The 144,179-nt window shown below is 34.9% G+C and overlaps 2 protein-coding genes across 2 annotated transcripts; one reads left to right on the forward strand and one right to left on the reverse strand.

Annotated features, from left to right (window-relative positions):
* The first annotated feature begins 20,466 nt into the window (after positions 1 to 20,466).
* Positions 20,467 to 108,977, forward strand: LOC136034318 (uncharacterized). Its single transcript, XM_065715453.1, has 8 exons — positions 20,467 to 20,529; positions 36,683 to 36,757; positions 52,926 to 53,065; positions 74,696 to 74,812; positions 78,992 to 79,129; positions 86,928 to 87,038; positions 102,016 to 102,129; positions 108,855 to 108,977. Exons 1-8 carry the CDS (start codon positions 20,520 to 20,522, stop codon positions 108,975 to 108,977), a joined length of 828 nt encoding a protein of 275 aa, XP_065571525.1. The 5' UTR covers positions 20,467 to 20,519.
* Positions 108,978 to 121,716: 12,739 nt separating this feature from the next.
* Positions 121,717 to 122,283, reverse strand: LOC136034319 (craniofacial development protein 2-like). Its single transcript, XM_065715454.1, has one exon. It carries the CDS (start codon positions 122,281 to 122,283, stop codon positions 121,717 to 121,719), a length of 567 nt encoding a protein of 188 aa, XP_065571526.1.
* Between the last annotated feature and the right edge of the window lie 21,896 nt (positions 122,284 to 144,179).

The following is a 144,179-nucleotide window of genomic DNA, read 5'->3' on the forward strand; positions in this document are numbered from 1 at the left end:
GTAGATAGTTATAGAGCCAAGATAGTCATATAACCTATAGTTTTCCAAGTGTTTGGTTAAATGGCACGTGCAAACGGTGGGAGTGATCTTAAACTCTGCCGTTTTATATAAGCCTTTAAGCGTAGCGTTAGAACAAGTGCGACGGAACGACAAACGATGGAATGGGCGCTGCTAGCTATATTGGCGCCATAGGAGCTGTTAGTTGTTCAAAGGTAGCAGTGGCGTCAATTGGAAGGGTCAGAAGGGGATTCACCCCCAATGATTTTGTTCTCCCTTAGATTTTGAACATATTTTGTTTGGTAATTCTGGTGAAATATAGCTTCATGTGTTTTCATTGAAAAAAATAAATAAAAAAAGCAACAAATTCCGTCCCCCTTAAATGAAGAATAAATATTTTTTGCCCCCTACATTGACATAAACTGACACCACTGCTAGGAAGGAGACTTATTATATTAAGCATTTTTCTAGTTTATTTTGTTTCTCTCTGCCCATTGCTCATTTGAAAGTGTTCAGTATTATTATTTTCATATATTTTGATATAGTTATTCTAGATTTTTAAAGGGAATGAATAACTCAGTAAACTATTAAGGCCCAAGAGACGATATTAAAGCAATTTTAATCAGAGGAGTCTCATATGGCTTAAAATTTTTATAATGTCTTATTACCTTGCAATAGGTTAAAAAAAACTACTCTCTTCATATGTTTTTAATCAAAACAACTTCACCTAATTAAAGATTCTAATGTAATGTAACAACTAATGTAAACAACTTCACCTAATTAAAGATTCTAATGTCATTATCTTTTGTCAGTGAATATTACGTTTTAGTAACTTGAGCAAAAGCCCCCTGGGGGCCCTTTGTGCAGGAGTTAACGCAACGTTTTATGGAGCCGTGACTATTAAACTTTTCCTCTTAGATAAGAGCATGGATATCTTTCTTCTCTCTCTATAGAACAGAAGAAAGTTGTGTGCGAGTCTCTAAGGTGCTGTTCTCAAATATTTATGACCGCCATTTGTAGCTCTTTTTTTAGAACTTTGGTTAGCTCGGTTGCCCGGGAATAAATTGATTTGAGTGGAAAATAGGGTCAATGGATGCCATTGTTTTAAGTTTGCTTTTAATATATTGTAAAATATATTTTGTCTCATACTAGCAACGTTATATAGAGTTTTAATACAAGAAGAAAAGATGAATTCTTTAAGACTGAATTTTTGCGAAAGTAGAATCAGCTCCTTTGTTGAGAAGTTCAATTCAAAAGAGAATTTCAATGTTCAGTTCTCAACCACACCTTGGATTCAAATACAACTTAGAAACCATTTAGTGCAAAAAGTCCCGATGAGTGGGGTAAGTATTCCTCAAAGATGTTCTCGTTAGAGCAACGACAAATGCTTTGAAGCAGATCTAGTGTCTTCCTCATATGGCTTCACATTTCTGGCTTTTGGAGGAGGGCGATGAAGCTATTATGAAAACGAATATTAGCTCAATGTTTTCCTTGATCCGTATTTTTGATTAATGTTTTCCTAGCAAAACAGTTACAGTAAGCAGTGAGCCCATCAGTAATAACGAGCATGCTACACTGTTGCCTATACAACTTTATATATTTTCTAGAGAACCAAAATTAATAATCAGTATGTCCGATTTAGCTTATATGAGCCAATTTCCGATATATATATATATATATATATATATATATATATATATATATATATATATATATATATATATATATATATATATATATATATATATATCGGTTAATGTTTAAAATTCTTGAATACCGAAATTAACGAGTTCCTGAGCTGACTTTTAATTCATAGAGTGTACCACAGAGCCACAAAAAAAAAATCCAATACAATTCAAAAGAATCACTTTTTTTTAGTTACGATCAAAGTAATTACAGATAATTAATTACGATTTCTTTGTTTATTACTAAGCTATTGTTATTAGAAATTAATATTAATTATAGTCATGAAAAAATCACCATTCAATAGCTGTTATAACAGCTATAAACAGACCTGCATAGCAATCAATAGAAAATAAACTATTTCTGCACGGCAAAAATGTGATTGAAAAAGGTTTCAAGAAAAACGTTTTGAGTATATATTGAAGCCAAAATGCTCCCAGTTTTTTGCCTCTCTGAAAATAGTGACAGCATGGTTACTTTCACAACATCCCTTCAAATCCCAATCACGACACTTTTTGTATGCTTCTTCAGGATGCACGTGTTAATTACGTAAAAGGAATGTTTTCTAAGAGAGCGCAGGTGTCAGTTACGCCAGAGGAAATGTTTTCTAAGAGATGCATGTGTTAGTTCTTTAAAAAAAACTTCAGGGCCCCCTCAAGTAAAAGCATGGTCCTTACATCCCACAATTTTATTTATACATCAAAAACCATTTCGTGTCAGCAAACAACGAAATCCTCCGCTATTTTCTATGACTAGAACTTTTATAGGATCTATTTATTTTCCCGGGAACAAAGGCTTGTTGGTACCCACTACTTCCAGGAAAACATAAACGTCACATAATCTACTATTCATCTAACCGAAACCGAGTAATTCCATTGGTCCCTGGGGGGAATAAAACGGGTATTGAACAAACTTTCCTATTATTCTTGCATAAAATTTTGAAAGTGACATATCAAGATTTTCTAAAACAGATTTTCTCAAATATACCAACAGGTAAACCTCTCTATCTAACTTCCCCCTCCCCCACTAGAAAAAGGAGCGTATACCCAAGATTGAGCTGATATAGCTCCTTTTATTAGGTAAAGAAGTAAAACCCTAAAAAAAATTAAACTGCTTTCAAGTGTATTCTAGCAGGTTGGTAATAAAACATAAATAAACCATGTAAAGTTTATTTTCTACCGAATAGCTGCTATTGCAAAAAATACAAAGGGGAGAGCATCCGGTTGACTGCTAAATTAAACTCTAAATTAATACATAACCCGATCGGGCACATAACAAATAACTACCGTAAGACATTTATCATACATAGATACCGCATAATAATCGGAAGAAAAGACTCAATCTTATACCAGCTACTCTCGACTGGAAATTATCCACCTAAATAAATTGAATTCTAGCATGAGATGGTTAAATAAATACATTTTATTTAGGCATTAATTGAGGGTGCGGATAATTTTATATCCTTATAGTAATTAAAAATGGAAAAAAGTGTCATTTTCACAATAATATTGAAGTATTTGGGAGAGAAGCTCCCCCCTTAATTAGGTCAGATCTAACTCTAGGATAAAGACTAATAGTTTAGCTATTCTCTGTATTTTCTCCTCTAGCGTATTCTATTATACATATTCCTCATGAACAAAGTACCATAAATTCTGCTGTAGTTGCTTTTTACTATCTTGAAAAAGGGGATTAGGTTGGGGAAATGAGACTTTTAGGAGTGAGTTTTCACGCTAAAGTATGTCTTGGGAAGGTGTTTTGAGGCATTTACCAGGCTAAATTTATTTCTATTTAAGGAAATAACTGTAAATCGATGTAGGCTATTGGGATTCAAACGAAACCATGTATTTTCAATTGACTGCTACATTGTGATCCGGAGTTTAAATTCTTGACGTGAAATTGAAGCATCAAATTCTCAGGCAGCAGATTAACGCCAAATGTTTTAAAGCTTTTTCTTTTCTTTGAAACAGTTTCTGTTTTACTCGTGAAAACTACTTCTAAGCTTAAATACTTGCGCATAAAGTGGAAAATTTAAGCTGGAGAGCAGTTTAATGATAGGTTTGCAGACAATGATAAAGACGGTGGGAAGTAAGCAGACATCGAGGCCAAGGGGATGATTAATTAAACTTGAATTTAGTCTTCTTTTTTTGTATTAAATTTAAAAAGACTTGTATAAAACATTTGTAGCTGAAATGTGAATATTTTTTCTTTTTTACTATAATGTAGAACAAAGTAAAAATCTCAGAAATTTGATTGCGGTCCGTGATATTCACAAATTCAAAGTTTTCTGTAAAATACCCTGTTTTCGGCTCAGCCCCTTAGCAATGGGGCTGTTTCTGAAGGATAAGATTTATTTTAGCCATTTAAGTCCTTCTTCTGAAATCTAATTTTCGTAAGATGTATTTTTCAAAATCATGAAATACTAAGATTTTGTTTCTTTTTAAGGGAAATTCGGACCATTGCCCTTCTCTTGCAAAAACGCTGACCATCATACAAATCGGAGAGAATGCTGCCCCCGCAAGACCTTTTGTCATCGTATATGGCAGGAATGGCAGCCCTTTCACACCCCACCCCGGAAAAGCAGGTTGAAATTGACCACCTTTACCCTATAATGCAAGATGCGGGCCCATCAAGACCTTCCACCATCGTGTATGCTGAAAATGCCGGCAAAATGAGACCAACAAGGCCAAAACAAGACCGTGATGTTGCCCCTTAGGCTCCCAAGCCCCAAGCCAGTAAGGCTGCCAGACCTTTTACGCTCCCCATGCAAGGCGGGAACGCGCCCACTTTGGCCCTCCAAATGCAAGCCGTCGTTCTTAATTGATATTTAATTGGTAAAATTGATATTCTTTCGTAAAGCTTATTTACAAGCATTACTAGCTAATGTATATTCCTTTTAGTTTACTATAGGGACCCTCTTGATAGCTTTGAAGACCCCCTCGAATATAAAATTGACCTTAAAATCATAAATGCTTTAAGGGAATGCAAATTTTTATTCTTTTTTAGGCTGCACCAAAAATACCAGCATGGATCAAGGATCTGCTGGCGGATCCCTTTTGTGAGGATGCACCACCAATGGATGTTAATTTCTTCCCCGTAAGTTTTAAGACTCTTTAGAACATTATAATAGCTTAAACGTAAAGAGGGGGTCAATTAGCTCAAAGGTATATGGTAGTTTCTGGTCTTAAATTTATAGATTGTAGTGTGGAGCCCATGGACCCGAGAAGTCACTTTGGAGGTCCATGCTTGGTCATTAGGCCTTTAGTTGGTGGTGTGGTCACAATACATGTGAAAGGCCAGTTTGGGGATGGGATGTATGGAGTAATTTCTGGTGATTAAGCATTTCAGTGGTAGCGTGGTCTCTGTAAATTCGAAAGGTAACATTACCCATTCAAGAAATCTTCAGAATAATATTCTATTCTCTTTCAGTCTAACATAAACTATTTCACAGGCTGAAATCAAGAGTTATTCAATGAGCAAATAAGCTTTAATTTTTTTAGGTTACCATACCAACATCTCAAGGGGTCTACAACCTTAATGATGATATGCTGAGTTTTGAGACCCTTTCAACAATGTTACAAGTGGCAGTATCCATACAGATTGAGTAGACCTGGCACACTCCTATATCAGCAAGATTGGGCCAATTCTTGAAAAAATAACTTGGGAGGTGGGAGACAGGGAGAGTGTGAAAGCATCTACCACACAAAAAATTTTTTTTAATGAAAAGTTAGGTCACGTCTGCTTATATTATCTACAAACAGAGATGGAAATGCCTCACCAGGAATTGCATAATTTTTAAGGCGTTTTCAGATTGAGGGGAAGTATTTTTAATAGATTGGTAAAACACAAACAAAATGGGAGTGGGTCAGAGGTTTCATTTATTGAAAGTTTCAATTTAAATGTAACAAAATCCAAATGGGAATTTGTTTTAAGAGGTGGCACAGGGAAGGGTAATTTTAGAAAATGTAATGCAAACTTAGAGGTTTGTGAAGGTATACAACACTTTCATTTCGGTACGGGCTTAGAGCGCTTCAAGTATTCAGTTCTTTTCACAGGACATGAACCTAGTACCAATAATGCTAGTAAGACACATATAAAAAATTTGGCATTTAATAGGGGTGGGAAGGGGTCAAAGTTTCCTAAAGTTGATTTTAACTGTCTAAAATGGCAGTATCCTGTAAAGCTTAAGGGGATAGATATAGTTGAGATAACAATGAGCGTTTAAAGATTTGGTTTAAGCGTTTGAGTACGAAACAGAATATGAAGAGGGAGGCCTTAAAGATAAAAAAAAGGTAAAGGATACGGCATTAGACTTTACAGTTCTTACCGTCGGTGCTGATCTCCGCCGATAAAAGATAAAAGGGGGTTATATATTCAGTAAGGGCTCTTTCCATTGAATATTTTAAACCCTGGGTATGGCTTCTCTACAAGCCCGCCAAAAACTCTGATTCAATTGGAAATTTCTTTTTAATTCCTCACATTATTTGGGTTTGATTTGAGGGTGAAAAGGAGCGTGTGGGTGACTAATATTATTGTTCAATGTGTTTTTCAAGATATTGAACCGAATTAAAACTAAAACACCACTTGAGGTACAGTTAGCGTCATGGACCCTAATTTGTGAAGACAGTTTCGGGTGACAATACTTTCTTGTGGTTCAAGAATTTCCAAAATTTGCTCTTGCTAAGTGAAAAGGTGGCATTAAATATCGAGGTTAAACCAATGGATGTGTGTGATCTATCAAACCTAAGTCGTTTTAAAGAACATGAAGCCATTGCTGTTTTTATGCCCACGCGCAAAAGGACTCGAGTAATACCATCAATTGGTAGAGGTATTTGAGACATTGGGTGGAGAAGATTGTGTCGGTGCAGATATAGCTGCACTTACCGAAGAAGAAAATAAGTAAATTTCACGGCTGCGCAACGTAAACTATCTAATGATTCTTTCACCGAAGATTAAGTTGACAATTAAAAATAAAGATAGGTGTTGTGTCTATAAGAAGAAGTTCATTGAGGGTAGTGGGGATATGTCAGTCCACAACCATGACACTTTAAGTAATCCTAGTTTCTCGGGGGTCGAGGGGAGTAACTTTTGGGGGATGACAAATAAATCATGGACAGTAAATATTAGACAGGAATACTTTCTACCAGTTTACATGGACAAATCCAACTATGATTTGAAATTCTTATTACCAGTGTTGGTGGGTTTTCAGAAAGTGGAGGTTGTATATGGCGCATGGGTAGAAGGTTTTTATTCACATAACATCGTACCAAAGTATCTGAAAAGTTGCCACTGTTAGAATTCAAATAGAAAACTAATGAAAACAATAATACCTACTTGGATGAAATCCATTTTTACGGTGTCTTTGTTTTTTTTTCGAACACCAAGAAATTTAACTCATTATTGTCATGACAACGGAAGCATACACTTCCAATAAGATCGCCATTAACGCATATTTCATAATTCCAATATTTTTCTTTGTCAGCATTCAATGCTACTACAGCGCTATCATTGACGCATCTCTTCTTGGAATACTTCCTCAATGAAAAAATAAGATGTAGATGTTTATCGTTCCGATGCAAAAATAATACTGAAGCAAATCGTAAGTTCCAACAAATCACGCAAGATTACATCACTCTCAATTCCAATTGTGTAGCAGACAGCTGAGTCTCATAGAAAACATTCCCTGTGATATAATTAACGTCTGCGTCTTGAAAAAGTCTCAAAAAATGTTTGGGACTGGATTTTGAAGGGATAGGGATGTTGTCGGAGTATTTATGCTGTCGCTACTTTTGAACCAAACTAAATCTTTTTAGTTTCTTTTTGTGCAAGGAATCTCCTATGAGTAACTAACTTCGACTAAAATGACAACACCAATAAACATAGTGACATTCCCTGGCCTTTTTTTCTTATCTCTGGCCTTTTTTTTCCAGGCCAGTTTTTCTTATCTCGAAAGCTGTATCTATGCAGCTCACCCAGGACATTAAAAGAATTGAAATACACACTCTAGATAAAGTGCGTTTTATATCAGCTGATGTTTTTGCAGCGGTTAATGTGGAACCTCGACAGCAGATTAAACAAATGCATACGTCTTGAAGAATGGTATCTACATAAATCATTTTTTCAGAAATTTGGATCACTATCTATTAATCAGAAAGTTGTATTAGTTTGATTGCTGAACAAAATTTATTGCTGGGCAGATTTCATTTTATTTTATTTTATATTTTTTTTATTATTATTTTTATTTCAATTGTTCTGAGCCCCCCCCCCCCCCCACTATTTGGAAATTTAAGAGCTTCCGATATTGAATTATTAAAACGGATATTTCAAATGTATATTGATAAAACCAGTTGTTAATTTATTACAACGTTAATTATGGTCTCTATAAACTAGGTAGCGATTGCTTTTTAGCTAGGAATACTTTTGATCTTAGCTTAAAAAGAAAAGAAGAAAGATTTCCCGCATATTGAAGATTACACTTCCTATAAAGCTATTAATACCAAAAGAAGTAGTAAAGCTTAGAAGTAACACGTGGATGATTTTAGGATGGGCAAATAATTCTCTCCAAACCTTTTCTTTCGCTTACAATAAAACAGGATGAACAGGATTTAAATTTCTAAGAAAATCAGAAAAAGAGGTTCAACAAACAGAGTTTAATTGTAAATGAAGCCAAGATATGACTGAGTAATTTTTTTTTGTTTATTGCTTTAGATTTTGAGTAAAATCTTGCTTTATTTTTTTTTTAGATATTCTACTTAGTTAGAGACTATATTTTTGAGCTTGCATTGATGGTTAACAAACACTTTAAATGTTTTGGTTTAAATCTTTATTTCAATTTCATTAAATTTTCTTAAATTGTTTGTTTTTATTAAAAATATAAATATTTTATTTGGACCTAAAATCTATTTCTAAAGCTTTTATTTCAAATATTCAGCATTTTTGTTTAAGTTTTGACGAGCCTATCGGACGTATCTGGCATTTCCTTACTTCTGATATTTCCACAAATAATTTTTTAAATACTTCTCTTAAGGGGGGAGGGTCATCATGAAAATGTATGTTGTGTTGAACTTTGATCCTACTGTTTCAAACTGTCCTGCCTATTTTTCCTTTAACGATGCATAGCAAGTGCTTTTTCGCAACTATGTCAAAAGTTTTTATGGCATACTTTTTTTTGGCATATTTTTTTATGGCATTTAAACTGTTTTTTTATATTTTGTATTTTTTATATGCACTGATTAAAGCAAAACCTCTTATTGCTACAAAAAAATGAAATAGAGGGTTATCAAACAGTTGGTGGTAACGAACTGTAGTAAGGCGCTACCCGGCTCAATAGTAACCGAAACTATAAAAAACGGAATTTTGATATAAATAGTTACATCAAAAGAATCACATTTTAATGCTGATTTTAAATATATAACAGCAGTTGCAGTAGCAGTAGTGGAAGCAGTATTAGCGGTGGTAGTTGTAGTTGTAGTAGTAGTAGCATACAAATATTACCTTTTTGGTTAATGGATCATCTCCCTTATCATTTCCAGAAAGTTCCAAAATAAAATACTCATTCGTAATCCAGTTACGCTCTTTTGACAGGCCGTATACAAAAAGCACGTTTTGATTTCGTTCAACAATCCCCTTGACCGTCTCTGAGAGGCTCACCTGAATACCCCTTGTCTTTTGGAAAGTAAACGTCAAACATACACAGCTTTCTCGGTAACATGTACTACATGTAAACTGCAAATGAATTGCATTTCCAAAAGGTAATTACAAGATCTTTCAGCAATTCTGAATAAACGTCTCAAAATTTTGATTGAATATTAGTTTTCGAAAATGAAGGTCTTAGGAGGGGGAGGGGGCTGGTTGCCCTCAATTCACTTTTGACTCTTAAAATTAGTGCTTGAGAGTGCGTTTTAATCAAGCGAGCCCTATCCAAAGTGTATATGACTACCTCTCCATAAGAACCTTATATGCAACCAGGGCATAGCTTACACCCCCTGCCCTGAAGGCTGTCGGGGGTTGTCATCTTCAAAGACGTAATTACTGGACCTTTCCACTACGCTTTACAATATGGCTATCTCAAATTTTTCATTGGGTGTATTAGGGGAAAAGATTGGCGTTGGAGGGGAGGGCTAGTTGCCCTCCAATTACTTTTGACTATTAAAAAGGGCACTATGACTTATAATATCCGATAAATTGAGCCCCTCTCGAAGTTTCTAAGACAAATTCTTCTATAGGAAAAGCCCTGGTCTTAATAATGATAATAGTAATAATAATAATGATAATAATAATAATAATAATATTATTAATAATAATAATAATAATAATAATAATAATAATAATAATAATAATAATAATAATAATAATAATAATAATAATAATAATAATAATAATAATAATAATAATAATAATAATAATAATAATAATAATAATAATAATAATAATAATAATAATAATAATAATAATAATAATAATAATAATAATAATAATAATAATAATAATAATAATAATAATAATAATAATAATAATAATAATAATAATAATAATAATAATAATAATAATAATAATAATAATAATAATAATAATAATAATAATAATAATAATAATAATAATAATAATAATAATAATAATAATAATGATAATAATAATACATAATAATCTTATCGCTCTATACTTAGACAGCGTTATTGTGCCGCATATGATCTTTGAACTATTTTTTGAACAAATGGCTAGGCCATATGTTCCATCCGATACATTTCGGGAAAATACGATGTGTGGGAGGGAGTATCCGCCCAACAACCCCTTTGAATCTTAAAAAGGGCACTAGAACCTCTGATTTCCAATCCAAGGATCCCCTTCCCGAAGTTTATACGACCACCCTGTCTTCAAAAACCTTATATGTTCCCAGAGTATACTTGCCCTGAGGACTGTGGGGAAGCTGTCATCCTCAAAGACATAATATCCAGACCTTTCAGCTACGCAGAACGAAATGGCTGTCTAAAACAATTGATTGGATATGTTTTAGGAAACGGTGGGCATGGAGGGGCTGGTTGCCCTCCATCTACTTTTGATTATTAGAAAGGTCTAAAACAAAAACAACAAACAAATACATAAATAATACGTTGTGCCCACATCGCTCTTTACTTAGGCAGCGCTACTGCGCTGCCTATGACATACATAAATTATGACAATTAAAACCACCATAGATTTAACCACGGGGTTCATTCATTAAAAGTAAACAGCAAGCTTTAGTTTAAAATCGGTCTAAATAAACTTACACACAAATTTTAAAACCTTAAAAAAGCAACAATTATTATGAACAAAAAATAAATGAAACCGTAAAACATGCATAAATTAGAATGAACAATGAAGCCATACTTAAAGCAAACAAAAATTACAAATATCAAGCGTTGGACTTTCACCTGTCTAATCCCCAATAGCAAGGGTGTCATTTTCACTTTACAGATAACCAAACATATTTTAGACAGTTTTCTTATTTTCATTATAACACTTTACTAATTAAACTGATGGAAGCTAAAACTTCAGTGAACTTCTGGTTGCCTCAAAACCAACCTGTTTTGCTTTAAAATACAAAGTTTGCAATAATAATTTATTTCTATTAAATACATTCCTATCACTTTCTTAGAAAATCTATTTGTCGAAGGAATACGTTCCAATTAAATGTTCCATTGTCAACGTTTTCAATGAAGCTCGTATAGTGTTTTAGCCTATCGTGGTATTTTAGGGGTGGCAAGACTACGTTTATTGTCTATACTTTTTTTCTTTTAATTTACAACAATTAATATTTCTTTGCTACTGAAGAAAGAATAATTTTCATTTTTTTTTCTTTCTTCCACTTATTCTATTCCTCTAAATATATTTAAGATTGACATAGCATTGCATTCAATCTAGGCAATCTAAATTATTTACTTGTAAGGTATTAATTTGCTTAGAATAGTCGAAAGGTCTCAAAAATATGCCTTGGGGATAAAATGATCCTCAAAGCCCCTGTGCAAGGGCCGTGAATCATGTGAATTGCCAACCATTGAAATGTAGGTTCTATAATTGATCAAGAGGCTGTCTGTTGTCGGGTTTGTGATTGCCTCGTAATTTTTGGATAGCAATTTCTGGGTCAAAAAGATAAAACATTTTGTAGTGAGGGTGGTGGCATACGGGGGTTCAGAAATGGCTAGATAAATGTCGCTGATAAATTTGAAATGTCAAGACATTTCAAATTACAGTCGTAATGTCAAGAGGAGTCTAATGTACAAAAACGGTTCCCGAGACACAGCCTTCCCCCTCTCCCCCAAAAAACAACGACAACAATAGTTGAAGACGATAAATGCCAGCATACTTTGCTCTCCTAATAGGCTCCACACTTAAACTATTTAAACCCTTAAGTCCTTGTTACAATTGGGCCCTACTCCTAAAGGGAAAAAATTTGAGACGGGGCTAATGTGACAGGATCTTAAATCTTCTAATGCCCTTTTAAGAATAGACACTGATTTGAAGACAACTAGCTCTCCTTCCGTGCCCTTTTTTTGCTACCAGTCTTCTTATAAGTCTAAGAATATTAAACCCTAAATTTTAAACGTTTAATTTTATCACCTCCATTTATCCATTCATTCACCTGAAACATTCATTTTTCTCTCTCATTTTTCTCTCCCTCAGGAGTCAACATACACGAGCCCAAAGGGAAATGGCCATAAATCATGTAAATTATTCACTGTTTACAGATACGTTTAGCAGGGTATATCCTAACGATCGATGGCAAATTTCCAAGGGTTTCGAAAGGGTATAACCTGGAGGCGACAGGGGTTTCCAAGAAAATCAAACGATGGTGTGTTCATCCAAGATTCAAACTATCTAAAATGTCTCGGAAGGGGACCCAGTTAAAATTTTATAGTACTGTTGGGGGCGGGAGAGAGCCAAGATTTCGCTTGGGAAGGGGAAAGGCTTGAATCTAAAGACCCTATGTGCATCTAAATCATCAAAATAGTATATTTGTCATATCTCGGGAAATATAAAGGTGATATTTCACAATTCTGTCAAGGAAAGGATGCGAAAAAGAAATTCCAGATTTTACAGGGTGACTCAAAAAGACTCGTACCCCTGAAAATTTCAATTATGGTTTTGATCAAAAAGATTTGATTAAAAAGCCATAAATTGACTAAAAATTGATAGAAATAGCTGAAACTCTGGTAAATGGTCTTCCATAAACTGAATAATGTGTGGTCGTAGTTTGAAATAAATAGCTTTTTAATAAAAATCATAATCGAAATTTTCATGGGTACAAATCTTTTTGGGTCACCGTGTATTTTTTGGGAAGGGAAGAAGTTAAACAATTTTTGCCTCTAATCCCCAAAACTTTTTGTAATGTAAGCTCTTACGGGATTTATGTTCTACGCACAGTTAGTTAGCAAGGTAAATAAAAAAAACACTTGGTTTTGCCGTCCATTCAGATCAAATACTACATCCATACAGATTATCAAAAATAGAATATCTGCAATATCTTATAAATGACTTTTTTCAGAGGGGGGAGCAGAGAAGACCTGAGCATATTTTGCCTCAAATCAGCTTCAGATCAAATCACCGTGGTACCTTAACGTCAAACAGCCTACTACGTCCGTTCAGATTATCAAAAATAGAATATCTACGATATCTCATAAACGAACATTTTTTTTTTTGGGGGGGGGGGGGAACATCAAATAGAGGAAGCAGAGAAGACCTGAGTTGCCTTAAATCAGCTTCAGGATCAAATCACCGTCCATCCAGATCAAATAGCCTACTACGTCCATTCAGATTATCAAAAATGAAATTTGTGTAATATCTCATAAATGACATATGTTATGATTTTATTTTGGAGAGAGGGGAGGGGTAAAAACTTTAAGTAGAGGGAACAGAGAATACATGATAGTATTTTGCCTCAAGTCAGCTTAAAATTATAGGCACTTTAAGTCCATGTTGGATTAGGATCTATTCAAGGTGAGTCAGTAATGAAAATCGAAAGACGCTATAGTTACTTGGGTTGACAGTATAGGGTATATGCAACATCTTACAAATAGCATAGAAGATCAAGCTGAAACTTTTAAGGGTTGCTGGGTGAAATAGACTTAAAATTTTGACTTGGGAGAGGTGAAGAGACAAATCTAAAAACGTTACACGTATCCATGCTATTAAAATAGCCTAACTGCAATACCTCGGAACGCTTTTGAGGACACAGTTCGCAGTTTCAGATAGTGACGGGTGTGGGAGGGGGTTAACGAGAGCTTCAAATTTTGCGTTAGGGGAGTAGTGACTAAAACTTTTGTCTTCAAGCCATAAAAAAAAAAAAGTTCTATAGGAATTGTAATTTTTCACGTCGAAGCAGCTCAAAGAAACAATGCAGTTGGAGGTTGTCAAAATAAATGTTTAGTGTCATTAGACTGGACAAAGGGCACCATCATAGAAAAAAATATTTGAAAGAAAATTTTGGTATATCCCGTTTTAGCATGAATTTTAACTTATTTTTTTTTATTTTTATTTTTTTTTTTTACTCTGATCTGCCTGAGAGTTTCAGGCTATGTTAACACCTCAAATAGAGTTTCAGGACCAAATAATCCTAAATTAAGGCAAAAATTAAGAAATCGAAATATCTTTTTTTTTCAATTATGTTAAAGATTTTAAAATTGGTGACATTTCCAAGAATTGATACGACTATATGTTCAAAAATTTATTTGTTTTCATTAATTCTTTCAAGTTGTGTTAATTATGGTGATTAGTTTCTTGTTGATGTTATGGCGTAAAAACTACACTGTTCAAAGTAAACATCCTTTTCCAATTATAAAACTAAGAAAAATATATCCAAAAAGTAAGTTTTTCAAATAAAATTAAAGAGTTACATTCAAAGAAGAGCAGACATCAAAAATTCAAAATATGAAAGAAGATCACAATAAATGAATAAATGAGACCAAAACCGAAAAGAAATTACCACTGATAATTAAGTCCAACTTAAAACGAATACAAATTACCTTAGGCAAAAGCCGGACCAATGCCCTCATAATAATTTGTTTCCCCAAACGCATCCAATAAAAATTTTGAGATAGCCATTTTTTCAGGGTAGTTGAAAGGTCTAGAAATCGTGTCTTTGAAAATGACATTTCACCTCTGAAGCCCTCAGGTCAAGGGTCGTTAGCAATATCCCTAGGGCATATAAAGTTGTTTATGGGAGGAGTGGTCGCGTGAACTTTAGAGGAGGTTCAATTGATAGTAAATATATAATTATAGGTCTCTTTTAAGACTCGTAAGTAGGGGAAGGCAGCAAGCCTCCCTCCCTGAAATTCTCTTTTCTCCAAACGCACTTGATCGAAATTACGAGATTGCCATATTGTTCATAATAGTCCAACGAGTATATAAAAATATGTCCGGAGAGGACACAACAACCCAGAGCCCAGGGGCAAGGGTTGTAAGTTATACCCCGGACATATAAGGTTCTTATGGAAATGGTTTCCGTATAAACATTGGATCTGATGGGGCTTATTTTATTGGAAATCGTAAGTTCTAGTGTCCTTTCTAAGAGTCAATGGTGAATGGAGGGAGACCCCCCCCCCCCCTTCTCAAAGCCTACCATTCCCCAAAACACATCCGATCAAATTTTTAAGAGATTTATTTAGTTTAACATCGTTGAAAGATCTCGTAATTATGTCTTTGGGATTGTCAACCTCTCCACAGTCGTCTGGGAAATTCGTTCATTGTTTACATATAATGTATGTTATTGAGAACTTTTCAAAAAGAAGAAGGGCATTCAGATGATCCTTGCAGAGATTGATTTAATGTTCTAGCAAGAATATGTAATGTGAGGCAAAATCGTACTTCATCCAAAATCCTTAGTTGATGTAAAATTTGGGAATAGTCACGTATGAGACATTCAATTCATACATTATTCAGTGATAAACAAGGTAACAGCTTAATTGACTGCTGCTACTTTCCTAAGTGGTGCATGTTCCATTCTCCTAAGTGGTGCATGTTGTGGCAAGAACATGCTACAACAAGGTAGCAGCTTAATTGACTGCTGCTACTTTCTTAAGTGGTGCATGGTGTCGCAAGAACGTAATAAATCAGTTCTAATATGACTTAAGGTAGCAGACTTAAGGTATCACTTAAGGTAGCAGCTTAATTGACTGCTGCTACTTTCTTAAGTGGTGCATGATGTGGCAAGAACGTAATAAATCAGTTCTAATATGACTTCCGATTTCTCTCAGATACAAATGGTGTATCACAAGTACAAAATAAAAGGTGTAACCCGTAGGGTGTCTGAAATGCTTCTATTACATGGATCTTTACCAGGGGGAAAAATTCGACTACACGGATCTTTACTGAATTCGGTTTTTCTTTAAATAGGTAGTGAATATTAAATATTTACTCATTTCACTTTTGTAACTGTGCTTTTGTTATCAGTTAGTATTTCTGGAAGAATTTCCTCCTGTTCATTTCCACGTATGCGTGTACGATGAAAAGCGTGCCATGAATGTCTGCAATTATTACAAAACCTCTAATAATCGTTTCTTTTTTCGCCACATGGTTATTTGTTTTACTGGGATCTGCCATACCCCCCCCCCCCCGAGAAATTCATCCCCAAAGAAAGATAACCCCACGGAAAATTCTCTTATAGAAAATTCATCCATCTCCTGTGAAATTTCCTATTGGGAAATCCCCCTAAAAAAGTACCCCGAAGGAAAATTTTCCCTACAATTCTTTTCTGTCAAATTCTCCCAAAATTTAAAAATGAGCAGACAAAGGGTAATTTAAGACAAATAAAAAGAACGAAGAAACGCATGTGATTATGCACAGGCCATTATGAAGGAGTGGCTGAGAGTCAATGTGTAGGCAGAGGGGGTACCAGACGCTTGAAAGAACCAGTTTCATTGAAATATTATCGATTCTAAATTGAAAGGGAAGATTGGCCAGTCACCGAAGAGGGGTTTTACTCAAGATTCCTTGGACGCCTCATTGGCCCTAGTATTTGCCATCTAATTATGTCTAGTTACCTTATGACTAGTTATATAAAGAATTTAATAGTATAAAACATTACATGGTAACGAACTGTAAGCAAGGAGTGTCGCGGCTGAATAGTAACCAAAAGTCTCAAAAACCGAGATTTGATAACAATAGATACATCAAAGGAATTAAACTCCTTATGCTGATATTTCAAATTGATTAAGTCCAATTTTACCCTTCAAAATTTACGAGCCTGAGAAAATTTCATCAATTTTCGGAAAAGGAGGGGGAACCAAAAAAAGTCAATCGATCTTAAGGAAAATGACATCAGTAGATTCAACTTATCAAAGAGCTCTACTGTAGAGGTCCCAAGCTCCTTTATATTAGGAAATGTGAAATTTTACATTTTTGCTAGAAGAAAGATGAAGAATGCGTGTTTATACATTTTTTGTAGGGTTTTTTCCTAGCGGTGTTCTTACCAAACCAGTGACCGTAGAATAATCAAGAGATGACTCATTTGAATGAAAATCCAAAGTTCTAGTGCTCTTCGGAAGCGACTTTCCCCAAAGTCGTGCGATCAAAATTTTGAGGTAGCCATTATGTTCAGCATAGTTGAAAGATCCAACAACTATGCTTTTTGGGACAAAATGACCACCAAGAGTCCCTGAAAAACGGCTGCAAGATGCGAAATTTGATTATTATTCGCTTATTGTTTGCTATTGGTAGGTGTACACATTTTTGGGGGGTTTTCTGCTGGAAGTGGTGAACTATCCAGGGGAAATTTTAGCCTGGGGGAATTTGAAAGAATTACCTTACAAATTTATTTATATTTGTCTTAATCTTTCTTTGCTAACAAGGTTTTACAAGTAGCTGTGTTCCGGGGAAATTTTCAGCGGGGTTTAGAATTGTCTTGAGAATTTTTCGATGGAAGAGGAAATATTCAGCAGGAAAGATCCTCCATGGGAGAAATCCTCCATGGGAGAATTCTGCAGGAGTAATTCTCCATTAGGGATTTTTCTGTGAAAGCAACTTTCCACTGAGGATAGGGGGTTTTCCAGAAAAATTCTTCGCTGAGGGGAGATTTTCGGCTTGATTTGAAAATAATCGGATATTCAAGTCTTTTTCCAATGAATAAAGGCTGGGAGGGATTTTTCAGGTGGAATAGCCAGCGTGAAATTTTCTGGGGAATTTTCAGCGAGAATAGCATTATCTGTAAAGGAAAGCTTTTCTGTAAAGGAAAGAAATTTTCCATGGAGGGAAATGGATTTTCCATTATTATTTGAAAAATAAAAAAAGTGATTTTCTTCAACTTTAAGTAAGGAGCATCATTAAAACTTCTAAAAGAAGAAATTATTCAATATATGAAGGGGGGTCACTATTTCAATACCTCCCTCTTTTCGCTTAAGTAGGAATTTTTGTCCCAATTCTTTGAGAACGACTCACAAGGGCCGTTAAGAATAAAACGTATTTTCTTAATCTCGAAAAAACTTTAGCACGAAGAGCAAGGCATTGAGGAGGGGCAACCACCCTCATATACGGCATTATTTATGTTAGTTTTAATGTTTCTCCTTGTTTTCAGTTGAAACTTAGGTTTTCTTATTTAATTCCTAACCAATTAAAAGCTCTTGTCGTATACTTTTAAGGTCACCAGGAACAAAGGAGTTTATCAAACAGTTCGTGGTAACGAACTGTAAATAGGAGCGACCCGGCTCAATAGTAACCGAAATTCTAAGAAATCGAATTTTGACACCAATAGTTACATCAAAAGGATCGTATTTTATTGCTGATTTGAAATATTTAAGTTTCATCAAGCTTAGTCATACACATTAAAAGTCACGATCCTGAGAAAATTTGCCTTATTTGAGAAAATAGGGAAAATACCCCCTAAAAGTCCTAGAATCTTAACAAAAAGCACACCATTATTTTCAGCATATTGGAGAACCCTTTTCTAAAAGCTTCAAGCTCCTATCTACAAAAATATAGATTTTGTATTTTTTGCCAGAAGACAGATAACGGATGCGTGTTTATCTGTTTTTTTATTTTGTTTTTTTTTCCAAGGAATTATCGTACCAACCCATTGGTCCTAAAATATCACTAGAGGGCTCGTTCTAACGGAAATTAAAAGTTATAGTGTCCTTGTTAATTGACCGAAAAATTGGAGGGTGCCTAGGCCCCCTCCCACCCTCATTTTCCCCAAAGTCACCCTACCAATATTGCAAGACAGCCATTTTGTTCGGCATAATCGAAAAACCTGATAATTATGTCTTTTGGGACGGCTTTATCCCCCACAGTCCCCTGGGGAGAGGCTGCAAGTTACAAACTTTGACCATTGTTCACATATAGTAATGGTTATTGGGAACTGTAAAGACGTTTTCAGGGGGATATTTCGTGGTGGAGGGGGGGGGGGTCAGGGGATGGGGTCACGTGCGAGTATCTTTCCATGGATGAATTTATCATAAGAGAAGAGAATTTCCATGAAGGGGCGCAGGATTTTCTGGCATTATTTAAACAAAAAATGAGAAAATAAATAAAATAAAGTTTTTTCAATTGGAAGTAAGGAGCAACATTAAAACTTAAGACGAACAAAAATTAGTATATATATATGGGGGTTCGTCTCCTCCTCAATACCTCGCTTTTTACGCTAAAGTATTTTTAGCAATTTCAACTATTTATTCTACGGCCTTTGTGATTCAGGGGTCATTCTTGAAGAACTGGGACAAAATTCAAGCTTAAGTGCAAAGAGCATGGTATTGAAGAAGGGGTGGACCCCATCATATACGCAATAACAATATACAAATATAGAAGTTTGTTACGTAATATAACTCGTAAGCTACGTATATTTATTACTAATAAAACGTTCGTAAAAACATAATAAAGTTCTAGTTGCCTTTTAAAATAACCAAAAATCGGAGGGCAACTAGGCCTCCTCCCCCATCCCTTTTTTGTCAAAATCGTCTGATCGAAACTATGAGAAAACTATTTAGTCAAAAAAAATAATATGCAAATTTTGTTTTAATTATTCATGTAGGGTGAGCCAAAATCAATGTATTAATTCATAAACGTTCAGAAATTAAATAAAAAAATGAGTTTTTTCAACTGAAAGGAAGGAGCGACATTAAAACTTAAAATGTAAAGAAATTATTCCGTATAAGAAAGGGGTTGTCTTCGACGCCTCGCTCTTTACGCTAAAGTTTTTTATTGTCTTAAGAAGTAGAGTTGTGAGAAAGAGTCAAACTTTAGCGTAAAGAGCAGGGTGTCGAGGAGGAGACAACCTCTTTCTTATACGGAATAATTTATGTTCGTTTCAAGTTTTATTGTTGCCTCTTACTTTCAGTAGAAAAAACTCGTTTTTCATTTAGTTTTACTTAAAAGATGAATTGCCGAGATAAAACTTGATACAACGAGATTTTTTTTTAAAAAGCTCTGAAAGTTATAAATGCATTTAATGCAAGGAAAACTGCATGTAATTCTTCAAGAGATATAGATAAATTATCATGCATAAAATATTTAGTTACTATGAACCGTGATTTGTTCTTTACAAGGTTGTAGGCATAAATTAGTATCTATATTATTACTTATTATCTGTATTTTCTATATAATTATCTAAATTATTATTTTGTATCCAGAAATTTAAAAAAATTTAAATAAATCCAATAACCAGTTCTTCGTTTAGCTATTTTAATGGCAGGTGTTTGCAAAATATATTTCCTCTGCCCTAAAGGTCATTCTTATCTTAGAATGTTCCAAGCATCCTTTTATTTTCAATCTCATCAGCAAATTTTCTTGCTTTCCCCATGTTGGAAAATCTTGGAATATAAAAGAGATAGAACCAGTCACGTAATATAGCATAGAGTTGGTTGCGGACTAATTGAATTACTATGATACAAAGTGAGTTCGATTCAGACATTTCTTTGTGTCAGCTTGGGTTAAGTAAAAGTGATAAATCAACACTGAATGTTTGGCTATTGCTTTCTAAATGTCACCTAAAACTTAAGTCAGCATGATCTTTTAAAACCACGGATTTGCTACTGTAATCAATAAAGCCTCGGTCAAAAATCTCCTGCAGGACAACAGTCTCAGCTCGATATCTCCTGCAGGACAACAGTCTCAGCTCGATATCTCCTGCAGGAAAACAGTCTCAGCTCGATAGAATGTACATAATAATCATTCGTTTTGTATCAATTTCTGGCCCTCACATTCCACTAGGAAAGTCTAAACCAGAAAGGAAGCTTACAGGCTTGATTAAGATCCCCTAAAATAAAAAAGCAAATTTAGTGGCAATTTCATGGCTAAAAGAAGTCTTATTAGTAGTTAGCTAGTAAAATTTTATGTACATAGAATTGAATATTTTTTTTTTTTTTTACAAAAGTAAAGAGCGAAAATTTGTCTTGAGCAGAAAAAAAAACTACCAGAAATTATAATGAACAGTGAACTACAAGTTAGGTAAAACAGATAATAGAATTAGTAAAAAAATGAAAACAAAATGACAAAAAAATGAACTCGTAATGCACCAAAGATAAAAGTGATATTCAAATCAAGCTCAAAATGAACACAAATTTTAAACATATGAACTGGACTGTTGTTGCCCATTCACCCCAGCTATAGTTTAAAAAACAGACATTAAAAGACAAATATTAAAAATAAAAGAAATAAATGTTAGACTTAACAAGAAACGAAACCGATAATGAACGGGTAATGTACCAAAAAAAAACTAATATTCAACTCAAGCCAATAATGAGCAGAATCTACTAGATATAAGAACTGGGAAGTCGTCCCCTTGAACCCCAGCCATTGGACGAGTGCCATCCACACTTTACTGAAAGCATTATGTATTTGAGCGATTTCAAAGCGAAAGCAAAAAAGATAAATGTTTTGTAAAATAAAACTCAATGCCTTGTGCAAAGTGAAGGGCTTACTGACTTGGGTTCCCCCCCCCCCTCATTACCCAAAGGTTAAATTCTTTTCGAAAGAAAACTACAAAAATGGAAATAAACGAATCTTGATGTGTTTTGATTTTTTTGTAACCCCCCTCCCCTCGAGCCAAACATCCAAACCAAAGCATTCGGAGTGTAGGGTTTCAGCCCCCCCCCCTTTCTGAAAGGTTAATTGCCACTCCTAAAAAAACTATAAGAATGTATATAAACAAATTTTGATGTGTTTTGTAAAGTTTTTCTTGTGAAAACCTTCCCCACTCCAAACAAATCCTCCCCCTACCTGAGAAAATATCATAAATATGTCCCTATGAAAACGAAATTATTCAAATTCCATGTTGTTTTCAATGAAGTACGGTTAGTATTTTTTAAAACGTTAGAAAAACGGAAGAAAGTCCCATATGGTTTTTTCTTTTTTTTTTGTAAATATTGATAAGTCTTGGGACGTCATTTTTCTTTGTTGCGTTGTTGTTGGTGTTGTAACAAATAAAACTAAATTTATTTTAAATTAGTTATTAAATAAAAGTATAATAATCGAAAACTAAAATTCCAATAACAATCAAGATCATTCAAATAAAAAATACACATATTAAAAACATTGTTTTATGTTTAAGTTCTTCTTTTTCGTTCTATTTCATTTAAACCTGTAGAGTAATGGCATTTAAATTACATTTTAGAAATTAATAGTTTTAATTGTTGAAGAAAACTATTTTAACATTTCAAGCGAAGTTTTATAATGACAAATCTATTCGGCTCTTTTACGCATTTTAAAGAATGTGTTTGGAGCGACGAAAATACTGATTGGACTTTAATGTGTATCAGCCTGACGGAACTAGATTAATATTAAAAAAAATATGATCGCATTGATTTCAAGAGCTTTCATTAATCCATTTATTTCTTATGCTATAATGATAAAAGATAAGTTATTTAAAATGCGTATTGCTTTCAGTAAAGTGCGAATGACATTCGCGCTATAATTAGGGTGGCAGGGTGACAACTTCCCAGTTCTGTCTGTTAATTCTTTCTGACAGTAATTTCTGTCTGTTTTGAGTTTGAGCCGAATATCAAGTTTATTATGGTATATTATAAATTCTTTATTGGTTTTATGTTTGTTAATTATAATGCCTGTTTCTTTTAACTTCAAATATCCGTGTGTTAATATCTTTTTTTTTAACTACAATTGGGGTACAGGGGGGACAACTTCCCGGTTCAAATATCTAGTAATTTCTGTTCGTTTTGAGTTTGAGTTGAATATCAGTTTAATTTTTGGTACATTATAATTCCATTATAGGTTTTATGTTTTTTTTTTTTTTTTTTTATTAGATCTCATATCCGTTTCTTTTTAACTTTTGGTTGCTTGTTCGTTATAAATTCTGGTAGATTTTTTTTTGTTGTACTCAAGACATAGCTTTGCTCTTTACTTCTTTTAAAAATAACTTTCTTTTTATTTAATCGATGTTTGTTTTTAATTCATTTCTGTAAAAAGGACAAATAAAAAGAAAGAAAAAGAGCTAAGAAAATGTCTTGAAGATAACGATCAAGTAATCTATGATTTTTTGAAGGCCATAATTGAAAGAGCAATTAGTTTTGACTTTTCACCACGGGCCCAAATTAAAAAAAAAAAAAAAAAAAGTTGAAACTATGCAAAAAGCAAGTTTCTGAATGTATACTTTTCTTTTAGTTGCCTTGTAAACAAAGATTAAATGAATAAAATCTTTTATTATTTTTAAAGTTCATATTTTGGGACACTTTTACCCCAGTATTTAAACATTCCTTCTGTCACAGTGTTGCCATAGTTGTTAAATAGACTACAGATTAAATTCTAAATTAATTCCTCACCAGTCCAAGTAGCGCTATATTGTCTTAGAATGGTCACTATAAGCTAATTGCTGGATGGCAAAACATTACAAATTTTATTTTCCTTTCAAAAATAAAACAATTCAAAATTACTGTTTAGAGCTTTTGGCATAAAACTTGTAAAATCATCAAAATTGTTATTAAGATCAAGAAGAACCGACAGATTATTAGGTGTTTTAGGCCCTTCTAAATCCAACTTAAGATACTAGATAGCATGGTTAATTAGAATAAAAATAAATTGAAACTTAACCTCGTTTAAATTAAAATTGGAATTTAAACTGGCCAGTAATTTTCACACAAGTATTCAAAAATCCCAAAGGAAATGCAGTAGTCCGTCTTAACTCCACTTACTCCATATGCATATCAAAGTCCTCAATATCTTTTTACCAAAAATGTATAGTAAACAGGAAAATACTGTATGATATAGTATATGTGCATCTTGGGGAAAAATATTTTTTTTAATTATTGTGAATTCTTTACTTTTGTGAAAACAATCCTTATTTCAAGCCTAATGCTCCTATTTCTCATAATATTGAAAAAGTAAAAATTGCCAATTGAATGACCTCCTTCCAAAGTTACAATGGCATTTCCTTCTATACGAAGTGCCTTGGTCGGAAAAAAAAAATAATATATAAACAAAACATTGTGCTCACTTCGTTTTTACTTAGACAGTGCTGTTGAGCTGATTCTGAGCACCTTTTCCATAGCTAAACGGTTTGCCTAGAGATTTCCTAATCCCCTTTCCACCCAGTTCAAAATTTTTATACAATGTTGTCTACAGATAAGCCCTCTGTCATGGCTCCTTGAAAAGAAAGTATCAAACATTATTTTCGTTGTTTTGAGTTTTGACTCCTTGTAATCTTGCATTTTCTTTTCGAGAAGGAAGATCACACATGCGTCTTCTTTTTTTTTGTCCCAAATTTTTAATTTTGTGCCAACTCTTTAAAAACTGGCTGAAACACAAGAGTCGTTTAATTATATCTTTTTACAAAATGCCGAAAAACTTTAGCGCAAAAAGCGACGAGTTGAGGAGGGGGTAACCCCCTCGTATACGTAATAGACCCCAAAGCCATAAAAAACAAAATTCAGTGGTGGTGGACACAAATACGCCGGAGGTGGCACGTTGTCGGTGGTGCCGAAATGTCTTTGGCTGCACGCCACCAAAAAAATTCTCGGCGACACACCATCAAATGATCGGTCCTATTTTTAGAATTTTTAGACTACTTAAAAAAATTTTTATAAAACTAAATTAGTATCAGATTTAATCGGAATTGAACCAACAGTTCCTTTTTAGCTTCATTATCATGACCAAACCTCGGACAAAATAAGAACGAAATATCAATCTTAACTTGTCACAAATATTCTTTTAACCCAAAGAATCTACAGCGAGACCTTAACTGCCTGATATTTTAATTAGTCTGACAAAATAGGTTTTGAAATTCAATTTAATCAAGTTCTAAAACTTGAATTAAGCAAATGTACTTGCACCACAAATCCATGGCTAATTTATAAAAACTCAGTAGGATCTCATGTTTATATCTTAGTTCATGTCCGAATTTCCTGGTCTTGCAGCCTGCATTCCGCTTCTTTGATCACCCTACCACTCACTCTCTAAGCTACAGAAACTACTATTTCTCATTTCTTCAAGATTGAATCCTCTTACTTAAACGTGATATACTAAAAGTCTTAAAATTAAACATTTCAACCAACTCCTTTGATAATGAAAAAGCCTGTTTATTATCCTTCTCGTCTCATCAGTTAAAGTATTACGGTTTTGGACGCAATTAGAACGTAGTGGGTAACAATATTAAACGATCGAAGTTTTAGTTTAGCATATAGGATTTCATATTTAATTTTTTGTTTTATTTTTATTTTTTTTTACCTAGCCAATTTTCAGAAAACTTAGCATGTTGTTATTTAAGAAGAGTTCATCGCAAGGTATTAGAAGAAAAAGAAGCAACATCTTGTAAAGAAAAGCATTATGCATTAGTAAATTTTTAATCCTGACTTTAAATTTCAGAGTTTAATTTGAATTAAGTTTTAAATCCCCTATTTTGTCAATTCTCCGGCAGTTTAAGGAGCCAGAATACAAAATTTAGAACACTTAGCTAGAAAGGAACTCTATTACTTTCCTTTAAAGCTTTGACAAGCTTGTAGTTATCATAAATGAAAATAAGCTTGTTTACAAGGTGTTAGGCCAACAAAGAACTTAGCTGTATAGAGCATAGAGCTTAGCAGCAAGAATCAGTCCCGCACCACTGAAAACGCATTTCTACTGCATTACTTGTTTCCAGCACCGATGGAACTTTTCTTGCTATAGCTACAATCCATGGCAGCTGAGCAGAATACCTTTTTCCGAAGGCCATGGTTGAATTGATTGCTTCAATTAGGACAGAATCTTGTGATTTCCTGGAAAAGGCTTCCAAGCCCAGATATAAACCTACTTGACGCTAGTGGGAAAGAATTCTCTCTCAGTAGTCTCAACTGTAGTAGACAAATTCCGTAGTACAGAGCAAAGGTCACGAGTTAGTTCATATTCCTCATCATCTAGAGCAAGGTCAGGTTTTCAAATTAGACACAAAATACTTGCTAGTGGGGCTTTATGTTGAGTAGCACTTTCCATCATACTATATGTTGCATTCCTGTGATAAAATCCCATTCTTGGGACCTGCATTATTCATATCTTGGTAATGTAGAAGGCAGATCGTCAGCAACCTGCACAATAGGCGACTGAGCTGAAGCAGCAAGAACCTCATCTAAATTACAAATCTTTTAAAGAATTCATTGCTATTTTAAATTTGAATTTTTTCGAGAATGCTGTTAGGATGACAAATAATTTGTATATAAGTTTAGTTTTTCCCTTTTGTACATCCTTTTATGTACATATCTATAAAACATCTTGGATGGGGGAGGGTGCTGTTACTTTTAAAGTTGTTCTGCTCTCAGGCCCTTGTGGAATAGCTGCATGTTAGCATATGGTAAAACATTTTTATAAATGAAGCATTTGAGGAATATCATAGCTATTCGAAACTCATTTTAATTAGAAAATATGACGGTGTAACGAAGAGGACAGGAACAAGTGAGTGATAATCTAACGTCCATTTTTAACGAGTAGATTCAAAAAAAATATTGAGAGGATTAAAAGTTTGCATGTACGGCTAGATAGCACATGTTGAGTTATATTAACCTCTAAATAATCTCAAAAATAATTCGGCAGTTGAAATTTCTGGCGGCGTACTGCAACCAACCGTATCGGCGGCAGCGGCGGGGTGCTGAAGCCTTTTTGGCGGAGGTGCGCTAAAGGAATTTCGGCAATGCACCGCCGGTTTTCAGTACGGTTTCAGGGACTGATACGTAATAATTTCTGTTCGTTTTTAGTTCTAATATTGCTCCTTACTTTCAAATGAAAAAAAAAATTTAATCTGACATACGGCCAGGTCACGCCGGACGCATGTAGTGCTGTAGTATAGAGAGGTATTCCGGTCCAATCGTAAGGGACAGAGTCTCTGCGCTACTCGTTTAATTAGTCGAGTTGAGCCTCTTAGAACCACATGGCTACCAGCAATTACCTGCCAAAAAGATTCGTAAATTACCCAGCGTAAACGTTAATAAGTCGGAAGGTCTTGTAGATGGGGTTAAACCAGTTTTTCGACAGCATCATGAGAACATGTCATCTATTCGCAGGCTTTGCATTTAGCCTCTGCTGGCTTTGATAATAAACGACAAAGGCTTTGATTCCAGCAGCATTTAGCTTTCTATTGAAGACGATCATTAGCCATCTGAAAGTCTTACGACTGCAAGTAATGTGTTTTCTTGTGTGGAAAACAACAAAAAAAAAAAATTCAATCTCAGTAAATTTCCTTTCATGGAGTTTATGATGCAGCTCATTTAGTTTGTAATTCAATATCATTCCTCCCTCATTCGTCCTCATTAAATTTAAGAATTTAATAAAAATAATTTTTTAACTTATCTCTCCTTCTTTTACCGATTATCCTCTCCTCTAATTTTTTTTTCATTCCATCCCTTAATTTTAAGATTTTACCATTACGAGCTTGTTATTAGTTTCAAAATTTTGACTGCTTTTGACTGAATTTTATGTCCGGATATTGATTTTTTTAAAGCCCTTTTATTCTCAAATTTTAATTCGAGTGACCATTTGTTGAATGATATTTTTCGAGACGGGTGAATATTTTCTTCTATTGACGTGAGACGCAGTTTTTTGGCTTCGTATTTATTATGTATTTACTTTACTAAGGAAAACTTTATTTATTCAATTTATATTTTTTACCCCGATTTTTTTTTAGCTGATAAGGCGTTTATTTCATATGAAAGTAATTTTCTAGATAACAACTTATCTTTTCTTATCCTAATAACAATGAAATAATAAATGCAAGCTCATTTCTCCATTGTATTCCATTTTTTGCGCAAATTATGCTTTAGTTTTTTTAAACTTCAAGCTCAGAGTTAAATCTACTGAAAAATGTCTCCATTAATCTCAATTTGAAATAATAGCTCAAAGCAAAGGGGACATGGAAAGCCAGAAATTAAGACGCCATTGAACTAACAATGAAGAAACTTAGACAAGCGACAAAAGATGCTATATACAGCCTAGAACTGTTTAGGAATTCAATGATTTTTTTTACATATGATGCTGAAAACACATGTCATATATGTCATATTTCATTGGGATATATGTCATATGTCATATATGCTACGTATGTCATTGTAGAGAAAAGTCGCACAGTTTGTATACTTTTTGGTAAATATCCAAAAAATAAAACATCAAGTTAAGCTTGTTTACAGTCTCTGCTTATTTTTTCTCTTTAGTTTGAATTGTAACAGAATATTTGAATTGTAACAGAACTATTTTTTTTTCCATGTAGACACTGTTTATAGGCCGACAAGATGAAAATATTAATTACTGAAACTTCACGATTAGCTGAGGTAGTAAAATCCCAGGCTGTCAAACTTTGACTTGTTTGACAAAAGCACTGAATTCTATGAGTCAACAGGAAAGGCCGGAACAGGAATATGAACGAAATTAATAATAGTCAATCTATTCAGAGGGAAAAGAGAGGGAGAGTGGTAAAGAGAGAAGAACAACATATGACTTAAAAATGCCCACATTTTAGTTACCTAGAAATACTTTTCGCCTAAAAAAAGTTGATTTGTTGTTTGAAAAAAGAGAAAATTTGATTTGTTTTTTCGCCTTAATTAAGTGTTGCGCTTAATTGTATCTGCAACTAAAGCTTTAAATTGCTGTTTTTTATCTTTCAAAATTGATAAAAAAAAAAGAAAATCTGCAGACACAGAATAAGCCTTTAAGGAAACATTCAACAATATTTTCAAATTAATTCCTGTTATTCAAATTATTATTATTTGTTTATACCTACAATTACAACATATTATTTACAACAGATAACCTATTTTGTCTTCATCAAATAAACAGCAAAAAAAAATGCGCTCAAATTATGAAATGTCTTCTTCTTCCACTGTTTTTTTCTATCTTCTTATTATATGATGAAAAACAATGTACAAATGATTTTCTTCATTCCGAGAGAAAGGTTTATTCACTTGTTTAAGTCAGGAAAAAAAAATTTGGAAGAAGGCAAAAAAAAGTGATGACACTGGAATAAATAAAGTTAATGAAACTGCTTGGTGCCGCAATGAGCTGTCCGTAGTTATATTTATGAAGCTAATTCTAGTGCTAAAAATGCTATGCATTTTTTGATAAACTCACTTTTGGAAATGACATCTATTGTTAGAATTTGTAAAACAGCCTTTTATACAAGTGATGATGCGAGAGAACATAAAATTATAAAGGTATTGACTCAATTTCTGAAGGAAGCAAATTACTTAGCACGAAGATAATTGCTAGACTAACAAATTATGTCGATAGTATTTTAAAAGAAGAAAAGTGTGGCTTTAGGTAAAGGAAAGAATGCAGTGACCAAATTTTGACACTTTGATCATGGTTACAGCAATAGCTGCAACCTAGTAATTAGTGAGCCCCCACTCTTAGTACTTGAATGTTTGAAAACACGTCGGATTAAACTAAAAACGTGTCTAATAAACAGTAAGTACCATTTTACGCTGCTTCGAAAGAGACTAAAAATCCTTATATGATGATTTAAAAATCCTTCTCTTGCATACAACCCCCATCCCAAGACCATTATTTAAGACTAAAAACCACGTTATGAAAAAAAAACTTGTTTAATGAAAACATTTTTTTTTTAATTTAATTTTAGAATAGGAACTTTTCATCTTTGATTATCTTAACAATAAAACTTAATTACGAAATAATTCATATACTTCAAAAAATAGCTTGAAACAATGAGCTCTCTTTTTCTTATTATTTCTCTGACACTAGAGGGTTACCTGTGTATCGGTGAAAGCTGTCTAAGAGTTCATTTGAAAGCTAATGCTTACATCTCTATGCTTAGTATAAATTCCAATTGACAGTGTCATCCAAGGTGGCATATGACACCATGAAACTTTTTATGTCATTTCTGAATCGTATAAAGTTGTAAAAATAAAGAGTATGTCATTGTAAATAATACCGTAGACCACACTACTTCTTCGTCATGCAAAATATTAAAGGATAATATGGAATTTTCTGAAGATAGTGAGTAAAATGTAATAAACTACCTAAGCAAATGACTGTTGATTGTTTGCTGCCTTAGGCGAAATGTGATGCAAATCGAAGGAATCAATAAGACACAAACTCACTCAAAAACTTAACAATAAATTATTGGGCCGATCAAATCTATAGAAAAATATATAAAATATTGATAGAGTCATAATTTAATTACCTCACTAACTTTCAGCCAAGACTAACATAAAAGGGTATTGATTCAATCTATCCATCAAAAGTTTGAAATTTTTTTTTTGCATTATATGTTCTTTCTGCAAATGGCCCTTAACATTTTTTGGATGTAGATATAATTTGATTTGTTCCTGATTTTATTTTATTTTGCATTGTATCATTTTCTGTAGTTAAATCTGTGTATACAGGGTTATTTTTGTACTCAATAATCTTTTTTTTCAATCTTGGCTGAGTCTTTCTGAGGTAAGAATCTACTAAAATTTGTATATATTTTTGTGGCTTTGAATATTTTATGTGCACATTCAACCTTACTAAGCGAATATTAAAAATGAATTTTGAAAAAAAACTGCCAAGCGAAAACATAGTTTCTCTCTAATTCAAAGCTGATAAAGGAACAAGGATAATGGGTATTTGAATTTATCCGATTAATAAAAGTAAGTTAGGAAATTAAAATTTGTAAAGTTTCAGAAAAGAAATTGAACCCTCAAGGTTTCTTATGTTTCTTCGTCCTTATTTTTTTCGCACCAGTAGAACACTTGGCCATCATAGGAACGCCAAAATATGTGGCCAATCGGAGTTCAAAGGATTTGGGGTTTACCTCTCCAACTTTCTTAAGGCGTGTACGAATGGGTCAATGGTTTTGACGTATTAAGCCCATCATTTGGTGGTAAGGGAAAGACACTAACCTCCCCCTGAATTTGGAGAGCTTTCTAGTATTAAACTTGTTTTCTTGATAATAATATGATTTGGGCGACAGGTTTTCCTCAAAATTGAAATAGATGATTATATCAAACATAAAGATAACTAATATTGATGTAGATGAATAAATAAACTTTAAAACAAGTAAAAATAATATTCAATTCAAACTTAAAACAACCAAAAATTACTTCAAGCAGGATTCTAGCTATTACCCCCTTCCCTCTCCTCCACCTTAAATGTTTTAGAGCATATTGCTTCATCTGTATTTTATTGAAAACTGCATGTCTTTTTAACAATGTGTTTTGTTTTTCAAAATGTCGAGGACGAAAAAAAAAATCACTATTACAATCAAAATGACAGGAAAGAACTAATGCAAATGAACTGAATATTTAAAACAGAGTAATATTAACCCCAGGGAACTGAGAAATTTAAGGTTTTTTCTTCTTCATCTTTTTTATTTTTCAAAACTACAAATATAAGATAAATCTATGTGGTATAATTTGTTTTCAGTAAAGCACATATGACACAAGAGGCTAAATTACTTGTATGGTTGGAGAATGGGGAGGGGGGCAGTAGCTAAACTTCTGCTTTTAGATAATTATATTCATTTTAAGTTTGAATTGAATACTAAATTTAATATTTACTTGGTCTAAAATTTATGTATTCATCTATACCAGTACCAGTTACCTTTCACTTTGATGTGATCTCTTATTTTTGTTTCATTTTTTAGTTGATTAATTCGTTTTGGGTTTCCTTCTTTTTTTTTTAATTTTTATATCTGGTCGTTTTGAGTTTAAATTATTATAGGGTATTCGATTTGATGTGACTCTTTCCTTTTCTTTAAAAAACTTGAATGTTTTTTAAAATTTATTTTATGTTCTTTTGTGATTATTAATGTTTGCTATTGGCTAATTTCATAAATATTTCCCCAGTTTTTACGTCTTTGGCTTACGAATTAAAACATTCGTTTCTAATTTATTACTTCTAATTGGCGTATTTTTATGTATTTTAATATCCTCCTCATAAATTTACAATTTCAGTATTTCAATACAATTATCTTTCAGTATCCGTATATTGTCTTTTAATCAAGTGCAACATCCGCCTTAAAATTCTCTGAAAACTTTAAATTACTGCCCTTAACTGTTCCTAATGTTACTTTTACGGTGTCTTTTCGGATTCGCCCTGAATCAAACATTTACCCTTTTCCTAATGACAAATCCTGCATGTAAATACTGGGCAAATTGCTTACAATCCTTACCTCGGGGCTGAGGGGGGGGAATAAAATTACTGGAGGCAGAGCTATTAGACCTTTAGACTAGTTTAAACAAAATGAGGCGTGCAAAATCTCAATCCATGTTTAGGAAAGGGTGCATCTAAAAAGATTCAGGAGGGTTCCAGTATCCCTATAATCCGTTTTTACATCCCCTCAACATAACTTGGAAGTTTTTACTTGTAACCTCAGCTTTTCCCAAGATATATCTGATATTTTGACAACCAGCAAGCACAGTGTTTGTTTTTATTGTTTTCAACATCTCTCACAAAATTTCCTTAAAGATTCACCCTAATACCCAAAGTTTTTTTGAAGACCCAAGATCTAACACGTTCTCTTATTCCAATAATAAACTTATATGTTATATATTGGCAACTTGCATACCTTACACCCTTACCTGTAAGTTAATGCAGGATTTTCAAATATTTAATTAAACAACAAATCATTAGGTGATTTGTGTTTAATATGTAAATACGTTCTGAGACCATACTGGCTATGCATGACGTATAAAAACAAGAAACGAAACAATAAATGAAAGGACAAAAATCAAATAGGTGAAAAAACGAGGATTTTGTCAGCCAGTAGCAAAATATGAAAAACAAGCAAATTATATTGACAAGGACCTCCGCCAAGTCGTCCTCAGTGCTCAAAAAAATAAGAAAGAGGAAAAAGAAAAAAAGAAACAAAGAAGAAACAACAATAAAATCTAACCTTCTTAAGTGAACTGTACAAGAGTATAAAAGACACTGAATCAAACAACAAAAAACAACTTGAAATCAATAAAAGAGAAGTTACCAATTAGATTGAATAAGTATCCTTTTCCTTGCAACAGATTTCACCTGTCTATAATTTCGGTTTTCATTAGATATGCGGACAGGTTGTCTTAAATTAGACTGGGTGAAAATATTCATAGACTCTTTTAATATTAAATTGTTATAAATTGGGCTTAAGGAACCTTGTCGACTAAAGAAATCACTACCCCTATTTTTACACAGGGAGGGTGATTTGATGAGAAATGTAGATACCGATCATTATGAGTCGGCTATATATATGTAGAAAATTCAAGGCTAGGAATATATTCAAGAAAAATATAGAAAATTCAAGACTAGGAGTATTTTTTATAATTAAAACATCTAAGAAAGGGAGCTTTCCTGAATCTTCCAGTTCTATTGTGAATTGAAGATTCGAATCAAAAGAATTCAAATGTGCCAAAAAATCTTTTAGAGAGTCCTGACCATGTTCCCAAACAGCAAGAATATCCTCAACGAAACGAAACCAGAGAGAAGGGGAAACTATTCAAAGCAGAGTGTTCTATGAAATCCATGTAAAAATTTGCCAAAAAAAGAGACAAAACAGTGCCCATGGGTAGGTCCTTGACCTGAAGGAAAAATGTTTCTCGAAACATAAATATAAAGAGAACTTGTTGCAAATATGTTAAAGCGTCATTATTGGTCAATTTACAAGTTTTATAATCTGACCAAGCAGAATCCTCCAAAGGTTCTATCCTCCAAGGTTTTCACACCCAAGGAGCTAAGTATTTTATCAAAAGGACTTAAATTTACAATGGCTCAGACACACGTAAATATATCAGAAATTATTACGAGTGTGGAGTCAGGTATTTTTAGCTCTCATGGTGAAGTTGAAAATCCACAACTACTAAGAGGAGAAATAGTGAAGAGTATTCTTAATTATAAGCCGTCATGGTTGCTTACAACTCAATCAAGGAAGAAATTAAAATCCTCCGAAATTTGAAAAAAAGATAAAAATACAGTAATTACAAGAGCGGGCAAACGAAACACAAATGTGATTATGGATTATGCAGATTATTAAAATAAAATAAATAACCTTTTATTGGATAAGAATACTTACAAAGAAATAAATACTGATCCCAAAGATAAATACACCAAGCAGTTGAGAAAAGAATTAGAAATTTTAAAGACGATAGATTTATCACCCCTCAAATGTACAGAAAATTTTACCCAAAAAGGTTGTTCAGCCCCAAAATTTTATGGCCTACCCAAAATCCATAAGAAGGATACTCCGTTACGTCCTAGTGAAGGATGTTATAGTTCTCCAGCTACAGGTGTAGGAAGATTCTTAGCTAGAATTTTCAAGTTTCTTCTAACAACACAGAAATCTTATATCAAAAATTCCATAGATATTGTTGAGAAGCTGAAAAATCATAGCATAACAGAAAAAACGATCTTATCTAGTTTTGATGCAGTTTCCATGTACACTTTTCATGCGATGTCCATAAATATGAACAGGCCTTACAAAGAAAATTAGAGGAAAATTCTGCTTGGTCAGTTTATAAAACCTTGGAAATTGACACAATAATGAAGCTTGTACGTCTTTGCAACAAGTTCTCTTTATATTTTAAGTTTCGAGAAAAAATTTTCCTTCAGGTCAAGGGCCTACCCATGGGCACTGTTTTGTCTCCTTTTTTGGCAAATTTTTACATGGATTTCATAGAACAGTCCGCTTTGAATAGTTTCCCCTTAAAACACTCTCTCAGGTTTCGTTTCGTTGATGATATTCTTGCTGTTTGGGAACATGGTCAGGACTCTCTAAAAGATTTTTTGGCACATTTGAATTCTTTTGATTCGAATCTTCAACTCACAATAGAACTGGAAGATTCAGGAAAGCTCCCTTTCTTAGATGTTTTAATTATAAAAAATACTCCTAGCCTTGAATTTTCTATATATAGAAAGCCGACCCATAATGATTGGTATCTACATTTCTCGTCAGATCACCCTCCCTATGTAAAAAGAGGGGTAGTAATTTCTTTAGTCGACAGGGTTCTAAAAATATGTTCACGTAATCATGTAAAATCCAAGTTAGATTACTTTAAAGATATTCTTTTCTGCAATGGCTACCCAATCAATCTCATTGAAAATATAATAGATAGACGATTAAAAAAGCTAAAACAGGAAAATAGGGAGCCCGTCCCCTTTGATTCAGTTAAAATGGCAATTGAGGAAAAAAACTTTCACTACATTACCATACGTCTCGAAACTCAGCGACAAACTTGGACAAATTCAAAAAAAGCATGATCTCTCTGTTTCTTTCAAAACTATACAAAAAGTTGAGCATTTTTTCAACTCGGGAAAGGATAAAACGGAATCTATACTAGGTAGTGGTGTCTACAGAGTCCCCTGTTCATGTGGAAAATTTTACATTGGCAGGACCCATCAACAACTAGGGGAACGATTGCATGAACACAAAATTTCGATAGATACGTCCCTGAGATTTGAAAATAAAAATGACAACTTTGATTCAGCTCTGGCCCAGCATATATACAAAAATTCCGACCACTTAGTTCTTTTTGAAGAAGCAACTTTAATATCTACCGTAATTGGCCTACCGAAATCTTTTAAAGAGGCAATTGAGATAAAAAAAAAAAACATATAAATATAAATTTGGCTATAAATAGAGACATGGAGATATTTCCTTAAGCCAAATTTATAACAATTTAATATTAAAAGACTCTATGAATATTTTCGCCCAGTCTAATTTAAGACAACCTGGCCGCATATATAATGAAAACCGAAATTGTAGAAAGGCGAAATCTGTTGCAAGGTAAAGGATACTTATTCAGTCCAATTGGTAACTTCTCTTTCATTGATTTCGAGTTGGTTTTTGTTGTTTGATTCAGTGTCTTTTTTCCTCTCGTACAGTTTACTTACGAAGGTTAGATTTTGTTGTTGTTTCTTCTTTGTTTCTTTTTTTTTCTTTTTTCTCTTTCTTATTTTTTGAGCACTGAGGACGACATGGAGGAGGTCCTGGTCGAAATAATTTGCTTGTTTTTCATATTTTGCAACTGGCTGACAAAATCCTCGTTTTTCACCTATTTGATTTTGTCTTTTCATTTATTATTTCTTTTTTTGTTTTCATATGTTTAATATTTTGCGGGATTTTTTTTTGTTTGTATATTTATGCTGATGCTGTAGGCTTGTCTTTACTTTGGCTTGTAACATTGTCAGTGCTAGTTTTGATTTTCGAAGTGTATGTAAAATTATAACATTGTCAGTGATAAAGTATGCCACCAGGCATTTGCACTGGTTTGTCATATTTATTTATTTAATTGTTGCAAATAAAAAATTATCTATCTATCTACCTCGGTGATTATAGGGGGTATTGTCAACTCTGGCATAGTTATTTGATCTTTGGACTATTTTCAACAAAATTACTAATTAAAAATTTTATCAGACTTATTTGGGCATAAACGCGTCGGAGAGGAAAGGGCTACTTTTGACCACTTTTAATCTTAAAAGTGACATAAAAACTTATGATATACAATGCAACAAGTCATTCCATATGAAATTTTGTTTTGAGAAAAAAAATATATAATAGATTGAAGCCTAATGAACCTTTACCACAAGCAATGCTACAATGCTACAGAGTTACCTCTGTTTGTTTTTAAGTTTTTAAAACTATTTAATTTTTTTTAATTTCTAGGCTTCAAGTTAACTGTCTTGCAAGTAACTTTCATTGCTGCAATACGATCAGTGGCTGCTTTTCATGGGATTCCAGGCAAGTTTAATTTCTATCCTCTTACTCATTAAGTAAACAAAGAATTACTTAAAGTAAGGAGAAACATCAAAATTTCAAACGAACAGAAATTATTACGTAAATGAGGGTGATTTCCCCCTCATTAATACCTCATTTTTCACCCAAAAGCTTTTTCGTCAAACAGTTCGTGGTAACGAATTATAAGCAAGGAGTGCCTCGGCTCAATAGTAATTGAAACTAAAAAACGGAATTTTGATATCAATACTTGCATAAAAGAATCAGCTAATGATGTTAATTCCAAATATATAAGATTCATCAAATTTAGCGTTATCCAACATAAGTTGTGAACTTGAGAAAACTTGCCTGAAACACGGGAATCACCCACTAAAAATAAAGGAATCTTAATGAAAGTCACACCATCAGATTCAACGTACCTGAGAACCCTACTGTGGAAGTTTCAAGCTGTTTCATACAACAATGTGGAATTTCACTATTTCTGACAGAAGAAAAACAACGGATGCGTGTTTATTTGTTTTTTTTTTTACAAGGTGACTTGACCTACTTGACTTAAGTCCCATCCATTCTCGAAGGTTGTTTTGGGGCCTCATCAGTCACTATGTTATTGATGTGCCGTCTGCATGAGCATCTGTCTTCAGTCAGGCGTAGAAGTTGCAATGGTTTGAGTGTAGGGAAGTTGTCTTTCCATCTCTCCGGGGGCCAATCTCTTGGGAGAGAACCATGCACGCGACCATGGAAGACTGTTTTCGGAAGACGGAAATTTTTCGTATGCTGGATGTGGCCTAGTCACATAAGTCGTTGCTGTTTTATTTTGTTAAATATAGTGTTTTTGATCTCGAGGCTTTCAAACAGCCTAATTTTTGAGATCCTGTCCAGGTACAAAATGCCCGTAATGCAGCGAAATAACTTTGTTTTGAATGTGGCTAGGCGACGTTGGTTATCCGTCTTGTGGGTTTATGATTCATAAGAATAAATAGCAATGGCGATAATCAGTGTTGAAGAGTCTTGTTTTCAGCAGTGTTGACAAATTTTTGTTCGTCCAAATCAACATCAAGACTCTAAGGCTAGAGTCGGTAAGTGCCAGGCGCCTCTTAATATCTTTCGAGTGGTCGTTATCGCACGTTATAAGGCTACCATGGTAGGTAAAATGTTCGACCCATTCCATATTGTCACCATCGAGCTAGAACTGTAAGCTTTCTTGGTTTTCCAGCTTTCGGTGAACAGAGCATGGCTTTCTTCATTGACGAATTGATTGTCATTCCAAAGCGGCTGGTAGCTGACTAGATTCGTTTGGCCTGGGACTGAGGATCCCCAAGGTTCTTGTTTGTTTGGTCTATGTCGTCTGCATAAGCGAGTTTATCAATCAATTTTTCTCCGATGGGGACACCTAACGAGTTATGAAGGAGTGGTAGCAAAGGAACAGGTTAAACAGTTCTGGTGAAAGAAAGCAGCCCTGCAGTACAACAGTCGATGTTTCGGAGCTATCGGAAAGGCCCTCTCCCGTCATGACGTGGTTACTGAATTTTGAGTACATATCTCTTATCAATGATACTGAGTTTTGTGGCATACCAAAGTGGAGAAGAATGTGCCATAGGCCTTCTTTCCATATGACTTGACTTGACTTTATTAAACAAGAAACGATATACGTAAATCTTATACAAAGGAAATAGGAAGGCAACTCGTTCTGTCTCCTTTAACAATAGAGAGAGAAAAACGAAGAAGGAATAACATCTCAATTGCTCACACGGAGTACACAAAAAAGAGAGAACGAGAGAGAGAGAGAAGAAGCGGGAACAAAAATCGACTCGTAGACACGGATGGGACTTATAAACTAATTTATAAATAAATCACTTTACATTCAGTCCCCAATAGTATAGGCAGAAAGAACTATCTCTTTCAATTTCTTTTTGTATGTATAGAGTAATGGTGACTCATTCATTAAATCAAGTAGTTTATATTTATTGGCAATCTCGAGAAGTTGATACCTTAAACTTAGTCTTGATCTCTCATTTTTAACAAAAGGAAAAAGAAACTTATTCCTTGCTCTTGATAAATGGCTATGTATATTTTCAACCAAGAGTTTCATTTTATTGAAAAAAATATCCCTACGTTGGATTTCTAAAAACCATATGCCTATACTAAGGTGAAAAATCTGTTGTAAATGAAGAATATCAAGAAATAAAAGTTATGTTTTAGTCTCAGATTATTCTTTTGTCTTCCTAGGGTGTGTTAAAAAAAGGTCCAGGATTCTTATTGCTTTGTTTTGGACAATTTAGAGTTTTCGTAAATGTGAATGGAATGTCAGCATCCAAACGGGCAATATTGAAAATAGCATTCCACTAATGAAAAATATAATTTTCTAATTATTTGGTAAGGAAACAAGAACTTTACTCTATGTAAAACAGCCAAGATTCCTGGACACTGTTGCCTCGAATTTATTAATATGCGCCTTGAAAGACAGAGTTGAGTCAACGTAGATACCTAAATATCTAAATACATCCACTCTTTTCATGGAGGAAGCTCCAATACTAATAGTTTTAAATGACACACGCTTCTGTGCTCTCAAACTTCTCCTTCTCTAGGTTAGGTATTAGTCGATTAGCATGAAACCAAGAATTTACATTAAAAGCAACAGTTTCGAGGGCCATTCGTAGGTCCTCCTCGTTGCCAGCCTTCAAACTAATTGCTGTGTCGTCTGCAAACAATATTGGTAATTCATCGTCCGAAGGCATGCATTTTGGAAGGTCATTTATATATATAAAAAAAGTAACGGCCTCAATACAGACCCTTGTGGAACCCCTATATTTTCTAAAGGAAAAACTTCTTTCTAATAAATAAGATCTCCCTAACTCAAGAGCTATACCACGAATTCCTACATTTTCCAACTTATCAAAAAGAATTGTATGTTCTATTGTATCAAAATCTTTTTTAATGTCACAAAATATAGTTTCCGCCAAGTAACTATCATCCATAGCATGTGATAAGAAATCAAACAGTTCGTGGTAACGAACTGTAGTAAGGAGCGACCCGGCTCAATAGTAACCAAAACTCTAAAAAATGGAATTTTGATACCAATAGCTACATCAAAAGAATCGAATTTTAATGCTGATTTTAAATATATAAGTTTCATCAAGTTTAGTCTTACCCATCAAAAGTTACGAGCCCGAGAAAAGTTGCGTTATTTTAGAAAATAGGGGGAAACACCCCATAAAAGTCATAGAAACACCATCAGATTCAGCGTATCAGAGAATCCTCCTGTAGAAGTTTCAAACTCCTATCTACAAAAATGCGGAATTTTGTATTTTTTGCCAGAAGGCAGATCACGGATGCGTGTTTATTTGTTTTTTTGTTTTTTTGTTTTTTTGTTTTTTTTTTCTTTTCCCCAGGGGTGATCGTATCGACCCAGTTGTCCTAGAATGTTGCAAGAGGGCTCATTCTAACGGAAATGAAAAGTTCTAGTGCCCTTTTTAAGTGACCAAAAAAATTGGAGGGCACCTAGGCCCCCTCCCACGCTAATTATTTTACCAAAGTCAACGGATCAAAATTCTGAGATCGCCATTTTATTCAGCGTAGTCGAAAAACCTTATAACTATGTCTTTAGGGACGACTTACTCCCCCACAGTCCCCATGGGAGGGGCAACAAGTTACAAACTTTGACCAATGCTTACATATAGTAATGGTTATTGGGAAGTGTACAGGCGTTTTCAGGAGGATTTTTTTGGTTGGGGGAGGGGTTGAGAAGAGGGGGATATGCTGGGGGAACTTTCCATCGATAATTTGTCATGGGGGATGAAAACCTCCATGAAGGGAGCGCAGGATTTACTAGCATTATTTAAAAACACAATGAAAAAATAAATATGAAAAAGTACTTTCAGCTGGAAGTAAGGAACAGCATTAAAACTTAAAACAAACAGAAATTATTACCCATTTGAGGGGCTCACCTCCTCCTAATACCTCGCTCTTTACGTTAAAGTATTTTTAGTAATTTCAACTATTTATTCTACGGCTTTTGTGATTCTGGGGTCATTCTTAATGAATTGGGACAAAATTTAAGCTTTAGTGTAAAGAGCGAGGATCTGACAAGGGGGCGAACCCCCTCATATATGTAATAAAAATATGAGAATACAAAAGTTCTTTACGTAAGCTAATTTATAAGTTACGTAAATCTCTTACTAATAAAAATATTCGTAAAAAATTAAAAGTTCTAGTTGCCTTTTTAATTAACCAAAAAATCGGAGGGCAACTAGGCTTCCTCCCTCGCTCTTTTTTTCTCAAAATCATTCGATCAAAATTATGAGAAAGCCATTTAACCAAAAAAAAAAAAAATGCAAATTTCGTTTTAATTATTCCTCTGCGGAGAGCCAAAATCAAAACATGCATTGATTCAAAAACGTTCAGAAATTAAATAAAAAAAAAACAAGTTTTTTTAACTGAAAGTAAGGAGTGACATTAAAACTTAAAACGAACAGAAATTACTTCGTATATGAAAGAGGCTGCTTCCTCATCAACGCCCTACTCTTTACGCTAAAGTTTTTTACTGTTTTAAAAAGAAGAATTGATAGACAGAGTCAAACTTTAGCGTAAAGAGCGGGGCGTTGATGAGGAAGCAGCCTCTTTCATATACGAAGTAATTTCTGTTCGTTTTAAGTTTTAATGTCGCTCCTTACTTTCAGTTAAAAAAACTTGTTTTTTTTTTATTTAATTATGTAAAAGAGCTACTGCTTGCTCTGTTGACCTACCACGCAAGAAACCAAACTGATTGGGAGAAAAAATTATTCTTTACAAGAAATGAAGTAAATCTACTCTTTATTATTTTTTCAAAAACTTTAGGAACAAGTGATAAAATAGCAATAGGCCTGTAATTATTTGGATTATCTTTATCGCCTTTTTTAAACAAAGGTAAAACCTTAGCTACTCTAAGAAAAACTGGAAAAAGACCATTTTTCATGCAAGAATTAAAAATAAATAAAAGCGGCTGACTAAGTACTTCAACTAATTCTTTAAAGAGAGAAGTCGACATACCGTCACATCCTATCGAAAATCCGTTTTTCAAACTAGTAACAGCTTTATGGAATTCCAAGAACTGGATAGGGTACATAAAAATAGTCTTATCTAATTGATTTGGAATATATTTTCTATGATTATGTGTCCCATCAGAAGTTTGATCCACCAGACCACGGCCAATTTTCCTAAAATGGTTAGCAAATGCTTCTGCCATTACTCTCTCATCCGTTATTTTAACTCCTTCATTAGTTGTAATATGGGATGAAATATTTTTTGTTTTGACATTATTTATTCTGTTTTTTATTATTTTCCATGTTTTCCGCGGTGAATCGCATTCACGAAATTTCTTTTGATAATATTTTGCTTCTGCCTCTCTGAGAACAAAAGTATAACCGATTTTTATATTTTTTAAAGGTTTCAATATTAATTTCATTTTGATACTGCATCTTTACCTTATATAATCTATTTTTTTCTTTATGCTATTTAACAAGCTTTGAGTAACCCATGGCTTACGAGGTAAATCCTGACTTTTTCTTAATACCAAAGAACATACTCGGTCAAATATTTGGTTAAACTTACTATAAAATAAAGCAATTGAATGATTTGGGTCTTCAATATTTAACAGATCACTCCAGTCTATATCTCTTATTTTTATTTTCATCTCATCAATTATTTTCTGGTTAATTACCCTCTTATAACTTTTATTTGGTGTCTTTCCACGCTCCATTCCTGATCCAGGGAAGTCAGAAACAACAACACAATGATCAGACGTATCATCTAAAATAATATGGGTCTCAAAACAATTTTGCGATGTGAAAATGTTATCCATAAGAGTTGCCTGGTTATCACAAATTCTTGACGGTAGTAAGCAAGTAGGTAACAGACCATGCGAAAATGAAATGTTCAAAAATGTCATTCCCTTATTAGATGTCACAGCATTATGACGCATTAAATCAACATTAAAATCTCCTATTACATAAAATAGATGGTGTTGTTGGGTGAGAGCATCTAGCAATGACCTACTCTTCCCCTCCTGATCTTTTTGAGACTAACACCGAAAAATCGATACTTTTCATAATGTTGAAATGTATTATTTTCGTCAAGCAATGTTTCACAAACTTCTAACACATCTGTTGAAGATACTTTTAAAAAATCATGCAAAAAATTTAGGCTGCTATTTAGTCCTTTACAATTCCAAAATGACATTCGTTTTATGTGATTATTTAAAAGTGGAAGATAATGAATACATAAATATTTATTTTTAGGTGCAATATAAGGAACTGACAAATCTTGATCTTGTGACGAAAATTTATGAAAATATTTATTTATGTCAAGAGGATATTTTTCCAGTTCCTCCAACCTACCAGCAGGGACTTTAAAAATACTCAAATCATCCATAATCTAAATTCAATGATAATTCCGCATCCCATGTCAGTGAGCCAATGTAAAGACAAAAAGAGGAAAGAAAAGTAAAGAAGAAGAGAAAAAAGACGAATATTTCGAAAATAAGAACAATGAAAAATAAAGTAGAAATAAGAATAACAACAGGAACAAAAAAGAAAAGGAAAAACAGAAGAACATAATCTCTTCTTGGCTTCTTATTTATTTCAGCCATTATTCGTATCATCATACGAAGGCGAGCGCAATTTAACATGGACATATGAGCTAGATCATAGGCCAACTACAATCACAAATCCAAATAAATCACAAATACTCATCATAAACTATAAATCCACAAAAAAATACTAAGCGACTATTTTTATCTTTATATCTATTTCTCATACATGTATCTCACTTACAGGACTTTATCAAACAGTTCGTGGTAACGAACTGTAGTAAGGAGTGACCCGGCTCAATAGTAACCGAAACTCTAAAAAATGGAATTTTGATACCAATAGTTACATGAAAAGAATTGCATTTTAATGCTGATTTTAAATATATAAGTTTCATCAAGATTAGTCTTACCCATCAAAAGTTACGAGCCTGAGAAAATTTGCCTCATTTTGAAAATAGGGGGAAACACCCCCATAAAAGTCATATAATAATGGTTACTGGGAAGTGTACAGACGTTTTCAGGGGGATTTTTTTGGTTGGGAGGAGGGAGAGCTGAGGGGGGTTACGTAGGAGGATCTTTCCATGGAGAAAATTCTCATGGGGGAAGAGACTTTCAATGGAGGGGGCGCAGGATTTTCTAGCATTATTTAAGTAAACAATTGAAAAATAAACATGAAAAGTTTTTTCTACTGAAAGTGAGGAGCAGCATTAAAACTGAAAACGAACAGAAATTATTACGCATATGAGGGGTTTACCTCCTCGTAATACCTCACTCTTTAAGCTAAAGTATTTTTAGTAACTTAAACTATTTATTCTACGGCCTTTGTGATTCAGGGGTCATTCTTAAGGAATTGGGACAAATTTATGCTTTAATGTAAAAAGAAAGGTATCGAAGAGGTCTGAGTCCCCTCATATACGCAATAAAAACGTACGAATATGGAAGTTCGCTACGTAAGTTAATTCGTAAGTTACGTATATTTTTTACTTATGAAAACGTTCTTAAAAAATTAAAAGTTATAGTTGCCTTTTCAAGTAATCAAAAAATTGGAGGGCAACTAGGCCTCCTCCCTCGCTCCTTTTTTTCAAAATTTTCCGATTAAAACTATGAAAAAGCCATTTAGCCAAAAAAATTAAAATGCAAATTTCGTTTTAATTATTTAAGTGCGGAGAGCAAAGATCAAAACAATCATTACTTCAAAAACGTCCAGAAATTAAACAAAAAAAAAAAACAAGTTTTTTTAAAAATGAAAGTAAGGAGCAACATTAAAACTTAAAACAAACAGAAATTACTCTGTATATGAAAGGGGCTTTTCCTCCTCAGCGCCCCGCTCTTTACGCTAAAGTTTTTACCTGTTTTAAAATGTAGAGTTAAGAGAAAGAGTCAAACTTTAGCGTAAGGAGTGCGGCGTTGAGGAGGAAAAGCCCCTTTCATATACGGAGTAATTTCTGTTCGTTTTAAGTTTTAATGTCGCTCCTTACTTTCATTTAACAAAACTTGTTTTTTTGCTTAATACCAATTAAGCTTTACTTTTTCTTCATTATCAATTAAGTACAATACAGGTGGGACCACTGGGGGGGATCCAAGCACTAATTCCCCTTGCTTTAAATTCTTTTTGTTTAATTCTGAGGGAATTGCGAATGTCACGAACTCCTTTTGTCACATCATCTGTCATATAGATATAAGGGGATTCACGTCCAGCTCCTCTTTCGAACGGGTTTTCACGTAATTTCTTGTTTCCCTGAAGCATACAGAATTTGTCGTTATCATCCTGAAGCTGGATTTTGATAAATCTATCCGTAAACTCAAGTAGCTCAAATCAGATATTAAATCCAAGGTGGGAAAGTAAGATATCAACATGGTCTTGAGCCCTTGATTTAGGTTCACTTTTAATGTTCCATATAATAACATTCCTTCTTCTATTCATGTTTTCTAACACAAGGACTCTAGATGCTAATTCACCCAAACCAGGTTCCTTTTCAATTTGGTTTCGTAATGCCGATGTTTCCTACTTGATATTAGATAATTCATTTACTTGGGCCGTTCTTGCTAATTCTAGATCTTCCACGCGAGATTTTAGGGACTCTAAATCAGATTTAATGTCAACGATTTCCATTTTTATTTCTAAGATACCATTTTTAATTGCTTCGACTATTTGAAGGATTTTATCTAACTTTGAGATATTATTAGTTGACTCTGTGGATCCTCTAAATCACTTTGTCTTGATCGCTTCTCGCTTTTCTTAACCATATTTATTTCCAATAATGTTTATAATTTTCAAAAAATAGATAAACGCCCAAGATAATTCACATCCAATTTTGTATAGTGCTCGCAAAAATGATGCTATTACTCCGAATTCATTGAAAAAATGTCAAAGAATTTACTTGTCAGAGTTAATCCGGCTGAAAATTGTATTGTGCAAATACAGATGTTCACTGAATGAATGCTAGTTCAGTACTGACTGAATGAATGCCAGTTCAGTACAGTTCAGCATGAATGCTAGTTCAGTATGAGGACGAAAGCCTGCTTAAAGTCAATGAAAAGGTGGAAAATACTACGTCCAAGTTCAATATATTTTTTCCATAACCTGACGGACCGTAATTATCTGATCAATCGTTGATCTATTTGCGTGAAAACCGGCCTGACATTCTGAAAAAACAGCTGAAGATATAGCTCTTATACGCTCCAGCATCAATCTAGTGAGTATATTAGTGGCGTGGCTCGCAAGGCTTATAAGCCGGTAGTTATCAGAGATTGCTTTCAACCCTTTCTTATGGAGTGGAACTATCATGACTTCACACCATGAAGAGGGGAAGTGACCTTCTTCCCAAACAGAAGAAGAAATTTTTAGGTATAGGACAACAAGGGGATGGCGATTTACTTTTAGTAACTCCGGTTGGATTCCATCTGGGCCTGCCACTTTGTGTGTCTTTAAGCCCTTGGTAAGAAAATTTGTATCTCAGAATCAAGTGGGGGTGGGCTTGGGTTTGCGGCAATTACAAGGAGGCTGTTAAGCAACTATAGATCTGGGAGGATCATTGAATTTAAATGCTCTTAAGGTGTTCTTTCCATCTGGTTTATATCCCATCTGTAGATTTCCGGGAAAATATTTCCACAGAAAGGGGCATTCCCGGAGTGATAGGGAAATCAATTAGAAATTAAAGTCTTTTTCAAAAGGAAGTATGCTAAGGAGAATTTTTCAGGCTGAATCGTCTTCAAGAAAGTTTACAGGAAGGGAGATTTATAGCGAGGGTAGAACTCTTTGGAAGTAATTTGACGGGGGGAGGTTGCAATTTTCATGGGATGACATATCCAAGAAGGAGTTTCCCATAATGAGGGGGTATATCTTATTGAGGGCGAGCCATATTTATCAGCAATATTTGACAAATTATCATAAATGAAATAAAAAACAAGTATTTTTTAACTGAAAGTAAGGAGCAACATTAAAAGCCAAAGCCAACAGAAATTATTCCGTATATTAGGGCTTTCCTCCTCCTCAATACCTTGCTCTTTACGCTAAAGTTTGACTGTTTGTCATAGTTTCTTAAGAACGGTTACAAAAACACAGGGACCGTTTGAGTAGAATACGAAGCTTTTTAAAAGTGCTAACAGAATTAGCATAAAGAGCAAGGTATTGAGGAGGGGCAACCCTTCATATACTGAAGAATTGCTATTCGTTTTGAATTGTAATGTTTCTCCTTAATTTCTTTTTAAAAACTTATTCTTTTATTACATTTTTTTGAATCTAAAAAGCTTTTAAATAAAAAAGGCTCTTATTGTTCTAATGAAACGGCCCCTGTGTTTCAGGAGTGGTTCTTAAAAAATTGGGTCAAAATTTCGAATTTAATCGCAAAGAGAGAGGTATTGAGCAGGGGGTAAACTTTCTTCGTATACGTAATAATTTCTGTTATTTTAAGTTGCAACTTTAATCTTTACTTTCAATTGAACTTGTTTTTTATTTAATTTCTAATGGGTTTTTTTTTTTACATATTACCAGACAATTTAACTCCCATCCATGAAAATTCTTCTCCCATCAGAAAATTTTTCCACAGCAAGTTCTTCCTATGTAAAGCACCCCCCGCCTCAGAAAATTCACCGCGGAAATTTCTTTTTTTGCTGAAATTTTCCCCCAGAAAATTTCATGTGGACTATTCCGCCTGAAAAATTCTTCTTATCTCACTTTCTGCCTAGTAAATTACACGGCATTCGCAAGGAATTCTGATTATATGGATAGTTCATTTTCGGGCCAAAAAACATCTTTTTATCTAATTTATCTACTATTGGTTGCCTTCCCATAGTAGTATAATAATCGGAGGCATGAATATATAACGAGTCGGAGATAATAGGCTTGGGACTGTCTGTGCAGCATTTTGACTCTTGTTGATAGAAGAGCATCGCCAAGTGCTGTAAATCATGTAGTGACCAAGATGGGCCCAGGATTGTATAGAGCCTCCATTCATATTGGAGGTCCTAGGGACTTCTTGCTGTTCAGTTCTAAGCTAGCTTAAGTGCTTTGGTGTAGATTTGAGGAGATATGTGGATTCCCATTCTTCACTGGTATCGGGGATCATTGCTTTTCCTGAGGCCAAAAATTTTTCAGTATTTTAAAGAACATGAAATTTTTTTTTTTTTTTTTTAGGGAAGAATATCATTCTTGGCGCGCTATTTTCCAGTTTTGATCTTAAACGGTAACAGTCAATTTACAATTATTAAAAAAAAAAAAATTAAAGCAAGGAATTGAGGGGGTTATGTGGAAGGTTGCCTACATCATATATTGGTTAGGCCTAGGTATGGTTTGACAAATTCCCAGAAACTAGGTTAAAATTTTTTTTTAGCTGTAATTAAGGAGCAACAGTAACACTTGGAACAAACTGAAAATATTCCGCACATGAGCGTGGCTAACCCCTCTTGAGTCCCTTGATCTGTATCCTAAAATTTTGTGGTGCTTGAAAAAAACCCATTTATTCCTATTAAACACTCTTAGTGTTTGACCAGTTGTTCTTAAGGGATGGGGACAAAAAATTAAACTTTCACTTCAAGAGCGAGAACTTTTAAAGGGGAAGCCCCCTCATATATGGAATAAGTTCTGTTTTTTTTAAGTTTTATTGTTGTTCCCCGCTTTCAGTTGAAAAAATTTATTTCTTAAATTTAATACTTAATAAGAAATGGTAGTGGTTAGGCACCTCACGTTGTTGCTTTCTGCTACAGCTACTTTAAAAACTTAAATAATTTCATAGTGTTTAATTTCTGAAAAAATTAAAACCTCCAGTTCAAAATACCCTCTTTTTTAAGAACCCTGAACGTTTGGTTCAGAGCATGCATTGCTCTTTCTTTTTGTAATAAAACAAAGCAGTAGCTTTCTGTGTGTTTTTTTTTTACTTTAGCTACTTTAAACTTGATTAAACTTTAAACTTGATTTCTACAGTGCTCTCTGTTTAAACCATACTTTTCTTTTATGGTTTTAGTAAAAGAAGGGAACAGCTTTCTGCTCCATTTTTACTGTGCCTACTTTTAAAAGCTTAATTAAATTCACCGATGTCCTGCTACAAAAATTTGGCAGTATCTTATGCAAACAACTTTTACCATATGTTCTATACCACGAATATATATTTTTTTCAATTAATTATAAAAAGATGATTATAAAAAGATTTCAGGCGTTCCATGCTGCATCTCTGTTGTGCAGCTTCTTTTAAAGTCCTAAATAGCTTCGCACAGTTCATTCTACGAAAATATTAAAAAAAAACTAGTTTTTTTTAATGAAAGTAAGGAGCGACATTAAAACTTAAAACGAACAGAAATTACTCCGTGAAATAGGTTGTCCCCTCCGCAATCCCTCGCTCTTTACGCTAAAGCTTTTAATTGTTTTTAAAAGCAGAATTGTGGCAAAGAGTCAACTTTAGCGTAAAGAGCGAGGGATTGCGGAGGGGACAACCTATTTCATATACGGAGTAATTTCTGTTCGTTTTAAGTTTTAATGTCGCTCCTTACTTTCAGTTAAAAAAACTAGTTTTTTTACTTAATTTCTGAACGTTTTTGAATTAATGTATGTTTGATTTTTGCTCTCCGCACATAAATTTTTAAAATGAAATTTGCATATTAATTCTTTTTTTGGCTAAATGGCTTTCTCTTAGTTGTGATCAGACGATTTTGAGAAATAAGGGGTTGGGAAGGAGGCCAAGTTGCGCTACAATTTTTCGGTTACTTAAAAAGGCAACTAGAACTTATAATTTTTAACGAACGTTTTTATTAGTAAAAATTATACGTAACTTAAGAATCAACTTACGTAACAAACTTTTATATTTTTATATTTTTATTATGTATATGAGGGGTTTTTTTCACCTCGTTAATACCTCGCTCTTTGCAATAAATCTTAAGTTTTGTCCCAATTCTTTAAGAATAACCCCTGAATCAGAAAGGCCGTAGATTAAATAGTTTAAATTACTAAAAATACTTTAGCATAAAGAGCGAGGTATTTATCTTCTCCTAAATACCTCGCTCTTTATGCTAAAGTATTTTTAGAACCGCTCATAAGCATAATAATCTCTGTTCGTTTTAAGTTTTAATGCTACTCCTTAATTTCAATTAAAAGACTTTTTCATATTTATTTTTTCATTGTTTTTTTTTAGAGTAATGCTAGAAAATCCCGCGCCCTTTTCATTGAATTTCTCTTCCCCCATGACATATTCCTTAAAGGTAAGATCCTTCCATATAAACCCCTCCCCTCAACCCCACCCCCAAACCAAAAAAAAAAATCATCCTGAAAACGTCTGTACGCTTCCCAATAACCATTATTGTATGTAGACTAGTCAAAGTTTGTAACTTGCAGCATCTCCCCCAGGAACTCTGTGGGGTAAGTCATCCCCAAAGACATAGTTTTTATGGTTTTTGACTATGCGGAACAAAATGGCTATCTCAAAATTTTGATCCGTTTACTTTGGGAAAAAATGAGCGTGGAGGGGGCCTAGGTGCCCTCCAATTTTTTTGGTCACTTAAAAAGGGCACTATAACTTTTTATTTCCGTTAGAATGAGCCCTCTTGCAATATTCTAGGACCTTTTGGTCAATACGATGACCACTGGGAAAAAAATAAAATAAAATAAAATAAACTCGCACCCCTGATCTGTCATCTGGCAAAAATACGAAATTCCACATTTTTGTAGATAGGAGTTTGAAATTTCCGCTATAGTGTTCTCTGATACGCTGAATGCGATGGTGTGATTTTCGTTAAGATTCTATGACTTTTAATGGGTGTTTCCCTCTATTTTCAAAAATAAGGCAAATTTTCTCAGGCTCGTAACTTTTGATGAAAAAGACTAAGTTTGATGAAACTTATATATTTAAAATCAGCATGAAAATCCAATTCTTTTGATGTATCTTTTAGCATCAGAATTCCGTTTTTTAGAGTTTCGTTTACTATTGAGCCGGGTCGCTCCTTACCACAGTTCGTTACCACAAACTGTTTGATATTTAGAAACTTACAGCATAAAAGATGTTTCGTAACAAATCTGACCTTTTGTGTTCAGAAAACATATTTCTCTTTGCCATTTGCAATAAAAAGGCAGTGGCAGTTCACTGTTACAGACTGCTTCTTTTTACTGCAGCTCCTTTTACATGCTTAATTAACTTCCCAGAGTTTCTCCTATGGAAACAGTAAGAAATAGAACATAATTAATTGAAAGCAAAGGCTTTCTCTAGAACCTTTTTACAGCATTTCTGTGTTTCCCTACCGTGTTTCCAGCTAATATTGCTTCAAGCGATGACATATTCAAGAGCACTCATGGCTTTAATGTTATTTATAATGCTTCTTTCCTTAAGCAGCAGGATAAAGGTCCAAAAAGGTGAGACTGATTATAAGTTATTATGAAATAAGCATTTCTTATACATTCTACGAATAGCCTATCTTCAATAAAGGGAGTAAACCGGAGAAAATCTTTCCTTGAAGTTTTGAGTAACATGACAGAATTTTGTAGATTTTATCTGAAAATGTGCCACACCTTCATATTGTAGCAAAACCTTTTTATGGATGCTTACAACCCCATCAAAAAAAAAAAAAAAAAAAAAAATATATATATCTTCTCTAAGTTGCCTGCTCAGTGATCCTTAGCGGCTGATTAAAAAAAAAGTTGTTTTTTAAAGTGAAAGTAATGCTCAACAATAAGGCTTAAAAATTAAGAACATTTTTTATATATAAGGGAGGTTGCGCCTTCCTCAACTCCTCTTCGGTACAGTAAAGTTTTTAAGGGCTTTAAAAAAGTTTCTTATTCCAAACAAACGGCTCAACGGCTTGTGTTTCTGCAGTTATCCTTAAATAATTTTGACAAAATCATACTTTAGCGTAAATATTAAGGAATTAAAGAGGGGGCAACCCCAAACCTCATTTTTTGGGTAATTTCTAATTGTTTGAAAATTTAGTTGTGCCCCTTATTTTCAATTGAAAAAACTTACTTTTTTAATTTTGGATCTTTTTTCAAATCCTTCCCAGGCCTAACCAAAACAGGATGTGGGATACTGGCCCCATAAATATCTGATTTCTTGCTGTTAAAGTTTAAAGATCAATTATTGTAAACTATTTGGTAGTAAATAACGACGAAGACCACACTACCGTTCCATCATAAAAGCAAAAACAAGTGAAACAACAGGGAACTTTCCTAAGGCCGTGGAAATGTATAAACCTTAAGAGTTTTTTGGCTCTAATGTTAAGAGGCTTCCTCAGCAAAATTATATAATTAAAGTAAAACTTACAACAAAATGGAATTTTAAGACTAAAATTGAAAAATAAAACAGTCCCAGAATCACAGCTTCTACAAAAGTCTGAACGAAAGACTGAAGATAAAACCATGCGACATGATCCAATTCATTCAGGTAGAAAATACGAACAGGCTTATAATACTAATCTTGCCTTTTTAGCACCTAACGTAACTTTTAAAAAGGTCTCTTAGTAACTGGTTCGTCGGTATTGGCCATTCGTATTTTAATATAATTTGTTAAGTCATTTTTAATTATATTTGTGAATAGAGATTTGAGTGAATACTCCTCTAAATCCCTGTATTAAAAAAAAAATATTGTTCTGTTTGAGTTTTTTTTCGACTGCCTCACTTACTACTTGTTAATTCCCGAATCATTATTACTGATCGAGGTGTTTCAAAAATTAATACATGGCTGGGGTTCCAGTTTCGGTTGAAACGCAAGCCATTGAGTTGGTTTTTTGGAGTTGTACGAGAAATGATCTTTTGTGTTTTCGTGAGTAGAATTCTTTTTAGTTTATGCTGGAAGCAAAGAGTCAATAGTTGTAGATTCAAAAATGGGAACTAAATTATTTCAGTAAAACAAATAAAAAAAATTTTGGAACTGGCCTATTTTTAAAGCAATGAGTCAAAAATATTATTTTGTGAATAGCATTACATACACCTTAAAAGATAAATTTAAATCGTTCTGAAATTTTCCAGACACATTACAACACATTACAATTGTATTATTTTAAGAAACTAAATTGCTCAAGCTAAGATTCTAACAAATATTCGTTACTTCCTTAATTTTGCAACTATACACTAACAATAAGTTGTGGTAGTATTTCCCGAAATTAAATTCATCGATTGTATAAATGATTTCCTTCCAGGATACATCTATAGTTACAAATGGTCTGCTTCTATTGATGTCAGCATTCATCAATCCTTAGATGAGCATTCCCAACTCTTGTTTACTTCAGTTGTTCAAATACGAGCGCTTTCAACGGATCTCCATCGGTTACATTTTCAGGTAAATGTCTTATAGAAATCAGTTGAAATGGTGAGAGGAAGATTAATTTATTATTTAAACTGCTTAATCTTAACCCAACACATGTGATAAATTTTCCTTGTTGCAACACAGCATTACTTCTCAAGGACTTATGGAACTAATGGAAAAAAAAAGTTAATATCAGAAGAAATAAAAATTGACAACAAATGAAACTCAGAATGACCAGAAATTACTATTAAAGAATAAATGACACCCAAAACGAACAGAAGTTAAATGAACAATCATAGTGAAAAAGCATAGAACAAATACTAATATAAATGAATAAATAAATCTTGAAACGAGTTTAGCTTAAGCTGAATATACAAATAAAGCTTATTCGGCCACAAAACTTTTGCTATTGAAGTGTAAATGAGACCCAAAACGAACAGGAATTAAAACCATCATAGCAAACGGTAGGTACCATAGTAATCATAGTAATACGATAGGTACTAATGTAGATAAAAAAAATCTTTAAACGAGTTAAATTTAAATTGAATATGCAAATCAAGCTTAAAACGAACAAAAATTACTACAAACAAGAATTTGGGTTGTGCCAAAACAGTCTTAGAACAGTCTTAGAGAGTAACTGAATGCTTGATATATAATGCTATGAACTGTTGAAAGATCGTTAGTTCAAGATTTTATTTCACTGTAATTTCATTTTCATTTTCAATGCTGTAATAGCTGAACAAGAAAACTCTTTTTTGTAGTGAAGGTATATTTGTCTTGAACAGTCTTCAATATATAATGAAATTAATTGCTGAAAGCTCATCAGTTCAAATTTTAAATTTACTGTATTTTTTATGTTAATTTTCAACGTTGTAATTAGCATAGAAAAACATTTATAATATAACTCGTTCTCAATAAAGTAACAATGACATAATAGGCTTTTGACTTTTGCAGTGAGAGAGAGAGGCCAAACTCAAACTCTTGTTTGTAGTGATTTTTTTTTTCGTTTTGAGCTTGATTTGCATGTTCCATTTAAGTTTCACTCGTCTCAATATTTGTTTATTCAACATCTATTTATTCATATATTTATATTTAATTCAAATATTTGTTCATTCATATATTAGTACCTACTGTTTGTTGTTTGCTATGATTGTTTATTTAATTTTTGGGGGTTTTGGTTTCATTGAAACTTCAATAGCAAAATATGTTTGTTCGTTTTAAGACTGATTTGCATATTCAACTTAAGCTTAACTCGTTTAGAGATTTATTTATTCATTTATATTAGTACCTGTTATATGCTTTTTCGCTATGATTGTTTAATTAATTCTGTTCGTTTTGGATTTAATTTTTTTTTTAAATAGTAATTTCTGGTTGCTTTGAATTTGAGTTATTGTAGAATTTAATTTCTTCTGATCTTAAGTTTAATATGGCCTTTACGTTTCTATATAAAAGATCTTTTTTGGAAAGTTTTTATTCAAACTAATTTGTTTTTGTTTTGATTGCCAAAGTTTCAAGTTTTTAAAAATTCCCTATTTCAAAGTATTTTTTTTATTTCAAAATAGATTAATAGTTTCGGCAAGAACTAATAAAATTAAACTGAATATTTGATATATAATGATATTAACTGTTGAAATCTCACAGGCTAAAGATTTTGGTTCGCTCAAAAACAGATTCAAAGCTTTGACACTTCTAGGCCCAAGCATTTTTGCCACTCCTTTTGGCAAGGTTCTCCGAAAATTCCTAAAAACTTCGGGAATAGTGAAAGCCGCAGGGCCTAGTGTGTCTATTGGTAAATCCTGGTCTAGTTTTACTGCAATTTTTCTTTTATTTTCAACGTTTCCTCCTAAGCGCCTCGCTCTTTACGCTGAAGTTTGACTCTTTCTCTTAACTCTATTTTTAAAACAGTAAGAAACTTTAGCGTAAAGTGCGGGGCATTGAGGAGGAAAAGCCTCTTTCATATACGGAGTAATTTCTGTTCGTTTTAAGTTTTAATGTTGCTCCTTACTTTCATTTAAAAAAAAGTGTTTTTTTATTTAATTTCTGGACGTTTTTGAATTAATGCATGTTTTGATCTTGGCTCTCGGCACATAAATAATTAAAACATAATTTGCGAATTAATTAATTGCAATTAATAGGAAGATTTTGACAAAAAAGGAGTGAGGGAGGAGGGCTAGTTGCTCTCCAATTTTTTGATTACTTAAAAAAGCAACTAAAACTCTTAATTTTTTACGAATGTTTTCATTGGTAAAAAATATACGTAACTTACGAATTAATTTACGTAACGAACTTCTACATTTGTATGTTTTATTGTGTGTATGAGGGGGTTCAACCCACGTCGATACCTCGCTCTTTACCCTAAAGCTTAAATTTTGTCCCAATTCCTTAAGAATGAGCTCTGAATCACAAAGGCCGTTGAATAAATAGTTGAAATTACTAAAAATACTTTGGTGTAAAGAGTGAGGTATAACGAGGAGGTAAGCCCCTCTTATGCGTAATAATTTTTGTTCGTTTTAAGTTTTAATGCTGCTCCTTACTTTCAGTAGAAAAAAAACTTTTCATATTTATTTTTTCATTGTTTTTTCCAATAATGCTAGAAAATCCTACGTCCCCTTCATTGAAATTCTCTTCCCCCATGACAAGTTTCTCCATTTAAACATCCTCCCACATAATCCCCCCTCAAATCTCCCCTCTAAACACAAAAATCCCCCTGAAAACGTCTGTACACTTCCCAGTAACCATTACTATATGTAAACATGGATCAAAGTTTGTAACTTGCAGCCCCTCCCACGGGGACTGCTGGGAAGTAAGTCGTCCCTAAAGACATAGTTATTAGGTTTTTCAACTATGGTGAATAAAATGGCTATCTCAGAATTTTGATCCGGTGACTTTTGGGATAAAATGAGCGTGGGAGAGGGCTTAGGTGCCCTCCAATTTTTTGGTAACTTAAAAAGGGCACTAGAACTTTTACTTCCCGTTAGAATGAGCCCAGTCGTGACATTCTAGGACAGTGGTTGTCAACCTTTTTTTTACCCACGGATCCTTTTTCTCTTCTTTTTATCTTGGTGGACCCCTTCATAGCTATTGGACATAAGAACAATTTTCTATTCTTCACTAAAATAAAATTTAAGGTTTTAATTATCAAAGAAATAGTATACGATTAAGCTTTATTTTTAAATGAAAACTAGTTTAATACAAATAAAATATTCTACTATAATAATAATAATTATTGTTATTATTACTATTATTGTGATAATAACTACAATATTACATTGTTTCTTCAATGGGCAAGCAACTCAAAATCATGGAGAGTAGAGCTCCTCAGGTAGTTTAATTCACCCCAACATTATTTTTGTAAACTCAATACAAAAAAGAGTTGAAATTAAGTGTGTGATTAAAAAAAGAAGGAAAAGGCATGTTTATTCAATGAGATCCCTGTGGTTGATGCTTCTCTTCTTTTCACAATGTCAAGTCTATGGCGAGCTTTTGATAACATTTGAGAAACACGACTAAATCTCGCTTCAACAAGATAAGATAGGAAAAGCAATAACGTAAAACTTCGCTTTATCCCAGAGCAAAGGGTACTTTGTAGTAACGTCGGTTGTTTTCCATATATGTACTTTTCATCTTTGAATTTTTCACGTGTTATTTCATCACTTTGTAATTCGATGAGGGGCTCTTGCAAAGACAGTTCTATTTCGGCAACATTAACTTCAAAAGGAATTGAAACCTAAATCGGAATCTGTTCATCCCGAGTAGGTCGCTAAACCGAGTTTGCATATCTTGATGTATATTTTCTAAATATTCACCATATAATGCAAGATCTTCATCTTGCAAATCGCTGCTAGCACAGGCCAAACAAGGAAACTGGTCAAATGCACGACGCCTGATATTATTCTTATACAGCTGTAGTTTTCTTAGAAAAGCAGCAATAGCACTTTTACTAGATATCAGATCATAATCGTTTTCTTGGAGCTGTTTATTAAGTGTATTAGGTTTTTCAAATATATCTGATAAGTAAAACACATCACTTTTATTTGCAAGCAGTTTCGCTCCAAGTTGTGTGTCAGCAAGAAAGGAAACAATAGGATCCCAAAGTGCAATGAAATGCTTAAGACAATTCCCCTTTGATAGCCATCTCACCTCTATATGTAATACAAGCCACTCAAACTCTTCTCCATTTTGCTTACAGAATTCACAAGAAAGGCGGTCTTGGAGAGAATTTGATTTAATATGGTTTACTACTTTTATTACAACAGAAAGGGCATCATGCAGACGTGCACTCACTTTCTTTATAATTAAGTGTTGACGGTGTATCACACTGTGAATACAATCTACTTCTAGGACTGTTTTTGTATGTGCAATAAAACCTTAGTATCTGCCTGTCATAGATGGTGCACCATCAGTAGCACAAGCAATTATATTTTTAAGTGGGATATTGTTTTCCTTGAAATAAGTAGCAACTTCATTAAAAATTGTTTCACCTTTTTTGTCTGTCGTAAGACTTCTAGCAAAAAGCATTTCCTCTTTTGGTCCTTCATTATTAAATCTAACATATGCTAATAAAAGGGCCTCATTATCTCTTAAACTTGATTCACCAATTTGAAGGGCAAACTGTTTCACATGCAAATGAGCTATCAATTGTTTTTCTACATCCTCTACCATTTCATCAATGCGTCGTGTCACAGAAGAGTTGCTTAAAGGGATGGAATTAGTAATTTCAATTGCATTTTGTCTCATAACTGACGAAATTATAGCAGAAACTGCGGGTAAAATAACTGTTTCACCAATATTATGGGGTTTTCCGGCCTTTACAATTATTTTGCTTATTTCATATGATGCCAGGAAACCATCATTTCCTAAGATATGTTGAAAGATTATGATATCTGCTCTTGCCACTGACCAACGGGTAATAGATAAGTCGTTGCAGATCTATGGTTAGGTACCGGGCATTGGGAAGGAAATACCTGCTTAAAAATAAAGATCAAAGCTCACCGCCTTCTTCATGAGGGAAGTTAAAAGATTTTCACCTTCGCTTGTTCTTGCCACTGACTGAGGGGTAAATTTATAAGTCAAAAGAAACTACAAAAAAAATAATGAAAGAATTATTAATATTTATATTTTTCAAAATAATGTAAATTACAGTAGAAATTGAATTTTTTTAAAATAAAGAGCGTTCTGAGTTGGTTTTCTTCATGGACCCCCAAAATGTCATTGTGGACCCCCAATTTGTTGTGTTTTGCCTGTAGACCCCCAGGAATATTACATGGACCCCTAGGGGTCCATGTGGACCCCGGTTGAGAACCACTGTTCTAGGACCACTCAGTCGACACGATCACCCCTGGGAAAAAAACAAAAAAACAAAAACAAATAAACATGGTCCGTGATCTGTCTTCTGGCAAAAATGTGAAATTCCACATTTTTGTAGACAGGAGCTTGAAACTTCTACAATAAGGTTCTCGGATACGCTGAATCTGATGGTGTGATTTTCGTTAAGATTGTATGACTTTTAGGGGGTGTTTTCCCCTATTTTCTAAAATAAGGCAAATTTTCTCAGGCTCGTAACTTATGATGGGTATAATTGATCTTGATGAAACATATATATTTAAAATCAGCATTAAAATGCAATTTTTTTTTATGTAAATATTGGTATCAAAAATTAATTTTTTTGAATTTCGGTTACTATTGAGCCGGGTCGCTCCTTACTACAGCTCGTTACCACAAACTGTTTGATTTACACCTGGCACATTCTATGTAACATGAATTAATTCACACAAACCTCCAAGGCTATATCAAGAAAAGATTCAACCCCTTTTAAATAAATCATAGATCCAATAATAAGAAATTCTTACAGACCAACTCTTCCATCGAAGCCTTATTTGCCACTGAGGCATAATTTACAACCCTTCCTGGCTGAGTGTATTGGTGCGCTGGATTTAGGATTCTTTGTATGAGAGGGTGGGGGTTCGAGTCCTGGTGTAACCAATTATTTAATTTGAGACGGGGGTCAGTGGCGTGACTCTGTAAGCTCATCCAAAGTCGACCCAGCTCTAAATGGGTACCCTGAGAAATCTGGGGAAGGTAAACAGGAAGGGTGTACGAAAGGACAGGATAAACACCAAAAACAAGAAAAACAATAGGGAATTTCTCAACACAGTTGGAAACAAATTAGAATGAACATTTCGGCCCTATGTCCAAGGGCCATCTTCAGTAATACAAAGATATATAATAAAAAACAACTTACAAGAGGATAAAATCAATAAAACTAAAATAAACAGTTTTTCAAAACAGTCCCAGCATCCTTACTTCAGCGAAGTCAAACAGTTCGTGGTAACGAACTGTAGTAATGAGCGACCCGGCTCAATAGTAACCAAAATTCGAAAAAATTGATACCAATAGCTACATCAAAAGAATAGCATTTTAATGCTGATTTTAAATATATAAGTTTCATCAAGTTTAGTCTTACCCATTAAAAGTTACGAGCCTGAGAAAATTTGCGTTATTTTAGAAAATAGGAGGAAACACCCCCTAAGAGTCATAGAATCTTAACGCAAATCACACCATCAGATTCAGGGTATCAGAGAACCCTACTGTAGAAGTTGTGGAAAAATATGGAATTTTGTATTTTTTGCCAGAAGGCAGATCACGGATGCGTGTTTATTTGTTTTTTTCCCAGGGGTGATGGTATCGACCCATTTGTCCTAGAATGTTGCGAGAGGGCTCATTTCAACGGAAATGAAAAGTTCTAGTGCCCTTTTTAAGTGACCAAAAAAATTGGAGGGCACCTAGGCCCCCTTCCACGCTAATTATTTTCCCAAAAGTCAACGGATCAAAATTCTGAGATACCCATTTTATTCAGCGTAGTCAAAAAACCTTATAACTATGTCTTTGGGGACGACTTACTCCCCCACAGTCCTCGTGGGAGGGGCTACAACTTACAAACTTTGACCAGTGCTTACATATATTAATGGTTATTGGGAAGTGTACAGGCGTTTTCAGGAGGATCTTTTGGTTGGGGGAGGGGTTGAGAAGAGGGGGATATGCTGGGGCAACTTTCCATCGAGGAATTTGTCATAGTGGAAGAAAATTTCCATGTAGGGAGCGCAGGATTTACTAGCATTATTTAAAAAAAATTGAAAATAAATTTAAAAAGTTTTTTTTTCAGCTGGAAGTAAGGAACAGCATTAAAACTTAAAACGAACAGAAATTATTACCCATATGAGGGACTCACCTCCTCCTAATACCTCGCTCTTTACGCTAAAGTATTTTTAGTAATTTCAACTATTTATTCTACGGCTTTTGTGATTCAGGGGTCATTCTTAATGAATTGGGACGAAATTTAAGCTTTAAGAGCGAGGAACTGACGAGAAGGCAAACCCCCTCATGTATGTAATAAAAACATGAGCATACAAAAGTTCTTTACGTAAGCTAATTTATAAGTTACGTATATCTTTTACTAATAAAAAGATTCGTAAAAAATGAAAAGTTCTAGTTGCCTTTTTAATTAACCAAAAAATCGGAGGGCAACTAGGCTTCCTCTCCCGCTGTTTTTTCTCAAAATCATTCAGTCAAAATTATGAGAAAGCCAATTAGCCAAAAAAAAAATATGCAAATTTGTTTTAATTATTCCTCTGCGGAGAGCCAAAATCAAAACATGCGTTGATTCAAAAACGTTCCGAAATTAAATAAAAAAACAAGTTTTTTTTTAACTGAAAGTAAGGAGCGACATTAAAAATTAAAACGAACAGAAATTACTCCGTGTATGAAATGGGTTTTCCCCTCCGCAATCCCTCACTCTTTACGCTAAAGTTTGACTCTTTGCCACAATTCTAATTTTTAAAACAATTAAAATTTTTAGCGTAAAGAGCGAGGGATTGCGGAGGGGAAAACCCATTTCATATACGGATTAATTTCTGTTTGTTTTAAGTTTTAATGTCGCTCCTTACTTCCAGTTAAAAAAAAACCTTTTTTTTTATTTAATTCAACCAGGACTGATTAATAAATTTTGATGAAACGAGGCAATTCATTGAAATGAAAGAAAATGATTTAAAAACACGTTTTTAATGCCAGCCTTCTTTTTCGCTGCTGATCTCATAGGTCTATTTGTAACAGGTTCTGTGTTAATATCTATTGTTTTTTTGTAATATTTCGTAAGGTCATTTTTAATTAAATTTGTGCATAGAGCATTTAGTGAATATTCTCCTAACTATTTAAGGAAGCCGTCCTGGCCGAGTTGGTTGGTGCGCTGGATTCGAAATCCTTTGTCTGAGAGGACGCGGGTTCGAATCCCAGTGTACCCAATTCTTCAGTTGGGACGCGGGTCAGTGGCGTGACTCTGTAAGCTTAGCCAGAGTCGACCCAGCTCTAAATGGGTACCTGGAGAAATCTGGGGAAGGTAAACAGGAAGGGTGTGTGAAAGCACAGGTTGGCTGGCCCCCAACCCCCCATTGCACTTCCTGGCTGAAGGGCCAAGAAACGGAGATCAGCACCGCCGGTAGGGACTGTAAAGTCTAATGCCGTATCCTTTACCTTTTTACCTTATTTAAGGAAATATTATAATTTATCTTAAAGTCTGATTTCAATTGCATCTCGGACTATTTGCTTTATGCCTAGATCATTGCCAATAATGGCGGATTGTTCAAAAAGTATTTTGTGACTATGATTTTCAAAAACATGGCTTGAACATCGTAGCCACAAAATACTTTTTGAAGAATCCACCATTATTAGCAAGGATCTACGCATAAAGCAAGTCTGAGAAGCAATTGAAATCAGACTTACGATTAACAATAATATTTCCTTGAATAGGGATTTAGGAGAATATTCACTAAATGCTCTATACACAAATTTAATTAGAAATGATCTTAAGAAATATTATAAAAAACCAATAGATATTAACAAAGAACTTGTCAAACAGTTCGTGGTAACGAACTGTAGTAAGTAGCGACCCGGCTCAAAAGTAAACGAAACTCTAAAAAACCGAACTTCGATGCTAAAGGATATATCAAAAGAATTGAATTTTTATGCTGATTTTAAATATATAAGTTTCATCAAATTTAGTCTTTGTCATAAAAAGTTACGAGCCTGAGAAAATTTGCCTTATTTTAGAAAATATGGGGAAACACCCCCTAAAAGTCATAGGATCTTAACGAAAATCACACCATCTTATTCAGCGTATCAGAGAATTCTATAGAAAAAATTTCAAGGCTAAATCTACAACATTGTGGAATTTCGTATTTTTTGCCAGAAGACAGATCACGGGTGCGTGTTTATTTGTTTGTTTGTTTGTTTTTTTTTCCCAGGGGTGATCGTATCGACCAAGTGGTCCTAGATTGTTGCAAGAGGGCTCATTCTAACGGAAATGAAAAGTTCTAGTGCCCTTTTTAAGTGACCAAAAAATTGAAGGGCACCTAGGCCCCCTCCCACGCTCATTTTTTCCCAAAGTCAACGGATCAAAATTTTGAGATAGCCAATTTGTTCTGCATATTCAAAAACCTTAATAACTATGTCTTTAGGGATGATCCTAGATAAATACTTCGCTCTTTATGTTAAAGTATTTTTAGTCATTTCAACTATTTACTCTACGGCCTTTCTGATTCAGGGGTCATTCTTAAAGAATTGGGACAAAACTTAAGATTTAGTGTGAAGAGCGAGGTATTAATGAGGGGACAAACCCCCTCATATATATAATCAAAAATATAAGAATATAAATGTTTGTTACGTAAGTTAATTCTTAAGTTACGTATATTTTTACTAATAAAAACGCTCGTTAAAAATTAAAAGTTTTATTTGCCTTTTTAAGTAACCAAAAAATTGGAGGGCAACTAGGCCTCCTTCCCCACCCCTTATTTCTCAAAATCGTCTGATCAAAACTAAGAGAAAGCCATTTAGCCAAAAAAAGAATTAATATTCAAATTTCATTTTAATAATTTATATACGGAGAGCCAAAATAAAACATGCATTAATTCAAAAACGTTCAGAAATTAAATAAAAAAACTAGTTTTTTTAACTGAAAGTAAGGAGTGACAATAAAACTTAAAACGAACAGAAATTACTCCTTATATGAAATGGGTTGTCCCCTCCGCAATCCCTTGCTCTTTACGCTAAAGTTTGACTCTTTGCCACAATTCTACTTTTTAAAACAATTAAAAACTTTAGCGTAAAGAGCGAGGGATTGTGGAGGGAACAACCTATTTCATATACGGAGTTATTTCTGTTCGTTTTAAGTTTTAATGTCGCTCCTTACTTTCAGTTAAAAAACTTTTTTTTATTTAATCACAAATAGACCTATGAGATCAGCAGCGAAAAAAGCTAGGGTGGCATTAAAAACGTGTTCTTAAATCATTTTCTTTCATTTCAATGAGTTGCCTCGTTTCATCACAGTTATTTATCAGTCCTGGTTGAACTTCGCTGAGGTAAGGATGCTGGAACTGTTTTGAAATACTGTTTATTTTAGTTTTATTGATTTTATCCTCTTGTAAGTTGTTTTTTATTATATATCTTTATATTGCTGAGGACGGCCCTTGGACATAGGGCCGAAATATTCATTCTAATTTGTTTCGCACTGTCTTGAGAAATTCCTTATTGTTCTTCTTGTTTTCGGTGTTTGTGATGGGAAGGCAGTTTGGTCTTCGTCGTTATTTAAAGCACAGGATGGTTGCCCCCCCCATTGGATTTCCTGGCTGAAGGGCCAAGAAATGGAAACCAACACCACCGGCAGGGACTGTAAAGTCTAATGCCGTATTCTTTGCCTTCTTTACCTTCCTCCGGGTTTCCAGGGAGAATTTTTACCCCGGAGTTTTTGTAATCTAATCGTCGGGCTATTTCAAACAAAATGGCTAAATATTGATCAGATGGATTTTGGGAAAAAAGGGTTTGTGTGGGGGGATATATGCCCTACAATCACATTAGTAGACTCTTTTAGGGTAACTAGAACTTGCAATCAAAATTATTCCCAATCAAAATATTTACCTCTAATGTTTATACGAACGCCCTTGCATAAAATCGTATCTGCCCCAGGGTTATAACTTATAACACTTCCCCTGGGCTCTGGGGGTTGTTTCGACCCTTGAGTTTTTGGGATTTGATCGTTAAACTATTTTTAATAAAATGACTATATCGAAATTTTGATCAGAGGCGTTTGTGAATAAAGGGCATATGGGGTGGGTAGAAGATGTTGTCCTCCGATCACTTTTGACTTTTAAAAAGGACATCAGAAATTCTGATTTACAATCAAATGAACCCTTTCTGAAGTTTCAACGACCATCACTTCCGTAAAAACCTTATATGCCCCGGGGAATAATTTAAAATACTTGTCCTCAGGCTCTGGGGGCTGGGGGCTGTATTATCCCTAGAGATATGGTTATATGTTCTTTAGTCTATTTTGAAAGGAATGGCCATATAAGAAATATGATCGAACGCGTTTGGGGAAAGAAGGTTGAAGAGGTGGGTGCTAGTCTCCATTGGTTTACTTTTGATTCTTAAAAAGGGAATTAGAATTTTCTACTTCTAATCCTTTGAGTCCCCTCCGATGTTTATGCAAGCACTACTTCCATAGAAACCTTTTGTGTCAAAAGAGCACAAGTTACAACCCTTCCCCGTGGTCTGGAAGGGGGAGTATGTTCACCTTGAAGTTTGTGTTATCTGATCGTTGAACTGTTTCAAACAAACCTGCAGTCTCAAAGTTTTGATTGGATGCATTTGAGGAAAAGAGGGTGCACGTGGTGGAGGGAGGGGAAAGATGCGTTTCAATTTAACTAAAAAAGGTAATCGTTTAAAAGTTAAAAAGGTTTTAACTAAAAAGGTAACTAGAACTTTCAGCTTCTACTCAAATGACCTATTTGAAGTTTATAAGACAACCCCAGACATAAAATCTTACATGCCTCGGGGCAAAACTTAAAACATTTGCCACTGGGCTCTGGTGGGTTGTGTCAACCCCGAAGTTTTTGTTATGTGATGTTTAGACTAGTTTTAACTATATGATTTTCTCGAAGTTACTATAAGGGCGAGGGGGGCTAGTTGCCCACCGATCTATTTTTACTCTTGAAAACTGAACTAGAACTTTCAATTTCTAATCAGATGAGACCTCTCTGAAGTTTATACGAACATCTCTTCTATAAGAACTGTATATGGCCTATTTAAACTATTAAGCTATTTTTAACAAAATGAATATCTCAAAATTTTTATCGGATGCATTTAAAATTTAAGATAGAAAAACAGATTTGACTATTCGAGCAGTTATGAAAACGTATTAAAAATGTACTTAAACAAAAACCAACAAAAAACTAGCTAATAATAAATTTACGATTGTTTCAACTCCACTTCCGGAAGCCTTAATCAACGGGGAAAAAAGAGAGAGAAAAAAAATCAGTAAAAAACGACAATACAACAAGAAAGGGAGAAGAACGTACAAAAGACCAACAAATAAATAAAAACCACATCCCAAACAATTCCAGAAAAGTGAATTTTCTTATTTGCTAACTTTTCTGCCGTCCTTTGACTCTTCCAAGCTTTGACCCCATTCTGAATTTCACTTACAACAATGTTATTTGTTCGAGGACTATTATGCAAATTACCGCTTTTAGAAAATTCTACTTGCCCCTTAATCAAACTATTATGAAGTGAAATGTTTGAATTCGGTGTAGAAGAACATTTGTTTGACTTTCATCACCACATTTGATCAAACACAAATTGTTGTTTGACCAAATTAACAAAACATTTATTGTAGAACTTATTGTAGAAACATTTATTGTGAACTCGGACCAAGTATTTATTATTTGACCAAACACAAATTGTAGATGCTTCCATAGGCCTCTTACAAAGCTTTAGAGAATTATTGAAATTAAAAAAAAAAATATCTATGGAGGCGCAAATATAAATGGAGACGAAGGGAATTTTAGAATTAACTCAATTTATAATGGTACGATTAAGGGGTAGGAAACAGTGGTAATTTACATAATAGTCTTCGAACAAATGACAACATTGTAAGTGAAAGTCAGAATGGGGTCAAAACTAGGAAGAGTCAAGGGACGGTAGATAAGTTAACAAATAAAAAAATTCACTTAATTTATAATGCATAAATTTCTTAAATCCGTTGCCATATATAGTTCAAATGTTTTTAACCTTGTAAATTCAATCAGGAGTGATGACCAAGGGTCCTATGAATTATTTTTCAAATAAATATAGTTTTTATTCTTATTAGATCTCATTTGCCAATTTGACTTTAATGAGAAAAAATATCTGTTGTACTAGTGACATACTTTTGTCGGTAATTAGGCAGATAATTATAGTTTTTGCAGTTCTGGAGTTGTTTAGGATATGAGTTTTATTTGTTTGTTTGTTTTCTGTTATTTTTTTCTCTCTTTCTCGTTGTATGGTTTTTTTTAATGATACAAATTATTTTTGTTTCTCTCTTTTTTCCCGTTGATAAAGGCTATGGGATGTGGAATTGAAATATTTGGAAATTTTTTAATTAACGTTTCTGTTGTGTTTAGTTTTTGTTACGTTTTTTTTCAATGCTTCATTAAGTAAACCCGTTTTTAGCGTAAACGCTATAGCATTGCCTCTGATATACATTTACTATCATTAGCAATAAATCCAAGTATATCATTTAGTTGTGATTGTGTTCAGATTAGGTCTAATCAAAAAGCATCGAAACTGATAAGATTAATCGCAAACCAGTTTGATTATGAACTTAGCCATGTTATATTAATCTGACTTTATGTGTTGGGAAAAAAATATAGAAGTATATTTATGCTAGATATTCGAACATCAGCCTGTCAGTCGCTTCTGCTAAAACCTAATTTTTCGTTTTTTGTTGTCATCACCCTCCCGATTCAAAAATTCAGGTAAACCCTAACTCAATTTTTACCACTGTGTCTCTCAAAGTACCCTGGACTTGCTTTCGGGACCTCGATTCGAAAAGAAACGGTCACTAATAATAAATTTGTTGAGAAAGTGTTGAGAGATTCCTATGGACTTCTTTCTAGAGTTAAAAACCAATTTAAAAAATACGCTTGGTCGGCTTTAAAACTCATTTTTGCTCAATATTCATTTTTTGTGCCATTATGGAAGTTTTTTACCACATCGTAACGTCAACAAATCGGGTCTGTCTTTTTTTAATTTTTAAAGTATTTTCTCAGTGTTCGTATTTGCCCTCGTAACAGTTATATCTACGGAGTTTTTGAGATATTGGATAAGATGGATATTTTAGAAGGCAGATTCAGACAGCGATATCAATCGTAGATTTTCCGCTGGGGTGTATTAACCCTTTGTGACTAATATTTAGTGTATTTTCTGGTGTTTGTGATGATAAGTGTCTTTATGGCACTTGGCATCGACCAAGTGACATATAGTGATCGCAAATTCTGTCGGTCTGTCTTTCTGTCCCGGTTTTGCTACTTTAGGCACTTACAGGTAAGCTAGGACAACGAAATTTGGCAGGCGTATCAGGAACCAAACCAGATTAAATCGTTTCCCCGATTATTTCAATCTTGGGGGGAGTGGGGGACGGTTAAATCAGAAAAATTAGAAAAAATGAGGTATTTTTAACTTACGAACGGGTGATCGGATCTTAATAAAATTTGAAGTTTAGAAGGATACCTTGTCTCAAAGCTCTTATTTTATATCCCGTCCGGATCCTGTGACACTGCGAGGAGTTGGGGGGAGCCTAAAATCTTGGAAAATGCTTAGAGTGGAGGGATCGGGATGAAACTTGGCGGGAAAAATAATCACAAGTCCTAGACACGTGGTTGACATAACCAGAACGGATCCATTCTCTTTGGGGGAGCTGGGGGGAGGGTAATTCTGAAAAACTAGAAAAAATGAGGTATTTTTAACTTACGTAGGAGTGATCGGATCTTAATGAAATTTGATGTTTGGAAGGATATCGTGTCTCAGAGCTCTTATTTTAAATTCCGACTGGATGCGGTGACTTTGCGGGGAGTTGGGGTAGGGAGAACCTAAAATCTTGTAAAACACTTAGAGTTGAGGGATCGGGATGGAATTCGGTGGGTAAAAATGAGCACAAGTCCTAGATATGTGACTGACATAACCGGAACGGATTCACTCTCTTTGGGGGAATTGGGGGGGGAGGTTTAACTCTAAAAAATTTTAAAAACAGAGGTATTTTTAACTTACGAAGGAGTGATCGGATCTTGATGAAATTTCATATTTGGAAGGACCTCGTAACTCAGATCTCTTATTTTAAATCCCGACCGGATCTAGTGTCATTGGAGGGGAACCGTAAGTCTTGGAAAACTCTTAAAGCAGAGAGATCAGGATGAAACTTGGTGGGAAGAATAAGCACAAGTCAAAGATATGTGACGGAAATAACCGGACCAGATTCGCTGTCTTTGGTCGAGTGGGGGGGGGGGGGTAATTAGGAAAAATTTGAAAAAATGAGGTATTTGTTACTACGAACGGATGATCAGATATTAATGAAATTTCATCTTTAGAAGGATCTTGTGCTTTAGAACTCTCATTTAAATCCCAACCAGATCCGGTGACCTTGGGGGGAACTGGAGGGGGAAACCGGAAATCTTGGAAACGGGATATCTTGTGAAACGCTTAGAGTGGAGCGATCGCAATGAAACTTTATGGGAAGAATAAGCACAAGCTATAGGTCTGTGATTGACATAATTGGAACGGGTCTGTTCTCTTTAGGGGAGCTGGGGGTTGTTAATTTAGACAAATTAGAAAAATTGAGATATTTTTAGTTAAGAACGGGTGACTGGATCTTATGAAATTTGATATTTAGAAGGAACTCATGTCTCAGAACTCTTATTTCAAATCCCAACCAGATCTGTTGACATTTAAGGGAGTTGGAAGAGGAAACTGAAAATCTTGGAAAACGCTTATAAATGTCGTAGACACGTGAGTGACGTAACTGGACTGGATCCGCTCTCTTTGGGGGAATTAGGGGGTGGGGTTCAATGTTTTGGCGATTTTGGTGCATCTGGACGTTCTAGGACGATGAAAATTGGTAGGCGTGTCAAGGAGCGGCAAAAATTGACTTGATAAAGTCGTTTTCCACAATTCGAACATCTGGGGGCCTGAAGGGAGAGGCAAAATTAGAAAAATCGAGATTAGAAATTAGAAAAATTTAGAAGGACCTCGTGACTCAGAGCTCTAATTTTAAATTCATTTAATCATTTTTTTATCATTAAGCTTCTGTTTTTCCTTTTAAAGCAATCTAATGATTCTTAGAATTTTGCCAGAGCTTATACAATATGAGCTCTTGGCTCTTCCTACCTCGTCACCCTATACGAGCTCCTAGCTCTTGTTATTAGTTATAATTCTTTTTCCATACTCCTCTAAGTGCCTTTTTGTATGTATAGAATAGAGGGTTCAAATAAAAAAATATTATTATATATTAGATTGATATTGTCTTAGTCGGCTTCTAGGTGCGATTAAGTAAAGTGTGTTTTTACATCCTGTCAGATATCATTACGAGCGACAATATAGAACAACGAGTGTGCATTAGATTTTGACATAAATTGGGAAAAAGAGCTACTGAAACCTACCAAATCTTACTGTTAGCTTATGGAGACGTAACCATACCCAGTGCTCACTTTTTTGGATGGTTTAAACACTTCAAAGAGTGCAGAACAACTGTTCGAAGTGATGAACGTGAAAGACGCTTCTTCAACAACCCGCAATGAGGGAACGATCAAAAAAAATAAATACGGAAAACAATAAAATAATAATAAAATAAATAATAAAATAAAGCAATACGAGTTAATTTGTTCTAACAAAATAAATAAATAATAATAAAATAACAAAATAATGAATTTGTTGATAATAAAATAAAACAATACGAGTTAATCGTCGTTTGACATACCACGGAACTTAGCAATTTGTTCCAAATCTCATTTGAATCAGTTCAAATCATATTGACGACTGATTTAGACATGAGAAGATTTGCAGCCAAATTTGTTCCAAAAACTGCTATCAGATTTTTTCAATTTTTTTCAATGAACTTTCTCCTTATTAACTACTAAATTACAAAAACTATATATACACACAACCGCCCGGGGGAAGGCTCAAACAGCCTGATGGTGGACGGCTGCAATCCTCTGATTCTCAACCTAATTTAATAAAAAAAATTAAAGAAGGAAAAAACACTCTCAATCAAATAACCCCTTAACACCAGAATATAGATAAATAAAGGCTAACAATAATTAAAAAAAAAATTTCTCCCCACTGCCAATAAATGTTTTTTTAATTTTACTTTAAACGACCCAATTTGTTCCGCCTCCCTAATGCCAGCTGGAATATCATTCCAAATAGCCGGAGCTAAATACCTAATTCCGAAAGCTGCACGTGTGGTGTCTCGGTACTCAACAATCAAATTATCTGCCTCTCTAGTCTCATACCCATGGAGTGAACGATTTACTCGAAAGAAACTGGTAAAAACTCGTGAAAACATCATTGCAACATTGATACGCAAAAACAGCAGCTTGATAATCTCGAATCTGACCAATGTTAAGCACTCGTAATGTCTTAAAACATGACGCGGTATCATTCACATTTTCTAAATAATTACCAAAAAGACGTACTGTTTTATTTTGTAGGATCTGCACTCTTTTAAAATTTCCATAGAAATTATTAGACCAAAGGACACAACCATAAGAAATATAAGGCGCAACAATGGTGTGATATAATAATAAAAGAACTGATAATGGTAAGACATGTTTTAATCGACGCAAAATTCCCAAACCTCTAGCAACTTTAGATGCAACAAGATCACTATGGTTCTTCGAGGATAGATTATAATCAAGCTGGAACCCCAAATAACGCACTTCATACACCTGTGACAAAGGCCTGCCGTTAAAAAATACCTTTTTATCAACACATGGAGGCTTACCAAGTCTCCTATAAACCATAAAATTAGTCTTATCAACGTTCATTGACAAAAGAATCAAAATTGTAAATACATAAAATGCCTTTAATACCCTATTTACTTTAAACAACAAATCATCGACGTATTGACTAGACACAGTTACAGCTGTATCATCCGCAAAAGTCGTAATAAAACACTCAGGTAAGTAGAAACACATTGAATCAACATACACAAGGTACAGAAGTGGTCCCAAAATAGACCCCTGAGGTACACCACACCTCACTTGAAAAGGAGAAGAAAACACATCATTTAAAACAACTTGAATAAATCTACCACTTAAAAAACTATTAAACTACTTAAAGTAGTTACCACGAACTCCAAGGGATTGTAGACGTTTGAGTAGTATATTAAAATCCACTGTATCGAATGCTTTTCTAAAATCGATAAAAACAGTCAAAGGGATTTCACCACGTTCAAAGTACTTATTTACAATATCACAAAGGGAATGCACGGCGTCCGAAGTCGAGTGACCTTTCCTAAAGTCAAACTGGTTTTCACTTAACATCCCCGTTTTCATAAGGTGATCATAAAGCCTTTTATGCACAAATTTTTCAAATATTTTTGAAAACAAGGGTAGGATTGATATGGGTCGACAATTTTCAATTTCTAGCTTAGAGCCACCTTTGTGAAGGGGGATTACTTTTGCCCCTTTAAGCGCATCAGGGAATATACCAGTTTGGAGAGAAAAATTGATTATATGGACTAAAAGTATTCAGATTAATGCCATCTATCCCTGCTGAATTTGATTTGATTGTTTTCACAACCTCCAGAATTTCATCTCCAGTACAAGGCTGAAATTCAATTTCATTTTCGATTCCTCTATCATCCACAACTTCATCTTTCATTAAATCATTATTAAAAATCACTAACCCTTCAGCCTGTACATTTTGCCCGACACTTGAAAAAAACTCAGCAACTTTAGTCGTGATACTTATTTCATCATTAGCAAGTTCACCTTGAATCAGTAGCGAATTAGGAGGAAGTTCATTCTTTTTTCCCAATATGTCATTAATAACTTTCCAAATTCTTTTATTATTATCCTTATTTAAACTCAATTGGTTGGCAAAGTATTCTTTTTTAGCCTTTCTTCTCATCGAGTTTACTTTGTTGCGTATTATTTTGAATTCTTCCACTTTCATTGTACATTCACTATTTAAATATTCCACATATGCTTGATTTCTCAAATCTGACACTTTAAAAATTTCAATAGTTATCCAGGGCTTCCTGGGTTCACACTTACGTGGTTTCAAGAATTTCACTGGGCAAGTCTTATCATAAATTGGCTGTACGACCCCCATCATACGATCAAATGCACCAGAAGTGTCATCTTACATATACATAATCTCACTAAAATCAATGGTACTCAACTCTTCGCCAAACCTCTGTATATTCACCCTTTTCAGCGATCTAGTCTTTACTTTTTTATTTTATTTCTTTTTATTCGGCCACAAGGTACCATTCCAACAACTGGGAAATGGTCCGAACAAGGTGAACAAAATGAAAACCAAAAACAGACTTCCGCCGATTTGCTTATGTTACAAAAAGACAAGCGAACGAATAACCAATTACCATTTTATTTACTGTCATTTATTTGAAGAAAATAAGTTTAGCGAGTATACAAAATAGGAAATGAGCCCTCGAAATTTTGAAGGTCGAACAAAGGTTGGACGTCCTAGGAGCTAAAGTCAAGGGAGGGGGTAGTCCTCTAATTTTGGTGCACGAAAAACCTAAAGCTCTTCAAGGCCCGAGATGCCGATTGATATTTTCCCTGGTCAGAAAAGTCTATAGAGTGATTTAGTTGTCATGATGCTGCTTCAGTGTCTATGTCATGACACCGGTGAGATCATTACTTGGTAATTTCGTTTATGTTAGGAAAAAAGAAGTCAAAAGCATATATAGAAGAAAATAGGGGACATATTTCTGCTGATTTATTGCTCCTATAAAATCCCCTCACATCACCAAGATTCAAAAATGTAAAGCCAAAAGAATCAAACATTTAGATGAGATTTATTTACTTTATCCAAACAAATATACCAACTGCCGAAATCGAACATGATAAGGCTGAAAACCTTCAAAACAAACTGTAACGCTTCCATTAATTAGTTTTCGTATTTCATTAGCTCTTTTGAATTATCTTGATTATTATAATGATTTATTTTTATATTTTGGAGCGATGCTTCGAAAAACTAAAGCATACTATTCAAAATACATATATTTTTCAATTAAACGCAAATTATGTCATAGGCTTTAAATTTTTTATGATTAGGAGAAGGGTGGGCAGTATCTAACTCCTGCTTGCAGTAATTTTATCTGTTTTAAGCTTAAATGAGCATAAAATGTAATTTTTGCTTGTTTTAGGATTTATTTATTCATCTATATCAATGTATGTTATCTCTATGTTTGATATGATTAGTTATTACAATTTCTGTTCGTTTCGGGTTTCATTTGTTCTTTCATATTAATTTTTGGTCATTTTAAATTTGAATTATTATAGCTCTTTATTTCTAAACGTTTTAACCTTAATATGGCTCTCTACTTTTCTTTGAAAGACTTCTTTTTCGGAAAGTTCTTTTGAAATTAATAAAAAAAAAGAAAAACCAAAAAGGCCAGCCTTTTTAATTGCTGCAGTTGTTACCTTTTGTTACTCTTTTAATACAAATTTTCATTTGGTCAAGAAAACGCTAGATCTAATGAGTTTTTTTTTGTACAAAATTTGAAGACAGTAAACAGAATGGGAAGTTTTGGAGTTACAACATTTCTTACGAGAGAACCGCCCGTTTCCTTGTGTTTTGATTCCATTGTCTTAGAACATGACGATTATTCTTTGGCTTTCAAGCCTTGCCTTGGTTCCTTTACTTTGAAATTTATGGTAACTTCACATCGAATTGTTTCCTCAATTTCCTAAAATTGTCTGCAGGTTTCTCTTTATGAACTGCAATTTTACAACAATATATTTGAAGATAAAGGGGTTCATTCCAGTTTATTGCAAAGTGAAGGCCATTACAAAAAAAAGAGATCTGGTTTTTGTTAGAAAACTCTTTTATTACTATTTAGAGGACGGATGATATATTTTAGATACGTTCCTGGAATTTCGTTGATTTTTTTTTGTCTTTTGGTTAACTAAATTAGAAACTGTTTTTATTTTTTGTTTACTTTCAAACCTAGCGTCAGCTCCCTTTATAATTACGTATAAAACAAGTTTTTTTAACTGAGAGTAAGGGGCAGTAGTAAAACTCAAAACAAACAGAAATAATTTCGCATTTAAAGGGTTGTCCCCTTCCCAATATCTTGCTCTTTACGCTAAAGCTGTTAACACTTTAAAGAAAAAGCTTCAAATTCTAATTAAACGGCTCCTGTGTTTCAGTAGCCGTTGTTACGTTAACAACGGTTAACGTTAAAGTTACTACACAGCGGTAACTTAAAAGTTACCACAGCAGCAACAAAATAGAATTTCTTGATGAGCTTTTCCTAATGAGCCTTTTCCTTGGAAACCTTTCATGCTTGACCAGATTTTGAATCCATCTTCATCCAATGATTTATTTTGAATATGTCTCTTTTGATGATTGTGATCGCTTGAAACAACTATCATTATCTCATGGATTTTAAGGTTAAGCTAGTGTGGAACTATTTTTATTTAAATGTGAATGCTTAGACACTCAGTGAACTGAGCAACTTAGCATACAAAGTTATATATGCAGTATGGATACTACTTTAGGTTTGTGGCCGTGGTTCCATCAAATGTGTTGTTAAATATCATTATTTTTCAGGTCAGAAATTTTTCCGTAAACACTGCTGCCGGATATGAAGAAGCAACAACATCATTTCGAAAAAAATTACATTACGATTCCAATTTCTCCTTTGGCGTATCAATCATAAATTCAAAGGTGAAGTACTGTATGAAGTAGCTTATTGAAAAAACAATACAAATCTTACGGCAAGCAAACAAGAATGATAAAAAATATACAAAAAGTTAAGACAATACAATATTACTCAATGATTATCATTTGCTAAAAAAATGGCCGAATTCGTATTTTAGGTCAAATGTTGTTATAATCAAAACAAGAATCACAAGCATAACGTGGGTCGATAACAGGTCAAAAACAAGGGGTTCAGTTAAACGGGGCTTCAGTTGCCCCTTGAGTCCGATGTACAAGGATTAAGTTACATGGGTTCAGTTTTACGAGGTTCAATTACACGTAAACCTTGAGATATGTCTACAATACTAGCTGACATAAATTGATTAGTGATATTTCCCAAACCCATGTAGAATTCTAAAATATAGCGCTTTACTGAAAACTGAGCTTGCTTGTTTTTTTTTCATATTTGTAAGAGTATAGCCTACTAGAAATTATTAGTGTCACGGCTAGTGAAAGACTACTGCTGGCTTTGCGAATTAGTATTTTATTTTTTGGAGACTATTTATGGAATTTTCTGCTCCTAAGAGAACTTTTTTTGCACTGGATTTTGTTTTTTCAGTAAAGTGCTAGTAGCTCTTAAGGATCTTAGTCACTGGGAATTATGACGAGTCATTCTATATGTAGTAGTTTTGCAGACACATCTAGCAGAATTCGCTCTTTACTTCTGTAAGAAATTTTTATTATTTGTGTTATTATTCTAAATGACCATAGGAGGTTTAGTGTTTCAGCAAAGTGAATTTTTTCGAAAGTTTTCAGTCTGCTCATGGAAATGAACAGTAAGTAAAGAGCTACCCTTTTCAATACAAACCAATAATCTAGAACACAATATTCTGATAGCAATACATGCATCAAAGAATGTAGTTTTAATTCTAATTTCGAATACATAAATTGTTTTTTTTTTTAAATTTAGCATAAAGGAATTAGCATGCAAAATTTAGGAAAGGAGAAAAACTCCCCCCCCCCTAAAAAGGTATGGGATGTTGTAGAGAAAAAATATTAAACAACTGATGAACAATCCTAACAAGCTTTTTGTGGAGTTACCTAGCATCTATATATAAATCGATTTGGCTCTATTCAATCTGTGTATCACTATACACAGGTTTTCCCTTATTAAACGAAGTTTGTTATACATAAATGAAACTTAGAGTAAAAAGTTGGCACCGGGGATGAAGTCAGCCTTTTCGTATTTAACATAGCCCTGAATATAGAAAAGAAATCTATAAACAAGTTTTTCTTTTATCAAACAGTTCATGGTAACGAACTGTAAGTAAGGAGCGACCCGGCTCAATAGTAGCCAAAACTCTAAAAGAAACGAATTTTGATATCAATAGATACATCAAAAAAATCGGATTTGTTGACTTCAAATATATAAGTTTCTTCATGTTTAGTCTTAATCATCATAAGTTAAAAACCCTAGAAAATTTACCTTATTTTTGAAAAAAGGAGGAAACATCCCTAAGGGTTATCGAATCTTAATAAAAAAAACACACACTATCAGATTCAGCGTATCAGAAAACCCTGCTGTAGAGGTTTCAAGCTCCTGTCTGTAAAAATGTGGGATGTTGTATTTTACCCAGAAGAAAGATCACGGATTCGCGTGTTTTTTTTCCCGGTGGTGATCGTATAGACCCAGTAGTCCTAGAATATCGTGAGAGGGCTAATTTGAACACAAATTAAAAGTTCTCGTGCCCTTTTTAAGTGACCAAGAAATTGGAGGGCAACTAGTCCCCCTTCCACGCTCATGTTTTTCTTAAAATCAACCGATCAAAATTTTGAGGCCGCCATTTTGTTCAGCACAGTCGAAAAATCTAACAGCTACGTCTTTGGGGATGATTTAATCCCCCGTTTTGTAACAAGTATTTTGTTTTTTGTAAGAAAAATATCTGATTTCCTAAGATACTTGTATTTTGTAAGAACAATCTCTGATTGTTTGATTTATTTTGTTTTGTAAGAATTATTATTTTTTTTAAGAAAAATTTTTGTTTTGTGATAAGAATTTATAATTTCTTAGGATGTATTTTCTGTTTTGTAAGAATTATTATTTGTTTTGAAAGAATATTTTGTATTTTATCAGAAGAATTTGTGATCTTTTAGGATACATTTTTCATTTTGTGAAAATAGTTTATTTTTGTTACAAGTATTTTATATTTTGTAATAAGAATTTGTGATTTCTTAGGATGTGCACCAGAGGGTGCCATAGGAGTGATATATTGTGCCACGTTGGCCTCAATTGCTAGGAGTCATCAGAAGAAACGCTAATGGGGATTTTTCATTAAGTTTAAAGGATCGATTCTAGTATAAACCAATATTTTTGCAGGATTCCTGCTAGAGGGTGACACATGCTAGCCATTCAGTGTCACAGACTGGCAATTACCATGGAACATTGCAATCTAGCAATAAAATGGCAATTTTTCGCTGTTAAAAAAAATAATGGTCATTTTTAATTTATAAAGTTATTTTTGTTGAAAAAAGGTTGAATAACCTACAGGCGTGGGGATGTGCACCGGAGGCGTACTGTTTGCCTGCCATAAATTACCATGGAGGCAGCCACATACAAAATCTTGAAATTAGTATAACTTAGAGTGGTATTGTCGGAATCGGAATTTTGGAATAGGGGGGGGGGCAGAAGTGGGGAATTCGGAACTGATGCAACCGGAGCCGGATTTGGAGTTGGTATCGTAGGGGGCATAGTGGTAGCTGGAATCAGTTGAACCAGGGTGGAAGCCAGAAGAATCCGTGGTGGAACCGTTGTAACTGCGGTCAGAAGCGGGATAAGTAGAATTGGTTATCAGCTTATAAAAAAAAGTACATGTAGAAATGTCTTAGGATTGATGAGAAGTGCTAGAGGGTCAGTAATAGTGTTGAATTGACCTGGATTATCACGGAGGGTTGGGTCACAAAATTATGAAGCATTAGGTTTAATTCCTGTTTTTTATCAAGAAAATATCTGGAAAATATCTTAGGAACGGCGAGGGGACGGTGCAGGGTTACAATGGGTCAACAATAGCGTGGGAGTATGGTTTGAATTGTCATGGTGTATGACGGAGGGTTGGGTTACCAAAATATGAGCTAGTGAATTGCTTGCATGATTCTTAACAAGTAAATTTCTGGAAAATGTCTGAGGAGTAATGAGAGAAGCCTAGAGGCTGCCAGAAATTTATCACGAAGATATGGTGTATCAGGGAGGGTTGGATTGCGAAAACATGAACAAATGGATTTGAGTCGTGATTTTTAACAAGGAAAAGTCTGAAACCATATGATAAGCTTCTCATATGCATGATAAAAATATACGAATATTTTAGTTTGTTAAGTATATTAATTTGTAAGGTACGTAAATTTATTACTAATAAAAACGTTCTTAAATAAAATTAAAAGTTCTATCGCCCTTTTTAAATAACCAAAAAAAATTGAAAGGCAAATAGTCCCCCTTCCTGCCCCTGTTTTCTCTAAATCCTTCGATCAAAATTTTGAGAAAGCCAATTGGCCAAAAAAAGAATTAAATTTATATACGAATTTTTTTCTAATTATTCATGTACAGTGAGCCCTAATCAAAATTTGTATTAATTCCAAAACGTTCAGAAATCAAATAAGAAAACAACTTTTTTTGACTGAAAGTAAGGTGTGACATTAAAACTTAAAACAAACAGATATTCCGTAAATGAAAGGGGCTGTCCCCTCTTTACGCTAAAGTTTGACTGTTTCTTTCAGCTCTCCTTTATAAAACAACAACAAAACTTTAGCGTAAAGAGTGAGGCGTTGAGGAGGGAACAGCCCCTTACATATACAGAATAATTTCTATACGTTTTAAGTTTTAACGTCGCTCCTAACTTTCAGTTAAAAAGACGTTTTTTTTTCATTTAATGACTGTAAAGAGCAGCATTAACACTTACAGACAAAAAAAATATTTTATATTAGGGAGGTGCATTGACCTCAATTTCCTCCACCTCTTACGCCAAAGTTTATGGCTAAAGTGAAGAATGAGTGCTTTAACAGAGGAGCAATTTCATTCGAATTTTAAATTTATATCACGATGCTTCGAGGATGAAACAATAATTTTGGACACTAATGGCAAGAATGTTGCTTGCTTTTAACAGTATTCTGAGTACGTTCGTGGCTAAAATGACGGACTAACAAGCATCTTTTCAGGTCAAATTGCATTTCGACTCCAATGTAAGACATGGGAACGAATCCTGGAAATCCAATTTATGTCGGGGAATAGCAAGTTTATTCATTTCACAACCCCCGACTCGAGGGCTAGGAATTGCTGAGTTTACCTTGAAAGAAGTATGGATGCTTTACTTTATAATTTTAAGAATGCTCTGTCTGCAATTATTATATAGTGCAAAAATTCTATTTAGCATAATTTTCATAGCACTTTTTTTTAGTCAAATAGCCCGTATTATTAAGAGAATTGAGAAAGAAGATAATAATGTTAGATGTAAAATTTATTAATCAATTCATGGTAACAAACTGTAAGTGAGGAGCAATGCGGCTCAACAGTAACCAAAAAAAAAGAATTTTGACACGAAAAAATATAAAAAAATAGCTTATTATGTTGATTCCAAATATATAATATTCATTAAGTTTAGTGTTAATTATAAAAAGCTACGAGCCTGAGAAAATAAGCATGATTTTTGAAAAAGGGGGGAACACACCCTAAAATTCAAGGAATCTTACTAAAAATCAAACCATCAGATTCAGTGTATCTGGGAACCCTGTTGTAGGAGTTGTATCCTCCCATCTGCAAAAACTTGGGATTTTTCATTTTTTTTACCAGATCATGGATGCGTGTTTTTTTTTTCCAGGGGGATCGCATCGCACCAATAGTCCTAAGATGTCAGGAAAGGGCTCATCCAAGCGTAAATTACAACTTTTAATGCCATTTTTAAGTAAACAAAAAGATTGAAAGGCAACAAGCCTCTCTCAAACGTGCATTTTCCCCCAAAGTCCTCCGATCAAAGTTTTATGATAGCCCTGCTGTTCAGTATAGTCGAAAGATCTAATAACTATGTGTTTTAGGATGACTTGACCACCCACAGCCCCCTAGAGAAGGGGTACAAGATATGAAGTTTGCTCATTGATTATATATTGTATCAGAGGATCTTTTCACGGAGGAAGTTTTTGTGGGAGAAGGGGTTTTTGATTGAGGGATTGCTATATTTCAAAAAACAATCAGAAATAAATTTTAAAAACAAATTTGTTCAACTATTAGTTGAAAATATTAGGACTATGAGGTGGGTTTTCCCTTTCTCAAAGTCTTGCTATTTACACTAGACTTCATTTTAAACTTTCAGGAAAAGCTTGTTATTAAGAAGAATGAGGCATTAAGGAGGGGGCGACCCCTTCATATTCGTAATGATTTCTGTTCATTTTCGTTTTAATTTCTCTCCTTATCTTCGGTTAAAAAAAATAAATTATTAATTAGTTTACTGAAAACTAAATTAGTTATTGCACAATTTTGTACCACTTTCTCTGAATAACCTCTTTATTGTATATAAATTTTGTTTGCTTGATTTTTTTTCACTACTGTGGACTCAAGCAGTTTATTAAATTGTTGTGAATGTTAATTTTGAGCTCTGTATAAACTCCTAAGCTGCATGAGCCTCATAATTTAGTTAAAGTAAAAAATCTTTATGAACTGGAAACGAAACGGGGGGATTTGGACGCCTATAACGAGGGATAGACTCAGGTAAATACATGTCTAAATTTTTGTTTTATTGTGGCTTGGCTGGTTGTATCGTCATTTTAGTTTTCTGAAAGAGAGTGAAATTTGCTGGATTTAACCAACTTACAGCCGACTTCAGGATTTAACCAACTTATTGAAATTCCTATAAATGTTTGTTTCGACGTCTATTAATACTCCTAAGCTGTATAAGTCTTATAATGTAGTTAAAGTAAAAAAAAAAACCTTTGTCGGGGCTGTATAAGCTGTATAGGCTGCACGAGCCTAATAATTTAGTTAAAGTGAAAAATCTTTACGAACTGGAATTACATCCTCGCGAACTGGAGGGCACTAGAAGACTAAACGAGGGACAAGGTGAAGTAAATACATGTCTAAATTTTAGTTTTATCGGGACTTTACGATGAAAAACGTATCGCTCTGGCTAATTGGGATCTTCATTTTCAAAACAGTTCGTGGTAACGAACTGTAGTAAGGAGCGACCCGGCTCAATAGTAACCGAAACTCTAAAAAATGGAATTTTGATACCAATAATTACATCAAAAGAATCGAATTTTAATGCTGATTTTAAATATATAGGCTTCATTAAGATCAGTTATGCCTATCAATTGTTACGAGCCTCAGAATATTTGCCTCATTTTAGAAAATAGAGGGAAACACCCCCTAAAAGTCATACAATCTTAATGAAAACAACACCATCAGATTCAGCGTATCAGAGAACCTTGTTGTAGAAGTTTTAAGCTCCTGTCTACAGAAATGTGGAATTTCGCATATTTTGCCAGAAGACAAATCACGGGTGCGTGTTTATTTGTTTGTTTTTTGTTTGTTTTTCCCAGGGGTGATCGTATCGACTGAGTGGTCCGAGAATGTCGCGAAAGGGCTCATTCTAACGGAAACTAACAGTTCTAGTAACCTTTTTAAGTGACCAAAAGATTGGAGGGCACCTAGGCCCCCTCCCACGCTCATATTTCCCAAAAGTCACCGGAAGAAAATTCTGAGATAGCCATTTTATTCATCATAGTCGAAAAACCAAATAACTATATCTTTAGGGACGACTTACTCCCCTGCAGTCCCCGTGGGAGGGGCTGCAAGTTACAAACTTTGACCTGTGTTTACATATAGTAATGGTTACTTGGAAGTGTACAGACATTTTCAGGAGGATTTTTTTGGTTTAGGGGGGAGAGTTGAAGAAGGGGTTACGTGGGAGGATGTTTCCATGGAGAAACTTCTCATGGGGGAAGATAATTTCAATGAAGGGGGTGCAGGATTTTCTGGCATTATTTAAAAAAAAAACAGGGAAAAAAATATGAAAAGTTTTTTCTACGGAAAGTAAGGAGCAGCATTAACTTGAAACGAACAAAAATTATTACACATATGAGGGGTTTACCTCCTCGTATACCTCTATTCTGTACGCTAAAGTATTTTTAGTAGTTTCAACTATTTATTCTACGGCCTTTGTGATTCAGAGGTCATTCTTAAGGAATTGGGACACAATTTCAGGTATAGTGTAAAGAGCAAGGTATCGAAGACGGTTGAACCCCTTCATAAACGCAATAAAAACATACGAATATAGAAGTTCTTTACGTAAGTTAATTCGTAAGTTACGTATATTTTTACCAATGAAAGCGTTTGTAAAAAATTAAAAGTTCTAGATCCTTTTTAAATAATCCAAAAATGGAGGGTAACTAGACCTCCTCCCTCGCTCCTTTTTCTCAAAATCTTCCGATTAATTGAAATTAATTAATATGCAAATTTCGTTTTAATTATTTATGTGCGGAGAGCCAAGATCAAAACATACATTAATTCAAAAACGTCCAGAAATTAAATAAAAAAAAACAAGTTTTTTTACATGAAAGTAAGGAGCGACATTAAAACTTAAAACGAAGAGAAATCACTCCGTATATGAAAGGGGTTTTTCCACCTCAACGCCCCGCTCTTTACGCTAAAGCTTCTTACTGTTTTAAAAATAGAGTTAAGAGAAAGAGTCAAACTTTAGCGTAAAGAGCGAGGCGTTGAGGAGGAAAAGCCCCTTTCATATACGGAGTAATTTCTGTTCGTTTTTAGTTTTAATGTTGCTCCTTACTTTCATTTAAAAAAAATTGTTTGTTTTATTTAATAGTTTTTCAGAAATGAATGACATCTGGATTATTATTAAAGAGTATTCGATTGAAACTTTGTAAAGGCCTAAAACTCACAGTTGTGGCAAGAATTTGCTGCGATAGCAATTAAACGTGGCTAGTGTAAAAGAAATTCAACGTGAATAATGCAATGTCGGTTTCGTGTTCTCAGATGAAAGTAAAGAGTGATACTTCCTTTGAGAAGGTGGTTTCCCTTCTTCCTTCCTCAATTTCCAGCTCTGTAAAATGAAATTTTACTAGATTCTTATAGAAAATGTTTTATGCTGCAAAAAATTGTAAGTTGCAAGCATTTTGCTTACCAATTTTTTCTCACTGTATTTGAATTTAGAATTTTATTGCTAAAAGTTAAATATCCACAAATAAGGGTCATCTATCTATGATGCACTTTGAGCGTACTTTTTATTTCATTCCCTTTTACTTTTTACTTTTACTTTTTACTTTGTATATTTATATATATATATATATATATATATATATATATATATATATATATATATATATATATATATATATATATATATATATATATATATATATATATATATATATATATATATATATATATATATATATATATATATATATATATATATATATATATATTTATATATATATATATATTTATATATATATATATATATATATATATATATATATATATATATATATAAGTATATTTTTATATATATATATATATATATATATATATATATATATATATATATATATATATATATATATATATATATATATATATATATATATATATATATATATATATATATATATATAAGTATCTGTAAGAACTCGATAGCCCAAATATTTGTGTCTTAGTTTGAGTTATAATTAGCACGAGTCGCTCCCTACATACAGTTTGTTACCACGAGCTGTTAGCAAGATAATTAATTTCAAAGTGTCTGTATTTCACTGTCTCCCACCCGAGGACTAGGAACTACTGAGTTTACCTAATTTTCTAATTACCTAATTACCTAATTTCTATTTACCACCAAACGAATTATTTAAGTTGCACTTTTCATATCAAGGTGAAACGTACTCCTCCTCCCCTGTGCTTCAAAAATGCAAAGAATACATTCAAAAGGGAGCAGGTTTCCATTTAACTTTACTTGATTTATTTATTTACTTTCATTTATATTTATATATTTTATATTTAAATATATTTATTGTTAATTTATTTATTTAATTAATTTATGTATTGAATCAAGGATTCAATCAATTGAATGCATAGATTCAATGTTTTGGTTTTGAAAATATTTGAACCTTGTTCTGCTCTGACACCGCAATAGGAAAATGTTTAAGAAATTTGGAGTGAGTCATCATTTTTTTTTCAAAAGTTGCTGAAGTGAGGAAAGCTGTATCAAGGGCTATAATCCAAAAATGTCCGACTCGAAAAAACTTAACAAATTTGCAAATTAAAAAATTTTTGATGCATTTGTTTAAAGTATTCTATTATACCCCTCCCCCCTACAAAAATGCTGGAAGTGCCCTTGGAGGAAAGCATCAACATGTCAAACTTCAGTTTTTGTCGACTCTAACTAGTACATGCTGTTAAATGAGTGATTTTTCTTGGTTTTATTTAGTATAATGTCTAGTATCTTGTCATTTTCATTCTTCCTCCCTCCTTTCATAATGTTTTTACAAGTTTTGTCAAATATTTCGCTCACTTTGATTGTAACTTTCTTCCTCTTTTGGACTCCGCTATTGTTTTATGCTGTATAGTGCATGTGCTAACGTCCTAACGATGTCCAAACGTCCTAACGATTCAGCACTTTCACACAAGCTCTTACCTTTGTTACATCATTGATATTCCCCTTTTAATAGATTTTGTGTCTAGTTTGCCGATAAATACTTCTCAAAATATAAAATTCGGGCGTATAGCAGGGCCAGCCCTAGTCTTTATTCAACCATTAAAAGAAAATTATGAAGCATTAAGAAATTTAAAGGGGAAGTTGATATTCCAAAGATAAACTCTTACCTACTCAGCACCCTATATCATTCAAAATGAAGTCTGATGACATCAGTTCCACTTCTGATTGTTTATTGCCTAAATCATGTTTCATTTTGGCAAAACCTAATTCAAACAAAGATAAATTTGTTATTTCGACCTAGTTTGGAGAACAGCCATACTCTAAATCTTCATACTTTCCGAGGTCACGCTGCAATTCATTTGAGTTACGTAAATTAAGATTTATTACTTACTTTGACAAAGACGATGATATAACCTGAAACGTGTCGAAAATATCTAATTCAATCCCTCTTTAGGTCCTTAGTTTGCCTAAGAAGTATTTCTAACGGGAAATAAAAATAAGATATGCTTATTAAAAAGCAAATACTGGGAAATTAACAAATCTCCAACCATATACTTTCATTTTCTAGCTATCCTTACGGAATGAAAATTGAAACTTCTAGATATCTTACTTCGTCTAATTAGTAAATGTCTTTGACACGCAGCAAATCTCTAATCAAACAATTATGTCGCTTTTGCAATAGGTAACTGAAATCAGTATTTGGAGGAGTGGTATCAAAATCAGCGTCAGAAGGTGTTCAGAGGCTGACAAGAGAGTGGGCCTGTATTTTTTTTCTCAGCTCGTGCCGAAGACCAAGCTAATAGTTTGAGTTGTTGAGATTGCATACTATTTCAAATTTGTATTGTACAAATAACAATGTTACATTCAGTTACATAAATTTGGGCTTGGCGATAAAGTTGAAACTTTATGGAAAAGTTTAATGGGATGGGATAAGTCAAATAGACACAAGTTTCGTTTTTCGGAGGGGAGACAAAAACAAACTTTCGCCAGTTCTTACAAAATAGTAATTGCAACGTTGTTTTTCTCTCTTTATCCTCGTCATCCGACAGGTTCTTTAGTTAACTGTTAATGCTTTAAACAAGTAGTCTGCGTCGCTTGCTATTGGCTTCAAAATCCTTCAAGTTTTTTTTTAAGCTCTCCCGACTTTTGGGGCAGAAGACTTCAGTTCATGACAGCTTTGAATTTTGATCCTTATATTACATGGATTATGTCTCCATTATTTGAGGCTGGAAAATTGACCTTCTCTTTTATTCAGGTGACTGTTAGTGACTTTATCAGGGACGGATACAGAATTATTATTTAGGGGACATTAATACAAATTTGGATCCTCCATTGGTATGTTTCGCCCCTTGGACCCTGTAATTCGTGTAATCATCCATCTTCAGGGATACATGTACCCCTAAAACAATCTCCTCGAGACGCCCCTTGCCTCCATTTCGTAAAGATTGCTCCTTACTTTTCTTAAAGGGAGTTTCAGGGCTCTTGTGGGTGCAAACAGGCTTACCCACTTCACTTAGGCTGACTTAAGAAAAAATGCTCCTTGAATCGCTCGTGACCCTGTTACTGCCAAGTTTTTTAAGCTCAGAAACCCCGAAAGTGAGTCCAGAAGTTAAAAGGGAACCTTTGGTCAAGTTGGATTCAGCAGAAATGAAAATTATAAAAGAAATGTTTATTTATATTTCTAAAGAGTTTTAGCATTGTCGAAGGTAAATTAGATCATATCCAGTAGATATTATTAAACACAGCTAGAATCCCAAATAGTGGTGCATCCAGGACACGATGTTTGACATCCGATAGATTTACCACCTAATATAAAAGCATAGTCAGGAAACTACACGGGGAAGTCCTCCAACTGAAATTTGTGTTGATATTTTTACTAATTTATGCTAAAATTGTTCATACTTTTCTTATGACTCACTTATTTTGTATTTACTATCCAACTAGTCCCCTTATCGAAAAATATTTTTCTTCACCCTGAAACACGTTCTTGCGTACGTGCCTGACGAGGTCCAAAGATTTTGCAAAAACTTAATACAGGATGTGAATTTCAATCGATATTGCAATAAAGTTATGTTAAATTTTTCCCGTATGGTAAGAAACTATTGTTGCTAAGCCGTCTTTTTTTTCATTATGAAAATTTTAAGATACACCCTTATTATTATTTTTTTTTTACTTTAAAGATTTTCTTAGCTCACAGCTGCTCATTTAGTAAAAACAGCAATAATTGAAATAGTAAAGAAGTTGTTAATGTAATTCCCAAATTTTCTACATCCACACACAAAAAGAATTGATCTCATTTATTTTCTAATGTAAACAAGGTCTATCAAGATACATGTCTACATTCATTCTTCAATGTTGACCTAATATGAGACTATTTGTGTCTTGCTTCATTTCCCCCGCGACTTTTTTTCTAGCTAAGAAATGGCTTTTTGATTTAGGACACGGTGTCGGGAACATGTGCTACAACTTATTCTGTCCGTCCCTTGAATGACAGAGAAGTAATGGAAAGCCGAGTCTCATCTTTCTGTACAAATGGAAGTCTTTTTGAGGTAAGAAACCAATTGCGATATTACATTTTCCAGAAAATATTTAGAGAATCTTTTGATTAGTATTTTTGATGTTCTATATTAGTTTGTAAAAAAAAGGATTTCTCCGAGAGTCTTTTAAAGTTTGAGTCAGGCTTGTTATTTTATTTCGACCGGCAGAGGAAGAAACATATCTACTGTCAAAAAGTTGGTGATAGCCTTAGAATTGCGAGTAAAAAAAATTGCTTTGCTGGTTTCGAAATAATACTTTCGAAACCAATCTCTTTTGCAAACAGAAAAGGATACAGATATCGAAGGGAAACATGTGGAAAAAGCAACAGTTATGCTTACTCCAGATCGCAAAAAAAAATATATTTATAAAACAATAAAAAATCAGAAAAACTGCATGTTGTTTAGAAACATGTGTAGTACATCATGTAAAAAAACATTAAACCAAACAGTTCTGAAAAATAAAAATAAAGTTCTAATTAGAATAGAAATATTTCCTTAACAGATCTCTCTAGGACAATTAATCATGTCCTGTCAGAGAAGCCGATAATAGCCATGAAATTCTATCCTAAAAGCATGCTTTTCTGGTTCCAAAATCATACTTTCGAAACCAATATCGTAAACAGAAAAAGGATATAGTAGAGGTGGAAAGAAAAAGAACGAAAAATGGACATGTGTGCTTATTCCAGAATACAAAGAATTTTGAATTTATAAGGAAAAAAGTATTTCAATAAAATTAAGAATAGAAACAAAAAGCTAGGAAATAGAGAAGTAAAGCCCAAATTGGAATAACGAAAAGTCTATAGACAGTTTGTTTTGTAAAGATTGCTGAAATCATATCAGAGAAGCTTTTGATAGCCTTAGAATTCTCAGTGATATTTTTTTAAAGGTATTTTTAATGTCTTAAAAATATGTTTTTTTATGAAAAAATATGTTTTTTCTGGTTTTGAAATCATATTCAGCTAAATTGAATGCCTAAGACGCGTGTATAATGAAATAACGTGAACAATGAGAGTTTTAGTGAAGCGGTTTGTTTCACTCAACACACCTGTAAACTTTTATATATTCATCTTTTCAAAATAGCTGGAAAACATTGAATAAAGGAGGCGAATAACTATTCTTTAAACTTTCTTAAGAATTTGATGCCTTGGAAATTCTGAGGGGACCACCCATTTCCGAAAGTTTGGTTTAAAAGTGGAGTGCACCACTCATTGTAGAAATATGTTAAGCACATTGTGAAGTCTGTTATGCTCGAAAAAAGGGCATTTGTTGGTGGCAATATGCTTCACATGTTAAGATCCGAGAGGTACACCAGCGGTACAAAAGGTGCAGAGGGACAGGAAAGAGGTACAACGGTAACGGACACAGAACTCCGAGAGGTAAACCAGGCGACATGGGGTGTTGTAACAATTGAAGAAATTTAGATTCCAAAACGGCTTAGAATTATTAATATTATCTTGTGTCAGCAGCGATAAATCATGAATATTATGAATCTAATTAACAAACAGTTTGTAAAATATATTGTCTCATATATATCATAAAAGTTTTCAATTTTCTATGATAAATGGTCCCTAGCGATTGGAAAGTTATGTTTAAGCACGTTTTATTTTCTTAACAAGCATAAAATCAATATTTACTAATTATTAAATAGTTACTAATAAATAAACCGAAAAAAAAGTTATATTTGTTTTATACAGGCATTAGGACTTTGATTTTTAAGCGTATAATACATTTTCCTTTGAATATCTATACATTTTATTATTTACTTTCATATCCTACAACTGATAAATTTCCATACGACTCTTGAGAAGGGATGCTAAAATATAAATTTAAAGTCTAAATTTAATATTGAAAGTGGATTCCCTATCAAAGGAATACTCTAGATTCACACACATGCTCATGCATAAGAGATATTCACTTAAAAAATCTAGGTTGCGCTAAAAAAAAAAAAAAAAATCAAAATGGGGTAAACACATTGTCTTTTCTATGCAACGGCAATATCTCATAAATATACCATATTAGGATAGACAACAGACAAAAAAAAGTTTGTCCTCGAGCACAATTTTTTCTGTTCCACCAGTAAAGGTTGTTTCTAGGATGGATTTCCATGCAAAAAATGTTTCCTAAAGTCTGCTTCTCTGAACTACTTTTCTATTGCACATATATTACGAACAGTTTTGTTAGATGCCTCGTGGTTCTTTACTTGCAAGTAAGCTGCCCTTCTTTCCCTACATTCCCTTGATTTTACCAATTCTTTTCTACATAGCCGCAACGATCCATGCAATAACCCAGAAAATTGCTGCGTAGATTTTAGCAACAGCCATAGAAGATATAATGCTACGTGAAACTTGGCGGCAAATGAAACTACTTACGAATATTACCTGTTAGGCAAATTTGACATTTTGGTTTATTAACGCAGGTAATGGTCAAGTCTTGGAGCCATAAACTTAACATATCACAGCCAAAAATAGACGCTTTGCATTGTGTATATGGTTTAAAACTTTTTCGGTCATCTCTACTTTATGCAGAGAAGCCAGTGTCTTTCTTCAATCTCAAGTTTCACAAACGTTGAATTTCAGGGCAACTGTTTTGTTTACTTTTAGTTCGTGTCTCTCAACTTCGTAAAACAAGGGAATGGAACAGTTTAATTGAGTGGCTTTATCGGGGAAACTGAATTCAAAGTTTAAGGTTTCTACGTCAATCTATTTCGGCGAGCTTTTGAATGCTCAAAAGTACTTGGTAGATCACAGTTGGGATCCATTTGTTTGTATCCGCGAATATACGATGTAAAGATACGAATTATCAAACGTCTGACAAGTTCACTTCCTGGTTTATACAGGGTCATGAACCATTACACATGAGGGCATTCTATATGAAAGTAGATCAAGATCATATTCAACATTTGACTGATTCCGTGATCTGCTATGTTTGAAATTAAATAAGCCGTTTCTTGTACAATGTGTTGTTCTTTTTCAGTTTGAGCCGCCAATAAAAAAAGATTTCTAGTAGGATCAGTCCTGGTTGGGGTATTCGTATAGGAATAAGTTGGGAAATCAGTAGTATTAATAGAAACAGTCCTGGTAGGAATATTCGTTGCTTGTGTAGTTTCAATAGGAATCTTAGAAGGCGGAAAGTGTGTGTTATGATTAGAGCAACCATGTGAATACCATTCGTGGTAGAAGTATTCGCGGAAGAATTAGTCATCTGGTTGGACTAAAAGTCTTAGTAGTAGCACCAGTAGTAGCTACTGCAAGAGTAGTCGTTGTAGGGGTCATGGTCGAAAATACGGCTCATTTTTTCTGTAAAAATATTTATACATATATAAATATATATATATATATATATATATATATATATATATATATATATATATATATATATATATATATATATATATATATATATATATATATATATATACTAGCTGTTGGGGTGGCGCTTCGCGCCACCCCAACACCTAGTTGGTGGGGGCGCTTCGCGCCCCCCCCAAGCCCCCCCGCGCGCGTAAGTCGTTACGCGCCATAATAGTTACGCGCCATTGTAGTTGTGTCCCTATGTCCCACCTGTGAATATAGATATATATATATATATATGGTTTTAACTACGTAAAACTTGCGAATATACAACATTCTTTGCTGTCCCATTGTCTTTGCATATAAATAGATTGTCAGGTTATCCCCCTGTTTCCCCCGGTGTCCCCGTTGTAGTTGTGTCCCTGTGTCCCGGTCGTCATTTATATTCCCTGTGTCCCGGGTCCCGGTCATCATTTGTATCCCGGTGTCCCGGTCTGTATATACATTCGTTTTTTAGTTTTGTTTTTCTCCTTTATTTTTTTCCTTTTTTTTTCTTTTTTAGCTTATTTAGATTTTTAGATTTTATAGTTTTTTTTATTAGTTTTTAGTTTTTATTTCTTTTTAGTTTTTTTGTCCCGGTCGTCATTTATATCCCCCTGTTTCCCCCGGTGTCCCCGTTGTAGTTGTGTCCCTGTGTCCCGGTCGTTATTTATATTCCCTGTGTCCCGGTCGTCATTTGTATCCCGGTGTACCGGTCTGTATATACATTCGTTTTTTAGTTTTGTTTTTCTCCTTTATTTTTTTCCTTTTTTTTTCTTTTTTAGTTTATTTAGATTTTTAGATTTTTTAGTTTTTTTATTAGTTTTTAGTTTTTTTTTCTTTTTAGTTTTTTTGTAGTTTTTACCTTCTTTTTAGTTTTGTTAATTTTTTTTTTTACTTGTGTCCTGGTCGTCATTTATACTCCCTGTGTCCCGGTGCTTTGTTGATTGCTAATCGAACATTCCTTTTGTCCTGGTCGCTTTCTCTTTGAGTGTCGTCATTTATTTTTTTCTTTTTTAGTTCTTTTAGTTTTTACCTTTTTTAGTTTTTTTTTAGTTTTTAGTTTTTTTAGTTTTTTACCTTTTTTTAGTTTTTTTAGTTTTTTAGCTTTTTTATTTTTTTTATTAGTTTTTAGTTTTTTTGTAGTTTTTGCCTTTTTTTTTAGTTTTTTGTCCTGGTCGCTTTCTCTTTGAGTGTCGTCATTTATTAGTTTTTTCCTTTTTTTTTTTAGTTTTTTATTGGTTTTTACCTTTATTTTAGCTTATTTTTCAGTTTTTTCCTTTTTTTTAGTTTTTTTTTATTTTTTATTTTTTTTAGTTTTTTACCTTTTTTTAGTTTTTTTAGTTTTTTTAGTTTTTTAGCTTTTTTACTTTTTTTATTAGTTTTTAGTTTTTTTTTGTAGTTTTTGCCTTTTTTTAGTTTTTTCAGTTTTTTTTTTAGTTTTTTATTGGTTTTTACCTTTATAGTTTTTTTAGTTTTTTAGCTTTTTTATTTTTTTTATTAGTTTTTAGTTTTTTTTGTAGTTTTTGCCTTTTTTTAGTTTTTTCAGTTTTGACGTCACCTAATCCAGTTTTTTCAGGTGACGTCACCTGACACATCCATCCACACATCCATCCACACATCCACAGACAGACAACTTATTTTTATATATATAGATAGATATATATATATATATATATATATATATATATGTGTGTGTGTGTTTCATATAGCATTAAAGCTTATTTAGATAGGTGAGGTATATTACCCTTGTTGGAATGATGCCAAATCTGCTATCACGTATGGGGAAGCCTACGACTATCATAGGCCTAAGACAACCTTAGACGAGACAAGACTTCAATATCGGGGAAATGTTTTTAAATATTGACACACATAACACCAAAACTCTAGTAAAAACAATGAATAATTGATCTTTTATTGAGAGAAATTAATGGATAAAAATGGAATACAGTTGTCCTGGCTGAGACGCACCTTCCCTGAAACGGGAGAGAAAATACCCTTAGGAAATATCCTATTGTAATGAAGTACTGACAATGTTCACAACCATGGTGTCGGTATCATTCTATTCCCAGCCACCAAACTATCACAGATCCATTTCACTCCTAAATCGGAAAGAACTGTGAACATCCGTCTGAGAGGACCCTTAAAAAATCTCTCATCCAGTCATCCAGATGAACGCACCAGAATCTTCCCGAAGTGAAGACGACTTTGATCAATTCTACTTCCAATCACAGATTATAAGGTCCAGCACCCATGAAAAAGCTGTTTTGAGACTAAAATTGCTAAGCGATTGCGCACGCAACTATTATGTGACCATGGCCTTGAAGTAGAGTGGGGGCCCCACACGAGGCAATCAAGACGAGACTGGTTTCCAATCATTCTAAAACTGGTTCCGTGTGAGCCTCCATCCGTGGTCACAGTTGCATTGCAGAGTTTTGTCCGACACATGTTCGGGAGCTACCACGTTAATATCGCCCGATTGTTTTAGCTCTCAACATGTCAGACCATGAATTAACAGTGTAATTTGTAGGAGAGGTGGAGAAGCATGAACACCCTTACAGCTATGAACTTCCTCCAAATATTCTGTAAAATGCAACGTTCTGTAAATTGCAATAAATTTTGCATTTGTTTGAGGCAGTTGCTTTCCTGCTGAAAACAGACGATACTTTGGATTATTTTCCAAGTAGGGATTTACCCAATACTCTCTCTTAGCCTTACAAAACCTTTGGTACTCATAGTAGCCAATCTTCCTCGTCGGAACTAAGCATAGCTAACCACAATGAACTGCTCAATTAGATAAACACAACTGATAACAAATCACAGCCACTCACTTCTGTGGGTGGAGACACGTTTCATTTTGGTTGTAAACGGGTCGTGTGTCAGTTGCATATGAGACTAGTTTTCAAAATTTATCTTAAAACAGTTACCCTGTGGGCCGTGGGCCTAACTGATCAGATACCCAAAAACGAGATTCTGATGGTCTTGGGTGACTTCAAAGCAATCGTTGGCAGTAACCATACCGGTCGGAAAGATGCCTATTCCTCATTCAAATATGGGCGTCTTTATGCATGAGGAGAACGGCTGATTGACTTTTCCAAAAAGAATAAATTATATATCACCAACACCACTTTCATGCACAGAAACCGGCGAAATGTTACATTCATTGATAGAGTTCACCCGATGGAGTGACCAATAACCAATATTTCAACTCCACATCCCAGAGCCTTTATCAACGGGAAAAAAGAGAGAGAAAAAAAATGATCTGTATCATTAAAAACAGCAATACAACAAGAAAGAGAGAAAAAATAACAAAAAACAAACAAACAAATAAAACTCATATCTTAAACAATTCCAAAACTGCAAAAACTATAATTATCTGCCTAATTACCGACAAAAGTATGCCACTAGTACAACAGATTTTTTTCTCATTAAAGTCAAATTGGCAAATGAGATCTAATAAGAATAAAAACTATATTTATTCGAAAAATAATTCATAGGACTCTAGGTCATCACTCCAGATTGAATTTACAAGGTTAAAAACATTTGAACTATATGTGGCAACGGATTTAAGAAATTCATGCATTATAAATTAAGTGATTTTTTTTATTTGTTAACTTGTCTACCGTCCCTTGACTCTTCCAAGTTTTGACCCCATTCTGACTTTCACTTGCAATGTTGTCATTTGTTCGAAGACTATTATGTAAATTACCACTGTTTACTACCCCTTAAGTGTACTATTATAAATTGAGTTAATTCTAAAGTCCCCATCGTCACCATTTATATTTACGCCCCCATTGATATTTTTTTTTATTTCAATAATTCTCTAAAGCTTTGTAAGAGGCCTATAGCAGCATCTACAATTTGTGTTTGGTCAAATAATAAATACTTGGTCCAAGTTCACAATAAATGTTTCTACAATAAGTTCTACGATAAATGTTTTTGTCAATTTGGTCAAATAACAATTTGTGTTTGGTCAAATGTGGTGATGAAAGTCAAACAAATGCTCTTCTACAGCAGTTTCAAACATTTCAGTTTATAATAGTTTGATTAAGGGGCAAGTAGAATTTTCTAACAGCGGTAATTTGCATAATAGTCCTCGAACAAATAACATTGTTGTAAGTGAAATTCAGAATGGGGTCAAAGCTTGGAAGAGTCAACGGACGGCAGAAAAGATAGCAAATAAGAAAATTCACTTTTCTGGAATTGTTTAGGATGTGGTTTTTATTTATTTGTTGGTCTTTTGTTTTTTTTTCTCTCATTCTTGTTGTATTGTCGTTTTTTATTGATTTTTCTTCTTCTCTCTCTTTTTCCCCCGGTGATAAAGGTTTCCAGATGTGGAGTTGAAACATTCGTAAATTTATTATTAGTTAGTGTTTTGTTTTTTGATGGTTTTTGTTTTAGTACATTTTAGTACGTTTTGTTCACTGCTTGAATAGTCAAACCTGTTTTTCTATCTTAAATTTTAAACACATCCGATAAAAATTTTTGAGATAGTCATTTTGTTGAAAATAATTTTATAGCTTAAATAGCCTGCCCTCCGGGGCATGGGAACGTTGTAAGTTATAGGGGACGTTGTAAGTTATGCCCTGGGGCCACATACAGTTCTTATAGAAGAAATGTTCGTATAAACTTCAGAGAGGTCTCATTTGATTAAAAATTGAAAGTTCTAGTTCACTTTTCAAAAGTCAAAATAGATCGGTGGGCAACTAACCCCCCACGCCCTTATAGTAACTTCGAGAAAATCATCTAGTTAAAATTAGTTCAAACATTACATAAAAAAAAGTCGACACAAGCCACCAGAGCCCGGTGGCAAATGTTTTCAGTTTTGCCCCTGGGCATGTAAGGTTTTGTGTCTGGGGTAGTCTTATAAATTTCAGATAGCTCATTTGGGTAGAAGTTGAATGTTCTGAAAATCTGAAGGCATCTTTCCCCTCCCTCCACCACGCACACCCTCTTTTCCTCAAATGTATCCCATCAAAATTTTGAGATTGCAGGTTTGTTTGAAATAGTCCAATGATCAGATAACACAATTTTCAAGATGAACATACCACCCCTCCTTCCAGACCACAAGGAAGGGTTGTAACTTATCCCCTTGTGACACAAAAGGTTTTTATAGAAGTAGTGGTTGCATAAGCATCGGAGGGGACTCAAAGGATTATAAATAGAAAATTCTAATTCCTTTTTTAAGAATCAAAAGTAAACTGATGGAGACTAGCACCCACCTCTTCAACCTTCTTTCCCCAAACGCGTCCGATCGTTTTTCTTATATGGCCATTCCTTTCAAAATAGACTAAAGAACATATAACAATATGTCTAGGGATAATACAGCCCCCGCCCCCCAGAACCTGAGGACAAGCATTGTAAATTATGCTCCGGGGCATATAAGGTTTGTAAGGAAGAGATGGTCGTTGAAACTTCAGAGAGGTTTCATTCGATTGTAAACAGGAATTTCCGGTGCCTTTTTTAAGAGTCAAAAGCGATCGGTGGACAACTACCCACCACCCCATATGCCCTTTATTCCCAAACGCCTCTGATCAAAATTTTGATATAGTCATTTTATTCCAAATAGTTTAAAGATCAAATCACAAGAACTCAAGGGTCGACACAACCCCCAGAGCCCGGGGGGAAGTGTAATAAGTTATACCCTTGGGGCAAATACGATTTTATGCAAGGGGCGGTCGTATAAACAACAGAGGTAAAAAATTTGATTGGGAATCATTTTGATTGCAAGTTCTAGTTACCCTGAAAGAGTCTACTAATGTGATTATAGGGCATATATCCCCCACATACACACCCATTTTTCCAAAAATGCATCTGATGAATCTTTAGCCATTTTGTTTCAAATAGACCGACGATTAGTTTACAAAAACCCCGGCGTCAAACTCCCCCTGGAAACCCTGAGGCAGGTAAAGAATACGGCATTAGACTTTACAGGTCCTGTCAGTGTTGCTGATCTCCATTTCTCGGCCCTTTAGCCTGGAAGTGCAATGGGGGGACTGGGGGCGAACCATCCTATGCTTTCGCACACCCTTCCTGCTTTCTCCAGGTACCCATTTAGAGCTGGGTTGACTCTGGGTGAGCTTACAGAGTCACGCCACTAACCCCCGTCCCAAACTATATAACTGATTACAACTGGGATTGAACCCGTGCACCTTGGACAAAGAATTTCCATGCCAGCGCGCCAACCACTCAGCCATGACGGCTTCTTAATCCAGGACATTCTTAATAGAAGAACACTAATAGCCACTTTTAACAGTATTGCTTTTGGGAAAACGCTAACAAAAAGCCACATATACCTTTTACAATTTGATAAAATAAATAAAAAAAATGCAGCTTGCAATTATTGGGTTGCACGTTCTCAGGTGATTTGAAAATACACACCGCTGAAGTGACTGCCACACACTGAGGTACCTTGGAATTAATTATGACAACCACTTTTACTTGTTGTCTGTAGCCTTTTTGAGCGATTTTAGCCAGTCTTGGTTCCATCTCCAACAATGGCTTCGAAACGCTTTCCATGGTTGCAAATCTCCTTAATTTTTTCGTATATTTTCTTTTTTTTGTAATCGAAGAGCTGTTTTTGACATCTGGGATTTACAGGATGCATCATCATTTCCGTTTGAGATGAAATAAATTTTTCACAAGATGAACATTTGTTTTCAGAAATGATTATTTTATATATTTTTCTAATGCTAAAACTGTATTTGATAATCTTGAAAAGATTTACTCTGTTAATACTCTTTATTCTTATTGCTACTTTCACATAGAAACAGGACAGTTACTATTTATTTCACCTTCAATTTTGAGTAAAACCGTAATTACAGGCTGCAATATTGTAGTCACAACGGTTTGCATAGAACTAAATTTAAAATTCATTTTATGGCACTTAGTATTAACCAAGTGACATATAGCAATCGCAAATTCTGTCGGTATGTCGGTCTGTCTGTCGGTCCCGGTTTTACTACTTTAGGCACTTCCAGGTAAGCTAGGACGATGAAGTTTGGCAGGCATATCGGGAGCCGGACCAGATTAAATTAGAAATAGTCGTTTTCCCGATTTGACCATCTGGGGGGGGGGGTGGAATGGAGGCCAGTTAATTCGGAAAAAATAGAAAAATGAAGTATTTTTAACTTACGAACGGTTGTTCAAATCTTAATGAAATTTGATGTTTGGAAGGATATCGTGTTTCAAAGCTGTTATTTTAAATCCCGACCGGATCTGGTGACATTGGGAGGGAGATGGGAGAGGGAAACCTAAAATCTTGGAAATCACTTAGAGTGGAGGGATCGGGGTGAAACTTGGTGGGGAAAATAAACAAAAGTCCTAGATACATGATTGACATAACCGGAACAGATCCGCTCTCTTTAAGGTAGTTGGAGGGGGGAGGGGTAATTCTGAAAAATTGGAAAAAATGAGGTATTTTTAACTTACGAAAGGGTGATCGGATCTTAATGGAATTTGATATTTAGAAGGATATCGTGTCTCAAAGCTCTTATTTTAAATTAGAAAATTTAAAATAATTCTGTTAATTCTGAAAAATTAGAAAAAATGACGTATTTTTAACTTACGAAGGAGTGATCGAATCTTCATGAAACTTCATATTTAGAAGGACCTTGTAACTCAGATCTCTTATTTTAAATCTCAACCGGATACAGCGTCGTTGGAGGGGGGGCAGTTGGGGGGCCGGCAATCTTAGAAAATGCCTAAAGCGGAGAGATCAGGATGAAACTGGACGGGAAGAATAAAAACCTCTTTACGATACGTGGCTGACATAACCGGACCGGAACTGCTCTCTTTGGTGAAGTTGGGGGGGATAATTTGGAAAAATGAAGTATTTGTAGCCCACGAAAGGGTGACCAGATCTTGATGAAATTTGATATTTAGAAGGATCTTGTGCTTTAAAGCTCTAATTTTAAATTCCGACCAGATCCTTTGACATTGGAGTGATCGGATCTTAATGAAATTTGATATTTAGAAGGAATTCATGTCTCAGAGCGCTTATTTCAAATCTCGACCAGATCTTTTGATATTGGGGGGAATTTGGAGGGGGAAATCTTGGAAAACACTTGGAGTGGAGGAATCGGGATGAAGCTTGGTGGATAGAATAAGCAAATGTCCTTGATACGTGTTTGACATAACCGTACCGGATTTTCTCACATGGGGGGGTTGGGGGGAGGGATTCAGTGATTTGGCGAGTTTGGTGCTTCTGGACGTGCTAAGACGATGAAAATTGGTAGGCGTGTCAAGGAGCTGCACAAAATGACTTGATAAAGTCATTTTTCCAGATTCGACAATCCAGGGGGCTAAAGGGAGAGGAGAATATAGAAAAAATAGGTATTTACAACTTACGAGTGGGTGATCGGATCTTAATGAATTTTGATATTTAGAAGGACATCGTGACTCAGAGCTTTTATTTTAAATCCTGACCGGCATTAATCCTCTGATTTTCCTTTTAAATCAATGTATTGATTCTTAGAATTTTGTTACAGCTCATACCATATGAGCTCTTGGCTCTTAGCTTTTCTTGCCTCGTCACAAATGACGAGAATGAAATCTCGTCACTTGTGACGAGATTTTTTATGTTGTGAATGAAACTCCATTTTTCTTTCTGTTTTAGGATATTTAAAAACAAACATTGTTCAGTGACAAGTTTAATTTTGATTGAGAATATTGTTATTTCACCTCCGTATTTAAAAATAGAAAACGAAAAAAAAATAAGGAAAATACAATTACAGATCTGGTTTGTAATTCATTTTCTTTCTTTTCTTTTGAAAAATTTCTTAAGGAAGGGTGGACTGCAGCCTTATTTTACTAGTAAAAGTTCTACCTTGTTCTAGGAAATGGAAAATCCTGGGTTAAAACTTTCGAGGGCATTAAACATTTAAAGTATTACGATGGCTTATAAAATTTTTAATATAGTAGAAGAATAGTTGAACTGGTTTATCTACTCATTTGTACAAAAAATGAATTATAGTTGACAATAAGCTTCATTCACTGACAGGTGTTTTACGTCTAAAATACAAATCAAGCATACGGCATCAGACTTGCAGTCTGTACCTAGTTCACGTTGATAAATTAAAAATTTGCAAAAAGGGCAAAATTTATAAAAAAAACAGAAATTTTGGAGAAAATCCCAGAAAGTGGACAATTGGTGTAAGAGTTTTCTTGAACATTAATTCCCAGACATTCAAGACATTAACAGAGTTAATATAGACGATAACTATTCCTTTGAGTCAAAAAAGCCTAATCTGCAAAAGAATGAAAACAGTAATCGTAGTCAAAGCACAGTGTTGACTTTGCATGGAGCTATATGCCTCCCATCTACCATAAACTTAAAAAAACACAGTAAATTCTAAAGGAGAAACTAGAGAGCGGAATTGTAAGTTTAAAGACATCAATAAAATTAAGTGTTAAAGCATGATATTGGAAAAAAAATTCTATTTGGGGTGAAGGACTAAACCTGAAATGAGTAGAAACAACTTTCAAGAATGAAGTCAAGCTTTCAACGAATGAAAATTATCACAAGTAGTTATAGTTTTTCTGCCCCTTTAGACTATCCAAAAAGTCTCCTTTGTCCCTAGGTATACCCTAGGTATACACTAAGGTATTTTATTGAAAATAAAATACCTTAAATTAAAAGCTCGTTTGACCATTAACTTTCATAAATAAATGAAAGTAAAGAAAAATTAGAATGTGAAGCCTCCCTGGCAAAGTCATTATTAAGAGGCGTGTATATCAAAGAAAAAGGTCACCCTGTATGAAGGAATAATCTGTTTAATCAAAATATAAGGGGACTATAAAAAGATAATAAAAAGGGGGTGGAATTTGATAAATACGTGCTATCAAACAGTTCGTGGTAACGAACTGTTTGTAAGGAGCGACCCGGCTCAATAGTAACCAAAAATCTAAAAAATTGAATTTTGATATCAATAGCTACATCAAAAGAATTGCATATTAATGCTGATATTAAATATATAAGTTTCATCAAGTTTAGTCTTACCCATCAAAAGTTACGAGCCTGAGAAAATTTGCATTATTTAAGAAAATAGGGGGAAACACCCCCTAAAAGTCATAGAATCTTAACGAAAATGACACCATCAGATTCAGCGTATTAGAGAACTCTACTGTAGAAGTTTCAAGCTCCTATCTACAGAAATGTGGAATTTTGTATTTTTGCCAGAAGACAAATCACGGGTGCGTGTTTATTTGTTTGTTTTTTTTTCCCCAGGGGTCATCGTATCGACCAAGTGGTCCTAGAATGTCGCAAGAGGGCTCATTCTAACGGAAATGAAAATTCCTAGTGCCCTTTTTAAGTGACCAAAAAATTGGAGGGCATCTAGGCCCCCTCCCACGCTCATTTTTTCCCAAAGTCAACGGATCAAAATTTTGAGATAGCCATTTTGTTCAGCATAGTCGAAAACCATAATAACTATGTCTTTGGGGATGACTTACTCCCCCACAATCCCTGGGGGAGGGGCTGCAAGTTACAAATTTTGACCAGTGTTTACATATAGTAATGGTTATTGGGAAGTGTGAAGACATTTTCAGGGGGATTTTATTTTGTTCGGGGGTGGGGCTGAGGGGAAGGGGCTATGTTGGAGGATCTTTCCTTGGAGGAATCTGTCATGGGGGATGAAAAATTCAATGAAAAGGGCGCAGGATTTTCTAGCATTACTATAAGAAAACAATGAAAAGTAAACATGAAAACGTTTTTTCAAATGAAAGGAAGGAGTAGCATTGAAACTTAAAACGAACAGAGATTATTACGCATATGAGGGGTTCTAAAAATACTTTAGCATAAAGAGCGAGGTATTTAGGAGGAGATAAATTCCTCGATCTTTATGCTAAAGTATTTTTAGTAATTTCAACTATTTATTCTACGGCCTTTCTGATTCAGGGATCATTCTTAAGGAATTGGGACAAAACTTACGATTTACTGTAAAGAGCGAGGTATTAACGAGGGTACAAACCCCCTCGTATACATAATAAAAATATAAGATTATGAAAGTTTGTTATGTAAATTAATTCTTAAGTTACGTATATTTTTTACTAATAAAAACATTCGTTAAAAATTAAAAGTTCTAGTTGCCTTTTTAAGTAACCGAAAAATTGGAGGGCAACTAGACCTCCTTCTCCCTCCCTTATTTCTCAAAATCGTCTGATCAAAACTAAGAGAATGCCATTTAGCCCAAAAAAGAATTAATATACAAATTTCATTTTAATAATTTATGTGCGGAGAGCCAAAACCAAACATACATTAATTCAAAAACGTTCAGAAATTAAATAAGAAAAAACTTATTTTTTTAGCTGAAAGTAAGGAGCGATATAAAAACTTAAAACGAACAGAAATTACTCCGTATATGAAATGGGTTGTCCCCTCCGCAATCTCTCGCTCTTTACGCTAAAGTTTAACTCTTTGCCACAATTCTACTTTCTAAAACAATTAAAAGCTTTAGCGTAAAGAGCGAGGGATTGCGGAGGGGACAACCCATTTCATATACGGAGTAATTTCTGTTCGTTTTAAGTTTTAATGTCGCTCCTTACTTTCAGCTAAAAATTTTTTTTTATTCAATTAAAGAAGGCTCATCAGGAACTTTTCGAATTATCAGTTCCTTTTGTGGCTAATGCTTAGAAGAAGAAATGATAATACTTTTTTTTAGGTAATCAAGAAAAAGAACTTTGATGACTGTTCAGACGCGAAGTACTATAACAACATTACTCCTCCTGGTTTCAGATGCAAGCCGGGTGCTTCCTACTGTGAAGGAGATATTCTAGTAAGTCCCTTTCCAGCTTGGTTAGATCTCTGTCGCATGAATGAATATAACTTTTCCTCGAATAAAAAAAAGAACTCTTTGGCTGCAAGGAGAAAATAATATGGATAATCTTTAATCATATAAATATTAACATATTGACCTAAGGTAACACATCATTGAGCCCATTAGTAGATTTACGGCTTCCTCGATTTAGTTCTGACCAACTTCTTACGATAGAATTTGTTTAATTTTTCGAGGAGGCGAAAAAGGAATTATTTTTATATAGTTGTCTCGCTATATAAAGCTGTAGCAGGCTGGTTCTAGTGTCTTTTAATTTAATGAGGATTAAAAATTACGATTAAAATCAGTATAAAACTTCTATCAATTTTTTGTTCATTCCAGTATTTGTGTTCGAGTTTCTTCGCTGATCGTCTTTAGAAGGTACTTTTTTTTTTCAAGAAGTTGAATTTCCTTTTCTGTTTTATAGTATAATAACTCATCCGTTGCTTGTTGCTGCGATCTCAAAGAAAAGGAAACTCAAGGAAAAATCCCCCTGGAAAGTTCTTCCATGGCAAAATTCACACGTAGAATATCCTCCCTGTGGAAAATCTCCCTTCCACCCTACAGAAAGCTACTCCTCTGTGGAAAATCCCCCCTCCGAGCGGAAATACATATTTGATTATATGGTACTACTTCTGCTACTACCACTGCTACTACTACCACTACTACTTCTACAACTACTACTACTACTACTATCACTACTACTATTCCAACTACTGCTTTGGCTACTACTACACCTACTGCTGCTAAAATTCAACAAAATTTAAAGAGTTTAAGTAAATCCAGAGTGTCAAAATGGCATAAATGCAATATATCAGGACTGTATTAGGGAAAAGATTTTAGAATATTATTTACTTGAGCAATGAAAAAGACAATGTCAATTAACATGGAACAGAAATTAATTTTAAAATCTTTTTCTCACAAAGGAAGATTTTCAAAGAAAAGTAAAGGGCTACAATAAACCAAAGAAGAGCAGAATCGAAGTCAAATAATTCTTAAAGCTTAAAACTATGATAAATCACCATTAATAAACAAATAAAACCTAAATAAACAGAAATTGAAATTAAAATATAAGTAAAACTAAAAACGATCAGAAAGTACGACAAAAGAAGTAGAGCCAACAACCCCTGTGCCTTCTGAAGACAAGAATATGATCTACACTTTACTGAAAACAAAATACATTTGAACATTTTCTAATTTATAGCTTTATTAAATCGAATATTATGAAGAATTTAAGAATTAATATAAACACACATTAAAAATGTCGATCCATATTCATTTTTTGTTTTTTGTCTTTTCTCTAATCTTGGTCATGGTGGTGACTTTTTTTTTTTTTTTTTTTTTTTGATGTTATAAGAAATAGAAATATATTGCCCGAAATTAGGTCTGCTTTCAGTAAAGTGTAAATAAATTTCTCTTCGTTTTAGATTTCATTTGTTTATTGATACTGATTTATGGTGGTTTTTGCTTGAAAAAATTCTCGATTTATTTCAAGTCACCTTCAATTTAATGCAGTTCTTTAATTAAAAAAAGAATTGTGGAAAAGTTTTTACCAATTAATGTCACTAAAACTCTACACTGTTTTGCTAACGATACTGCGGTCCAAGCAGATTCCTATAAAGAAGATGACCGTTTACAAGCTTCTTTATCCCACCAATCGGATCTCTTGAGATAGAAAAGTAGTTTGATGTCTGGAGGGAAAACTTCATATTTTCAATGTACTAATGCATCCAAAATCTACTAATCACCCAATCGAAAGTCTAGTGTGAAAATCCAGGCTTTATCATCAAAGTCCGGAGGTATCAAATGAGCCGACAAACTTGAATTTTGGGTATTTATTTCTTCCCTGACCTATAATAGGGTGTATATCCCCATCGTGTCCAATCCTCCTGCATGAGAAATCTAGGTGTGATTTTCGATTTTAAGAATCTGTTCAAACAGTTTGTGGCAACAAACTGTAAATAAGGAGCGACCCGGCTCAATAATAACCGAAACTCTAAAATGTAGTTTGGATACAAATAGATATATCAACTGAATCTGCTTAATATACTAGTTTCAAATGCATAAATTTCGTTAAGTTTAGTCCTACCCATCAAAGGCTAAGAAACTGAGAAAACTTCCATGATTTCCAAAAAAAAGGCAGAAACATCCCCTAAAAGACATAGAATCTTAATGAAAATCACACCATCAGATGTAGAGGATTAGAAAACTCTACTGTAGATGGTTCAGGCTCCTTTCTGAAAAAATGTGGAATTTTGTATTTTTGCCAGAAGAGACATCACGATTGTGTGTTTATTTGTTTGTTGTTTTTTTTTCTGAGGGGTGATCGCATCGAAGAGGTGTTCACAATATTCTTGGACCCACTGGTCCTAGAATGTTGTGAGAGGGTCATTCAAATAGAAAATAAAAGTTTTACTGCTCTTTTGTAAGTGACCAAAAAAATCGGAGGGCAACTAGGCCCCCTCCCACAAATCTTTTTTCCTTTTTCCCCAAATCGTTCGATAAAATTTTGAGATAGTCATTTTGTTCATCATAGTTGAAAGGCACAATAACTACAGCGTTGGATATAAGATGACCGCCCCCCCCACAGCCCCTGGCGAAAGGTCTAAGTTATAAAAGTTGTCCATTGCTTACTTATAGTATTTCTCATTGGTAAGCATGTATACATTTTCAGGTGGGGGCAATTTTTCTGCGGGGGGTAATCCACGGGGAAATTTTACATGGGGAGGGAAGTTTCCACGAAATGAACTTGTCAGGGAAAATTATACACAAGGGGAATTCCTCAGATTTACTATAGAAAATTGTTTTTGTATGTCTTGCTTTCTCTTTTCCGTATTACTTTTATACGTGGAGTCTTTAAGGGTAATTGTCGGGGGTAAATTTTCACCGGGATCGAATTGTCTGTAGGATATTTCCGTGAGGAAGGGGATTTCTTAGTGGAGGTGGGGCCATATTTCCTGGCATTATTCAAAAGAGGATCAGAAATTAAATTAAAAAAAACAAGCTTTTCAACTGAAAGTAAGGAGCAATATCAATACATAAAATTAACAGAAATTATTACGTATATAAAGGGGATTGCCCCCTTCTCAACAACTCTCTCTTTATGGTAAAGTTTGAATTTTTTCCCAAATCTTCAAGAACGTATCCTGAAACACAAGGGTCGCTCAATTAGAACAATAAGGAGCTTTTTTAAATTACTAAAAAACATTAGTGTAAAGAGGGAGTTGTTGAGGAGGGGGCAATCCCCTTTATATACCTGAAAATTTCTGTTTGTTTTAAATTTTAATATTGCTCCTTACTTTCAGTTGAAAAAACTTTTTTTTTATTCAAACAGTTGGTGGTAACGAACTGTAGGTAAAGAGCGATGCGGCTCGCTATTAATCAAAACTCTAAACAACAAAATTTTTATATTAATAGATATATCAAAATAATCGACTTATTATTTTGTTTCCAAATACATAAGATTCGTTAAGTTTAGTGCTACGCATCAAAAGCTACGAGCCTGAGAAAATTTGCCTGATTTTCAAAAAGGGGGGAAACACTCCCCAAAGTCAAGGAATCTAGATGAAAATCAAACCATTAGATTTAGCGTATCCTAGAACTCTAAAATAGAAGTTTCAAGTTTCCTTCTGCAAAAAGTGTTGAGTTTTGTATTTTTTGCCAGAAGATAGATCACGGATCCGTGTTTTTTTTTGTTTTTGTTTTTTTTTTCTTAGGGGTGATCACGTTAAACCAGTAGTCCTAGAATATCGAGAAAGGGCTCATTCGAACGAAAATTAAAAGCTCTAGCGAACTTTTTTAGTGACGAAAAAGATTGTAGGTAAACCGGCCCCCCCATTTTTTTACTACCCACCTTTTTTCCTAAGTTTCATCCGATTAAAATTCTGGTAGCCATATTGGTAGCTATTTTTTTCAGCATAGTTGAATAGTCCAATAACTATTCCTTTAAGGACAACATAATCCCCCACAGACCCTGGGGAAAGTTTTGTAAGTCAGGAAATTTACCCATTGTCTTCTGCGGGCATAAGTTTCAGTGAAGAGGGAAGTTCTCGGGGGCGGGGGCTTTTCCAAGGGATATTTTAGGCTACGCGGGGGGATTTTGCCAAGATTCCTGTACAAAAATCTTTTTATTTGTCTTACTTTCTCTTTGCCGACTCAATTTTACGTTTGGTGATATTAAGGGGAACTGCCCGGGGAAGATTTTACCGAGTTGGAATTGTGTATCTTTCTGTAAGTGGGGGGGGGGATTCCGTGGGAATAATTCTCCATTTGGGAGTTTATCGCAGGATAAATTGTCCAGAGAGATTTTTCTGTGGTAGTATTTTCTACTAAGGGATGGGGGGTATTTGTGAGAAAAATTTTCCAAGGAGGGGGGATTTCCGACATGATTTTAAACACAATCAGTAATTACAGTCTTTTTCCAATAAAGCTGGGCTAAGAAAAAATTTTCAACCAGAATCATCCGCAAGAAGATTTCCAATTTTTATTTTCAGCTAAAATGAAATTGTCTGGGGAGAATTTTCCCGACAGGGCAGTGGACTTCATGTAGAAAGAACAATACATGGATGGATTTTTTCCGAGGGAAAGTTAGCATGGGTTAAAGTTTTGGGAAAACGACGTTGACATGATTAACATGTTCGTGGATTTTTATTAAAGGGGTGGGAAAGAGGTGGAAAAGTTAATTTTGAACAACATTTAAAAGTAAAATGTAAATCTTGCATGTCTTAGCACTACTACTCTGAAATAACCCAAGAGCGTGGAACTCGATTTTTTGAGATACTACTGCTAATGATGATGACTGCATGTTTAAATTTTACATCTTGGTACATCTTGATAAATGATAAAAATTGGTGAATATTTTGTTAGATAGATAGATTGATTTAATCACACGAAAGTCCAATTGGGCCATGGTGGCATACACAAAACAAGCGAAAAAATACAGCAACAAAACATAGACTGAAAAGACACTAAAACTAATCATTTAAGAAAATCATCAAGATACCTCATACCTACCCGGACGAACTTTCCTATATTATTTATATTTAAGTAAACAGCTACTTCTCAAAATTTCCAAACTCCAATACCTCCCCCAGACCTCTCTGCGAAAAAAATTCCGACGCAACTCCCTCAACTCCCCACATTCCCCTAAAAAATGATGCAAAGACTCATCCATCTCTCTGCACAAAGGGCAACTGTAATGATCATCCCTCAGTCTATTTCCCTAAATATTTCCTACGTTCTCCAAGAGGCATAAAATTTCCCATTATATACATTACCCATTTCAAATCTTCCTGAGCTAATCCCATTTTTAGGTAAATTTCTTCGCCCCAGTTCTCCTTGACCTCCGCATATATCCCGAGGGACGGTGAGGTGGCCTTCTCAGCTTGCCAAACCTGAATTTTCTAGACTAGTAGCAACTAACCTAGATACAATCCCTACCATCTATTTTATCCCCTTTCCCTCATTCCAACAATTACCTATTCCTGTGTGGTCTAATATATTCTTCACCTGATTAAGCCACGAATCCTTTCTCCTATCTTGAAGCATCATTCAAAATGCTTTTTTAACTAGCCTATTATCTTCCATCGATGGCACCCTTTCCCAATATTTAAGGCCTAACATAGGCTTAAAAAACTCAACTGCATTCTTTTTAAATTTAACTCCTTATTAAACCCCAAAAGTAACGCCCCGTAATGGAAAGCCGATCTAGCCCTAGTATATTTTAGAAGTCCAACATCCCTACTTTCCTTAATACTACTTTTACTTAGCATTCCTAGTGGTCTATTTCCCTTACTTTCTACCATCTTGAGATGTTTCTTTCATTTCCCATCTGACGAAAGCCTACAATCTAAGTACTAAAATTCATCTACACGGTCTAGTGTTCTACCTTCATACATAAACTGACACTGCGAATCTTTCTGTTCTCCTTTTTCCTTAAAAACCATTACCACCAACTCTTTAACGTCTAATACTGGTTTCTTATTCCTAAAATAAGAAGATGCTTCTCCAGTTGTTACGAATGTTGTTTACTTTCCACTACTAATGCTATGTCTTCCGCAAAAAGTAATGCCATAACGCTTGCACTTGAAAGCTTAATTTTTGGGGTGCCTTTGCCTATCAAATATTCTTCAAAATCATTAATATACAATGAAAATAGCCTTGGGGAAATTGTACATCCCTGCTTAACACTAAGTCTACTCCTATAAACCTAGAGAAATCCTTGCCTACCTGTACTACAATCTTCACTATATTTTACATAGATGCTGTAGTCTTAACAAATACGCTTGATAGCCCTATTGCTAACAACGACTCTATCATTAAACTTCTACCCACTCGATCAAACGCCACTTTTAAATCCAAAAATGCAACAAATAGCCTGCCCACTTTTCTCCTAACTTGTTTCCTAATCATATCTAATAAAATAAAAATCCGATCAGGACTATAGCCTTTTTTGAACCCTGCCTGTGAATCTGATAAAATTCAATTTTGGTCTATCCAACTATCTATCCTACGACATATTATATTACCCAAAACCTTACTAAGCACATTACTTAGGCTTATACCTCTATAATTCCCATGGTCTAATCAATCCCCCTTTTTAAATAACGGCACTAGAATAGATGTAGCCCAAGACAAGGGCCATTTTGCACTGTTCAATATACCTGAAAATATCCCTGTTTTAACAGGCAGCAGCCACACCCGTCCCCATTGCGGTTCGTATTCCATCTATACCTGGAAGAGATTCACCCCTCATTTCCTTCATTGTCTCCCAAACTTCACTTACCTGGATGGGAGCAACCGAATCGTAATCTTATTCTTTCATTGCCCTCTCAACTACATCACGTACTACAGATGCCAGATCTACACTCAAGCTAGTTCCTGCTTGTTCCCTAATCACTTCTTTTTCTCTCTCCTCTAAATATGTAGGCCAAGAATCTACTGTCGGAATACAATCATAAACCTCTATTCATCCCATAAAATTTTTAAATACGCGCCAAAATGTCCTAATATCCCTTTCTCTATAATCTTTTTTCAGTTGTATTCCTGTTCTAATTTCATATTCTTTTTTCTTAGTCTTCAACATTTTCTTATATTTAGTCGAAATCAGTTTATAATCCGTATAAAATCTAGTGTTTTTCCTACTACCTATGCTATCTTTCGCTTTCCCCTGTGCCTCTAAGACTTCCTGGTGTTTCCTTTCGCAATCATCATCAAAATATCTATTCTTATTATCATTTTAAACTCTGCAATTTAACTTTGAACCTACCTCATGTACAACATCATTAACTAATGCTAACGACTCCTCTATTTTTTCATCACCCAGTAAAACCAAACATTTATCTAATTCTTGCTGAACTTCTTCACTCGTCATCATACTCTGAAAATGTTTCTCTTTCTCTCCTGTTACTTTCAGTGCCCTTCTAATCCCTAAATCCTCATTTTCCCTGCGGTTTTTCTTCCTATCACTATTAGTCGCTAGTTTCTTAGAACTAACGCACTCAGAAGTAGCCCTAACAACCAAGTGATCCGAAACAACCGCTGCCATCGCCTCGAAATCCACACATAGACGCCAAAGAGGAACACCCATCAAAATATAATCAGTCACACTTGGAGAAGCCCCAGAAAAACAAGTGAAGTTTCTCGCACCTCCATCCTTTCCAACTCTTCCATTTAAAATAACGAAATTTTCCTTACCACAAAATTCTAAAATTTTACGGCCCCAATTATTATTTCGTCTACTATAGTCCTTATTCGCCCTCGGAGGGAGATGGATTACTAAATCATCCTATACCTTCCAAGCAGGTTCATCCGTACAGGCATGAGGTGACATCAAAACTTCTGAATTAACCCCAACATTGCCATCTAAGTCCCCATAAGACAAAACGAGTCAGAAGGAATCTGAATAGAAAATTTACGTTTTTCATCCTCTAATATACACCATGTATCCTCCTCGTTGTACGAGCATGACTCTGGAGGGATATAAACAGCACAAAAAAATAAAGCGTCTATCGGCTTCGACTTTTAACCATATCAAATTAAAAGAAACACTCTTCAGCCGTTGAACTTTATGCTTTAACGAAAAATTCTCAGATATAAAAATTACTATTCCATTACAAGTTTGTCCATTCCTAGATCTTTTACGATGGACACTGAAATACCGAAACCGTTCAAACCAAATTTTATTTTCCAACCAAGTTTCAGATAATGCTACAATATCAAACAAACACTACGATATCAATAGACTATTAATTTTCATTTTACTCCATTCTTGAATGTTCTAATGCACTATATTTATTCTTTCCTATACAACACCATGGCCTTGGTCCCCTATTCTTGCAGCCGATCACTTTGATCTTGGAAAGATAGCTAACGAGGTGCGATCTGCCTTTTATTTATTGTGACCTGCCTCTAAGAAAAGGTGGTTGTGTTGTATTCCGCGCACTAGCATTCGGGCTAATAATTTCAGAATTTCCCCTCATTGGAGCGCTCCTTTCAATTTGTGGCGCAGCAACAGAAAAGGGTGTTTTATGCATTTCGATTACATTTTGTAATTGACTACCTTCATTGAATAAAATACCTTCATGTTTCATAATTAAACTGAAAGTAAAATGTTAAAATACGGAAATTTTTTTAGTAAAACACTGAAATGTGACATTTTTTGTACAAATAGTTAAATTCTGAATATTTCAGCTTCTCATCTCGAGGCCAATATCAATGTGAAAAAAGGAGAAAAAGCAAGAAAAAATTATTTTAAAATCATTACGTAAAAGCATAAAAAAATCCAAACGCTCCAAAAAGATAAATTTCTCTATTTTTTTTGTATAATATCAGGATTTTCTCTCATCTTTTTATATAAATGTTATTTTGTTTGGGCTAGTTTTTGTATTCTTTTTCTCTCTTTTTTACCATTGACCTGGATGTAGCTTCTAGATGTGAAGCCGAAAGATTGTAACTTTATTATTATTCGTACAAAAAATGTTCTATCAAAGATGAATGTCTAAATAAAAGACATGGGTATTTTAATTTTTTCTGTTAATTATCAAATTGGGTGCTGCATAATTCAAAAACACGGGCGCCTTGAGTATTTGTTATTCTAATTGTCAAATTGGGTGCCAAACATGTCAGTAAGGCTCTAATAAGCGTTAATGTTAGAAAATTTGATAATTAGAAGATATTAGTACGACACAACAACACCAACTTCTAGAAACGATCGAGGCCACTATTTTCGGCGATATGTGAAATGTCGTTAGCAATATATTTAATTTCTAGGCATGTGAGGAAAATGTATCATTGTTTTTGTCCCATCTAATAGATAGAACTTTGTAATTTTGGTAAACAATTTTTTTTTTACTTAGGGCTTTTGGACTTTTAAAACCTGCTCATGAATTTGAATTTCTTTACCATTATGCATAAGCGTACTTTGTCCACTTTTTCGAATTTACAGTAGAGAAAAAATAAATATAAAATAGTTCGTGAAAATAGGAATATGGTTGAAACATGTTTTCAAAACAATTATCTAGGTAAGCTTTGCCTAATTTTTCTAGTGGTAATTGTTTAATAAGTCTGTTGCTTATAATCAAAGGCAGCGCAATAGTGCTGCCTAAGTAAAGAACAGGGTGGTCATATAAGCCCCAGAAGTGACTATTGGACTGGTAATCAGAAGTTCTAGTGCCCTTTTTAAGAGTCAAAGTGACTGGAAGCGACCCCCCTTAACACACACGTCGTCTTTTCACGAAACGAATCAAATAGAAATTTTGAGACAGTAGTTTTTTTCAAAATAGTCCAAATATCATATGACACGGCTTTTGGGGTTCAAACAAGCCCCTAGAGCCTGTTGGCAAGGGTTATGAGTTATGCCCTGGGGGCATTTAAAGTTTTTATGGAAGAAATGTTTGTAAAAACTATTGTTTAAATTTTAGAGAAGGCTATTTTAGTCGAAAATTGGAAGTTTTAATTCCTTTTTAAGATTCAAAAGAAATGGAGGGAAACTAAACAGCCCCCCTCTCCTACTACCTTTCTTTTCACCAAACAAATCTGATTGAAATTTTGATCTAGCAATTTTGTTCAAAGTAGTCCAAAGAACATGTAAAGATGCCTCTAGGATTGATACAGTCTACCCAGTGCCCTGGGGATACGATTGTAAGTCGAGCCCCGGGGCATATAAGGTTTTATGTAAGATTTTTGGGTGGTCATATAAACTTCGGATAGGGCTGATTTCATTTGAAATTGAAAGTTATAGTGCCCTTTTTAATGCTCAAAAGTGATTTGAGAGCAACCAGGCTCGATCAATGATTTAAATCAATGATTTAAAGAACATGAAAATTGGAACTTGGAACGTTACGACGTTGAGAAATGACTATTGTATCGAAATTTTGACTGACGAATTCAGATGATTCAAACTGGACTTATTAGAAGTATCGGAAATTCATTTCGAAGAACATAAGAAATATTTAGGGAGGGATTAATTGAGGGCTGGTCCTTACAGTTGCCTTATGTTTGGAGGGATGGATGAGTCTTTGCATCATTCTTTAGGGGAATGTAGGGAGTTGAGGGAGTTGCGTTTAGAAATATTTGGTAGGAAGGTCAGGGGGAGAGATTGGATTTTAGAAATTTGGAGAAGTAGGTGTTACGCAATAGAAATAATATCGGAAACTTTGTCCGGGTAGGTATGAGGTATTGTGATGATTTTCTTAATAATAAATTGTAGTGTCTTTTTAGTTGGTTTTGAGTTGTTTGTTTTATTGCTGTTTTTTATTCGCTTGTTTTGTAAATGTCATCATGGCCTGATTGGGCTTTCATGGGAATAAATTTATCTATCTATATATCTATCCCAGGGTTAGGAAGCATGAAATTAGATGATATAGTGTTTTTTTTACTCAGATAGGAAGGCTGGGATACATAGACAGAGAGTAGGGCTCATGATGAATAAGAAAGCTTCTAAGTCTTGTTTAGGATGAGAAAGTATGAAAAATAGAATACCAATTGCTCATTTTATGACTAGAAAGTTCAGGATATCGGTTATAATAGTATATACTCCTGTAGAACCGACTGATGGAGATGCTAGTGACACAGATGAATTTTACTTACAGTTACAGGAGCAAATAATCAGGGTCTCAGGTAGAAATATGATTTTTTACTAGAAGATTTTGACGCCCAGTTTGGTAGAAATAGGGATAGATGGTATCCCAGCCTAAATAAATTTAGCGTAAGAAAAGGCAACAGTAATGGCTACGGACATTTGAAATTGTGTGGGTATAACAATATAGTTATAACCAATACGGTGTTTGCTCACAAAATAGCCCATAAGTTGACATGGTGTTCACTTGATGATAAGACAGCAAACCTTATTGATTTTGTTATAGTAAACTAAAGACTTGCAGGATCAATACAAGATACTATTCTATATAGGAGTGCTGTTATTGATGCTAAAGGTAAAGATCAACTTCTAATAGTGTCTACGGTTAATTTAAAGCTGAAATTTCGGAAGGGTAGCTATCTCCTGGGAAGTTATGATGATGGTAGACTCCAAGATGAGAGTCTGAGAGAAACGCTTCCTGGTACAGATGAATACTTTACTGAAGAGTTTGAAATTTGACAATGTAGAAGATGAAAGGAATAATTTTAGGAAAACAATATGCGAAGTTCCTGATGGTGTCTTGGAGAAGAAAGTTAGGAACACAGCTAAGTGTATTATAGAAAAAGCTTTATGTTTAATAGAGACGAGAAAGGGTTCGCACAAGAATTATCTGAGCGGTAGACCATATGAAAACAAAAGGAATGTAAAAAAAGTCGAGAAAGCATTAAAATCTGAACTAAGGAGGTGTGAAGTGGAGGATAGGGATAAAACTACCGAGGATTTGGAAGATGCAGATAGACTGCATAATAGTAAAATATTGTTCTGACATGCAAATAAATTGAGAAGGAGTAGTCAATCCGGACTTGTTGCAATTAAAGATAGAAACGGGGCTACATTGAATGGTAAGAAAATACTTAAACAAAGATGGGAAGAACATATTAAGAATGTGCTAAAACAAGATAGAGTTGCAGGAAAAGATATAGAAGAAAATGTAAGTTTGTGATACCTTGGATGTGAGGGAAGATTTATCTTCCCTCATGATAAAGAATTAGCAGCAGTACTAAAAGGATTAAAAAATAATAAGACTCCAGGTGCTGATAGTGTGGTAAATGAGTTTCTTAAATGTGGTCGGTTCTGAGATTAGAAATAAGTTACTGAAGATTATGAGTATGATTTTAAAAAGGGGAAGTACCTAGCGATTTTATAAAAACCTTAATCAAACCACTGTGTAAAAAGATCCTCCTCAAAGCCCCGCTCTTTACGCTAAAGTTTCTTGCTGTTTTAAAAATAGAGTTAAGAGAAAGAGTCAAACTTTAGCGTAAAGAGCGAGGCGTTGAGGAGGAGAATCCCCTTTCATATACGGAGACTTCCATTTAAAAAAACTTGTTTTTTATGTTTAATTTTATAAAAAGACGCCAATGTTTCCTTACTGTAAAAGATTTCGCTTGTCTTCTCCCTGTAAAATTTATGCGAGAGTTCCCCGTGCTGTAGGTAGTCGAATTAGAAGGCTACTGTATTTCAGTTCTTACTATTTTATTCTGTAAATTTTCCGTTTTGCTCTGACCTACATATGAGCAACACGTTTCATATATATTTTTTATAACGCTACAGGTAATGCGATCCCTGCCCGACCCAAAGTTCAGACGAGACTAATTATTCGTAAATATAAAGTTCGGAATAAATTAGGGGGCTGAATGTAGAAAGTCACAAGAAAAAAATATATGCATACTTTCGGGACTGTATCCTGAAGTTTTGTTCGGGGGAGAGAGGTGGGTGGGAGTATGTCAAAAGAACTTTTTGGGGAGGGGGTAATGTTTTACCCCATTTTAAGTCCAATTTACGAGTCATAGAAGTATTTTTTAGTTGTTTAGGAGAAACAGTTTTTCCCCTGTATTTTACGACCAATTTAAGAGTCTAAGAAATGCTTTAGAGGGGGGGGGGAATGGTTCAAAATCGATAACACCCACCCTTGGATGTGTCCCTGTTCGATTGGCTACATATTTCTATTCTTTAATTGTGGGCATGTTCAATCTTGACGCATGACCAATTCTTTTTGATTTTATGGGGGTCAACAATTACAAAACAAAGAAAGAAAAAGAATGATCATCTTAGAACTAGATAGCCGTTTCTGGCTGAGCATTCTATTTTATTTGCTCAGTTATAAACCATAAAAGTAATATAACTTGAAAGCAAGAAGAAAAACGAAGCAACATCTTAAAAGAAATTACTGTCAGTAACAACATTTAGCAGCACACCTTCAAAAGAGAGGCACCCCTCCTCCTTCCTCTTATATATCAGTTATAAAACTTAAAAGTAATGTAACTTAAAAGAAAGAAGAAAAACGAAGCATAAATTTAAAATAAATTACCTTAACGTGCTGCTACATGCCTGCAATATTAGGAGCCTTCTCCTTTCTCCGAGGTTAGCCATCCACATCCTGTCCAACGGTTTGGATGGCCAGCAGTTAAAATGAGGGAAAAAAATGGTCTCTTTGGATCTCGTGACCTTTCGGAACAATAACAAATATATACACGCTTTTCATGTCAGATCATCTGAACTATGGAGCTATAGGCTACTGTTGCTTGGCCTACTTAATCACGCTCCCGTTGTCAATACAACTTCCTTTGATGGCAATTATCAATTTTTCGGAAGTAATTCTAAAATTGAACTCGTGGTATTGAAATATATGTGAAAATCTTATAATCAAACAGTTCGTGATAACGAAATTGTAGTAAGGAGCGGCCCGGCTCAATAGTAACCAAAACTCTAAAAAATGAAATTTTGATACCAATAGCTACATCAAAAAAATCACATTTTAATGCTGATTTTAAATATATAAGTTTCATCAAGTTTAGTATTACCCATCAAAAGTTACGAGCCTGAGAAAATTTGCGTTATTTTAGACAATAGGGGGAAAGACCCCCTAAAAGTCATAGAATCTTAACGAAAATCACACCATCAGATTCAGCGTATCAGAGAACCCTACTGTAAAAGTTTCAAGCTCCTATCTACAAAAATGTTGAATTTGCATTTTTTGCCATAAGGCAGATCACGGATGCGTGTTTATTTGTTTTTTTTTCTGTTTTTTTTTTTGTTTTTTTTTCCCAGGGGTGATCGTATCGACCCATTTGTCCTAGAATGTTGCAAGAGGGCTCATTCTAACGGAAATGAAAAGTTCTAGTGCCCTTTTTGCGTGACCAAAAAATTGGAGGGCACCAAGGCCCCCTCCCACGCTAATTATTTTCCCAAAGTCAACGGATCAAAATTCTGAGATAGCCATTTTATTCAGCGTAGTCGAACAAAAACCTTATAACTATGTCTTTGGGGACGACTTACTCCCCCACAGTCCCCATGGGAGGGGCAACAAGTTACAAACTTTGACCAGTGCTTACATATATTAATGGTTTTTGGGAAGTGTACACACGTTTTCAGGAGGATTTTTTTGGTTTGAGGGTGGGGTTGAGAAGAGGGGGATATGCTGGGGGAACTTTCCATGGAGAATTTGTCATGGGAGAAGAAAATTTCCATGAAGGGAGAGCAGGATTTACTAGCATTATTTAAAAAAAATAATTAAAAAATAAATATGAAAAAGTTTTTTCAGCTGGAAGTAAGGAACAGCATTAAAACTTAAAGCAGAAACAGAAATTATTACCCATATGAGGGGCTCACCTCCTTCTAATACCTCGCTCTTTACGCCAAAGTATTTTTAGTAATTTCAACTATTTATTCTACGGCTTTTGTAATTCAGGGGTCATTCTTAATTATTTGGGACAAAATTTAAGCTTTAGTGTAAAGAGCGAGGTACTGACGAGGGGGCGAACCCCCTCATATATGTAATAAAAACATGAGAATACAAAAGTTCTTTATGTAAGCTAATTTATAAGTTACGTAAATCTTTTACTAATAAAAAGATTCGTAAAACATTAAAAGTTCTAGTTGCCTTTTTAATTAACCAAAAAATCGGAGGGCAACTAGGCTTCCTCCCCCGCTCTTTTTTTTCTCAAAATCATTCGATCAAAACTATGAGAAAGCCATTTAGCCAAAAAAAAAAATAAAAAAAATATGCAAATTTCGTTTTGATTATTCTTCTGCGTTCAGAAATTAAATTAAAAAAAACACGTTTTTTTAACTGAAAGTAAGGAGCGACATTAATACTTAAAACGAACAGAAATTACTTCGTATATGGAAGAGGCTGCTTCCTCATCAACGCCCCGCTCTTTACGCTAAAGTTTTTTACTGTTTTAAAAAGAAGAATTGAGAGAAATAGTCAAACTTTAGCGTAAAGAGCGGGGCGTTGACGAGGAAGCTGCCTCTTTCATATACGAAGTAATTTCTGTTCGCTTTAAGTTTTAATGTTCTCCTTACTTTCCGTTAAAAAAACGTGTTTTTTTTTTATTTAATTATATCTGGAAGCTACTTTAGCCACACTGTGAAGCTCTGCTAATCGTGCATGAGAAAAAAGTGCCTCTTCTATCCTCGCAATCATCTCAGAAATAAACTCCTTGAGTGTTTCACTTGCTGGTCAGTGACGTCAAATGTGAAATGAAATGAATGAAGTGTAATTGGTTGTTTGTATTATTTGGTCAGTTTTGGTTTGGTTTTGGCGTTGTTAAGGTTTTGTTTGGATAATTGTATTGTGTTGAAGATAAGGACGAAAATAATGCCATACATTCAAGGATAGTAGATGAAACTTATGACGTTTATTGGTCAAATATTTTCTTTTATGGTATGTCAAAAGCTTATATTTATTTCTGCACGGCGTTAATTTAGAGAAATATAGGAGAGGGACAAAACATAACTTTTAAAGTCTAGGTTGACAATGTTTTTGTTTTTTGTTTTTTCAATGAAAACGCAAAAGAAAACACTTCTATGAAAATGCCAAAAAAGGCCAAAGAAAAAAATGCAACGGAAAATCCCCAAAAAATTTCGAAATGTAGGGGATGCTTCATTTACTGATGAGAGTGGGCATTGGCAGATCCAGAGTGTTATCTGGAATAACTTTTTTTGCTCGATAAATCCGTATAGATGTATATTGTGTGGTTAAAATGCAGCCTAGACAAATGGGGGTACTGGCGGATCCAAGGGGCATGGGGGACCACGGGCCATCTCCAAAAATTTTTGGCACCCTTTCATCCTGTTTTTCTTCTTTTTTACTCCTTTTTTTGGAATACGTTTGTCAATTTGGTCAATTATTGGCACCTGGGCCCCTCGAGATTTTGCTCATTGGTGCCCTTGTCACATTAGGCCTCCCCCAAGATTTTACTCCTGATCCATCCCTGAGTAAGGGGGTTGTCTTCCCCTGGATCCACCACTAGTGGTTTATGGGTAGACCAAGCAGCGAAAAAGGCCAAACTAGAGAACATGTATTGAACGGTATAAAATTTAATATCTCGAAAATAAGGAGATTTTGAAAGTTTAGGAGAGAAGTGCCTTCTTGGGGTGGGTAAGTCATGTGGAAGAATTGAGTTTTGAACCAAATAACAAACCGAAGAGGTGGTAGACAGTTCCCCATAGATGTATGCGAAATTTGCTAATTGGCTAGCTACGGAGTGGTGATCTTTGCAATTGTTACGAGTAAAAGCCTGAATCACGACAGCTCCATTAAAACAAGCGTGAATACTTACGTATATCATTCTTAATAGTGTATGAGTTTACTCTACCACCCCCTTGAACCGATACTATGTATGCTTCCAATATATTTTGCGGGACTCTTCTTGTTATTTTATGGGAAACAGATTTAGTGGTTGGCACCTCCAGAAGGAAAAACTACGAAATTTTGATAACCACTTTAGAAAATTCTAAAAAAAACTAGCATTCCTAGAAGGCCCATCACTTTAAGCCCTCCCCCCTAATGTGCAAATTTGTAGCCCAGATAACATTATTAAATTTTCTTCGATTGTTGCCATTGCCCTTGCTTGTTTGGCGTTAAATAAATTTGAAGATAAGAAATCGCATATGGAAAATTGATTGGGTATGATTAATTCAGGCTGTTTATTTGCACGTTCGGAAGAGAGGGCCGGTAAAGTAAATTGATAAGTTTTTTTTGGAATGATCTAAGACCTTATTTTAGAAATCTTAAAAATAGTTTTCAGAATTTTATAATGTTTCCTTCCAACTACTAAAATAGTAGCTGTTACGGCCAATTGTCGAGAAGAAAAGAATAGAAATAAGGAAGTATTTGTATTTGAAAGACTTGACTTAAGTCCCGTTTGGCCTTTGTGGCTGTATTGGGGCTTCTTCTCTTCTGAACAAATGATGAATGTGGTGACGGCAGTTCGATCTATCTGGTACTAGACGAAGTAGCTGGGGGAGGTTATTGGCCGGGAAGTTGTCGGTCCATCTCTTACGATGTCGCCCTCTAGGGTGCGTGCCGTGAACCCGTCCTTCGAATGTGATTTTTGGGAGCTGGTTGGCCGACATTCGCTAGATATGGCCAAGCCAGAGGAGTTCTGGCTTCTGACCTGGTCTATGATGGTGCACGGACAACGGACTAGTTTTTGGAGGTCTTCATTTGAGACTCGGTCAATGTAGTTGATCCCAGTAATGCGTCTAAGGCATTTAGTTTCAAACGCGGAGATTCTTCGCTCATCATCAGCCTTTATTGACTAAGTTTCGCTTGACTATAAAGCAATTGGGATTATGAGAGAGTTGAAGAGTCGCACCTTCAGAGAAGTTGACAGAGTCTTGTTTTCCCAGATTGGCAAGGGGTTCTTGAAGCTGGCACCTGCCAGGCCAAGTCTTCATTATGATCGATTTCGAGCAGTCGTTATCAGAAGTTAGGAGGCTTCCTAGGTAGACGAAGGAGTCAACATTTTCTACTGGATCTCCTTCTATTGTTAGCTGCACGTTTCTTGAAGTAGGGTGTCCAGATCTGCATAACCTTGCTTTTGGCTGTGTTAACGACCATCCCAAAGGCCTTGGTTGCCGACACTAGTTGTCGATGTCAGCTTGGAGTAGATGCTCTTGACTGTTAAATTTTTCGATGTCATGTGCGTATGCCAATTTATCGATAAGCTTCCCTTCAATTTCTGCACCGTCAACAGTCTCGGCAAATGATAGTGCCGGTTGAGGAATAGGTTAAAGAGGTGGGGTGACAAGAGACAACCTTGAAGAACGCCCGCCAATGTCAGATACCCCTCTGTCAATCCCTCGGGCGTTTGGTCTTGGCTGACCAAATGTGAATAAATGTTCCTTATCAGGATTACTATGTTTTCAAGGACTCCATAGTGTGGCAGGATGTTCCATAATCCATCTCGCCAAATAAAGTCAAAAGCCTCCTTGAAATCAATGAAGAGTAGTAGCAGCTCTTTCGCAAACTCGATTTACTTCTCCATCATTTGCCAAGTGGAGAAAATCTGGTCTATGGTAGAGTGGTCTTTCCGAAAGCCTGCCTGGTATTCCCCTAAGATATGGTTTGTCAGAGATTTCAGACGGTCAAGGAGTATTTTTGTAAGAATCTTCGCCGGTTGGCTAGTTAAACTTATTGGTCTGTAGTTGTTACAGTCGCCCTTTTCCCCCTTTTCGAAAAGGGAGACGATGGTGTCTTTCGCCCAAGATCTGGGGAAGTGGCCCGTTCCCCAGACACTTGTTATGACTTTGTAATAGATATTGACCAGTTCTTCTGAGCCTGCTTTTAATAGCTCTGACTGAATACCGTCCGAGCCTGGGGCTTTATTAATTTTTAGAGACTCTATTGCTGAGATTGCTTTGTCTCTTAGTGGAGGAGGGCTTGGGTCTACTGGGTACTGCGGTAGTGGGAAAGATAGTAAGATGTTCGGGTCGGGCGTTATTGTGGGGGTCAGTTTTTCTCTGAAGCGAGCCTTCGGTCGTTCTCGTCTTGCCTTGGAGTCCGTGATTGGGAGCCCATGTTTATCTAACAGTGTAGGAGCGGCCGATGACTTCTTTTTTGACAGTTCACGGATTTTCTTTTACATGAAGTGGCTATTACCTTTTTGAAAGGCTTCTTCACACTCACGACATTTATCATTGACGTAGTGTCGTAGAGCTTGCCGGATTTTCTTTTCTACTAGGCGCTTTAGCCTCTTGTACTCGTCCTTGCTTTGTCGATCTACCTTGTTAGCATGGACGCACTTCTGCACACATAGATAAATAATTTCGGGAGTGATCGACGGTTTATCGGAATGGGTCTGAATTCCCAGGATTTCACTAGCAGTTTCTCTGATGATGGATGCGCTTTCGTCGACCAATCGGTCAATTTCTTCTGCCGTTGGAGCTTCCATGGGTTAGATTCTTGACAACTTGTTTGAGAGTGCTGTTCTATATCTGTTCCTTGTTTCTATGTTTTTCAGCAAGTCGACAAGATATCTTGGTAAGCTTTTCTTAGGCTGTTGGGGCTTCCGAATACGTAAACGGAGCTCAGACATGACTAGAACGTGGCCTGAGCCGAAATCACCACCGGCTATGGAGACTGTGTTGAGTACTGATGATTTCCATTGCTTACCGATAAATATTTAATCAATCATGTTTGCAGTGCGGCCGTCAGGGGATCTCCAAGTAACTTTCCTTCGTTCTCTATGACGGAACATGGTGTTCGTTATGAAAAGTTCGTTATCCCGACACAAGTTGATGAGCATTTCACCCCTGTGGTTCTGCCACCCGTGCCCGAACTTGCCCATGACATCTTCAAGTCTATCATTTGAGAGTCCGACAATGGCGTTGAAGTCCCCAATCACGAACAGAACATCTCTCTTGGGAGCCGTGTCAACGGTGTATTGGAGTTGGCTGTAGAATTCTTCGGCTTCTTGGTCATTCCGGGACGAGTCTGGGGCGTAAACGTGAATTATGGTCATATTGGCAATGGTTCCTTTTAGACGAATGGTGATAATACGGTCAGAGACAGGATGGACGGCAAGAAGAGATTGTTTGGCTCGCTTGTAGAGTAGGAAACCGACACCTTGGCGGTGAACTCCATCACTTCTTCGAGACGTGATGAGCTTTATGTCGTTTATTCTTTCTATTCCTGTGAAGGGAAGGTGAGTCTCAGAAAGTCCAACGATGTCCCAGTGGTAACGGTTCATCTCGTTAAGGACTAGTTCCCTTTTTCTTTGTTTGGCTAATGTGCGTACGTTTAGCTTTCCTGTGAGAGATATGTTTTTGGGGTTGGGATAAACGAAGTCTTCTCCGACTGGAGAGTCGTCAAATCGGATAAATGATCGTCGGCTGCCCCGGACGTGGTAACAAAATCATTTTCATTATCATCATTATCAAAATTATCATCATTATCAACTTTATCATCAATATCATCATTTTCATTGTCGCAATTTGCAGTTCTTGGTCTCATACCGTCGGTTACCCCGGACACGGTAGCACGAGTTGTTACTTTCTTATTTGCCATTTTCATAATTTATATTTAAGAGAAGGAGTTTCATGACTAATTTGTCCGGGTAGCGGTAAGCCACTCCTCTCTAGCCTTAGCATAGGCCATTGTCCATGAAGCTGGATCGTCTGCCCTTCACAGTTTTCCCTCTAGGAAGGGATCTTCTCGTTCGGTGGTCTGCGACGACGAGCAATTTTTCCCATTACTGGGGGAAGGTGTGTAACCGACGGGACATGTCCACACGCCGGTGGGCCTTGCATGGTGTACATCAGAGGGGCCTTCCTCCTCCTCCGCCTGTATTTCTGGCCTCTGGGTGAGGGTGTCCCAGTTTCAATTATGGACCCCCAGAAACTAGGTCCCCCCTTGGTCCGCGCCTTCTATGAAGGTATCCTCCATACCTGTAGAACGTTCCCCTATCCGCCACCTGGGGAAGCGCTGAGTGGCCTTGGGGAGGCTCTCTACTAAGAGAAAAGACTCAATAGGACTCAGATAGGGTTCAGATGTATTTGATAGGGTTTCCTTCAAATGTGTCCCTCTGTTTAACAAATACTATGAACCTTCTTATATCTAAATCGACTTTGGGAATAGAAATAATGATTATACCGATGGTGTCCATTTAGTTCGTGGAATGAGATAAAGGTCTAAATAGTTGCTTTGGGCTTCTGTCAGCACCCCTTAATCGTATGGGTCTTTAAAAACTTTTAAATCTGAATTTTATTTCAAATATTCAAATTGGATTGCCCTCTTTCCGTTGGTTTGATTGTATATTAATCAAAAAAAGAGATTAAGTGGCCAGGAATATCATTTGCGATATTCCCTTTTCAAATGTTGATGATTGCATTAGTAATGTCCGAGTGCATATGGTAGGGTTTCACCTAATCGCTGTCTATTTTACCGTAGGGTGCTAGGATACCTCTAGACTGCTTCTTGTGTTCTTTTTGTTTTTATGGCACTTGGTATTAACCAAGGGACATATAGCAATCGCAAATTCTGTCGGTCTGTATGTCTGTCGGTCCCAGTTTTGCTACTTTAGGCACTTCCAGGTAAGCTAGGACGATGAAATTTGGCAGGCTTATCAGAGACCGGACCAGATTAAATTAGAAATAGTCGTTTTCCGAATTGACCATCTGGGGGGGATGGGGGCCGGTTAATTCGGAAAAAATAGAAAAAATGAAGTATTTTTAACTTACGAACGGTTGATTAGATCTTACTGAAATTTGATGTTTGGAAGGATATCGTATCTCAGAGCTGTTATTTTAAGTCCCAACTGGATTTGGTGACATTGGGGGGGGAGCTGGGAGGGGAAACCTAAAATCTTGGAAAACACTTAGAGTGGAGGGATCGGGATGAAACTTGGTGGGAAAAATAAGCACAAGTCCTAGATACATGATAGACATAACCGGAACGGATCCGCTCTCTTTGGGGTAGTTGAGGGGGGGGGGTTAATTCTGAAAAATAAAAAAATGAGGTATTTTTAACTTACGAACGGATGATCGGATCTTAATGAAATTTGACATTTAGAAGAATATCGTGTCTCAAAGCTCTTATTTTAAATCCCGACCGGATCTGGTGACATTGGGGGGAGTTTTGGGGGAACCTAAAATCATGGAAAACACTTAGATTGGAGGGATCAGGATGAAACTTGGTTGGGAAAATAAGCAGAAGTCTTAGATACGTGATTGACATAATTGAACGGATCCGCTCTATTTGGGGGGGGGGGCAATTCTGAAAAATTAGAAAAAATGACGTATTTTTAACTTGAGAAGGAGTGATCGGATCTTCATGAAATTAAATAAAAAAAAACAAGTTTTTTCAACTGAAAGTAAGGAGTGACATCAAAACTTAAAACGCACAGAAATTACTTCGTATATGAAAGAGGCTGCTTCCTCATCAACGCCCCGCTCTTTACGCTAAAGTTTGACTCTTTCTCTCAATTCTTCTTTTTAAAACAGTAAAACACTTTAGCGTAAAGAGCGGGGCGTTGATGAGGAAGCAGCCTCTTTCATATACGAAGTAATTTCTGTGCGTTTTAAGTTTTGATGTCACTCCTTACTTTCAGTTGAAAAAACTTGTTTTTTTTATTTAATTTCTGAACGTTTTTGAATCAATGCATGTTTTGATTTTGGCTCTCCGCAGAGGAATAATCAAAACGAAATTTGCATATTTTTTTTTTGGCTCAATGGCTTTCTCATAATTTTGATCGAATGATTTTGAGAAAAAAGAGTGGGGGACGAAGCCTAGTTGCCCCCCGATTTTTTGGTTAATTAAAAAGGCAACTAGAGCTTTTAATTTTTTACGAATCTTTTTATTGGTAAAAGATTTACGTAACTTATAAATTAGCTTACGTAAAGAACTTTTGTATTCTCATGTTTTTATTACATATATGAGGGGATTCGCCCCATCGTCAGTACCTCGCTCTTTACACTAAAGCTTAAATTTTATCCCAATTCATTAAGAATGACCCCCTGAATCACAAAAGCCGTAGAATAAGTAGTTGAAATTACCGAAAATACTTTAGCGTAAAGAGCGAGGTATTAGAAGGAGGTGAGCCCCTCATATGGGTAATAATTTCTGTTTGTTTTAAGTTTTATTGCTGTTCCTTACTTCCAGCTGAAAAAGCTTTTTCACTTTTATTTTTTAATTTTTTTTTTAAATAATGCTAGTAAATCCTGCTCTCCCTTCATGGAAATTTTCTTCTCCCATTACAAATTCTCGAAGGAAAGTTCCCCCAGTATATCCTCCTCTTCTCAACCCCTCCCCCAAACCAAAAAAATCCTCCTGAAAACGCCTGTATACTTCCCAATAACCATTACTATATGTAAGCACAGGTCAAAGTTTGTAACTTGTTGCCCCTCCCACGGGGACTGTGGGGGAGTAAGTCGTCCCCAAAGACATAGTTATAAGGTTTTTCAACTACGCTGAATAAAATGGCTATCTCAGAATTTTGATCCGTTGACTTTGGGAAGATAATTAGCGTGGGAGGGGGCCTAGGTGCCCTCCAATTTTTTGTCACTTAAAAAGGGCACTAGAACTTTTCATTTCCGTTAGAATGAGCCCTCTTGCAACATTCTAGGACAACTGGGTCGATACGATCACCCCTGGGGGAAAAAAACAAAAAAAACAAAAAAACAAATAAACACGCATCCGTGATCTGCCTTCTGACAAAAAATGCAAAATTCCACATTTTTGTAGATAGGAGCTCGAAACTTCTACAGTAGGGTTCTCTGATACGCTGAATCTGATGGTGTGATTTTCGTGAAGATTCTTTTAGGGGGCGTTTCCCCCTATTTTCCAAAATAACGCAAATTTTCTCAGGCTCGTAACTTTTGATGGGTAAGACTAAACTTAATGAAACTTATATATTTAAAACCAGCATTAAAATGCGATTCTTTTGATGTAGCTATTGGTATCAAAATTCCATTTTTTAGAGTTTTGGTTACTATTGAGCCGGGTCGCTCCTTACTACAGTTTGTTACCACGAACTGTTTGACTTCATATTTAGAAGGACCTCGTAACTCATCTTATTTTAAATATCAACTGGATCCAGCGTAATTGGAGGGGGGGTGAACCAGGAATCTTGGAAAATACTTAAAGCGGAGAGATCAGGATGAAACTGGATGGGAAGAATAAAAACCTGTCTACGATACGTGACTGACATAACCAGACCGAATATGCTCTCTTTGGTGGAGTTGGGGAAAAATGAGGTATTGGTAACTTACGAAAGGGTGACCACATCTTCATGAAATTTGACATTAAGAAGGATCTTGAGCTTTAAAGCTCTAATTTTAAATTAGTACCAGGTCCTGTGACATTGGGGGGAGTTGGAGGGGGAAACCGGAATTCTTGGAAAACGTGAAAATTGGGGCATTTTTATCTTACAAATAGGTGATCGGATCTTAATCTTAATGAAACCTGATATATATATTTAAGGATCTTATGTCTCAGATTCTCCATTTTCGACTCGAATTGGATCCGGGGACATAGGGTGTTGAAGGAGGGAAACAGAAATCTTGGGAAACACTGAGAGTGGAGGGATCGGGATGAAACTTGATGGGAATAATAAGCACAAGCTCTAGATACGTGATTGACATAATTGGAACGGATCCGTTCTCTTTGGAGGAGCTGAGGGGTGTGTGTTAATTGGGAAAAATTAGAAAAATTGAGGTATTTTTAACTTAAGAGTGGTTGACTGGATCTTAATGAAATTTGATGTTTAGAAGGAATTCATGTCTCAGAGCTATTATTTCAAATCCCGACCAGGTCTGTTGACATTAGGGGGAGTTGGAGGGAGAAATCTTTGAAAACGCTTGGATTGGAGGAATCGGGATGAAGCTTGTTGGATAGAATAAACAAATGTCCTTGATACGTGATTTACGTAACCGTATTGGATTCGCTCCCTTTGGGGGAGTTGGGGGAGGGGAGTTCAGTGATTTGGCGTTTGGTGCTTCTGGGCGTGCTAGAACGATCAAAATTGGTAGGCGTGTCAAGGAGCTGCACAAATTGACTTGATAAAGTCGTTTCCCAGATTCGAAACACAGATTCTTGAATATTTTCTGAAACCCATCAAGAGTTGAGGGCCTGAGAAAATTTGCCTCATCTTGGAAAATAGGGGAAAACGCCTCCTATTTTCATACAATCTTAACGAAAATCGCACCATCAGATTCAGCGTATCAGAGAACCCTATGTTAGAAGTTTGAACCTCCTATCTACAAAAATGTGGAATTTTGTATTTTTTGCCAGAAGACATCATGGATGCGAGGTTATGTTTTTTTCCCAGTGGTGATCGTATCGACTCAGTTGTCCTAGAATTTCGCGAGAGGGCTCATTCTAACGGAAATTAAAAGCTCTAGTGCCCTTTTTTAAGTGACCAAAAAAATTGGAGGGCACCTAGGCCTCCTCCCACGCTCATTTTTACCCAAAGTCACCAGATCGAAATTCTGAGATATCCATTTTATTCACGACAGTCGAAAAACCTAATAACTATGTCTTTAATGACGGCTTACTCCTCCATAGTCCCCATGGGAGGGGCTGCAAGTTACTGACTTTGACCTGTGTTTACATATAGTAATTGCTATTGGGAAGTGTACAGACGTTTTCAGGGGGATTTATTTTGGGGGGATTTGATAGGGGGTTACGTGAGAGAATCTTTCCATGGAGGAGTTTTTCATGGGGAAAGAGAATTTCAATCAAGGGGGCGCAGGACCTTCTAGCATTATTAAAAAAAACAATGAGAAAATAAATATGAAAAGTTTTTTCAACTGAAAGTAAGGAGCATCATTGAAACTTAAAACGAAGAGGAATTATTATGCATATGAGGGTTTTACCTTCTCGTAATACAAAGCTCTTTACTCTAAAGTACTTTTAGTAATTTTAACTATTTATTCTTCGGTCTTTATGATTCAGGGGTCATTCTTAAGGAATTGGGACAAAATTTAAGTTTTAGTGTAAAGAGCAAGGTATTGACGAGGGGGTGAATCCCCTCACAAAAGCAATAAAACATATGAATATGGAAGTTTGTTACGTAAGTTATTTCGTAAGGTAAGAAAACGTTCTTAAGAAATTAAAAGTTCTAGTTGCCTTTTTAATCAATCAAAAAATTAGAGGGCAACTAGGCCTACTCCCTCGCTCCTTTTTTCTCAAAATCTTACGATTAAAACTATGAGAAAGCCATTTAGCTGAAAAAAAATAATATCCAAATAATATCCAAAACTTTGGCTTAAAGAGCGGGGCGTTGAGGAGGAAAAGCCCTTTTTATATACGGAGTAATTTCTGTTCGTTTTAAGTTTTAATGTCGCTCCTTACTTTTAGTTAAAATATCGTGTTTTTTTTATTTAATCCCTCTCAAAGGAAGGTTTGTGTCCTGGTTCATAATCTGAACTTGGTCCATTTAGGTTCATATTCTTTGCTCAGTCCGGGATTAAGATTTGGTTTACATGTACTGAAGATGTTTATGGTTATTAAAAGTTGCTGAAATGGGACTGGGTGCGGAAATGCAAAATATTAAGGTTCGTTACTAATAGACTAAAAAACTTATCGAAAACTTGTTTCTTTTTTTTTTAGTTGCAAGGCAGCTAAATAAAGGCAAGGCAGACAAAATAGTATTCAGTTTCGTTGCTTTCTTAAACTTCTTTTGATTTTAAACTTTGTCCTGTTTTCTTTAACCTTGTTTTAACTATAAATCAACAACTGTCAAAAGTTAATACATGTTCGACAAAATTCCATGCACGACTTCTTTGAATTTCCTATTTTACCAAACGATTTCCTTGATAAAGGAAAATGGTTCTCAATCTAATTTGATTCTTATAACTTTTTCGATTTCCGTCCTGTCTACCAACACGAAGAAAAGATAACAATACGATTTTTTGGTTAGTATTGGGAGAAGAATTTTATTGGAATATGGATCAAAAAATCGGTTATTCTCAAACCCTATATCCTTACATGCTATGTTTTACGTAGAAACTGTTTGATTTTACGAAATGCATAGAATAAGGGCAGAGAGACTCCTTGAGGGATACATCATAACTATCAGCATGTCTGAGAACCTTGTACAGAGGATTCCAAGTTCCTATAGGCCCATACCTCACTTTGCGTCGGGGTTACGTTCCAGAAAAGCACGACGCAAATTGAAACGACACTAACTGAATCAAGATTTTCAATAGCAAACCATGTAAAGATTGAAGATAGGTTACAGGGTTACGGTAATACTGCAATTAAAAAGAAAATTGAACAAAATAAACATTAAAAATCCAAAATATAAAATGTTGTTGCATACATACAAAAAACGTATCCAACTTAAACGAAATAAACCACTGTATTCAATTAGACAATGAAAAACAAATTAAACTAATCACATTCGGATTTAATCCATAATGTCTGTTGTCGCAGTGGTACTTTGGCAGTGGTAAAAAGACAAAGATAAAAATCACCCAGGATGTTACGAACGAAGACCAGACAATTAAATCCCTCTCAGGATGTGGCATAAAGAGACACGTAACTTACAATGTATGAACTAATTCTCCTTTCCACCTCTCATTTAATTTTAGCCAAATTGGCGTACAAAAATAAAGTTTTAACAGGGATGAGTCACCCTTTTGACTGCGCAGCTAATTGAACCGCCTGCGAGAAAAAGGGAAAGCCGTAATTATTACATAAAACATAGAACCAAAGAAAACCAAACAATTAAAAGGAAAGACAAAGTTAATTTTATAAAAAGGGCATTTATCTTATAAAAAGGGACAAAAAAAAATTCAAAACTCGAATCCAAAACAACACAGCCTCGAAAACCGCATGACGCGCAATGAAAATTAGTACTAACTAAGCAGTGACGCAACTTCGAACAAATGCAAAACGAAACAACACAACACAAGGTATTGGTGGATTTAAAAGCAGAAACGTTTGTATTTTCCGAGAAGGTTGGTCATAGATGCATCTTTTTTTTTTCTTTCTTTCCTTCCGCTATGTGTGACCGTACCAAACCAGTCTACGTAAAATATCGGAAGAGATATTATTCGAATGGAGACCTAAGGTATTAATTTCTATTTTAATTGATGAAAAAGATTGAGCTGAAGCAAAGAACTGATTTCTGCAAATTTTTGGCACGAAACATTTTTTTTTTACCTCGACTAGAGTCAAAATGCTATCAAGTGAAACTTTTGACTTAGCCAATCGGTTTAAAGTTATCCACAATCTATTTATGCAATTTCCCAGTTTCGACGGCAATACTTTCTTGTGTAAGCAAATTCGTCCTTGCGTATATCATGATTGACCAGCAGGGAAAATTATGGTTGTCCCAATAGGGGTAACCTAGTGACGTGTGACTAATAAGAAAAAAATAAATTAACAATAAAATTAAATGACTAAGAAAACAAGGGCAATGTCGGAAAGTAGACACAAAAGTAGTGAAATTGACCTAAGTAGATGATTCGACAAGGATGTTTGCGAAGCATTCTTCTGCGCGAAAAAACGAAAGGTAGAAAAATTCCCTTTTGAAGTAAACTCGGACAGAGCAGAAGAAAGACTGTGTGAAAGAAAGACACGCCAAATTAAATGAAAGACCATTCACTAATTAGGCTGGGCAAGAATTCTCTGCTTAGTGATTGAATAGCTTGCCTGCTAACCCGATTTTTATTAAAAGGACAGTCATATCTTCTTGATTTAGACTGATGAGGAATTTTAGTTGAATCATTTATAAGTTATTGTAAATTAGATTTATAGAAATGTATTCAACATCTCTATTTAAAGCGAAGTCTATTTATGTATTTTTCGATTTTAATTGCCTCTCTAAAAGATTATATTGAAATCTCATGTTTATGCAGTCATTCCCCCATCTGTTGGAGGGTCTTGCTAATGGAACATTCTCATATGAACACGTGACTCTGTAAACACTACCACCCAATGTAGGGCTAGTTCTATACTTTCCAGATTTGAAAAAAGAAAACCTTTTCCAAAACCTATTTCCAAGTTTATCGCTAAGTTTCGGGATGTATGGTAAAGTGGTAAAGATTTTGTTCTCAATTGCCAGTAACTTAAAAAAGGGATGAGTTAATTATTTTCTTTTTTACCTTTTTAATCTTCTATCTGTGATATTTTCAATAAGTTTATTGGAGTAATCATGACAGAGTAAATTTTCTTTAACAAAACTTAATTCAGATCTTACATGGTTGCGTCAACAGATATTTAGAACTCTGTCGACTGAAGAGATTACTGCTTCTTTTTACAATTTCCTTGAAAAACAGCATTCTGCGATTTTTTGGTCTATAAAACCATCTATATAGGTCACGAGTACGGGAAAAATTCGCTCAGGGCCTTAACTTGGAGAAAAAATCCCGTTAATGACATCATATTTTTTGAAAATATTTCAAGAGCATTCATACATCATATTTGTCTCAGTAGTGCTTGTATTGCTGTTGGTGTCTATGGTACAGGCCAAATTACACAGGAAACATATGATTGACAAGAAAAATCATATAAATGATGTCATACTTATAAGCACATTTAACGAGAATAAATTAAATTATATCCACCCCCCCCAGGTTTGAAGGTACCGTTTTATATCTATGACGCATGAAAAAGTAAAAAAGAAACAAATATGACGTCAGTCGACACACAAACATGACGTCACTCGACACACAGACACACAGACAACTTATTTATATATATATATATAGACTAGCTGTTGGGGTGGTGCATCGCGCCACCCCAACACCTAGTTGGTGGGGCGCTTCACACCCCCCGAGCCCCCCCCGCGCGCGCAAGTCGTTACGCGCCATATTAGTTACGCGCCATTGTAGTTGTGTCCCTGTGTCCCACCTGTGAATATAGATAGATTTATATATGTGTTTCAAACTACGTAAAAATTGCGAATATACAACATTTTTGGCTTTCCCACTACTGGGAGCTTTCCGTTTCCAATTGCCAGCAATTGATCTGAAAATGTTTGACCAGAGTCATCGTTTTGCAATCGGACACGCATATTTGTAGTTAATTTTAATATTTTTACGTGTGCCCATAAATTGGAATTTTTCAGGCAAGCATTCATTTCGTCTGCAGGAGTTAAACTACGTAAAAATTGCGAATATACAACATTCTTGGCTTTCCCATTGTCTCTGCATATACAAAGCCGTATGTACTAATAATGACGTCATATGCAAACGCTCTTTTTACAAACAAACAAACATGCATACACAAAACTCGTTTTTATATAGATAGATAGATAGATAGATACAATACAAATTAACTGCGTAAAACTTGCGAATATACAACATTCTTCGCTGTCCAATTGTCGCTGCATATAAATAGATTGTCAGGTTTACCGACCCTCGAACATGCAACGTACAATTGTCCATGGGAAAAACAATCAGTATTAAGATCTATACCACATTTTCCTAATGATTGACCTTGAGCTTTGTTAATGGTGATTGCAAATGCTAATCGAATTGGGAATTGCAATCTTTTAAATTGAAAAGGCAGATCCGTTGGAATCATGGGAATGCGAGGAATACGAACAGCCTCACCCTCAAAAGGCCCTGTCAAGATTGTGGCCTCTATTAGCTTTTCCATTGTTTTTTTTTTTACGGCAAGTCGCGTGCCATTGCAAAGCTTTGGTGGGTTGATATTTCTTAAAAGTATTATTGGTACGCCTATTTTTAGTTGTAGCACGTGTGGTGGAAACCCTGAAAGATCTATGGAATTTAAAAATTCAGATGGATAATTAACCGCTTCATTTGGTTCCAAAACTGTGTCGACTGACTTGTAAAGGACTGCCTGGTCTCGAATCTTGGTCAAAACAATATTGTCGATTTCGTGGACGTCTATATTTTTGGGTGCGAGAATCGCTCTTTCACTTAGCCATTTATTATTTTTATAATTTTTTAGAATATTCGGAAATACTTTTTCAATCAATTCATTTTTGGACGTCACTAAATTACAGGAATCAGCAGGTAGCTGTATACGTCCTGAAATTGAGTCTATCGTATCATAAATGTCTTTTTGTTCCGACGTTAACTTGGAAACGTTATTTTGTACATACGACAATAGATCACTCGTACTGTAACTTTGTTCACGATCCAATTCTACACATGTCGAAACAGCAGCGATACGGTTAGGTGAAGTCGTTCCCAAATCCTGAAGAGATTTGTTTGCCATACGTACGCACAAATCTTCTATAATAACTAAAGTGTAGTTATAAATTTCTGATGTAAAATCAAAAGTCATATCTGACGTCTCTAACTGTTTTCGATGGAGTATATCTTCGGGGACATTTTTGACTTATATTTTTCCCATAACTCTGTAGGAGCTGAAGGAGAGCAAGTTGTTAAAATGATGCCAAACAATGCACGAATTTGACTTGGGGTTGACGTTTCGCACTAATGGGGAATATGGAACAACCCACTGGCTATCTACTTCGATGGTGGTACCGTTGCCATTGTAGGTTCTTCAGTCATTTTACAATTAGAAATTTCTCTTTCAACGGTCTTCTTACAATTAAAAATTTGTCTTTGAACGATATTCTTAAATACCTGTGTCCTGGTCGTCATTTATATTCCCTGTGTCCCGGTCGTCATTTGTGTCCCGTATCCCAATCTGTAAACACCCCAACACCTAGGTGGTGGGGCGCTTCGCGCCCCCCAAATCCCCCACGCGCGTAATTCGTTCTGCGACATTTTAGTTACGCGCCATTGTAGTTGTGTCCCAGTGTCCCACCTGTGAATAGATATATATATATATATATATATATATATATATATATATATATATATATATATATATATATATATATATATATATATATATATATATATATATAATTATATATATATATATATATATATATATATATATGTTGCATATAAATAGATTGTCAGGTTTACTGACTCTTGAACATGCAACATATAATTGTCCATGGGAAAAACAATCCGTATTCAGATCTATACCTCATTATTCTAATGATGTGTCTATATTCCCTGTGTCCCGGTAGTCATTTGTGTCCCAATGTCCCAGTTTTTAATTTCTCTTTGAGTGTCCCGGTCGTCATTTATATTCCCTGTTTCCCGGTGTCCTGTTCGTCATTTGTGTCCCCGTTTCCCGGTCTGTAATTTCTATTCGAACAATCCCTGTGTCCCGGTCGTCATTTATATATCCCGCCTGTGCCCCCGGAGTCCCCGTTGTAGTTTTATCCCTGTGTCCCGGTCCTCATTTATATTCCCTATGTCCCGGTCGTCATTTGTGTCCCGGTCTGTAATTTCTCTTTGAGTGTTTTTTCTTTTTAGTATTTTTTAGTTTTTACATTTTTTTTTACATTTTACATTTTCTTTATTTTTCAGCTTCACTATGAAATACATATCGCCGAACCTTTGTTTTTTTAACTAAAATCTGGTAGACATTGATGACCTTATCCAAGTCAAAATCCCAAACCCAATCATCATCGCTATCATTTTCAGTTTTGATATGTTTTGACTCTCGCTGTCCAGGTGAATCTTCATCTAACTGCGCGGTTTTGCGTTCTTTAGCCTCAAGCCTGCTTCCTTGCTGTTCTTTTGATTCCTCGGCACGCTTTCTTTTCTGACTTTCTCTATCAGCAGCAAGTTTTTTGGCATAGACTCTTTGAGCATCTTCATCGGCTTTTGCCATTGTAAGTTCATCAGTCATTTGAAACTTAAACATTAATAGATTTCTACGTGAACATATATGTCTTAAATATCTTTAATGACGTCACCGTCATAGCAAAAATGACGACAACTAACTTTATGACGTCAGCCGACACAGAAACATGACGTCACCTGATCCACAGACAGACAACTTATTTTTATATATATAGATGGATGTCTCGGTGTCCCGGTCGTCATTTATGTCCCGATGTCCCTTTCTGTAATTTCGTCAGTCGACAAGTGTGACGTCAGTCGACACACAAACATGACGTCACTCGACACACAGACACACAGACAACTTATATATATATATATAAATATATATATATATATATATATATATATATACTAGCTGTTGGGGTGGCGCTTCGCGCCACCCCAACACCTAGTTGGTGGGGGCGCTTCGCGCCCCCCCCAAGCCCCCCCGCGCGCGTAAGTCGTTACGCGCCATAATAGTTACGCGCCATTGTAGTTGTGTCCCTATGTCCCACCTGTGAATATAGATATATATATATATATATATGGTTTTAACTACGTAAAACTTGCGAATATACAACATTCTTTGCTGTCCCATTGTCTTTGCATATAAATAGATTGTCAGGTTATCCCCCTGTTTCCCCCGGTGTCCCCGTTGTAGTTGTGTCCCTGTGTCCCGGTCGTCATTTATATTCCCTGTGTCCCGGGTCCCGGTCATCATTTGTATCCCGGTGTCCCGGTCTGTATATACATTCGTTTTTTAGTTTTGTTTTTCTCCTTTATTTTTTTCCTTTTTTTTTCTTTTTTAGCTTATTTAGATTTTTAGATTTTTTAGTTTTTTTTATTAGTTTTTAGTTTTTATTTCTTTTTAGTTTTTTTGTCCCGGTCGTCATTTATATCCCCCTGTTTCCCCCGGTGTCCCCGTTGTAGTTGTGTCCCTGTGTCCCGGTCGTTATTTATATTCCCTGTGTCCCGGTCGTCATTTGTATCCCGGTGTACCGGTCTGTATATACATTCGTTTTTTAGTTTTGTTTTTCTCCTTTATTTTTTTCCTTTTTTTTCTTTTTTAGTTTATTTAGATTTTTAGATTTTTTAGTTTTTTTATTAGTTTTTAGTTTTTTTTTCTTTTTAGTTTTTTTGTAGTTTTTACCTTCTTTTTAGTTTTGTTAATTTTTTTTTTTACTTGTGTCCTGGTCGTCATTTATACTCCCTGTGTCCCGGTGCTAATCCAGTTTTTTCAGGTGACGTCACCTGACACATCCATCCACACATCCATCCACACATCCACAGACAGACAACTTATTTTTATATATATAGATATATATATATATATATATATATATATATATATATATATATATATATATATATATATATATATATATATATATATATATATATATATATATATATATATATATATATATATATATATATAAACTAGCTGTTGGGGTGGTGGGGTGATATGTAATTTCATCAGTTGACAAACATAATGTCAGTCGACAAACAACTTCATGACGCATACAGCTCAATCCTTATAATGACGTCAGTCGACAAACATGACGTCAGTCGACACACAAACATGACGTCACTCGACACACACACACACAGACAACTTATTTTTATATATATAGATAAATTGTCTGTGTGTGTGTGTCGAGTGACGTCATGTTTGTGTTTCGACTGACGTCAGGTTTGTCGACTGATGTCATTATAAGGATTGAGCTGTATGCGTCATGAAGTTGTTTGTCGACTGATGTCATGTTTTTCAACTGATGAAATTACATACCGGGACACGAATGACTACCGGGACACAGGGAATGTAAATGACGACCGGGAACCTCAAAGAGTAATTACAGACTGGGACACCCGGACACAAATCACGACCGGGACACAGGGAATATAAATGACGACCGGGACACCGGGACACAACTACAACGGGGACTCTGGGGGCACAGGCGGGATATATAAATGACGACTGGGACACAGGGATTGTTTGAATAGAAATTACAGACCGGAACACCGGGACACAAATGATGACCGGGACACAAGGAATATAAATGGACACTCAAAGAGAAATTACAAACTGGGACACCGGGACACAAATGACGACCGGGACACAGGGAATATAAATGACAACCGGGAAACAGGGACACATCATTAGAATAATGAGGCATAGATCTGAATACGGATTGTTTTTCCCATGGACAATTATATGTTGCATGTTCAAGAGTCAGTAAACCTGACAATCTATTTATATACACAGAGACTTGCGCGCGCGGGGGAGCTTGGGGGGCGCGAAACGCCCCACCAACTAGGTGTTGGGGTGGCGCTTCGCGCCACCCCAACAGCTAGTTTATATATATATATATATATATATATATATATATATATATATATATATATATATATATATATATATATATAGATAGATGTCCCGGTGTCCCGGTCGTCATTTGCCTCCCGATGTCCCGGTCTGTAATTTCGTCAGTCGACAAACATGACTTCAGTAGACACACATACATGACGTCACTCGACACACAGACACACAGACAACTTAATTTTATATATATAGATATATAGACTAGCTGTTGGGGTGGCGCTTCGCCCCCCCCCAAGCCCCTCCCCCACGCAAGTAAGTCGTTACGCGCCATATTAGCTACGCGCCATTGTAGTTGTGTCCCTGTGTCCCACCTGTGAATATATATATATATATATATATATATATATATATATATATATATATATACATATATATATATATATATATATATATATATATATATATATATATATATATATATATATATATATATATATATATATATGTTTTTAACTACGAAAACTTGCGAATATACAACATTCTTCGCTGTCCCATTGTCTGTGCATATAAATAGATTGTCAGGTTTACCGACTGTTGAACATGCAATATATAATTGTCCATGGGATAAACAATCCATATTCAGACCTATACCTCATTATTCTAATGATTGCCCTAGAGGTTTTGTTGATGGTGATATCAAATCGAACATTCCCTGTGTCCCCGTCGTCATTTATATATCCCCCTGTGCCCCCCGACGTTCCCGTTGTAGTTTTGTCCCTGTGTCCCGGTCGTCATTTGTGTCACGGTTTCCCAGTCTGTAATTTCTCTTTGAGTGTCCCGGTCGTCATTTATATTCTCTGTGTCCAGGTCGTCATTTGTGTCCCGGTGTCCCGGTCTGTAATTTCTCTTTGAGTGTCCCGGTCGTCATTTATATTCCCTGTGTCCCGGTCGTCATTTGTGTCCCGGTGTCCCGGTCTGTAGTGTCATCTAATAATGACGTCATATACAAAGCCTTATATGCTTATAATGACGTCATATGTAAACCCACAAACAAAGAAACATGCATACAAACAACTTATTTTTATCTATATATATAAAAATAAGTTGTCTGTCCGTTACGCCAGATTATATCTTATCTATATATAAAAATGAAACTAAACTGAAAAGCTAACTGAAACTAAAAATATAGAAACTGGGAATTGCATAAATATTTCTATATATTTTGACAATAGATTAAAGTAATTCGAAAACCTTATAACAGATATTTATAATCTTGAGGTTTATTATAAATTGTTGAGTGTTAGCATGCTAACACTCAATGTACCGCTGCTGTTTCGACATGTGTAGAATTGGATCGTGAACAAAGTTACAGTACGAGTGATCTATTGTCGTATCTACAAAAATAACGTTTCCAAGTTAACGTCAGAACAAAAAGACATTTATGATTCGATAATGCATTGTGTCGATAACAACGTTGGAGAAATTTTCTTTTTGGATGTGCCAGGAGGTACTGGTAAAACGTTTGTGATAAAAATGATTCTGGCATCAATTCGATCAAAAAATGATATAGCGTTGGCAATTGCGTCGTCCGGAATAGCCGCAACGTTGCTGCCTGGTGGAAGAACTGCTCATTCCGCTTTGAAATTGCCTCTGAATTTGCATTCTACAGAAACTCCCACGTGCAATATTTCCAAATCATCTGGGATGGGTAAAGTATTGCAGCAATGCAAACTTATTATTTGGGACGAATGCACAATGGCACACAAAAAATCGCTCGAGGCTCTGGATCAATGTTTGAAAGATTTGCGAGGGAATTTGAAACCCTTTGGCAGCACATTAATATTACTTGCGGGAGATTTCAGGCAAACATAACCTATAATACCTAGATCAACCCCTGCAGACGAAATGAATGCTTGCCTGAAAAATTCTAATTTATGGGCACATGTTAAAAACATTAAAATCAACTACAAATATGCGTGTCCGATTTCAAAACGATGACTCTGGTAAACATTTTCAGATCAATTACTGGCAATGGGAAACGGAAAGCTCCCAGTAGACTCAATTTCAGGACGTATACAACTACCTGCTGAATTCTGTAATTTAGTGACGTCCAAAAATGAATTGATTGAAAAAGTATTTCCGAATATTCTAAACAATTATAAAAATAATAAATGGCTAAGTAGAAGAGCGATTCTTGCACCCAAAAATACAGACGTCCACGAAATCAACAATATTGTTTTGACCAAGATCCGAGACCAGGCAGTCCTTTACAAGTCATTCGACACAGTTTTGGAACCAAATGAGGCGGTTAATTATCCATATGAATTTTTAAATTCCGTGGATCTTTCAGGGTTTCCACCACACGTGCTACAAATAAAAATAGGCGTACCAATAATACTTTTAAGAAATATCAACCCACCAAAGCTTTGCAATGGCACGCGACTTGCCATAAAAAAAAAAAAAAACAATGGAAAACGTAACAGAGGCCACAATCTTGACAGGGCCTTTTGAGGGTGAGGCTGTTCTTATTCCTCGCATTCCCATGATTCCAACGGATCTGCCTTTTCAATTTAAAAGGTTGCAATTCCCAATTCGATTAGCATTTGCAATCACCATCAACAAAGCTCACGGTCAATCATTAGAAAAATGTGGTATTGATCTTAATACTGGTTGTTTTTCCCATGGACAATTGTACGTTGCATGTTCGAGGGTCGGTAAACCTGACAATCTATTTATATGCAGCGAATATTGGACAGCGAAGAATGTTGTATATTCGCAAGTTTTACGCAGTTAATTTGTATTGTATCTATCTATCTATCTATCTATATAAAAACGAGTTGTGTGTATGCATGTTTGTTTGTTTCTAAAAAGAGCGTTTGCATATGACGTCGTTATTAATACATAAGGCTTTGTATATGCACAGACAATGGGAAAGCCAAGAATAGTGTATATTCGCAAGTTTTACGTAGTTCCAAACACATATATAAATCTATCTATATTCATAGGTGGTAAACAGGGACACAACTACAATGGCACGTAACTAATATGGCGCGTAACGACTTACGCCCACGGGGGGGCTTGGGGGGAACGCGAAGTGCTCCCACCAACTAGGTGTTGGGGTGGCGCGAAGCACCACCCCAACAGCTAGTATATATATATATATATATATATATATATATATATATATATATATATATATATATATATATATATATATATATATATATATATATATATATACTAGCTGTTGGGGTGGCGCCTCGTGCCACCCTAACACCTAGTTGGTGGGGGCGCTTCGCCCCCTCCCTAAGCCCCTCTGCGCGCGCGAGTCGTTACGCGCCATATTAGTTACACGCCATTGTAGTTGTGTCCCTGTGTCCCACCTGTGAATATATATAGATATATGTATATTTTTAACTATGTAAACATGCGAATATACAGCATTCTTGGCTGTTCCATTGTCTGTTCATATAAATAGATTGTCAGGATTACCGACTCTTGAACATGCAACATATAAATGTCCATGGGAAAAACAATCTGTATTCAGATCTATACCTCATTATTCTAATGATTGCCCTTGAGCTTTGTTGATGGTGATTGCTAATCGAACATTCCCTGTGTCCCCGTCATCATTTATATGTCCCCATGTGCCCCCCAGCGTCCCTGTTGTAGTCGTTTTCCTGCTTCCCGGTCGTCATTTGTGTCCCGTTGTCCCAGTCTGTAATTTCTCTTTGAGTGTCGCGGTCGTCATTTTTATTCCCTGTGTCCCGGTGTCTCAGTCGTCATTTTTGTCCCAGTCGTCATTTGTGTTCCGGTGTCCCGGTCTGTTATTTCTCTTTGAGTGTCCTGGTCGTTATTTATATTCCCTGTGTCCCGGTCGTCATTTGTGTCCCGGTGCTTTGTTGATGGTGATTGCTAATCGAACATTCCTTGTGTCCCGGTCGTCATTATATTCCCTATGTCCCTGTGTCCCGGTCGTCATTTGTGTCCCGATGTCCTGGTCTGTAATTTCGTCAGTCGACAAACATGACGTCAGTCGACACACAAACATGACGTCACTCGACACACAGACCCACAGACAAACTCTTGAACATGCAACATAATAATTGTCCATGGGAAAACAATCCCTATTCAGATCTATACCGCATTTTTCTAACGATTGCCCTTGAGCCTTGTTGATGTTGATTGCTAATCGAACATTCCCTATCGTCCTGGTCGTCATTTGTGTCCCGGTATCCCAGTCTGTAATCTCTCTTTGAGTTTCCCGGTTGTCATTTATATTCCCTCTGTCCCGGTGTCCCGGTCGTCATTTGTGTCCCGGTCTGTAATTTCTCTTTGAGTGTCCCGGTCGTCATTTGTGTCCCAGTGCCCCGGTTCTAACATTGACACTTGGAATAATCTTTACGTGCCAAGCATGCTAAAGCTCCAACAATTTATAATAAACCTCAATATTTTGGGTATCTTTTTTAAGGTTTTCACGTTTTTTCTTTTTAGGTTTTTTCTTTTTTAATTTTTTTATTTTTTAGTTTTTTTTCAAGTTGTTTTTTTTTAGTTTTTCTTTTTAGTTTTTTACCATTTTTCTTTTTTCAGTTTTCTGTTTATTCTTTATTTTTCAGACGTAAATACATATCGCCGAACCTTTATTTTTTTTTACTAAAATCTGGTAGGCATTGATGACCTTATCCAAGTCAAAATTCCAAACCCAATCATCATCGCTCTCATTTTCAGTTTTGATACGTTTTGACTCTCGCTGTCCAGGTGGATTTTCATCTAACTGTGCGGTTTTGCGTTCTTTAGCCGAAAGCCTTTTGGCATTAACCCTTTGAGCAGATTCCTTGGCTGTTTCTTCTGCCATTGTAGGATTTATACTGAAATTTCTCTTTGAATTAACTATTTGAGCAGCTTCCTCGGCTGTTTCTTCTGTCGTTTTAAGATCTATACTAAAAATTCCTCTTCACATGCCAAGCTTGCTAAAGCTCAATAATTTATAATAAACCTCAAATTTTAAGTATCTTTTTTAAGGTTTTCGAATTACTTTAATCTATTGTCAAAATATTTCGAAATATTTATGCAATTTCCAGTTTTTACATTCTAGTTTGTTTTCTTTTATATATATAGAAGATATAATCTGGCGTAACGGACAGACAACTTATTTTTATATATATATATATATATATATATATATATATATATATATATATATATATATATATATATATATATATATATATATATATAGATTTAGTTTCTTTTTTAGTTTTTCTTTTTTTAGTTTTGCAGCTGTTTAATTTTTTTAGCTTTTTTTTCTTTTTAGTTTTTTACCTTTTTTATTTTTTTAATTTTTTTAAGTTTTTTTTTTTTTAGGTTTTTTCTTTTTTTAGCTTTTTTCGCGCCATATTAGTTACGCGCCATTGTAGTTGTGTCCCTGTGTCCCACCTGTGAATATTGATAGATTTATATATATATATATATATATATATATATATATATATATATATATATATATATATATATATATATATATATATATATATATATATAGTTGTTTGTCTGTCTGTCGACTGACGTCATGTTTGTGTGTCGACTGACGTCATGTTTGTCGACTGACGTCATTATAAGGATTGAGCTGTATGTCGTCATGAAGTTGTTTGTCGTCTGACGTCATGTTTGTCGACTAACGAAACTACAGACCGGCACACCGGGACACAAGTGACGTGTTATGTCTGTTATAACGTAATAGAGGCAACAATCTTGACAGGGCCTTTTGAGGGTGAGGCTTTTCTTATTCCACGCATTCTCATGATTCCAATGGATCTGCCTTTTCAACCTAAAAGATTGCAATTCCAAATTTGATTAGCATATTTAGTTTTCAGTCCAGAACCACTAAAGCTATTATGTAAATATCAAAAATATTTATTTTTTGGCTGAGCAATAATTTTTAGTTTTTATTTCAAAATAGAAAATTACCTGACAATTTTAGAATTATATCTATCTATATATATATAAATAAGTTGTCTGTCTGTGGATCAGGTGACGTCATGTTTCTGTGTCGACTGGCGTCATGAAGTTAGTTGTCGTCATTTTTGCTATGACGGTGACGTCAATAAAGATATTTAAGACATATATGTTCACGTAGAAATCTATTAATGTTTAAGTTTAAAATGACTGATGAACTTACAATGGCAAAAGCCGAATAAGATGCTCAAAGAGTCTATGCCAAAAAACTTGCTGCTGATAGAGAAAGTCAGAAAAGAAAGCGTGCCGAGGAATCAAAAGAACAGCAAGGAAACAGGCTTGGGGCTAAAGAACGCAAAACCGCGCTGTTAGATGAAGATCCACCTGGACAGCGAGAGTCAAAACATATCAAAACTGAAAATGATAGCGATGATGATTGGGTTTGGGATCTTGACTTGGATAAGGTCATCAATGCCTACCAGATTTTAGTTAAAAAAACAAAGGTTCGGCGATATGTATTTCATAGTGAAGCTGAAAAATAAAGAAGAAAAAGAAAACTGAAAAAAGAAAAAATGTAAAAAACTAAAAAATACTAAAAAGAAAAAACACTCAAAGAGAAATTACAGACCGGGACACAAATGACGACCGGGACAGAGGGAATATAAATAACGACCGGGACACTCAAGGAGAAATTACAGACTGGGATACCGGGACACAAATGACGACCGGGACACAGGCAATATAAATGACGACCAGGACACAGGTATATAAGAATATCGTTCAAAGACAAATTTTTAATTGTAAGAAGACCGTTGAAAGAGAAATTTCTAATTGTAAAATGACTGAAGAACCTACAATGGCAACACCCGAGGAAGCTGCTCAAAACGAATGTATTCACGCCGAAGTAGCTGAGTTGGTAAAGCGTTATATTTCAGGTTCTAGGTCCGAGAGGCTCCAGGTTTGAATCTTTGCTTTAGCATTAATACAAAAGAAGAAAAAAACTAAAAAAGGTAAAAACTACAAAAAAACTAAAAAGAAAATATATATATATATATTTATATATATCATCTTTTCCACAAAAATAATAATTTAGTGCTTCTGCTTAAAAAAGCAATCGAATTGATGCCTCCTGATACGAAACTATCAACAAAGTGGCAATCGTTGTGGTCGGTGATCAGTTCTTACCTCGAGATAATA

Source organism: Artemia franciscana, chromosome 13 (assembly GCF_032884065.1).
Source record: "Artemia franciscana chromosome 13, ASM3288406v1, whole genome shotgun sequence".
Classification (NCBI taxonomy): domain Eukaryota; kingdom Metazoa; phylum Arthropoda; class Branchiopoda; order Anostraca; family Artemiidae; genus Artemia; species Artemia franciscana.

Bases quoted from the DNA above. Each gene is read 5' to 3' on its own strand.
- LOC136034318 (XM_065715453.1), top strand. The intron at 53,066-74,695 runs GTAAATGTCTTA...ATTATTTTTCAG, and splicing joins TCCATCGGTTACATTTTCAG to GTCAGAAATTTTTCCGTAAA. The intron at 74,813-78,991 runs GTGAAGTACTGT...GCATCTTTTCAG, and splicing joins TATCAATCATAAATTCAAAG to GTCAAATTGCATTTCGACTC.
- LOC136034319 (XM_065715454.1), bottom strand. From the start codon at position 122,283: ATGAACCGTTACCACTGGGACATCGTTGGACTTTCTGAGACTCACCTT.